At 52.9% G+C, this 142,030-nt stretch overlaps 2 protein-coding genes across 2 annotated transcripts; one reads left to right on the top strand and one right to left on the bottom strand.

The window, feature by feature from the left end:
* The first annotated feature begins 9,210 nt into the window (after positions 1–9,210).
* Positions 9,211–13,623, top strand: RMI2 (RecQ mediated genome instability 2). The gene is made up of 2 exons (XM_069487235.1): positions 9,211–9,508; positions 13,475–13,623. Exons 1-2 carry the CDS (start codon positions 9,211–9,213, stop codon positions 13,621–13,623), a joined length of 447 nt encoding a protein of 148 aa, XP_069343336.1.
* A 22,773-nt stretch (positions 13,624–36,396) lies between these two features.
* LOC138394078 (uncharacterized) lies at positions 36,397–133,567 on the bottom strand. The gene is given in 71 exon segments (XM_069485695.1): positions 36,397–36,928; positions 43,186–43,327; positions 43,478–43,522; positions 43,524–43,610; positions 43,858–43,967; positions 44,472–44,658; positions 44,776–44,929; positions 44,931–44,958; positions 46,216–46,379; positions 47,493–47,590; positions 47,676–47,839; positions 48,931–49,036; positions 49,038–49,135; positions 49,271–49,367; positions 49,578–49,717; positions 49,720–49,761; positions 50,114–50,282; positions 50,993–51,193; positions 52,240–52,401; positions 53,063–53,191; positions 53,293–53,810; positions 54,562–54,724; positions 56,293–56,430; positions 59,159–59,240; positions 60,377–60,489; positions 61,798–61,964; positions 63,598–63,643; positions 63,813–63,890; positions 64,853–64,984; positions 66,974–67,252; positions 69,557–69,913; positions 70,205–70,333; positions 70,414–70,643; positions 71,073–71,381; positions 75,648–75,755; positions 75,758–75,840; positions 77,712–77,929; positions 81,191–81,283; positions 82,412–82,531; positions 82,629–82,766; positions 86,117–86,203; positions 86,324–86,486; positions 87,241–87,380; positions 87,828–88,016; positions 89,570–89,778; positions 91,674–91,676; positions 92,929–92,973; positions 92,976–93,051; positions 93,053–93,121; positions 93,918–94,076; positions 94,842–94,975; positions 95,320–95,475; positions 96,275–96,382; positions 96,385–96,460; positions 105,666–105,854; positions 107,796–107,884; positions 107,887–107,919; positions 108,692–108,950; positions 111,004–111,096; positions 111,098–111,157; positions 111,303–111,489; positions 113,146–113,310; positions 115,277–115,380; positions 119,095–119,234; positions 122,001–122,181; positions 122,868–123,002; positions 123,079–123,244; positions 125,483–125,553; positions 128,754–128,914; positions 130,156–130,209; positions 133,516–133,567. Coding segments are annotated over 71 exon segments (9,792 nt in total). The 3' UTR covers positions 36,397–36,713.
* Between the last annotated feature and the right edge of the window lie 8,463 nt (positions 133,568–142,030).

Below are 142,030 nucleotides of genomic sequence, written 5' to 3'. Positions count from 1 at the left end.
CCGCCCATCAGAGCAGGTATAATTACCGGGAGCTTTGGCAGATGGGGCAGGTGAGAGCTGGCTCTTCGGCAGGGGCAGGCGGTGGTTGGGGGGAAGGAGCAGGGTGTTCCAGGCTGGAGGCGCGCTTGAATGGAGTCCAGGAACTCTGATGCCAGCTGAGGCTGAGGCAGCGAGGGGCCAGGGAAGTCCCACTGGGCTGGACTCAGATTGGGCTGAGCAAGCTGTTCTCTTGTGTTTCTGAGGCTGCCCGTCCATGAACTCCGAGGGGGCGTGTGTGCACCAGTGAGAGGCTGGCAGGCTCGTAAGGGGTCCCATGTACAAGCAGCTCTGTTGTGTTTGCAGGTGTGTGTTTCCACTGGTTGTGAGTGGGTGCATCTCTTAGCAAGAGCTGGGAGTATGAGTGGGCCTAGGGGAGCCAATCTGAGGCTGCAAGTGGACGAGCCATGTGTCACAGGGGCCTGGCAGCCTTTGTGTCCATGTGTGTGCCGTGCGTTGGTGTGTATGCGTGAGCGTGTGCCTGCATGCATGCCTATGTACACAGTGCGTGCATGTGTATGCACGTTGGTAAGTGTGTTTGCATGTGCGTGCACACATGTACCTCTGTGTGCTTGTGCATGCATGTGTGTGAGTTTTGCTTTCACATTCAGTGCTGCTCAGAGGCTCTGATTCCTGTAAACCTCATGGTCTCATTTCTAGCAAAGGCAGCGGTGACGGTGGGCACCGTGGTCCCGGCTTGGTCTGACCTGTGGCTTCCCCTTCTTGAGCCTCCGGCTGCAGGGTGTGGAGGGGATGTGAGCGAGGGCAGGACATCTGGCCCCCAGCTAGCTGCAAGCCCCCCCCCAGCCTCAGCATCTGAGGCATGAAGACACCCACGGGAGTTCAAGGGGAGTCACTCATTACCGGGGCTGGCGAGGGCAAGGTTGCCCCAGGAAATGTGGGTCACCCTCATTCTACTAAAAATGAAAATCAAATCATGCCACTCTCTTTCTGTCTCTCTCTTAAAATCCTCCATAGAATCCCTGTTGCATTTCCAACAAAATGTGAGTCCCTGCCTGGTATCTCGGGCGTCACCAGGGCCCAGCTGGCCAGAGAGACTCATGAGGGTGCCCCCCATGGCACATCCAGCTGTGTGGCCCTGAGCCTCAGGTCCCTCCCATAAAAAAGGCTCTGGAGACTCGGCCATGAATGGGACCCGGCGGGTGACAGCCTTTTCACTTTCCATGTAGCCATGGAAACAGCAGAGCGCGACTGCTTCCGCGTGCCATCTCTGGGCCCTTGCAACTACGCTGCGCACCACTGTTGACACTGCCGTTGTCCCAGGAGCTAAATGAGCAAAGGCTCCTTTCTGGATCCTACAACTAACCCCCCGCGGTTGGTACTTATATTTTCGTTCTGTTTTGCAGACGAAGAAATTGTGTCCTGTTAAGGAACTTGCTCAGAATCACGTGCTCAGAGGTGGTCAAACTGGAATTCAAATCCGGCAGGTGCTGGCTCTAGAGCCTCCGCTCAGCCCCAGGAAGCGGGGAGGGCCCACGGGCAGGAGGAACGGTGGCATGAGCAAAGGCCGAGGGGAGACAGTGGGGCGAGCTCTGTGGCCTGGGGGGGGCATCGTGAGGGGGGCCCGGAGGCCCAATGCAGCCAGAGCACTTTGGGCATTCCTGACGGGTGGGGGCAGTCCAGGGAGAAGGACAGATGGCCAGTTCCTGGCTAGGGTTTCTTGCTCAAACCATCTTTGTCCCAGTCAAGGCACCTGCATGCCCCCAGTCACTCAGGCCCTGAACCCAGTGTCATCCTTGGCTACCCTCTTGTCATCTCTCATCTGGCCTCGGGGGAGGGGTGGAGTGGACAGAAATGAACCAGGCTGTTCCTTCCCCTCCCACTGCGCCCTGCACCAAGCCCAGGCCTCAGGGCTTTCTACCGGCCACCCCCACTCACCGCGCCACCCCACACAGGCCTTTCTGTTCCCCAAGCACGCAAGGTCGTTACAACCACAGGGCCTTTGCACACGCCTCTCCCTCTGCCCAAAGCACCCTGGACCACCAGCTCCCTCTTATCATCCACGTCTCAGCTGAAGGAGCCTGAGAAAGACCCTCTCCCGGCCCCTCCTGGTTTATTTCCTCCATGTGCACGTGCTTATCACCCGAAACCAACTCCAGCTGTCTCCTATGACCTGCATCAAGTCAGGGTCCATGCTGGTTTTGTTCACCAGCACAGGTAACGGCATGCAACAGGCATTCAGTCAATACTTGTTGAGTAAAGAAACCAGACTCAGTCTTCCTCGCTGTGAAATGAGACCGTGTCAAACCTCCTGGCAGGGGTGGTGTGGTTCAGAGGTAAGACTTGCACACAGGCGGCTCCTTCCCCACTGGTCCAAGGGCTCACCTGGCCACCCCTCCCGGAGCCCAGCCCCCGCCAGCTCCCTCAAGCCTCCCGCCCTGGCAGTGGGTGCCTGAGCAGAAGGGCTGTCCTGAGAGCTTCCGGGGCCACGAGTCCCTGAGGACAGCTGGGGGGTGGCTGTCCAGAGCCCAGCCCCAGGCTCATGCAAATTCTGTCTCCCAGTCCAGCAGCTGTGGCCCCTTAATACAGCCTTTTAAAAGAAATTCTTGGGGCTGACTCACACTTCCTTTCTTCCCAGCTGGGTTCACTCAAGTGTCACTGTTTTGCAAGGTTGGAGTCCTTCAGAAGTAAGCCCCTGGGCAGGGGCGCTGTACGCCTCAGTGAACTATAATGAGGGCCGTGGTCCCCCAGAGACCCTCAGTCCCAGGGCCGTTGGGAACCCCCCCTTCCTGGCTGTTGGGGCATCTGGTTTGGAGAAACTGCTTTGGGGCTTTGACAGGTGGTCACTGTGTCCATCCCCCTGGCTCTCCACCCAACCCTGTCCAAACCCACTCGGAAAAATGCCCCCGCCACCCCGGGAGGGCCATTTCGATGTCTCATGTCCCCTACTTTCCTCCCTTCCCCATGAAATAGGCGTTCTCATTCACTGCCTTTCTCAGAAGTTTTTTTTTTTTCTTTCTGTGGAAACATTTGAAGTGATGCTCAGTCTCGATTTTCTAGAACAGCTCTACTTTCACAGAATTGTGGTCATTTCGAGAAAAGGGGTCCTTTAGAGGTACAAGATATTGGCTTGAGTTTTTTGGTTATGCCCTTGAGCAATATTTAACCCATCTTCTCACTTGTGTCTAGTGGGAAAGGACTCAAGCTTTGGAGGCTGGTTCAGGGTCAACTTCTTCCTGGCTGTGTGGCCTTGGGCAAGTTACTTAACCTCTCTGAGGCCTGGGTTCCTTGGGGAGATTTAGGGCACAGTCATCCCTGAATATTTTTTTTCCCCTTCCAGTTTGAGCCTTTTCAAAAAAAAAATTGAAGTGAAATTCACATAAGATTAACCAATTTGAAGCGAACAATTCAGTAGCATTTAGTAGAATACATTCAGGGTGTTGTGCAACCAACACCTTTGTCCAGGTTCCCAAACATTTCCATCGTCCCCAAAGGCAAGCCTGTGTGCACTGGGCAGTCACTCTCTATCCCCATCCTCCCTGGCAGTTTTGAAGCGTTGACTTGTAGCACTATTGGACTTTCTTGGTTGAACCCCCTAAAGAGGAAATGGTGTTTTCCAGCGGGGCCACAGCCTGTGACAACAGCAGCCCTGCTGCCATTCGCATGGTGTCACCTACCCTGGGGCTGTTCCAGCTCCAGAACTTCTTGAGGGATGACTGGGATCTTTGTGGCAACACCCCCTCACACGCGCTGCATCCGAGAGCACTCTCCGATAAACCTGCTCCCTACGCGGTGAGTTCCCCGGGGAACCTGACCTGTCACTCCTACCAAGCCTCAGCCTTGTCATCCATCCATTCATGAACAGCCATGGCCCAGGCATTGTTGCGGGATCCAGTGGTGACCCCAAACAGACCAGGATGGTTCGTTCAGGGATGCTGACCATCATGTTTTTGGATTTCACCAAGACCAAATCTCATCTGTGGCTTCACGATTGCTGTGCCACCCCCAGGAGGTCTGACTCTGCCCCAGCTCCTGGTGTGGCCCTTAGACAGTGGGGACACATGTCGGGGGTGGACAGGAACAGACCCAGAAGCTCAGGTCTCTGGAGTCAGACAGACCCAAGCTCAAATTCCAGCTGTGTCCTTTTTTTTTTTTACATTTCCCTAGGGACTAATGATGTTGAGCATCTTTTCATGTGCTTGTTGGCTATTTCTATACCTTCTTTGAAGAAATATCTCTTCAAGTCCTTTGCTCATTTTAAAATTGGGTTGTTTGTCCTTTTGTTGTTGAATTACAAGCGCTCTTTATATATTCTGGACACTAGACCCTCATTGGATATATGATTTGCAAATATTTTCTCCCATTCTGTGGGTGATCTTTTCATTTTCTCGATAATGTCCTTTGATGCAAAAATGTTTTTAATTTTTATAAAGTCCAATTTATTTTTTCTGTTGTAGTTTGTGCTTTTTCTATTGTCTCTTGAGAATCCATTGCCAAACCCAAGGTGTGAAGATTTACCCTTATGTTTTCTTCTAAGAGTTTTATCTTTTTTAAAAATTTTTTTCTTTTCTTTGTTAAAAAAATTTTTATTTCAATTTTAAATAATAATCTTTTGGCTAGTTGATTCGGCAGGTGAGTTGTTACACACCTCTTAGCAGATCCAACTTCCATGGCCACCATCCTGCATAGAGTTTTATAATTTTAGCCGACACTTAGGTCTTTGGTCCATTTTTATATGGCACAAGAGAGAGATCCAACTTCCTTCTTTTCCTGTTGTTCTGGCACTATCTGTTGAACAACCATCTTTTCCCCATTGAATAGTCTTGTTGACCTTGATCATAGATGCGTGGGTTTATTTCTGGACTCTCAGTTCTATTCTATTGATCTATCTGTCTGTCCTGATGTCAGTACCACAGAGGTTTGCTGTAGGCTTAGTGACTTTTTGAGCCTCAGTTTCCCCACCTATAAAGTGAGGGTGGAAGTAGGTACGTGGCAGGGGTTTGTGGGTGAAATGAGCTGATACGGATGTAGCAGCTGACACCGTGCCAGGCTGTAGTGGAAGCAGTTGCTGTTATTACCATTATTAGCCTGGAAGGACAGCGCATAGCCAAGACGAGGCTTATACTCAGACGCTCCTCCAGGAGCTGCAAACAAGGCGGCCACCTTGAACGTGTGTCTTGGTCCATTCAGGCTGCTATACCGAAATACCTCAGACTAGGTATTGTACTGAAAAACCTGCGCAGTGAACACCCGCACGCCCACCGTGCAGATTCCACGATGAACAGTTTACCTGCCTTATGGCTGATCTATCCGCCTGTCCTTCCCTCTATCCACCCACCAATTTACCTTATTTTGTGTTGCATTTCAAAGTAAGTTGCAGACATCCATAAGCTGCCCCCATGCACGCTTTGGCAGGCATTGCATTAACTAAAGTTCAAATTTTTTTTCCCATAAAACCTGTATTTTTGAAAAATTCCCCAGGGCATTCTTCCCTGGTGACAATCCAGGATAGTGGCTAAAACTTTAGGTTAGTGCCCACGGGCCCCCTTACCTGGGGAACCTGACTACTGAAAGGCACCTGGGAGGAACCCTCTGTTCCAGGTGGGGAGTGGTCCCTGGCTCTGCCTCTCACGCGCTGTGTGGTCTTGGGCAGGCCACATCACCTGCCCAAACCTCAATTTCCTCATCTCTGGAATGGGCTTAAGGAAAGTACCTACTTCTCAGGATTGTCATGAGGAATAACTGAGTCTCTGCACATGAAGTGCCTGGCGTGGCACTTGGCACATAGCAAGGGCTTAGCTCATGACAGCTATTGCTTTTATGAAGATGTCACCATACAGATACACTTCTGGAACAAACCCCTTTTCTTAGGGCAGTTGGGTTCTTTGTTCCTGGCAACCAGAAGTATTTTTGGCCTTTTCTGCCTGAGAACTGGTGATTGGGCAGGTGAGTGTGAAGCCAGGGCTCATAATTCCTCTTGCCTCAACCTCTGTTCTCACTGGAGCAGGTGGCAGGAAACCCCCTTCCAGGGGTCTTTGATCTCACGTGGAAGGGGGGGCTCAGGAGGGCCCGCACAGGTTGCTTGAGGCCCAGGGGTGAGGGTGGAGGATCGGGTGGGGGGATAATCCCCCAAGGAGGGGAGGCTTACCCAACCTGTGTCAACAGATCCACTTGTCTGACAGCGATTTAAGACACCGATTTTGCAACTCCTGGAGCTGATGAAACACGAGAGCCCCTTGGATGTTTTGCAAATCTGCACATTAGTTCACACACAAGGCATCCTGGTGCCAGGAGAAGAGCTCACATTCTAGAGACAGTTTGTAGACTGGCTGCCCACGGGCCAGAGTCAGCCCACAGATGACTTTCAGGGACATAGGGTCTGTTTTTAATTCGTTTGTTTGTTTTAGAATTGAATTTGTTGCCAACGTACTTTGATATGTGGAAATTGTACATTAAAATGTCTTGAAAAACTAGATCTGGTAACACTGGGCCCACATTCCTGCATGGCCACCACTGACCAAGCATGATCAGCCCCTTTAGCCAGGACATCCAGGGGTCAGCTTGTCACTGCTGCGCTGGGGTTACCTGCCTGGCCACTGTTGGCATCTTAGTTTGAGCCGCCTGGCCTAACTGGTAAGACAGACACAGACCCAAGTATTTATGGCTCAAGACAGGCTGGGTGCGGTGCCTCACGCCTGTGATCCTAGCACTTTGGGAGTCTGAGGTGGGAGGATCGCTTGAGGCCGGGAGTTTGAGACCAGCTTGAGCAAGAGTGAGCCCCCATCTCTACTAAAAAACAGAAAAATTAGCCAAGCGTGGTGGTACATGCCTGGGAGGCTGAGGCAAGACGATCACTTGGGCCCAGGAATTTGAGGTTGCAGTGAGCTACGATCATGCCACTGCACTCTAGCCGGCGCAACAGAGCAAGACTCTGTCTCAAAAAAACAAAAACAAACAAAAAGGAGTGCAGTAGCGGCAAGTATTGTAGCTTAGAACAGGGGTTCTCAATGGGGGTGATTTAGTCCCCAGGGGTGACTGGCAATGTCTGAAAACACTTTTTTTTTTTTTTTTGCGCTCAAGTGATCCTCCCGCCTCCCCCTCCCAGAGTGCTAGGATTACAGGCGTGAGCCACCGCGCCCGGCCTGAAGACACTTTCGGTTGTTACAACCTGAGGGAGTGCTACTGGCATGCACTGGGTGGGGGGCAGGGATAGTGCTCAATGTCCTGAAATGCACATAGGACAGCCCCCTACAACAAAAAATTATCCAGCCCAAAATGTCAACAGGGCTGAAGTCGAGGAACCCTGGATTAGCGGCATCAGCAAACTGATCTGGAAGGGAGGGATTAATTCCAGTTGTGCACTCAAGAATGGCTCCCTGAAGAGAGGTCTGGGTGCTGGGCAGGCGCTTGAGCCAGGTTTCAACTGAGAGAGATTGGGGAGAGCATGTCAGGCAGAGAACAGCATAAGCAAAGGTCTGGAGGCATCCTTGATGGGTGGAGGTGGGCGATAGTGTGAACAGTGAGATGGAGCCTGTGATTCAAGGAGCAGGAAGTTTGCGGTCAGCTGGACTTGGCTTTGCCTTCTGGTTCTATCACTCACTAGCCATATGGCCTCAGGCTTGTCATTGGCCTGAACTTCAGTTTCATCATCTGTAAAATGGGGATAAGAAATGAGATTATGTAGGCCCAGCCTCGAATATCCCCACTCCTCCCTTTCTAGTCTGCATCCCAGCCATTCTGAAATATTGGCAGTTTGCTAAATGCCTCCTGCTCTCCCTCCCTCTCTGGGCCCTCCATGTGCAGTTCCCTCTGCTTGGAATGCTCACACTCCAGGTTTGGGGATTACACGATCAAAAGGTTATAAACCCAGCACCAACATGCTCAGACTTGTGGGGCTTGCAGGGAGGAGGGTGGGGGAAATCTGGGGGCCAAGAGAATGGTGGGGAATTCCCAGGCTCGGCCAAGAGGCCTGGGAGCCTCTGCCTTCAACCCAACTCCCTTCCCCATCCCTTCTCTGGCCTTCAGGTGCCTTGGGGAAGGCCAGTGAGAACCCGCCAGGCATGAGGGGTTGGAGTCCCTCTTGGTTAATGTCCCTGCTCCCTTCTCAGCCCAGGAGCCTGGTTACTGTACTGCTCAGGGTTGAGGTGTAGAGGCTAAAACCTCATAGAGGCTACTGCCCAAACCACAGTCTTGCTGAATACCTTCAGAATGCCTGGTACTACAGGAGGCCCTGGGAGTACGAAGTCTCTCGTAAGAACTAATCTAGACTTCACGGATTGCCTGATTTAGGATCTGTGGACTTTGTTGATTGGGGATATCCAATTTTTAGAGAACAGTTTCTAGGAATTTTATCTGAAAGATGTGCACAAAGATTCAGCTTTAACTCGGTTCACAGTGGTGATATTTATAAAGTGAAAAATTGGAAATAGCCTTAATGTCTGACTATAGATATCAGTTAAATATGTGATGAGATAAATAGAACATTATGCAGTCATTCAACAGGAAGCAGGTGGATATTGATACAGAAAGATGTCTTTTATTAAGTGAAAACAATATGCAAAACAATATTTATATATCAAATATATATACGTATATATTTTAAAATCTGGAAGCTAATACACCCAAAAGTTGACAGTGGATATCTGAGTGCTCTTTGCGATATTTTTCTTGTTCTAGATTTTCCTTTTCTAAAATTTCTACAATAAATGTGCATTTCTTTTGTGAATAAAATAGTAATATATTTTATCAATTTTTAAATTATTTGATGTTATTAAAATATAAATAAAAATAATAATAAAAGAAAGGGCAGTTTTACCAGCTGTGCTCATGTCCTTTCCCAGCCTCCTCTCCTGACTCCTCCTAATTCATTTCAGTTATTTACTAACCTCGAAGTACTGTAAGGCGAGCTAAAGATAAATAGTCACCTTCTCCAGGTGATCTGCATGCACGCCAAATTTTGAGATGAGTTTATCTCCCAGACTTCACTTCTTTATTCCCATTTAATTACTAATAATTTCATCCATTCATTTCTAACTCGCCGGCGTTTTCTTTTAGGTACGCATGCGCACTCCTGGTGGCTGGAGAGGGCCGCTCGCCCCGGCGGTCCCGCCTCCTGAGCCCGACGATTGGTCGACTCCGCCAGCGCGCTGCTGATTGGTGGTTCCGGGCCGGGCCTCGCTGCCCATCAAAGTTAGGAAAGCGGTGGCGGGCAGTATGGCAGCGGCCGCGGACTCCTCTTCCGGCTCTGACTCGGCGGCCGTGCGGTTGCCGCGGTCGCCGCCTTTCAAGGTGCTGGCGGAGCAGCTGCGGCGCGACGTGGAGGGCGGCCCAGGCGCGTGGCAGCTGTCGCGGGCGGCGGCGGGCCGCGGGCCGCTGGAGCTGGCGGTCGTGTGGATGCAGGGCACGGTGGTGGAGGCGAGCGGCGGCGAGGCGCTGCTGCGGGACCCTAGCGGGGTCTTCACCGTGCGCGGCCTGGAGCGGGTGCCGCGCGGGCGGCCCTGCCTCTCCCCAGGTAATACCGGAGCCTCGCCGGCGCCCCTTTGCTCCTCTCTGCCGCGAAGCTGCCCCACCTCCGGGCCTGTGCACTTGCCCGTCCGCCGCCTCGCTCCGCTTCCTTCCTGTCCCTCACTCGGTCAGGCTTCCTGATGATAAGCATCACCTGCAGCCCGTTTTAAAAATGCAGGTTCCTGGGACCCTCCCAGCCCTCATAGAGGGAATCTCAGGGGAGGGACCCCGGCATCCGTATTTGTCACAAGCCCCCTCCCCATGGGTGATTTTCTTTTCCCCATCAAGTTTTGGGAAACACTATCCTAGGAAACTTCTGCTCCTCCTTAACGTCTGTACTTAAAGGTACCCTTCTGAGGGACACACTGTACTCCCTAGGAACAGGGAGCCCCTCCTGTACCTCTCCTTCCTGTAACTAACTGTCTTTGGCTGTAGTAGTTCACTAATGTTTGCCCCTCCTAGACCACTGCTGCTCAAACTTGCGCGTGCATCAGACTCACCTGGAGGGCTTGTTGAAGCTCAGGTGGCTGGGCTTCACCCTCAGGGATTCTGAGTCCGTGGGCCTGAAAAATCTGCATTTCTGACCAGCTCTCCGGTGATGCTGTTGCTGCTGGTCTGGGGCCCACACTTTGAGAAACACTGGACCAGGCTGAGCTGCTGGAGGACGGGAGCTGTGTGGTCCCGACAGCTGTGTCCTCTGTATCTGGCGCAGTGCCTGGCACGTAGGGCTCTAAGCCAGTTGTTTTGAGTGACAGGCATTGGGCACCCAGGATCTCATGTCACTCATTCACTGGCATGTTAATTGAGCATGTGTTGGACATCAGGCCCCATGTGTGGCACTGGGCTGCAGCTCCGACCCAGATAGATAGGTCCCGGCTCGGGGACAGACTGGTGGCAGATTTCCCAGAGGATCGTTGATGCCCGGGGAACCACAGGGAGGTGGTCCAGGGAGGCTTCTGGGCCAAGGAGATCTGAAGGGTCCATGGGCCTTTCCTCTCCTTGGTTCCCTCTCCCGTGAAATCAGACCAAGTTCACTTCTTTTTAAGGGCCCTTCCTGCGCAGAGTCTTGGACTCTAACCACAGGCAGATAGGTCCGAGGCCTGTCCTGGGCTGCTTCGGACTCACACTTAGGTTGAGTTCCTGGCTCCACCCCTTCCTAGCTGAGCTGCCTGGAACATGTTACTTAACCTTTCTGGATTTTGAATCCTTTCTTAAAAAGGAGATAATAATTCCTCCTGTTGTGTGGATTCAGTAAGTAAACAATCGCCTTAACAGCGCTTAGCTGCTTTAGCTCATGGGAAGAGTTCAGAAAATTTGACTCTTGTTGTCCACTGTAACTTGCTGCTGCTCCCTCCTCCCCTCCGCCCCTTGCCCCTCAGCCTCTGCCCTCGGCTGCAGCCTTAGTCTAGCGCAGGGTCTAGCGCAGGGTCGGCACACTGCAGGCTGCCTCTTTTCACGTGCTTCGCAAACTATACACAGTTTTTACATTTTTAAATGGTTGGAAAAAATCATGACGTCAAAATTATATGAAATTCACACGTCAATGTTCTTACGTAAAGTTTTATTGGAAGGCATTGGTAACTTACATAATGTCCAGGGCTGCTGTCCCACTACATGTACAGAGTCGAGTAGTTGTGACAGAGACCTTATGGCCTGAAAAGCCTAAAATATTTATTATCTGTCCCTTTACAGAAAAAGTTTGCCAACCCTTGGCTTTAGCCTTGGCCTGACTCATAACCCATGCTGCTTGGTGTCTTGGCTCCCAGGCAAAGCCCCTCGAAGGCAGGCTTGGGCAGTCTCCATGTCTGGTCCCAGCCCTGGCATAAGCCTGGCACCCAGTAGGTACCTCGGTATTTAAACAAATGGGCATCAATGAACCTGTCTGACACACCTACTGGCCTGAATGCCCCCTAGCAGGGGCCATGTCATTTCCTCTTTCTGTTTAATGCCAAGTCTTGCTTGACAAAACTGAGTCACTGCCTCCAGACAAGGAGCCAGGGAAGTAGGCAGGCCATTAAAACGCAAGGAATACTGTAGGCATGAGCACAGGGCGCTGTGACACAGACAAGGGACAGCTGGTTCAGGCTTGAGGGGTCAGGGAAGGCATCCTTGAAGGGGCAGCCCTGAAGGATGTGTTGGAGTTATCTGTGGGGACCAACCCTCCTGGGTTGCCTGGGACTGAGAGGGTCCTAGGATGTGGGACTTTCCCTGTTAACACTGGGACAGTTGGGCACCCTGGGTCCGTGTGCAGTGGGGGGAGAGTGCAGCTCCCTGGAACAGCATGTGCAAAGGCTTGGAGGTGAGAGAGCCCAGTGCCTTTGGGGGAGCCTGAGACAGCATGTAGGGCAGCGGTGAAAGGTAGGAGAGTCCCATCCTGACCGGCTTAAGTGGCCACCTGTGGAAGGACCTGCCTGCTTCAAGGTGGGCTTGAACTCTTCTCACCGTGCCTGTGCACCAGGGCTGTTCCCCGCCCCGCTTCTCTGGAGCATCCAACAGGTTGTTTCATAAACCCCAGGTGCAGAGTTGAGTCAGAAACTCTCCCTGCCCTGGAGTTGCTCCCAGTCTGCAGGGGGAGCAGAGGAACGAAGATGACCTCGTCTCACTGTGATCTGCCAGGTTCTGGGGGCAGCTGGATTTGAGAACGGCGGCTGCAGCAGTGGGGCGGGGATGGGTCTGAGGGGGACGAAGCCGGCAGAAGACCAGCCGGAGCCACTGGAGTGGTCAGGGCAACCTAGGGAGGGGTGCGTGTGGCGAGGAGAAGGGCAGGCGGTGGGAGCTGCTGTGCGGGGAAGGGAGAGGGTGTGGGCAGAATGAACGGGTCCTCACCGGTTTGCCTGATCTCATGCCCCCGAGCTCATCCGTCCAGTGTGTGCCCTCCTCGCAGATCCCCTGGTAACCTGCCTGGCTGGCGTCTCCTTGGGCTCTTGCTTTCCCGGGTCTCAGTCATTGTGTTTCTGAGGGCTCCACCTCTACCAGCGCTTTAGGGCCGTCCAGAGGGATGCCAAGTGCATTTTTAGAACTAGCCTCTGTCACTGGGGCCCAGGTAGAATCTGGAGATGAGTTCAGAGACAATGCGTACACCCTGCCAGGGGCTGAACACCCGAGGGTCAGGGGTCAGCTTGCCTGGCTTCCTTCGGTCAAAGCCCTGGGCCCCCCAGGCAGGGCGATAAAAGCGGCCTCGCAGGGACCGGTGGGGGCTGGCAGCGTGCCTGCCCTTCCTGCAGCGTTTGGAGTTTTCTTTTACACAATCGAGTTTGTGTGATTAAGACTGGCCAAGTTTTGCTTTCAAGGAGAGAGTCACTCTTCCAAAGAAGTGGGAAGAGAATCACGGTTAATATGTCATTAGATCATCCCGGTGGCAGCCTGCCCTTTTGTGGATTTGCTTGCGTGTGCCCAGCAGTGTCAGGATAAAGCTGGAGGTGGCAGGGATGAGTCCTGGGCAGCTGGCACAGTGGGGCCTTGGGAATGCTGCCGGCCCAGCTTTTTTGGCAACGTCGAGGGAGAATTGCATTTGTTTTGGGGCTGTCAGGGGTTGTGTCTGCGCAGAAAGAGGACCCGTCCTGTGCACAGAGACCAGTCACATACCCTGTAGCATTGAGCAAGGAACAAGATTAGAGGAAAGCTTGGGTTTTCTGCCCCTGCCTTAGAGCAATCTAATTATAACTCATACTCTGATGCGAGAGTCTCTTCCATTTCTTGGGCATGGTTACTTGGTGCATGATGATTTCATTTAACATATTAAAACCAGAAACCAAAGATGATACAGATGTCATCCTCCTGGTTAAATGTTGTAATTAATGTACGTGGACATCCCGATCACTGACTACCTTGCATTTTGATATCTACTATCTGAATGTTTTTCTTTCTCTAACTTCCTTCTCTCTGATCAAGTTAGACTCTCTGAAGGACTGGATCTGTTTGCTCTCCTCCCCCTTATTATGAACATAACTATGGGCTTTTCTTCTTTTTCCAGGAAAGTATGTGATGGTAATGGGAGTGGTTCTGGCCTGCAGCCCTGAGCCATGCCTTCAGGCTGTGAAGATGACAGATCTTTCTGATAATCCCACCCATGAAAGCATGTGGGAACTAGAAGTGGAAGATTTACAGAGGAATATTCCTTAATGTTGGAACCGTCCTTAAAAACACCTAGAATTTCTGAAACGATTTAGGTTCTTATAACCTTGTGCATTTCACAGACATTGTTCAATGTGTATTTCTCAAAGGTTTCTCCGTTTTGCTTTGGTTGACCAAGGAGTCCAATTCCTACATCTGTCGGAATTTGAAAATGCTGGGCTCCTTCAGTTAGCACGCCTCTGCTGCCCCTTGCTTTGACTGTGTTTGCTGATGAAAAGCAGATGCTTTGGGTTTGGTTTTTTTTCCTCGTTTTGGTTTGTGTGTGTTAATTCTCTCTCTCTCTAAAGTACACAGAAATCTCATGTTGCATTTTCCAAATTTTACCAGTGATGATACTTTTTCCGTGACTGCTTCATGGCCGTTTTACTACGCAAAATTTGAATCTCAGTCGTTGCCCGTGGTGATTAAATGCGGTTCCGGGCAGGAAGGCAGACTGCGTAGAAAAGGAATGACATCATGGCTCCTTGTCGTCTTTGTCAACAACTGCCATGTCCAGCTTGCAAGTCAAATGGCGTTTCCTAACGGCAGGCACGGCGGCCCTCAAGGACACGGATCCCTTTCTGCTTCGGACACGGCTCAAACACTTAAGGTCCCTTTCCCTCCAGGAAGGTGATACCTTCTTCCTTCTCTCGGAGATGTGGAGCCGTTTTCAGATTTTCTTGTTGAAATTAAAAACTCAAGGTTGAGAACAGCTTTCAGGCCTTAGCTAAACTTCCGTTTCGTAACTTTTGGCAAGACACCGCAGGGAGGCGGCCTCCTGGTTCGAGTTCCTGCATCTTTTTGTCATGTTTGTATTGAACGCTGGGTTTCTGCGAGCTGCTTATTACCCGTGCCTGATTTTTCTTTAGATTGTAAATATCAAGGGAGTCGGATCATGTTCTGACATTGCTGTACAGTTTTGCCTGGATTTCTGATATTCTACCACTAATAAATTTTTTTTATATGCTGTCTGTTTTTTTAAAAATAGACTTTACTTTTTACAGCAGTTTTAGGTTTGCAGAAAAATGAAACAAAGTACAGAGAATTCCCATATGTTCCACTCATACCCCCCCCATTATTAATATTAACGTCTAATATTAGGGTGGTGCCTTTGTTACAGTTGAGAGAATACTGATACATTCCTATCAATCCAAGTGCATAGTTTACATTAGGGCTCACTCTTGGTGTTACACAGTCTGTGGGATTTACCGAAAGCATAAGGACATGTATCCACTGTTACAGTGTCTGCAGGACAGTTGGCCCTGGCCGGGCGCGGTGGCTCACGCCTGTAATCCTAGCACGCTGGGAGGCCGAGGCGGGCGGATCGCTCAAGGTCAGGAGTTCGAGACCAGCCTGAGCACGAGTGAGACCCCCCGTCTTGACTAAAAATAGAAAGAAATTATCTGGCCAACTAAAATATATATAGAAAAAATTAGCCGGGCATGGCGGCGCATGCCTGTAGTCCCAGCTACTCGGGAGGCTGAGGCAGTAGGATCGCTTGACCCCAGGAGTTTGAGGTTGCTGTGAGCTAGACTGACGCCACGGCACTCACTCTAGCCCGGGCAACAGAGCGAGACTCTGTCTCAAAAAAAAAAAAAAAAAAAAAAAGAACAGTTTGCCCTGAAATCCTCTGGGCTCCCCCGTCCGCCCCTCCACTACCCCCAACCTGGCAACCACTGACCTTTTTACCATCTCTATGGTTTTGCCTTTTCCACACTATCATATATATTAACAGTTGGATCATTCAGTATGTAAATTTTTTTCAGACTGGCTTCTTTCACTTAATATGCATTTACGTTTCCTCTATGTCTTTCAGCAGGTTGATAGCTCATTTCTTTTTATCATTGAATAATGTTCCACTGTGTGGGTGCACCACAGTTTATTAATACTTCACCTATCAAGGGACATCTTGTTTGAGTCTAATCTTTTACAATTAGGAATAGAACAGCTGTAAACATTCATGCATGGGTTTTGTGTGGGATTAGTTTTCAACGCAGTGGAATAAATGCCTAGAAGTAATTTCTGGGTCATATGGTTAGCCTTGTCAGAAACTGCCAGAATTCTTCCGAAGTGGCTGTATCGTTTTACATCTTCACAAGCAATGACAGAGTTCCTATTGCTCCACGTTCTTGCCAGCGTTTGGTGTTGTCAGTGTTTCTTTTAAAAGTGGGGCAGATTGGAAAGTGCATTGTTTTTATTGCCCACGTGAAGCCTGTTTTGAACTGGTTTATGTTCACAGTTTGGGATATTCCAGGCAATATTGCTGAGCTTTAACGGGAGTTTTGCAGCCCTGTAGGCCTGAATTTGAGCCCATTATCTGTCACTAAACTTGCTGTGTGACTATAAGCAAGTTACCTAACCTCTCTGTTCTTCAGTTTCTTTACCTATAAAATGCAGATTATACCCAGTTTTATAGCACTGGTGGAAGGAATAAATGAAGATATGTGTAAATTACTTTTACATAGTACCTGGCACATGGCAGTAAGTTCTTGCTTATATCCATCAGTTGCCTTAAAAAAAATACACAGAAAAATTGCAAAGATAACACAAAGAGTTCCCCTATACCTGCTCCCAGCTTCCCCTATTGTTAACATCTTCCATTAGTAAGGTGCATTTGTTACAACCAATGAACCAACGTGGAGATGTTGTTATTGACCCAAGTCTCTGCTTTGTTCACACTCCTTAGTTTTTCCCTAATGTCCTCTCCAGTCCAGGGTCCCGAAGCAGGACCCCACGTTCCGTTCAGTCATCCTGTCTCTCCCTGGCCGAGACACTTGATCAGTTGTCTTGATTGCACTGAACTTTAATTTTGGTGCAGACCATGGGATCTCTGCTACAGAGCTCTCGTGTTTAAAACTTTGGCACAAAATTATTATGGGGTAGCCAATAGTAGCCCCCGAGCTGGGTGTCTGGTTGACTCCTGAGGTCCCTTAACCTGAAATCTGCCACCCTCCCGTGGCTCTCCCTTATCTGAAATCTGCTTTTCTGCGAGAAAACAGAACCATGCTGCGGAGAACCATATCCTGCCCGGTTTGTCCTCACCTAACTTCTGGTAAATAATACCCGATTGGAAAACGCTGGTTGAGCTGACAGTGTCGCCTGGGCAGTAAACCTCCCCGGGATGGGGGAGGGGGGCCGCTCGGGAGGAGGCCGCGTGTTCCAGGGGGTCCCGTGCTGGATCCGAGTCACTTCTGTTTGCGAGCTGTGTGGTTCCTCTGAATATTAATAACTTTCGCTGTCTCGGCTAGTGTTTCCTCCTTGACATCACCAAATGAAAACGTATCTGGGAGGTTTTAGTTTCCCGGTGCCAAAGCCGAGTTGGTTTATCAGCGAGCGCCCCTGGCCAGACAATGCGCGCCTGTGTGCTTGAGCGGAGCGGCTTCCCTTTCGAAATCGGCTCTTTTCTAAGAACTGAAAATAAGCAACCTAGGCTGTGACTTCGCTTTTCTTGGAACTGCTTTACATTACAAAAAATACATATACAAAACCCTCATTTGGCTGGTTTTGGATCGCCAAGTTCCCTAGTCCTTTCTGTTGCATATTCTTGTAAAGCTGAAGTTTTACTGAAATATTCTTCTGCATCAGGTGAAGCAGGAGGGAAGAGGAATGACCACATGAAGATAACGGAGTGTTTTGTCTCCTGGCCTGTTTGTGTGCGGTTTCATGGTTGAAGGGAAAAAGAACCTGGGAGAGACACTGTGTGTAGAGTTGCCTTCAGATTCCAAGGGTCACAACCCCGAGATCTGTGGGGCCACCAAAGGGGCTGGCGTTGCTAAACCTCAGGCCACGACCCAAACTTACTGTTGCAAGGATAAGGGGAAAAATGCATTTTCAGCCATAGTGACCTACATTTAGTACACATTTTGGATCCTGTGTAAGAGGACATTTTCAAGGGGCCCCTGCCTGCTTGGGGTAAGGGAGACAGCAACGTGGTCACACCTGCTGTCCAGTCCCTGTCTGACCTTGGGCTTGGAGGTCAGTCTGTGAGGCAGAGAGAATTCTGCCTTCCTAGGACGGTACCTGGTGGGTTCCTAGGAGCCGGGTGAGTTGCCACTCCTGAGTGCAGACCTCTGCAGACGGGCACATAAGTGGTTCTCAGATGTCTGTTGGGATCTCTGTCCCCACTGGAGTTGCTTCTAGTGATTGTGTCCTATTTATCTGTGTCTCTCTGCCCAGCAAGGGGCCTCGCAGGTCAGTAAAGTTAGGACTGGCTGGTTTTTGGGCTGGAAGACAGAGGAAATACTCATACACGAGCAAAGGCACCACGTTCCTGCGTCTGCACTTGGCTCACAGCAGTTCTCACAAGAAAGGAACCCCCTTCTAGGCCTGGCCTAAGAGGGCCTTTTGAACCCAACACCCCCGCGTAGTTTATAGGAGCATAACGGCTGGAGGGTCCGGCAGGAGTGTTTGGGAGTCTTTGAAGTACAGAGGGAAGCTGGGGTAAAGACATAAAAGGGCAGAGGAAAGAAAGAGAGACAGCCAAGTCCAAAAAAGGATCCCTGTGGTTTGGGCAGAATCTGAAACTATAGTCCTACGAGACTCATCAAACGTCTCTTCATAAAGAACGCAAATTCAGCTAAGTTATGTGCTAAAAGCCTTCCCCCTTCGCCCCTGCCCCGTGCTTCATTTTACTGTGTCAGTACCCCTGGGGAGGGCGTTCACCCCTGCACCCCCAACACCCCTTTTCCAGCTGTGGAAGCTGCAGCCGCAGAGATGAAGTCCTTTGTCCAAGAGCATCTGGCCGGCAGGCCCCAGGGATGGGTCTGAACCAGCAGGTGCCCCTCGTTAGGGACGCTGTGTTCTTGCTGGTGGCCAGGATGGACCTTCATTCTGCTCTGAGATGGCTCTTCTTAGAGCAGCTCTGGGAGCTGGTGGTCTTTACACGGGCACTAGCACCCCCTGCCGGCCTGTCCCGGCAGTTTGGCTGCCCTGAGCCATCGGAAACGGGATGACAGCCAGTCACCAGAATGAAAGGCGGCAGAGTGAAGCAAAGGCACAACACGGGCAGCTGTCCACCCCGGGAGTTCTGCCCATTATGCCCGGGGGGCAGGGGTGGCGTTGCATTTGGCACCCAGATGGGCTGCGATGGGCCTGCTTTTGCACCCCAGCCCCCCTGTTTATTAACAGGATGACCTCAGGCGAGTTTCTGCACCTCTCTGAGCCTTATTTCTGATATCCAGAGGGAAGGGGTGATTTGACGTCAGACAGGTTGAATAACTGGTCCACCTGGCTGTTAACTGGCTTCCAGGCCGTCTGAGCAGGTGCTTTACAAAAGTTCACTTTATTGGCCTTTCTGTCGCCAAACATCAACAGAGCACCTGCTGCTCCAGGCTCCGGGGATACACAGCGAACAAGACACGCGGTGGGTCGCTGTGCCCCATGTACCCTCTGTGACCGCCCTTGCTGCCTTCTCTCTCCTGTTTCAGCCCGAGAAAGTTCTCTGCTTTTAGGAATTTGTGAATGATGTCACTGGGCTCACCTGGCGTCCAGGCTGATGTCCCCATCTCAAGGCCCTTAATTTAATCACCTCTGCGATGTCCCTTGTGCTATATAAAGTAACACAGGTTCACAGGGGCCGGGGATCAGGGCATGGACAGCTTGCGTGGGGGCGGGGGGGTTCTGCCTACCCTAGTCTGCCCTGTAGCCCCCAAAGATGGAAGTCTGTCCCAAACGCAGAATGCATTCACCCTGCCCTAGGAGCCCCATCCCATCCCAGCATCAACTCAACGTCCAAAGTCTCATCGAAATCTCATCTTATAAATCATCTGAATCTGGTGTGCGGGAGGCTCAGGGTAGAATCCAAACTGAGCACAATCCCCCCCCATAGGTGAGTCTGTGGAACTCACGAAGCGAGTCACCTGCCCCCAAGATACAACAGGCAGTGAGCCCAAGGGGTGCGGTCTAGCTCTGTCCCTGACCCTAGGGACCTGAGACGTGACATGAGACAGATAAAGGAGAAACAATGAGGCTCTATATCCGGAAATACTAAACTACTAGGCTTCCCCTTCCTCCTGGTCGAATTGGAAAAGGAAAGGGGTTTCTCGGGAGGGTCTATCTGCCCGCACCTGTGTCCTATGGACTTAGGAAAAGGCCAAACCAGTTTTCACCCAGTAGGTGGTGCCCGTTTTGGACAGTGAGTCGGAGTTCAGGCCCTGCCCTGGGGTCTCCCTGGTACAACTGCGCCCCTCGCAGGTGAAGGCTTTCCCGGAGCACAGCTGAGCCCACTCGCCCTGCACGGAGGACTCGCACGTGGGAAGTCGCTGATTGGCAGTGCCACGTGGGCTGTTTTTAATCAGTGCCTACCCAGATCGTTAGCATCCACGTGAGCGGAGGTGGTAAACGCTAAGTGCTCAGAAAGCTCCCTGGTGATTCTGAGAACCAGCCGGGGTTGGCAGCCGCAGCTCCCTGGCCCGGAGACACCTGGGCAGCAGGAGGGCGTGGGGCTGCCCGTGGCACTGGTTGAGTACTGAGGACGGGCCTCCCTGGGTGGGGACCCTGGAGCCACTCATCCCCCAGGCTCCTGAAAAGGAGAAGGGACGAAGGATGGGAGGAGCCAACGTGGAGGAACTGCGCTAATCCGCCTCTTGGACGTCCTGCGGCATGTTTGGTGCTGGGCTTCTGCTAAGGGCGTTGCAAGGTCGCGACACAAAAGTGAGTCTGTTTGCTTGCACTTGATGTTCTAGAGCACGGCTGCACCGGCCAACGTGGCAGCCAGTAGCCTCGAGTAGCTATTGCGTATTTGAAACGTGGCTGCTGTGACCGGCAGAGTCGCCAAACTTAGTAAAGACGGATGCAGGCTGCCTTCCCCTCCGTCAGCGTCAGCGTGGCTGGTGCACATGGCCTTCCAGAATAGAAGGGCATAAAGAGTCACCCTACAGCCACGAAACCTGTCCATCCGCCTCAGCCAGGTGATCCCAGTTAATGTCAACAGTGGTAAATCACGTTGACAGGAGGCTGGGATTTGGTCGGAATCTTCCATTGAGGATTCCAAGGCCAGTCCTCTCCTCACAGCCCTTGAATGGCTCCTGTCGCATAGGGACAGCGCCCTGACAGGCCCTCAGGAGCCTCTTGGAGGCCTGGAGAGGCAGTTAAGGACACGGCGTCTTCCACAGACTGTGACAGCTGGGGTTGGCGCTTGAGTCCACTGGTTGGGGACTGTAATGCCACAGACTGAACTGGCAGCTTAAGAGCAACCCAAACTTCTTATCTCCCAGTTCCCATGGGTCAGGGTCCCACAGGGCGGATGGGTGCACTGCTCAAGGCTTTGCCAGGCTGAGCTATTTCCAGGAGGCTCTGGGAAGAGTCTAGGAGCGTCCAGGCTCACTCAGGTTGGCAGAATTCAGTTCCTTGCGGTTGTAGGACTGAGGTCCCCTTTCCTTGTGGCCACAAACTGGGGTTCCTCCGTCTTCTAGCTAGGAGGGTGTCGCATTCTTCTCACCCTTTCTAACCTCTGTCCTGGGCCCAGATTGAAAGGGCTCCTGTGATTAGGTCAGGGCCTCCTCTCAAGGTCAAGTGATTTAGGACTTTAATTCCACCTGCATAAATCTCTTCCCAGCAACACCGAGATTCGTGTTTGATTGAATGCCTGTAGGGAGGTGCATCCACCAGGGGCGGGAATCGTGCGTGTTGAGGGGGGTGGCGAGTGGGGTCTTAGAATTCTGTCCACAAGGACCTACCCGATGGCACAGCCCCAGGGCATTTTAGAGCCAGACAACACGGTGGCGGAGTCCAGCTCTGCTCCCACTCAACATATGACCTGGGACACACAGCCTTTTGGGCCTCTGTGTCCTCATCTGCACAATGGGAATAAGAACGGCCTTGTTCAGTGTGTTGCGTGTGTGGGTGCCCTGGCTGTCACACTTACTCCTGCTGTCACTAGTCACCTGCTCCCAGAGCTGCCCCGCCCATTTCGAGCCCTGCTTTGTCTCCATAGGCACGAGAGTCGTGTCTTCCCTGCCCTCACCATGTCCCCCACTTCTCTGGCTGGTGGTCTGGCCCTTTAAGGAGAGTGAGCTTGGTGGCTTCCGGATCGGATCTCGGTCTCCCCAGTTTGGCAGGCTTGGCCCAGCCTTGGCATGAGAAAGAAATGTCAGTGGAAAAACTCATTTCATAAATGTACGTATGTAGTAAAATGTATACGCAGTTCAAACATAAACATAATTGCACGTGTTGATGTCTTAACGAGCCCAGGTAGGGAATGTTGGTAGGTGGAAGTTAATTTCCATCTCTTCCCCCTTCGCACGGGCCCTGGAAGACGAGATTTTTGGCTTTAGCGTTCTGGTGGAGGCATTTTGCCACGAGCATCCTGTTTATTCCACGGTTAGGGGCCCTTAGTACCAAATTTGCTTGAAAACCTTGTGAAATTATTTATGGAGAAAAAAAGAATGAGGAGTCTTGGGTAATGGGAAAGCAACTGGCCGGTTTTGCAAAAATTCCAACATGGGTGGTTTATAACTAATTGGAAAAACATGCCTCTTCTCCGTTGACTTAATCCTCCTCGCAGTGCCTGGGGTCCTAAGTGTTCCCAGAGTGTTGCAAGGGCATAATCGGCTCCCAGGGTGGCCAGCATAGGGACAAAAGGGACAAAGAGCTCGTGCCTGCGTCTGAGGGTGCTTTGGGTGCTGCCAGCTTGGCCTGGGGGGCGAGGACCCTGGCTGTCACCAGCCTCCCTGGGGAGGGCAGAGGGGTAGGGGCCGGGCCTGGCAGGGTGTGGGCATTCGTTCCGGCTTGAAATGGAGCCTCTGAAGCAGGGATCTGGAGGCAGAGTTGGAGACCCAAACAGGAGGGGAAACAGCCCACGTTTAAGTGCTGAGAGCTGAGGAATCCCTGACCCTTTAATTATAAGCACAGTGCTGGTCCTCACGCACTTTTACCGAGTTATTTTCAGAGACACGAACGTCCCTGGTCTCTGCTTTCCCTTCCTCTTTGGGGTTCTCTGTAAGAGGACGTTCCCAGGGACAGACGATCCAGCGGGGCCCCAACCCCGCCAGCGTCCCTAAGAGGGAAAGCCTTGGTCAGCAGAGGGAAGCTCAGCCCTCTGGTCTGGGATCTGCAGGAACCACCAGCCTGAGCTGAGGCCCCTGGGTCCCAGCTTTGCAGGCGGTCTCAGTCCTGGGCTTCACCTTCCCCGGCCACTGTGGTGGTATTTATAAGACGCGGAGAATGACACCCCCCAGCCCCCGGCGGTTTCAGGATGAAATGCAGCGTGTGGAACACCACCCCCCACCACCGCCACCGTGGACCGAGAGGTGACACTATTAGCGTTATATGGGTTTGTGGTTTCCTCTCACCGTCTCCACTTCCTTCCTGAAACCCTGAAAGAGGCTTCGCGGGAGAGGAAGGGCCTCTCAGATCCCTGAGTGCGGCTGGGAATGGCCGTCCCTAGTTAGCCAGGCTGGTTGGAGCCCAGGCCGACCCGGCCGGGCTGTGGGCGTGAACCACCGGGGCCACCGAGGCACGGCTGCCTACGCCGAGCCCGGCCAGCCACCCTGCAGATGCCACCTGTGTTCACCCCTGGGCAATGCTTTGGTGTTGACGGAAAGCACTGTGAGGTCTTGTTCTGCTCAAGACGGGCCACATTATTGTGACCAGTAGTCACACTGTTAGGACAGATCTGGGTCCTGTGCCTCGCAGGGACCTTTAGCATAGACTGGGCGTGTGTCACAGGGCCCCTGACCTTTGGCACTGGCCACTCTGCTTACTATTAATTATTCAGTCATGTGAAATGCATCCGCTCTTGAAGAGGTGGGCTGCCCGTATTAAAATAGTGGAGGGGCAGGTCACTAGGCTGTCCAAGGCTCCATGGGTCTCCCTGCCTGGGGGGCTCCGTGGCGGGCCAGCCCCTTGTTTTATGGAAGCCCTGACCTTTCTAGCTACCTAAGAACCGTCCTTATGAGGCTCTGAAGCAGGAATGGCTACTTAATTTGCAGGACTCAACCCTAAATGAAAATTCAGGGTCCCTCATTCCAAAATTATTAAGATTCAAGATGGCGAGAGCAGAGCGTTGAAGCAAGCGCGGGGCCCTGCTGGGCACGGCCCTGACTGCACGGTGTGCGTGCCCCCGCCGCCGGCCGGTCTGGGGGGAGAGTGCACAGGGTGAATTTAGTCACCCTGCCCTTTGGGGTCGATTCTTAGCTCTTCTGGGCTGTTGCCCTGGGTGAGGCTAATGACAGGAGTCGGGCTTGCGCTAGTTGAGTATGACATGCAGCGACAAATTGAAACAAGGTTGTAGGAGGTGGTCTGCAGGCAGCGTCTTCTCTCTAGGCAGGAGGTGCCTGAGCTTGGGCACGTGACTTGATCATCTGTCTCAAGGTTCAACGTAAAACCCAGGTCAGGCAGTGATGCGTTGAAAGTGTCACTACCCAAGTGAACAGTTTCAACACCATTTTAAAAAAAAAACTTTATCTGTGATTTTGTATTATGCATCTTTCATTAGAGAAAACTGACCAAACTGATGAACTTCAAAAACAGATTTGTCACTGCTAAGTGACCATACTAACCGCGGCTTCCTAGAAGGATAAACCAAAACCGGGTGAAAGAATTTGCTGCTTGTTTTCTTTGCCTTTGACCTTCAGCCCCATGCATTCCTGCAAACCCATTGCTCATGGAAAACTTTTGGGAAGACCTTAACTCTTCTAAGTGAGATTTCCAAACGAACCTAGATTTTCTGGAAAGGGACAATCCTGTTACTGGAGAGCAATTTGTATCTAAAGAGAATGGTTGCTAAGGAAACCGTTGTTTGCACACTTTGGCTTCTATAAATTATTGGTGAAAAATAAAGCCACTTTATTCTCCCAGATGGCAAACTGGAAGGGAAGCCTGTTGCTGGGTGAAGTGAGTCATGGGGCGCGGGAGGCTCAGCTGGAACGGGGGGCTCTGCGACTCCTCTCTTTTCCCTTGGGCCCCCTTCTACTGGACCCACCTGGCCTGGAAATGAAAAGACAAAGGCCTCTAATCTGTTTGGGTGGGAGCAGACAAAAGATTCTCTGGGTGGGTGGGTGGGTAGGGGAAGGAGGAAGTCTGCAGAAACTGAAAGAGAGGACATTTTGCAGGAGTTTGCGACTAGCCTGAGCAAGAGCAAGACCCAGACCCCGTCTCCACTAAAAATAGAAAAATTAGCCAGGCATGGTGATGTGCGCCTGTAGTCCCAAGCGACTCAGGGGACTGAAACAGGAGGATCGCTTGAGCCCAGGAGTTTGAGGTTGCTGTGTGCTGTGATGACAATGCCACTGCCCTCTACCCAGGGTGACAGAGTGAGACCCTGTCTCAAAAAAAAAGGGGGGGGGGCGGGGAATTTTGGGTGGTGGGGGCTGATCTCTTGTTTAATCTCGAAACCAAGATATCATTTGTAATGCTTTCTTTCTCCTGCTGGTCTTTTTAAACATTGAGATAAAATTCATATACCGTAAAACTTACCACTTTAAGGTGTACCATTCGCTGGTTTTTTGTGTACTCACAGGATTGTGCAACCATCACTACCAGGTAATTCCAGAACATCTCATCCCCTTAAAGGAAAGGCCAGATCCATTAGCAGTCACCCCGCCCCCATCCTCCCATCGCCCTTGGCACCTGCAATCACGAATCTACTTTCTGTCTCTACGGATTATCGGATTATCTATTATGGACATTTCGTTCAAATGGAATCACACAATATGTGGCCTTTTGTGTCTGGTTTCCTTCGCTCAGCGTAATGTTTTCGAGTCCAACCACATCGTAGCAGGTGCCAGAACGTCACTCCTTGTTATGGCCGAACGGCATCCCATTGCAGGGGGAGACAACTCTTTGTTCACCCATCAGTCGCGGGGCTTTTGGTGGTTTCTGATTTTGAGCAAAAGGAACTCGTTGACACCTAGTGAAACTGCAGGCGTCCCAAAGCTGGGCCTGGGTTTTAGGAAAGACTTGGGCAGAAGTTCGGGAAAAGATACTGCAATATTTTATGTTCCTATGAAAAAAGCCATTCTCTGTTTTTAACTGTTCCACCAAAAAGTACCAAGCCCACATTTTACATATCTACTTTATCTGATATTGATGGAGCTTTCTTGTAATTGGTGTTTACATGGATATCTTTTTCATCCCGTGGCTTTCATCTTATCTGTGTTTTTCTTACTCAAATGTATGTCCTCTGCACGGCATAGAGGTGGGTCATGGTTTTGTTTGTTTTTAAAAATTCAGTCTCACTCTCCATGGGAGTGTTTAGATAGTTACATCCAGTGGAATTTCTAACATGTGTGCTATTTGCTCCTCCTTCCTTCTCTCCTGCCTCCTTTTGGATGAATGGAGTGACGTTTAACATTTTCTTTCATCTCCTCTGTTGGCTTTTTGGCTGTGTCTTTTAGCTGTATGTTTTTGGCGATACATATTTTCTTTTTGCTCCAGGGATTACAACACACCCTGACTTACTATGCATACAGCATGCTTCCAGTCCACACGGTCCTACTGGGCGCTAAGGCAATGGAAAGGACCGAAGGGCTGACTCGTGCTGTGACAGACGAAGCTTGACAGCATCGTGCAAAGCCAAAGAAGCGGTCACAAAGGGCCACACATCTTGTGTGATTCTGTTGATAGGAAATGCCCAGAACAGGCAGATCCACTGAGGCAGGAAGCAGATTAGTGGTCACCTAGGGCTGGGGAGGAAGGAAGAATTGGGAGGGGTGATGACTACGGGTAACGGGGTTCCTTTTAGGGGTGACGAAAATGTTCTCAAGTCGGTTGTGGTGACGGATGCACAGTACTGTGAGTAGACTGAGCCACTGCTTGTTACGCTTGAAATGAGTGAATTCTATGGCATAGAAATTATACATCAATCGTAGGGGAGTCAGATCGCCTCCAGCCCCCTGAAGCTCTTATGTGGGCTCTTTGGCTGGATCCAGGAACCAAACCGACACCAGGCAGCGTAACAGGAGAAAAGCACACCCTTTCCATTAGCTTTACCTGCACGTGGGGATTTCACAAGAGAGTGGCGTCCGCAGAAGTGGCCAAAGCAAGATGCTTCTATTCTTTTTAGACAAAGAATGATAAATTTGAGAAGAAATGACGGGACAAAGACAATCTGGCTGGGTGCAGTAGCTTTCTCACTGGGAGGTCTATGGGGGGTGTGAAACCAGTGCAAGGTGGGGGTTACTTTGTTAAATAGGTTTATTCAGGTCCCTTGCGGCCCCCAATTCTCAGTCTCTGGTGATGAGGGACAGTTTCTCACCCTGCGTACCCCTCCCAGAGGAACCTTCATGGTTCGCTACATGCAGGGAGAGACAGGCTGACTTGTCCTTTCTGGAACTACAATCTCTCCAGTGTTTTCAACTGGAAATAATCAATGTATCAATTTGGCATATTTGGGGATGGCACATCCTTCACTCCTTTACAACAAATCTGTTTTAAAATATTGTACTGGCCGGGCGCGGTGGCTCACGCCTGTAATCCTAGCACTCTGGGAGGCCGAGGTGGGCGGATCGTTTGAGCTCAGGAGTTCGAGACCAGCCTGAGCAAGAGCGAGACCCCATCTCTACTAAAAATAGAAAGAAATTATATGGACAGCTAAAAATATATATATAGAAAAAATTAGCCGGGCATGGTGGTGCATGCCTGTAGTCCCAGCTACTCGGGAGGCTGAGACAGGAGGATCGCTTGAGCTCAGGAGTTTGAGGTTGCTGTGAGCTAGGCTAACGCCACGGCACTCACTCTAGCCTGGGCAACAGAGTGAGACTCTGTCTCAAAAAAAAAAAAAAATAAATAAATAAATAAATAAATAAAATAAAATATTGTACTATTTTCATATAAGGTAAGAACCTTACAACAGTGTAATTTCATTTACCTCCTTCCATGCACTGTGCTCTTATTGCCGTATATTTTATTTCTATACATTCTAAACCCTACCGTGAATTATTTTTGCTTTAAATTGTCAATAATCTTAAAAATTAAAAAGTTTTTCTTTTCTTTTTGAGTCAGAGTCTAGCTCTATTGCCAGGGGCTGGAATGCGGTGGTGTCGTCATAGCTCACAGTAACCTCAAACTCCTGGGCTCAAGCGATCCTCCTGCCTCAGCCTCCTGAGTAGCTGGGACTACAGGTGTGCACCACTATGCCCAGCTAACTTTTTCTATTTTTAGTAGAGACGGGGGTCCTGCTCTTGCTCAGGCTGGTCTCGAACTCCTGACCTCAGGCAATCCTCTCACCTCGGCCTCCCAGAGTGCTAGGATTACAGGAGTGAGCCACTGTATCTGGCCAAAAGTGTTTCATTTTTACCTACGTATTGATTGCTTCAGGAGTTCCCCATCCCTTCCTGCAGATTTGGGCTTCCACTTAGGATCATTTGCCTTCAACATGAAAAATTAGTTTTAGTATCTCTTGCACCAAGGGTCTGGTGGTAACAAATTCTCATCTTTGCTTGAAATTTTCTCTATTTTGCCTTCATTTCTGGTGTTTTTTTAAATTGGCTATAGATACTAGGTTGACAGCAGCTGCCCCACCCCCACACCCCATCATTCCGTTATCTTCGGGATTCCACTGTTTCTGCTGAGAATTCAGCTGTCATTATTATTGTTGTTCCTGTGACTCTAATGTCTCTTTTATCCTCTGACTGCTCTTATATTTTCTCTTTTTCTTTGATTTTCATTAGTTTTATTATGGCGTGCCTTGGCATTATCTTCTTTTCATTAATCCTGTTTACAGACTTTATTGGATCTGTGGGTTGATGTCTTTCACCAATTTTGATATATTATGATTATCTTTTAGGATACTGTGCCCTATTCTTTCTCTTTTCCTTCTGAGAAGGAGCGTGTATGTTAGACAATTTGATACTGTGCTGCAGGTCTCAGCCACTACAGTCCATGCCCTTAAGGCTCAGCCTTTCTAGAGTGTCAACTGAATGCCTAGGATATTCATTCCTCTTAGGCAGGGTTGGAACTGTCTGACCTCCAACATTTCGATTCTCAGCCACTCCCCTCGCCCCCCGGATGCTGTTTCCAGTAGACTTCATAGAGTCTCCCCTGTACATGCACAGTTTAGGATTTAGTTAAAGATCCAAGCTGGACCGCTATGCAGATTTCTGGAGTTCTTTTTTCTGTGGCCCCTTCCTCTCCTGTGCCCTGCCTTGCAACTCCCGGGTGCCCTAACATCAATTGAGGTCCAATTTCTGTTTCCTCTACCCAACGAGACTGCTATTCTCTGCTTGGGCTATACTTTCCTGCTCAGCATCTTGGAAAGTATGTCCTAAGCAGAAAGCTATGGTGAGCGTGGGCTTCACCTCGTGTCCTTCCCTTCCCCCAAGGACTGTGCTGTGCTCTCCAATTCCTGCAAATAATTATTTTGTATATTTTGTCTAGTTTTAGAGTTGTTTATGACAGGAAGGGAGGGTTAATCCATTGTGGATAACCATGCAGAATTTTTTCTTTTCTTTCTTTCTTTTTTTTTGGACATACGAGAGAAATTTATTCTGGCACAGTTCTGAAGGCCAGAAGTTGGAAATCAATGTGTCAGTAGGGTCATGCTCCCTCGGAAGGCTCCACGGGAAGATTTCTTCCTTGGCTCTTCCTAGCTTCCGGTGGTGACCACCTGTCCTTGGCATTCCTTGGCTTCCATCTGCATCTCTGCCTGTCATCACTTGGCGTTCCCCTGTGTGTCTCCCTTTCCTTATAGGGACGTGAGTCATACTGGATTCAGGGCTCATTCTACTCAAGTATGACCTCATCTTAACTCACCACATCTGCAGTGATGCTATTTCCAAATAAAGTCACTATCTGAGGTACTGGGGAGTGGGACTTCATCATATCTTTACAATTCAACTCTAATGCACGGGAAGCCAAAGACTTTTGGTTTAGAGGTTAAATGATGTGACTTAGATTTTTAAAAGATCTTTTTGGCTGCTCTGTTTAAAGAGAGGTAAAGTTGGAAGTAGGAGAACAATTGATGATAGATGACAACAGCCTTGGACCAAGGTGGGGATAGTGGAGGTGGTGAGAGGTGGGGGAATTTAGATATATTTCAGAGGTAGAGCTGCTAAAATTTACCAGTCATTTCAGTGGGAGTTTAAAAGAGATCAGTGTAGACAATTTCAACATTTTGACCCGAACAAGTAGAAACACGGGATTTTTAACTAAGAAAAAGATTTTAAAATTAAATCTAGGGATAAGACGGAGGGTTCAGTTGAACATAGTGAATTTGACATACACTTTAAATGGTTTGCCTGAAAAGCCCTGGTTTAGACCTATTGTCTGTGTCCTATACAGTTCAGCCTGTCTCTAAGTATTTTATATTTTAACATAGTAGCAGTAGTGTGTGAGTTTCCTCTGGCTGCCGTAACAAATTGCCTAAAACTATCTGACTTAATTCAACAGAAATTCATTGTCTCACAGTTCTGGAGGCCAGAATTCTGAAATCCAGGTGTTGGTAGGGCTGGTTCCTGCTGGAAGTTCCGAGGGAAAATTCCTTCCTACCCTCCGCTCTAGCTTCTGGTGGCTGCCGGAAACCCTTGGCGTTGCTTGGCTTGTGGATGCATCGCTCTGATTACACCGCTCTCTTCTCTGGGTAACCTTTCCCTTTCTCTTCTAAGGACACTTACTAAATTTAGGGCCACCCCACTCCAAGATGATCTCATCCCGAGAGCCTTAATTGTATTTGCAAAGACATTTTTTCCAAGTAAGCTTATATTCTCAGGTTCTGTGGAGGGCACCGCAGGAAGGCAGCCATCCACAAGGCAGAAAGGGACCTCCCACTGGAGACCTGACCATGCTGGCGCTCTGATCTTGGATGCTGCAGCTTCCAGAACTTAGAGAAGCATTTTCTCTTTGTTTATTATGGTGGCTGCATCCATAACTCTGTAGGGACCAAGGCTTATGGCCCCCTAAGGTTTGCTGCAAAATGAAATTATGGAAGCTGAGGAGTCCAAAGGCCAGGGTTGCAGCTGGTGACAGCTGTCTTGCTGGCAGGGGTTCTCTGAAGAGTCCTGCGGAGACTCGGGGTATCGCATGGTGAGAGGGCTGAGTGTGCGCCCATGCAGAGTTTGGAAAGTTTTGAACAGGTAATATATATTTTATTTATATATAAATATTTTAATTTAAAATATATATATTTAATGGATTTCTGGGTTTTGAGTCATGCTTGAGACGACTTTCGTACCAAGAGTTGGTTTAAAAGTTTCTTTGGGTTTTCTTCTAGTGCTTTTATGGTTACATTTTTTTTTTTATGTTTAAATCTTTGACTCATCTAGAATTCATTTTGATGGAAGAGTTAAGGAAAAGGGATCTAACAGTTTTTCCCCAGATGGTACCCAGTTGTTCTAATACCAATAACTGACGGGTGCTTTTCCCCCACTAATTTGAAGTGAAGTGTTTATTTAGTTAAGTACTAAATTCTTGAATGTATAATATGTATTTCTGGATGTGATCTTCTGTGCCATTGATTTGTTTTACATACATATACACACATATACATTTGTTGGTACAAAATTATTTTAATTCCCGGGGCATCATAACCTGATTTAGTATCTAGTTAGGTTAGTTCTTCATTATTCTTTTTTTCAGAAATTTACTGGTTATTATCTTTTTAATTTAATGAACTTTATTTTATTTACTTAGTTTTCTTGAGACAGGGTGTCACTTTTTTGCCCAGGCTGGAGTGCAATGGATGATCATAGCTCACTGCAGCCTTGAACTCCTGGGCTCAAGTGATCCTCCTATCTTAGCCTGCCAAGTAGCTAGGACTACAAGTGTGTGAAACCATGCCCAGCTAATTAAAAAAAAAATTTTTTTTGTAGAGACAGGGTCTTGCTATGTTGCCCAGGCTGGTCTTGAACTTCTGGCCTCAAGCAATCCTCCTGCCTCAGCCTCCCAAACTGCTGGGATTACAGGTGTGAGCCACCAAGTCCAGTCTAATTTAATGACTTTTGGAATCAACTTGTCTAGTTAAAAAAAAAAAAAAATTATATACTCACAAGTACACACTCAGGCAGATATATTCTATGGGGTATTTTTATCGAGATCATGTTACTTATAGATTACATTTAGGAAGTTACTTTTAAAAGTGGCTTTATTGGCATATAATAAAAATCACCCATCTTACGTGTACATTTCATTGCTTTTTTTGTGAACTTAAAGTTGTGCAGCCATCACTTCCAGAGGATTCCTTGTGCCCATGTGCAGCCACTCCCCGTTTCTGCCCCAGCCCCACACAACCACCAACCTGCTCTCTGTCTTGATCAGCTTTCCTTTTCTGGGCACGTCATACAAATGGAATCCGATGTTATATGGTCGTTAGCATCTGGCTATTTTCATTTAGCATGATGTTTTTGAGATTCAATTATGTTGCAGCATGTATCAATATCTGCTTTCCTTCTGTTGCTGAGGAGCTTTCCATGGTATAAACAAACCACAGTTTATTCGTGCACCAGTTATTCATCCATCAGTTAATAGGCATTCGAGTACAAGATTCTATGTGAGGCCATATGTTTTCATTTCTTTTGGGTACATACCTAGGAGTGGAATTAGTAGGCCTTACGGTAAATTTGTATTTACCTTTTAGGAAACTGCCAAGCTGCCTTTCAGAGTGGCCACGCCATCTTATGTTCCCACCAGCACGTGTGAGAGGACCACTTCCGCACACCCCAATACTTAATATTGATAGTTACGTCCTTTTAATGTTGAACTTTTCCAGATAAGAACGTATGTGGTGTGGCTTTCTTTGCATTTGAAGTGTCTTATATCCCTCAGCAGCTTTTAAAAGATTTCTTGATACAGATTGTGCATATTTTTGTGCATTTATTTCTAGATGTTTTATTTGGGGGGGATGAGCTGTTGTAAATGGGATATTTCCTTCTATTTTCTAACTGCTTGCTGTTTGTACATAGGAAGGCTGGTGGTTTAGTATGTTATTTTTGTATCTCGCCCCTTAGCAAAATCTCACTGCCTTATTTTTGAGTTGCTTCTCTTGGATTTTCCAGAGTCAACATAATTATTTCACCTTCTCCTTTCTCCTTAAATTTCTCACTTTTTTTTCTTGCCTAGTTTCATCAGCTAGACAAGGTGATGAAATAATAGTGGTGATAGAGGGCATCCTTTTGTTTTTGAGACAAAGTTTTGCTCTGTCACCAGGCTGGAGTGCAGTACTGTGATCACCCCTCACTGTAACCTCCAACTCCCAGGCCCAAGTGATCCTCCTGCCTCAGCCTCCCAGGTAGCTAGACTACAGGCACACACTGCTACACCTGGCTAATTTTTTAATTTTTTGTAGAGACAGAGTCATGCTATGTTGCCCAGGCAGGTCTCAAACTCCTGGCCTCAAGCCATCCTCCTGCCTTGGCCTCCCAAAGTGCTAGGATTACAGGCATGAGCCACTGCACCTGGCCATGATTTTTCTTTAATACATTAACATAAATGAAATTAAAAGAGATCCCAGTAATGAACTATCTTTGTCACACCGTACAAATCTCATTTGGTGTTCTGATAACTTCTCTGAATATCCTGGTGGGTTTTTCCTGCTAATATTTCATTTTGGATTTTTTTTGCATTGATTTATATGTAAATGAAGTTGGTCTGTGGTTATCCTTTATTGTACTGTATGGTTGACTTTTGATATCAAGTTCTATAGGTTCCCAATAAAGAATTTAGAAGCCTTTCTCCCTTCTCTAGGCCCTGGAGCAGTTCACAAAGCATCGGGCTTGGCATCGCTAATGGCTTGGTTGGCTTCACCTCAGAAACATCGATGCCTGAGGTTCTCTCTTCCCCTCTCCCCTCCCACCTGGTCTGGGAGATGGCAATATCTTGCTAACAACTCTCCCTAGAAAACATCCATTCCCTCTAGATTTTCAGTTCACTTTCGTAGACAGTCTTGATAGCCCCCTTTTTGTCTTGATTAACTTAAAAACTCCGCCCCCAATGAAATTTTTGGATTAATTTAAGGCCACCATTGTTCTCTTAGTTTGTTGATTTGTGCAAACTTCGGCATCCAGGAAACGCAGGCATGCTTCCAAGCTGACCTTAGAGAGATGCGGCTTAGCCTATTTCTCAACTCCAAAGCCCCCCAGGAAGAGTGAGAGCACTGAATTCCAGGTTGCAGGCCGGAACGCTGCGGTGTGACGTCACCTCCACCTACTCCTCTATCTGTAAAGGGTGTTTGAAACTCATGGTCAGTGATAAACGCTGACTCGTGTTTTCTAAGATGAGTGTTGGCTGGGTCAGTTTCCTTCTTCACTTAGACAAAGGTCGAATGTGAGTTTTTGCCCCTCTTTCTTGTAAAACCCCGTGGCCACACTTTAATTTGGTCATGACCTCGGCAGATGGCAAGGATGGGACTGGAGAAATGACTTGAAAGGTTTTCCCCTTGAGGATAGACCTCCGGCCTCCTCCACACCCCCTGCCTCCGTCTCCGCCTTCCCACTTGCTCTCTGTAGATTCTGTCCCTAAAACCATCCCCTGCTCTCCCCTCCGCCTCCCATTTCAGAAAACTTCTTTTAAGCTGCTTATTTTCTTTCTTCCTTTGTTTTTTTTTCCTTCCAATTTTTTTTTATTGTAAAATTCACAAAACGTAAAATTTACCATCTTTCTTAAGTGTCCAGTTCAGTGGCATTAAGCACGTTCACGTGCTTGTGCCACCATCGTCCCTCTCCAGAACTGTTTCCTCCTCCCCAGCTGAAACTCTGTCCCTTTAAATAACAAGTCCTCACTGCCTTCTCCCCCAGCCCCTGGCAACCGCAACTCTTTCTGCCTCATGGCTTCCACTGTTCTAGGCACCTCGTGTAAGTGGAATCATCATATTTGTCATTTTGTATCTGGCTTAGTCCACTTCACATAACGTCCTCACGGTTCATCCGTGTTGTAGCATGTGTTAGAATTTCCCATTTCAGGCTACATAATACTCCAGTGCATGGATAAGACCACATTTTATTTATGCATTTATCTGTCGATGGACACTTGAGTTGCTTCCTCCTTCCCTCCTTTTAGTTTTTGAAAATTTCTGGAAGAAACAGCATCATAACAACTATGAAGAATTTTTTTTTAAAAAATCACCTACAGCACCATCACCTTTCGTCTACGACCCGTTTGCCTTTTTCTGTGTTCCCTCTCAGTTTTAGTCCATATATAGTCATTCTTGGTGCAGATTTTTATGCAGTTCTCGTTTTCTGTTTTACTTGGAGTTTAATCTTTTTCCTGTTAAAACACTGCCCTATATTGGACTTTTTGACAAATGAGTTTAAGATAGTGCATCCAATTAATATGCCACACGTAAAAAAAATTATTGCCTAATGGGCTATTTATAATTTTCTTATCATTTTGAATAACGAAATTATTTTGAAATTTTGGGGAGTCATTTGTATGTCTTATCCTTCCCTCCCTTGTTTGGATCAAGTCCCCAGAGTGAGCTTATTAGGTCAAAGGAGTGAATGGTTTTAAGACTCTAAAACTGCTGAACTGGGACTCGCTGAATTGCACGCTTACAGGATTTGAGGGTGCTGGTTTGACCACAGCCTCACCAGTTCTGGGCACTATTATTTAAATACTAATTTTGCTGCAGAATAGGTAAAGTTATAATCATTATTCTCATTCACATTTGGTTACCAGTGAAGTTAAATGTTCACCCTGATGTTTATTCCTCAGTTGTATTTCTTGTCTTTTGAACTGCCTGCTCCTGTCCTTTGCCTAATTACTCAGAGAGGCTCAATGTTTTGTATTTGTACTTGCTCTTTACATGTGGTAGACATGAATAGTATCGGTCTTTTTGATGGAATCCTTCCCCCTCCCATCTGTTTTTCTTTAAATTCCGTGCCTGCACACACACCCACACATCCCCACATCCCCAATCGCAAGTGCTGACGTGGCCAAATCTGCCTCCAGAAGGAAGAACTATTAATACTTTTCCCTCTTCGTATCTCTGCCGGGGTCCAGCCCACTGCTGTGGGCAAATACTGGATCAGGGAGCGTGGGAGGCAGGTTGGGGAAAGCTTCTGCATTTCCTCTCTGGACCAGAAATCACGGATCCATTAAGCACGTTTAAGCACCAACAGGTAGGATGGTTGCAAACTACGGGTGCAGCAGACTCTGAACCGGTCAGGGCCCCCTGCGTTCCAACGATTTGCTTTCCACTGTGAATTGTCGGTCTCACTCACACTCCTAGGCTGAGTTCTCTGAAACAAGGCCTAGCACAGCGCTCTTGAGAGTCGTGGGTGCGTTTCTGATCATGCAGGACGTGATGTGTGCAGTATTTTGAGCAACTGCTATGTATCACGGCTTGGGACATGGCTAAAGTTTACTTGACTCTCTTTCTTAAAGTCATCAGTAGACTACGTGGCACGAGCCTATTACTGCAAAAGCAGAAGGTGGATGATGGAGCTTGGGCAGCCTAGGGAGGCAGACGGGCTCAGGCCAGCACCATCCTGGCCGTTTGCAAAGCCGATGACCTTGGGTAAGGACCCTTAACTCTCCCAGCCTTTGTTCCTCGTTGGGCTACTATAAGTTCTAAGAAAAAAATCAAACACCCAGAGCAGTGCCTGGGTGCTGGGGTCTTTTGGTTGTAACTTACGACCACATGGCAGAAAGTCCGAGCAGCCCACCCTTCTTCTAAACTCTATCGAGCGCCTGCTGTGTGCCAGGGATTCACGTTTGGGGAGACCAGGGCAGCTGCATGTGGTATCTGGCCTTCTGGTTGCCCGCCTCTCATGCTGACACTTTGCTCTGGGACCTGGACCCTGCTGGGCAAAGGCTGCGTGGAGAGGGGGATCGAGGGGCCCCCTGTTGGCGAAACGCTTCCCCATCCCTTGAGTGGCTGAGGACGCCAGCAATCCAGGGGACATGCTCTCGCATTCTGCCAGCTTTAGTCTTCCGTTGAAAGCTCAAGGGAAAAGCCTGCACCCCAAAAGAAAGTGAAAAACGTTGAATGCTGTCCCCTGGGGGCCTGAGGCCCCAGGTGCCCACCCAGTGGGACCTCGGCAAGCAGCTAAGAGAACCCCCACCGCAGCCAGCCCAGGGCTCCAGGGCTCGTGCACTGCAGGCTTCAGAAACGGCTGTTGAGCAAGTGAATAAATATCTTGGGCAAGAGCAGTGGCCGGAGCGGAGCTCCCCTTCTGTCCCTTAGTGTGCCGTGGAGAGGTGTGCAGGAAGGTAGAGAATCACCCAGAGTCTCATGTCCCCGGAAACATTTTGAAAGCAATGGCAAACAGCCCCTCCTTGCTGTGTGTGGAGCAAGGGCAGTTGCCCCTGAGTTTCCTGGCATTTCCTGCTGCCTGTTCTGTCCCAGCCAAGAATCTTGACCTTGCCAAGGAGCCGGAATTGTGGTCGGAGGTGAAGGAGTTTGAGGCCTTTGGCAGCCTGGAGCTGGCTCGGGCAAAATCTCGAACTGTAAAGAGAGGAGAGGTGTGAGGATGTGCTAAGGGCGCAGAGGAGAGGGGCCCCCCTGTTTCTCTCCACTTTCAGAAAGAGCCAGCCTCACCCCCTGGATGCTGAGGCATGGACCCCTCCAGCTTAGGGGTGGCAGACCCTGGTGGGTCCCCCGCCCCCTCTGTAGACAGTCACCGTTAGCAGGCGAGTTTGAAAACCTGCTTCCTTTCCGGTCTCTGTGGATGGGATTGTCACTACAGCAATGGAAGTGGTGACACAGGGCTTCCGTGTCTCAGTCCTCACTTTAAAGGGGCCACTTCTAACGTTTCACCGTCAAGCGTGAAGTTCAGGGTATGCACCAAACACCCGAAGCTACCAGGTTAAGGAAGTTCCTTTCCATCCCTTTCCCTAAGAGAATTGTTTAAAATATGGATATTGGAGATTTTTATTAAATGCCTTTTCTGGCATCTATTTTGATTATAGTTTGGTTCTTTTTCAGATATGTAATTTTCAGTAATGAACTAATTAGCAATTTTAGCAATTAGTAAATTAACTGATTTACTCAATTTAGGAACTATTCATTACAGTAATTTCTAGTTCCCTGCTGCAATCTGCGTCCCTGTGGGTTTGTCTACCACTGTCTGTGTGCTGGTCCCTGCACTTAGAATTTTGTCTCCTTCAGAGCAACTTTTCTTTTTTACAACTACAGTGTTCATAGCACAGTGTTTACGGTCGTATCACCATGCCTAGCATGGTGTAGGTGCTCAGGAAATATACATTTTTTAATTTAAAAAATTTTAAATTATAAAATGCATATAAACATAAAATTTACCCTCTTAAGCATTTTTAAGCACGCGGCTCAGGCGGTAGTGTCGGGTGCGTGCGTGCTGCTGTGCAACCAGTCTCCGGCCCTCTGGCCCAGTCTACGTGCTGCCAAACCCAAACTCCACACCCACCGAACAGCCCACTACCGCTGCTCCCGGCTCCCGGCAACCGCTCTTCTACCCTCTGTCTCTCCGAATTTGGCTACTCTAGGTACCTCCGGTAAGGGGACTCATACAGTATTTGTCTTTTGTGACAGGCTTATTTCACTTAGCATAATGTCCTCAGGGTTCATCCGTGTGGTGGCAGGAGTCACAACTGCCTTCCTTTTTAGGGCTGAATAATCCTTGAGAGTATGAATAGACCACATTTTGTTGATCTATTCAAATGTCAGTGCACACCTGGGTCCCCTTCCGCCTTTCGGCTGCTGTGAATAATGCTGCTATGAATATCAGTGTATAAATATGTGTATGAGACCCTGCTTTTAATTTTGGGGGGCAGATACCCAGAAATGGAATTGCTAGATCATATGATGATTCTGTTTTGTGGACGAGCCGCCGTGCTGTTTTTCATAACCTCTGCGCCATCTTATATCCCGTCCACGGCGCACAGGGTTCCGATTTCTCCACGTCCTCACTAACGCTGGTTGTTTTCTGTTTCAACTGTAGCCATCCTAATGGGTCTGAGATGATGTGTCTCAATGTGGTTTTGATTTGCATTTCCCTAGTGATTAGCGGACGTTGGGCATCTTTTTATGTGCTTATTGGCCATTTGCATATCTTTTTTGGAGAAATGTCTATTCAGGTCCTTTGCACAGTTTTAAATCAGGTTGTTGCTGCATTGTGGGATTCTTTATATAGTCTGGATAGTATTAATAACCCCTTTTCAGACACATGATTTGCAAATATTTTCTCCCATTCCAGAGGTTGCATTTGCCCTGTTAATAGTGTCCTTCGGTGCAGTCCCATTTGTCTATTTTTCCTTTTGTTGCTTGTGCCTTTGGTGTCACATCCAAGACATCATTGTCAAGTCCAGTGTCATGAAGCTTCCTCTCTGTTTTCTTCCAAGAGTTTTATAGTTTTAGCTCTTACATTTAGGTCTTTGATCCATTTCGAGTTAACTTTTGTATATGGTATAAGGTGTAAGGGTCCAACTTCATTCTTTTGCATGTGGATACCTAGTTCTCCCAGCACCATTTATTGAAAAGACTGTCCCCACTGCATAGTCTTGGCACCCCTCTTGAAATCATGTGACCATCTATGCAAGCGTTTATTTCTGGACTCCCTATTCTATTGGTCTATGTCTTTATTCCAGCACCACACTGTTTTGATTACTGTAGCTTTGTAATAAGTTTTGAAATTGGTTAAGTGTGAGACTTCCAACTTTGTTCTTCTTTTTCAAGATTGTTTTGGCCATGTGGGGTCCCCCTTGAGATTCCATATACATTTTAGGATGGATTTTTCTATGATTGCCAAAAAAAAAAAAAAAAAGCCATTGGGATTTTGATGGGCTGGCATTAAACCCATAGATCACTTTGAGTAGTATTGACATCTCTATGGATTAGAAGACTTATGTCATTGACATGAGATGCCTTTACATTTATTTGTGTCTTTAAATATTTTCAGCAACAATTTGTAGTTTTCAGTGTACAAGTTGCAACCTCCTGGCTAAGTTTATTGCTATGTATTCTTTTTGATGCTATTGCAAATGGAATTGTCTTATTTTCCTTTTTGGATTGTTCATTGTTAATGTATAGAAATGCCACTGATTTTTACGTGTTGATTTTGCGTCCTGCAACTTTGGCAAAGTCATTTATTAGTTCTAACAGTTTTTTTGTGCAATCTTTAGGATTTTCTACGTATAAGACTATGTCATCTGTGAACAGAGATAATTCAACTTTTCTAATTTGTATTCATTGTTTTTTGTTTGTTTTTTGCTTAATTGTTCTGGCTAGGACTTCCAGTATCATGTTAAATAGAAGTGGTAAAAGCAGGCAACCTTGTGTTATTGCTGAGCTCAGAGGAAAAACTTTGTCTTTCATCACTGAGTATAATTTAGCTATGAGTTTTTCATATGTGGTCTTTGTTTTGTTGAGGTAGTTTCTTTCTATTCCTAGTTTCTTTTTAATCCTGAAAGGGTGTGGAGCAGTAAATGCTCTTCCTGCATCAATTGAAATGGTCACTTTTTTTTTTTTTCCTGCATTCTGTTGATGTGTCATATATATTGATTTTTGTATGTTGAACCACTTTTGCATTCAAGGAAAAAATCCCACTGGATCATGGTACATAATTCTTTTATTCTTTTATTGTCCACTAGTATTTTGCTGAGAACTTTTCTACATCTGTATTTATCAGGGATATTGGTCTGTAGATTTCTTATAGCGTTGTCATCTGGCTTTGGTATCAGGGTAATGCTGGCCTCAGAGAGTAAGTTTAGAGGTATTCTTTCTGCTTCAATTTTTTGGAAGAGTTTGAGGAGGATGGGTATGGATTCTTTAAATGTTTGGTAAAAGTCACTGGTGGTCCTGGGCTTTTCTTTGATCACAGATTCAATCTCCTTGGTGGTTATAGTTCTGTCCAGATTTTCTATTTCTTCATAATTCACTTATCTATTTCATCTAGGTTATCAAATTTGTTGGTATATAATTCTCTTTGGTAAGTATTCTCTTACCATTCTCTTTATTTCTTGTAAAATCAGTTGTATTGTTTCTTCTTTCACTTCTGATTTTAGTTTTTTGAGACATCTTTCTTTTATTAGTCATTCTAGCCAAAAAAATGTTTGTCAATCTTGTTGATCTCTTCAAAGAACCAAATCTTGGTTCTGCTGATTTTTCTCTTTTGCTTTTGTATTTCCTGTTTCTTCTGCTAGCTCTGGATTTAGTTTTTTTTCTAATAGCTTAAGGTATAAACTTAGGTTGTTGGTTTGAGATCTTTCTTCTTTTTAAATATAAGCATTTGCATCTATAAATTTCCCTCATAGCACTGCTTTTGCTGCAGTTTTGGTATGTTGTGTTTTGTTTTCACTGGTATCAAGACATTCTCTAATGTTACCTGTGATTTCTTTTTTGACCCACTGGTTGTTTTGGAATGTGTTGTTTCCACACATGTTCCAGTTTTCCTTCTGCTACTATGATTTCAATCAATTAAAATGTATTAACTCTTGCTTTGAGGCCTAACGTATGTTCTTTCCTAGAGAACATTCGATGTGCATTTTTGAAGAATGCTGTTGGGTGGAGTGTTCTGCGTATGTCTGTTCGGTCCAATTGGTCTATAGCATTGTTCAAGTCTTTCATTTCCTTCTGGATCTTTTGTCTGGGCATTTTATTGTTTATTGAAAGTGAGGTATTGAAGTCTCCTACCATTATTGTAGAGCCATCTGTTTTTCCTTTCCGTCTTATCAGTGTTTCATACATTCAGGAGCTCTGATGTTTGGTGTATATGTTTTCTTTTAAATTTTATTTTTTTTTAGAGATGGGGTCTCTCTCTGTCTCCCAGGCTAGAGTGCAGTGGCACCATCAGAACTCATTGCAGCCTCCAACAGTCCTCCCACTTCAGCCTGCTGACTATCTGGGACTACAGGCGGGTCCCGCCCCACCTGGCTAGTAGTGCATATATAACTGTTGTAACTTCTTTTTACCTTAAGTCTATTCTGTTTGATATTAGTATAGCTATCCCTGCTCTTTTTTTGGTCACTTTCTGCATGGAATATCTATTTCTATCTTTTACTTTCAACCCGAGTGTGTCCTTAGGTCTGAAGTAAGTCTCCCGTAGAGAGCATAGAGCTGGATCCTGTTCTTCATGTCTTTTGGGGAGTTTAAATCCACTTACATTTAGTTTCTCTGTATGTCTTACAGCTTGGGATATCCGAGAGCAGTGGGGTACCCCTGCGAGACAGTTTCACCGTATTCTTGGTGAAGCTTTCAGCCTTTATTTTAGGTGTTTTAATAGATTTAATAGATGTAGTGTTCCCTAAGGCTCGGCACATGCTTATTTGCCACCCGTATGTCCTGTGGGATGAAATGTCTCCATGTATATTGCCCATTTTCTATATATTCCAGATGTGAGTCCTCAGTCAGGTATGTGGTTTGCAAATTATTTCCTCCCAATTTGTAGCTTGCCTTTCCATCCCCTTAACAGGGTCATTCACAGAACAAAAAATTTAAATTTTTATGAAGTCCCATTTATTTTTTCTTTTGTGCATAACTCTTCAGCAAGTACAAGTATGCTTTTAACTACAGATTCAGTTTATTTAATAGCTAGGGGATTCTTTAGTGTTAACATTCTCAAGAGTGTCTTTCTGACGTCTCAGTTGGATCTGGTGCTTTGAGTCGGTTTAGCTTTCGATTGAAGGTGTCTGCCTCGGGGGCTTCCAGACATTATAGGTGATGTACGTTCAACTCCCCTAATGGCGGATCTGTGGTTACAAATTTTCAGGAGGTGACTTTATAGGGGACTCTAGACACTTAGCATGGCCAGGGGTGCATGGTGGTCTTTGAGCCTCTTTTGTGTGTCTTCTCCCCTTTTTTCTCTTGATCCTATTTCATTTCTTTCCTATTTAATTTCTCTTACCATAATTTCTTCCTTGTGCTTTCCTTGGTTTACACCAGGGGTCAGCCCACCTTTTCCACAGATGACCCAGATGGGACCAGGATGTAAGTATCGGTGGCTTCCCAGGCCACACGGTCTCTGGCAGCAGGAAGGCAGCCCCCACCGTACATAGATGAACACACGTTCCTAAGTGTCCATTGGTGGTAAAGACATTTCCAATCAGATGAGTACTGAGAATGTATTTCATCTGTAATAATCATTGAACTCGGTGTAAAATCGAACTTGACTCTTACTTTCTCTTAAGGCTTTAAGATCCAGTCCCCTGTGTCGCTGCTGGTGGGAGATCAGTTGCCTCCCTGTTCTTCCTTGAAAGATCATCACTTTTTCATCTTTGGTAGCTTTTAGGACATTCTGTTGTTTTCTGCAAAATTCCCTTCTGATGGGTCTCAGGATGGACTTACTCATTGCCTTTGGGACACCCCGCGCTTCCTGACTCTATTTTTTCGTTCTTAATGTCTTCTTTTATGTCTCATCTCAGGCAGCCGCTAACTCTAGCATCTGAAGTCCATGCCTTCCCGGCAGGACTTCCCTGGGCCAGACCTTCGGACCTGGGGGGGTGCACACTGAAACTCCCTAATGGCAGGCCTGTGGTTACAAGTTTTCAGGAGGTGACGTTACAGGGGACTCCAGACACTTGGCAGGGAATGAGGGGTGGATGGAGGTCTTTGGGCCTCTCCTTCCAAGTACTCCTTTGCATGTGACTTTGTTTTGACGCTTAGCTCCCTGTATGACAATTGAGTGTGTGTCCTCCCTGCAAGAGCTAAGAGCAAAGGACTGGTTTTCCCTCCGAGATGGAAGGCAGAGGCCAAGTAAACAGGCCAAGAGCCTGCTGGCCAGGGCAGCTCACCGCACTGCGGAAGTGGGTCCAGGGGCACGGAGGCCCGGGCGCACAGGTGGGTGTAGGCAGCCGCCAGGTTGCAGGCAGGCTGGAGCGCCTGGGGGCCACAGCTGTCCTGGACGCACAGGCTGAGGAAGGGCTTCGGGTCCACCTGAAATCAGGACCACCCCAGTCACTGCCCCTGCACTCGTGGGAATGGCTCAGGGAAGCGCGTAGGCTAGAACAGAGCAAAGGCCTTCTGTCCCGTGGTCCCTCTGCTGAGTGGCCTCCTGCAGGGATCCAGGCCCGGCCTCACACTCACCACCCGGAAGCAGTTTCCCAGGCTGGAGCGGCTGGGGGTGGGGGGGCGGGTCCTGGAAGAAGGCCCAGCAGGCGGGGCTCTGTTCTGGGCATGTGTGCTGAGTCTTCCCCGGGGCCTGGCAGTCACCACCCAGCTGGTGGGGCAGACACGGGACTCAGGCTCCCCCAGGTGCCTCAGCCTCAGCGGGACCCAAGCCCATCCTGGCCCTAAGGAGAGTTCTCTGCAAGGCCAGCGGGCCACCCACTTCTCCCAGGACAAGAGGAGCCCACCCTGGGTGCTGCTCAGGTCCACACGGCCCGGTTTCCAGAGCTCCACCCCCAACCACAGAGCCCAGTGAGATGCAGGGGCGGGAGGGACAAAGGGCGGGGACCCTGGCTCACCTGCCAGGCCCGGCTGAGCTCCTCCAGGCCGCCGGCCACAGAGCTGTCCAGCACCATCAGCTCAATGGCTGCTTCGTTGTCACTGGTGCCCAGAAGGCCGGCGGATACACCTGTGGGGCAGGGGGGTGTTCCTCCCCCACTGCCCCGGCCAAGGGGACCTGGGCCCCGTGTGAGCACAAGGCACACAGAGGGACTGCAGAATCCCACCCCCTCCTCCTGTCCTTGGCTAAGGAGACGCGATCTTCCCCCAAGCCACCCAGGGAGGAGGGAGTAGAAGGCTCTGTGGCTGGGAGCCACGGGAACAGGGAATTCACTGGGCCTGTCAGGTCACTTGGAAAGCAGGACAGTAGCCATGAGGACTAGCTGAGACCGGCAGAATATGCATATCATAGTGCTAGAAACCAGGCCGGTGGCCACTCTGCTTTCACAGGTGCCGCCACCGCTGGAGCAGGGACTGACCCTGAGTAGGGAGAGAGGGCCTTTGGGGTTCTGAGGTATCCAGGCTGTTCTCCTCTTGCCTGTATCAGTTGTGAGGTCCCCAAGGAGTCCCGGGGCCTCCTGCCCTCAGCCCTGGAAGCTGCGCTCAGTCTGTCCCAAAGACGCCCTCCTGGGGCCAGACCCCCCGTGGTGCCAGAGGCCGAGGGTCAGGCTGCAGAGGCCGGCCCGCACGTCACAGGAGACGGAGACCCCATCCTCGCTGGCCAGCTCGATCCTGGGGCTGCCCTTCCTCGTCTTGGCAGGAGGCAGACTGAGGTCCGGGCAGCTGTCCCCAGGCAGGGAGGAGCTGTACAGCCTGTAGGTCTGGGGGCCAGACAGGGGCTGAGCAGGTCTGACCCACTAGCTGGGCGGCAGGCCTGAAAGTGCCAGCTCCTTGGGCGACTGGTCTGGTGGACACAGGTCTCAAGGGGACAAGCTCACCTTCAGGCTGGGGTAGAGGATGAGGGTTGTGCCGTTCAGCTCCACAGCCAGGGCCACGAGCCCCGAGCCCGCCCGGCTCAGCGTCAGCGAGAACGTGTTGTGAGCGAAGTCCTTGACCAGCAGGAGGCTGCCGCACTGGGCACCGAGGCCCCATGTGCTGGGCTCCAGCCACCACGGCGTGGTCTGGGAAGAAGGGGCCCAAAGGCCGGGTCAGTGGGGGCCCGATGCCTGCGGGGCAGCCCAAGCAGGGACATGGGGCCTGTCCTGGCAGCTGGGGCCCCAGGGAGCCCATCCCGGCTTCCAGACGACTCGAACTCCAGGAGCTCCCCAAGCGGAGGGGCCACAGGCAACTGAGCAGTCAAAGGGATGAAGCACAGAAGCTGCTCCCTCGTGGGCGCATCTTGAAAACTGCAAGTGAAACAGCCACCAAAGGCCACCTAGGATTCTGTTCATATGAAGTGTCCAATGCAGGTGAACCCACAGACAAACGTCCTAATATTGGTGGCTTGTAGTATATTCACAGAGGTGAGCCACCATCACCACCATCCAATTGTATACTTCAAATGTGTGAATTGTATCTCTACGAAGCTGTTGAGGAGGGGAAAGAACCTTGGAGTCTTTTTACAAAGTATATGGCCAAAGACTCCTGGCATCGAATGCCAGGTAGGTGCCCCATGGCCCTAGCCCTGCCCTCTTCAGGGTGGGTGAGAGATGGCCCGAGCAGGCCCGTGCTGTGTCTTGGGGGTGTGTGTGGCCGGGGCAGGGCAGCACGCCTGGGCACCAGGGTCAGAGACAGGCCCAGGCCCCAGGCCACACACATCTTGAGGGGCAGGCTGTTTTCTACAATGTCAATGTGCTGCCTGGACACAAAGGGACTCCAGGGAGGCGCCTTCCTGCCCCAAGCCTCGGCGTGGGGCCCACTCGGATCACCCACTCCTCCTGCATAGACTCAAGATCTCCCCTGCATCAAGGATTTGAGCTCAGACAGCACATGCTTGTCACCCAGAGGAACAAGCCCTATTGCTACTTGCATCTCACAATGGAGGAAACTGAGGCCCAGGGAGGTTAGCAGGCTCGCCTGGTCACACAGCAAGCACGGGTGGGACACAAATGCCCCAGAGCCCCATCTGGTCCCAGCACTGCCCGGGGCTGCAGGCTCTGGCTGGTGAGTCTGGACTTAATTAGTGGCCTGCCAGCTGCAACCGGAGGTCTGCTCCCACAGGGCCCAGGGGAGGGGGCTGGCCTGGAGCCCCAAACCACTCGCCCTGCCCCTCGGCTGAGGGCTAGGCTCAGAAATTACAGTGTTCTGGACAAAAAGCAGGACCTGGAGGCCCAGCCCTACTCCCAAGGGCCTCAGGAAGTCCAGTAATCTCAGGGCCCAGCACTGCCAGCTTCCTGTACCACCAGGGACCCATCTGTGCCCCGCAGGGCAGGACTCACACTCCAACGGGCTGTCCAGCAGGCGGCAGCTGAGCCCGTAGTACGCGGCCGGCACGTGGGCCCTGGACAGCTCCCAGAGTGGCCACAGCAGCTTCTCCTCCACCAGGTAGCTGGTCACCTGAGCCAGGCCCAGGGGCGGCAGCGTCACCACCACGGAGCAGTTCCTGGAGGGACACAGAGGGCAGGTTGCTGTGCCTGTGTGAGCCTCGGTCCCTTAGCAGCAGAGGGGCGATGCTCGGGTCTGAAGCAAAACCACTTTGAGCATCGCAGTGATGCAGGGAGCACCGGAGCCCCTCCGTGGGGATGGGGGGGGGTGCTGTGTTTGGGGAAATACCGTAGTGAGGGGTGAGGACAGAGGCTGGGCGTAGAAACACGGCCCAGTGTCTAGAGAGCTTGTGTGCCCCACCCCCAGGGGCTCGAGTCAGCGTGGGGTGGGGACTGTGCAAGGTACCAAGGGCAGGCGAGGCCAGCATCCGCCACGGAGCTGAGCCTGCGGCAATAGGAGCTCAAGCTGACCCGTGGGGCCCGAATGAGCAGGGAGACCCCAGCTCTCATGAGAGGTGGAGGGGGAAGAGGAAGGCTTCCCTCTCTGGTGCTGGGGGAGGCACAGCAGGCTCATCTACCTTCCAGGAAGCCCAGAACGTGCAGACTGGGGTAGGAGGCAGCCTGGGAGCCCTCACTGCTGCTGGAATATCGTTTACAGCACCTCCACCCCGTGGGGACTGGATCCCACTCACTCGCCAGGCAGCCCCCTTCTGTTTGCGAGCTACCCCTGCCGGGGAAATCATTCTCCACCCCAGCCAAACCCCACCTGGGGGGCGGCTCTTCCCTTGCTCGGCTTGCATGCTGACCGCAAGAGCCACGCCTGCCACTGCACAGGATTTTTATATGGTGGCTTTTACTTGTGACCTATTTTACAGATGGGGAAACTGAGGCACAGGGAGCATCCAGGGTAGCCCTAGTTGGAGCCAGAGCTCTATGCCCTGCCAAACCTAAAACATGTATGATCAGACCCCTTGCTGGAAGGTTTGCTGACCCGGGGTCACTGACTCATTGTGTCCCATCCCCCACCCACCCCAGTAAAACATGAGCTTCATCGGGTCAGAGATTGGTCTCGCTCACTGCTCGCTCTGCAGCTCCTGAAATGGGGCTTGCATAGACAGTGAGCCTCAGTTTCCTCATCTGTAAAACGCAGGTGGGAAGGGCCTGCGTGGCAGCGGGGGTGGAAGAAGGTACAGCACCGCACCCGACCCGGGAAAACATCAGTCCCGAGTTACCTGGCTGAGAGGCTGTACAGGTCCAGCAGGGGGTTGCAGAGCCTCCGCAGTGCCCGTGACAACGTGGCTTTGGCCCAACACAGTACGTAGTGGGCAGCCTGAAGAGGGAGGGGCAGCGAGAGCTGGAAGGTCTCCGTCCTCACCGGCTGGCTGTGTCCCACCCCTCCCCGCACCTCACCTCACCAGCTTTAGGACGTCCTTCATGGCCCCCAGGGCCGCCCCGATGGGCCTCCCAGGCACCCAGGCCTGCAGCCACTGCAGGGCCTCCTCGGCCTGTTCCTGCCACACTTCATCCAGGGGCCGCAGTGTCACCTCCAAGTAGGCGTCCTTCAGCGTGGCCAGGGGCCCTGCAACAGCCAACCCAGGCCTCTGGGAACTGGGCCTGCTGCCAGGACTAGGGCGGCGGGACAGGGGATAGAATTAGGGCGGCGGACACCAGAGACCACGGCCGAGAGTGAGCAGCGGGTCGGTTCCCGTGCTGTGAGGGGCCCCTGGCACCTAACAGTTCACACACGCCCTGGCTGTGCAGAGCACCCGCTTTCGGTGTGGGACTCTGCAATCCTGCTACATGCCAGGCAGCAGCCGCCTCTGTGACCAGCCCCAGTCAAAACCTTGGGGGTTGGGTCTCTCGTGGGCTCCCCAGTGGACATTTGGCACGTGTTGTCACGACTCAGTGCTGGGGGGAATCAAGTGTCCCATGTGCAACTTCACTGGCAGAGGACGCTGACACCCGGGGCTCCTGGGCCTCCACCCTGCATCTCTTCCCTTTGCTGAGCCCACTCCGTGTCCTTTCGCTGCACTAAAGCCCAGCCCAGAGCCGACTGTGCACAGAGTCCTGGGAGGCCGCCTAGCAAATCACTGCCCTGGGGTGGCCGTGGGGACTCTGGCACAGCAGGGACATGAGCAGGGGGATGAAGGGAGACAACACGTAACAACCAGTCCAGCACAAGGGGTGCCCTCCTTGGCCCTGGGCCAGGTGTCAGCCCCGGGGCCCCCAGACGGGAGAGGCTGGAGCTTCCCAGCCCCACTAAGAGCAGCTGTTTACTGCGCAGGACACAGCCTGTGACAACCCCACGCCACACCGTGCTCAGCACAGAACCAGCACCAGGCCTGGAGGCCCAGGGCGGTGAGTCTCGCAGAAACAAGGCCGTGGACCCAAGAGAAACCAGGCGGGGGGCTGAAGACACTGAGGCACCAGACCTGAGGGCCATGAGCTGTGAGACCTATGAGAATGGAGACGGCAGATCGAAAGAAACAAAGGCTGTGGGTCCGTAAGAAACAGGGCGGAGTCTAGACCAAGGTGGGCTGCAGGCCCCCAGGAACCAAGGCAGCCCTTCTGCCTGAGACAGTGCCCCGGGCCCAGGGGAGGGCAGGGACGGGAGGGGGGGGGAGGAGGGGAGGGAGAGAAACAGGGTCCTGCCTTCTCTCCCACACTCACAGTCCAGCTCGGTCTGCAGCTGCTCCAGCGCCCCCTGCAGCCTCGCCAGGTAGAGGGGCAGGTGGGGGGTCAGCACCTGCCAGGCCTGGCTCCGCCCCCACAGGGGGGGTCACCACCTGGCTGCTCGCCTGCACGGCCCTCAGGCCCGCCTGGGACAGCTGCAGGAGGAGGTCCGCCAGGGCGTCTAGGCTGCTGCCAGCTGCACCTGGGCAGGGAAACCGAGGCAGGATCAGTGCAGAAGTCTGGGGCACAGAGCATTTCAGACCCTCAGGCCTGGGGGTGGGGGTGGGGCCTCCATGCAGAGCCCTCCACCCCCCTCGCGTTCCCCAACGTGGTCTACCCACCAGGTGCCGGAACCGTCTCACATAGGCGTCCACACCTAGAATCTTCTCCTCCAGCTGGGCTTGTACTTGGGACCCAACTGCTGCAATCCTGGACTGTGGGGACAGAGGAACCGGCTGGGGGCTCCCTCAGGAATGAAGTGGTTAGAAGGTTCTGGGTGCCAGTGGCAGTGACCTGAGGGCGTGTGGGCCACACCCTGGGGCTGTCAGTTCTGGGTACTGCTGGACCCAAAGGGCGCGGGGTTCCGGCGTTGGAGCCTCTGCCAGGGCGGGAACATGCCCCTCCCCTGTCCCCAGCCCTCTCACCTCCACACGGCCCAGCAGGGTCGCCGGGCAGCCGTGTGCCGCCAGGAGGCGGCTCTGGTTGGCAGCCTGCAGGGTCAGGCGTCCCAGGGGCTGGACAAGCTGCTCGCTGTCCTGGAACAGGACCTCCACCTCGGCTGTCTGCCTGGGGCACGTGCCTTCAGCATCACACTCTATTCTCTGATCCCTGGGGCCAGGAAGGAACCTGCTGTCACACCCACGACTTCTCAATCTGCCTCCCAGTTGCCCACTCCTCTACTCCACAACCTTCTGTAGCTCCCCATTGCCCCAGGCAAAGCCTCAAGGCCCTAGCATTTGGGGGCCTTGAACTGTGCCACCTACATCAACCTCCTGAGCCACCTGAAGCCCCCATCCCCACCCTCCTCTGGCCAGGCCAGCCAGACCTGACCCAGCCTCACCTGACAAGGCACAGGCAGCTGGGGACGGCATGAGGCCCCAGCGGAGTTTACTTTAACTTCCATCCTTTCTTGGGCCAAGCTGGGCCCTGCCCCAGCTAACCGAGCTGGGACCCGGCTCACCTTCCTCGTGGGCCACAGAGGCCTGGAGACAGCTCAGGACCCGGGAGAGGGACAGCCGCGCTTTGTTATCCGTGTTGTCCATGTTTCCCTCCAGCCGGACCAGGCTTTGAGCAGCTGAGGTGGACACGCGGCCCCGCAGGCCAACGCGCTGAGCCTGGGGGCCGCAGAGCTAGGGGGCAGGGACAGAGGCCTGAGTGGGCCCCCACACCCCACCAGAGGGCTCGGAGTCCCCACCCAGGCAGAAAGTACTTGTGAAAATACCCAGCTGGGAGCCCAGGCCACCCTGACAAACACCCGATCCCCTCGTGTAGAGGAGGACGCTGAGGCTCCCTCTGGAGCCCACGTGGCGAGGCAGGGGCAGAGGGGGCGTTTGGACCAACTCTTCCCCCCCTGCTTCCCTGGGCACCCCAGAGGGGGATAGAGCAGACGGGGCCAGCAATAGTAACAGCAAGTGTTTATGCAGCGGCTGTTTTATGTCAGGCACCGCGCTGAGCGACCTGCACACACTAACACACACGTTCCTTGCATTACTGTCCCCCGGGAGGCAGGGCCAGCGCGACGTCCACTTTACAGCTGACGCAACGTGTCAGCTAGGAAGAGGCCGGGCTGGGGTCATACTACACAGTCCAGCTGCCGCCTGTTACTTATGGGAAGGGCTGGATGGTGGTAGGCGATGGGGCCAGGCCCAGGGGGTCCGCGTGCTGCCCCCACCCCCAGAGCGGCTCTGGCCCCCGCCAGGGTGCCGGCCTGTAGTGCTGAGGGTGGCCGGTAGATGGCAGGGCTGCCGAGGCTATGGGGACCTGCTTGCCAGGGCGGACCCGGAGGGAACTGGGGACGGTGTCTTCCTCTGGGGCGGCCAGCCCCGTCCTAGGCACCTACCTCGAGCTCCCCGGAGAAGTCAGGCAAATGGGGCCTGCTGTGGTTTTGGAGGGTCAGGCTGAGGTGCAGGGGCGGCCCCGTCCTCACCACCCCTCACACCAGACTGACACGGCAGCTGCAGGCCCCCCCCAGCCCCTCCCCCGCATGGCCGCAGACTGGCTTCCAGGACACGCAGCACAGATGGTGGCCCCTGCCTTCCCACTGCACGTAGAAGACAAAAACAGTGTCCTTGGCACGGCCTGGGGACAGCACTGCCCCCTTAGCCTCACCTTGCCTGCTCTGTAAGGACCACCCCCTGTTCCTCAAACTCCCTGAGCACGGTCCCGCCGCAGGGCCTTTGCACCGGCTGTTCCTGCTGCTGAGCTCGCACCCAGCAGCGAGGCCCCTGCACTGCCCCGCACCCTCTCCCTGCTTCATTCACACACACACACAGCATCCACCCTGCGCTGAGCACGACCAGACCACGGACCCCTGGGGCCCTTGTTTGTTAACCTGCGACCCAGGAGGCACCACCTGGCCTGTCTCCTTCACTGTCCAGGTCCCCGCACCTGGGGCGGGCCTGGCACCAGTGTTTTCTGAATGAATGGATGGCTGGATAAGGGTTGGGACACTGTGGTTTGTGGGCCAAATCTGGCTCACTGCCGGCTCCTGTGCATACAGTGCGACTGGAATTCGGCCACATGGATCCGTTTCCATGTCGGCTGTAGCCGCTTTCCCAACGCAGTGGCACAGTTGTGTGGCTGCAGCACACACTGTAGGGTTCACAAAGCCTAAAATATTTACAGCTGTCCCTATACGGAACCGTGTGTGACCCTCTGGGAGGAAGGAGGGATGGATAGATGGACAGATGGACGCAGGGAAGAACCAACCAACGAACCAACTCACACACCCAGGACGAGGGCTGGGGAAAAGGGGTCCCCATGCTTTACCTGCACCGACGACAATCACAGTGACTCTCGTCTACGTGCCGGGCCCTGGGCCAAGCACCCCTGCGTCCCATCTCTCTTACCTCTCGCACGCGCCCTGCACCCTGCGATCTGCTGCACCTTCCATTCCTCAGACGACACACCCGGGGCTCAGCGAGGAGTCGAGCCTCGCCCAGTCACCCGGTGGGCAAGCGGCAGAGCCCCAGGCTGGCACCCGGCTGCCTCGCGCGCACCCCTGCACTCTGCGGGTGCCATCGTCCCCTTGCTCCCTCACCAGGGGTCCCCGGTCCTCCAGCTGTCCCTTTCCCGGGGCAGACTCACCCTGGGCAGGCCACAGAGCCCCAGGTGGAGGGCGTGGCGCAGCCAGCGTGCGTAGTCCGTCTGCACCTCCCCCCGAAAGCTCTGCCTGGTGCAGGAGGCCGCGGGGACGTGCTCCAGTGTGGCCTCCACGAGGATCTTGTCCGGCCGGGGGGGCCGATGCCTCTGGAATGAGAGCGCACGTGGGCCACGGGCTGAGCACACGAGAGAGTGCCCACGGCCAGCTGCAGGCTGAGACCCTCCCCCAGAAAGAGCAGGTGCCACAAATCCCACCACTGTCGCCGTCAGCGGCCAGAACAGCCCCTGAGGCTCTGGGGCAGGATCCTTACTGTGAGCACTTAGGGGGCTAGGCCTGAGGGTCCCAGGTCCCAGGTGGGAGGCCCAGAAGGAGGAAGAGGTTTCAGAGCCAGCTGTCCCCATGTCTCTATGGCCTGGGTCCTGCCCCATCACAGGCCTGGGCAGGCCATGATGCTGGGGGAGACCTGGCCCCTGACGCCTCTGGGAACCTGGGCTCCCGGCCTCCCCCATCCCCTCCTGAGAGCTCACTAGTGTCACCAGCTCCTTCCTGTGGTCCCTCACATCTCCTGCTAGGCTCCTTGCCTCCCTTATGTCCTAGAGCCCTTGCTATGTCCCAGTCGGGAAAGGACTCCTGCACCCATTTCACAGATGTGAAAACCAAGGCACACCATGGAGAAATGAGTCGCCTGGGATCCCATAGTATAGATAGTTCGAACCCAGGACCACAGGGCCTCCAGCCGGGCACTTTCTGCAGTGGGTGGGGCCTCCTGGGGGCTTCCTGCCCAGAACATGGCCCCCCAGGCCTCACCTCATAGGTCAGGTTCTGCTGCACGCAGTGTCGGTCCCAGGACATGTCGAGCCTCTGGCTAAACACAGCCGGGGTCTGCGTTACGGCCCCACAGGCCTGGAGGGCACCCAGGCCCCAGCTTTCCCGGAGCTGACAGGGAAGAGAGTGGGGTATGTGACCTGGGGGGGCCAGAGAGCGGCCTGGAGCAAGGGACAGCCCCGCGCTGGCTCAGTGGGCCAGCCAACGTGTACCTGCCCTGGGGAGGCGGCCAGGCAGCTGTCCCAGGCAATGCTGTGTGCCGAGGACCTGTCGGCCCAGGTGACCTGCAGGGTCACGGGTTGTCCTCTGTTCCGGGCAAGCTGCACCTGCGTGGAGATGGGGGCAGGGGTGGGGTGGGGCGGGGCAGGGAGGTCGGGAGAGGAAAGGCTAACACCCTGCACCCCAACCTCTGTGGGAAGGCAAAAGGCAGGGAGGATGGAGACGCTGGTGCCCCCACCCATACCCATAAAGGAGGTGAGGCAGGAGCGGGCGAGACCACCCAGCCCTCCCATCTCTGGAAGAGCCTGGAGCCCGCCCAGCCTGGAGACCAGAAGCATCTGGGTGACAAACACTGCTTCCTCGACACCCAGACGTCCACAGACAGAACGGGACCTCACCAGGGCCACTGGGCCAGCCCCTGCCCCTGCCTCTGTCCAACCTATATCATCTAACCTCATCTCCCATCCCCTGTCCCTACCACAGGGCCTTTGCACATGCTGTCCCTCCAGCTCTCACAAGCCGGCTCCTTCTCATCCCTGGGTTCAGCTGACAAGCCTCCTCCCTCCCAGGGCCCTCGCTGACCACCCACCGCCTGTCCGATTTTTCTCTCTGGTTGCTTCCTAGTGCTCGTCACAACCTCGGGTTTTTTAATTCATTCATTCGTTTGCAACCTGGAGAGGGTCTTTCACCTGGCACGCAGTGGCACATCGCCCTCCCTCTCACAGGTGAAACAGCTGAGGTGCAGAGACGCACTGAGAGCTGCCCGATGCCTGAGACCCTGCATGACCTGGGCTCCCCAACCTCCCCATCTCACCTCCTCCCATCATTCCAGCCATATTGGCCTCGCTGCTGTTGCTCCAACTCCCCAAGCTTATTCCCACCCCAGGGCCTTTGCACCTGCTCTTCCTTCTGCCCATCGTGCCTCTCCTAGATCATCCCCTTAGCCAGCTCTTTCTCATTGTTCAGGTCTCAGCTTGTATGTCACCTCCTCAGAGGGGCCTTCCCAGACCACCTGCCTACAGGAGCCCTGCGCCCCCAAGGCCACGCCTGCTCCCTTCAGAGCCCTTCTCCCTCTCGGAAATCGCCACGCTCGATGTCATTTTGTTCACGTGTGTTTCTCTGCTCACTGCCTGTCTCCCGAGGGGTGGGACCGGGGCCATCCTGTTTCCCGATGGACCCCCGGTGCCCGGAGCAGCCCCAGGATGAGAGCAGGCGAGAGCGAATGGGCCATCCCTGCCCCCAGCCCCTTGGAGGCCACTCACCCTGCAGACCGAGGTTCCCGGCAGCCTGGGGGAAGGGCCCAGAGAGGCTCCCACTGAGGGCCACCTCCCGGCCGTCCCACAGCACCGCCTGGCGCAGGACGCGGGTCTCACGAGTGCACTCGTACGTGGTCTGGAGGGCCAGCTCCGCAGGGAGGGCGCAGAGCTGGAAGAGACCGGGGGCGCTGAGGTCACGGGGAACCCGACCCACACTCCTGCTTGGGGTGGAGAAGACTGACGCTTTCAGGAGAACAAGGGAACGTTCCTGGATCACTTACAGTTTCCTCGGTCGTGACCTACATCAGAGGATCAGAAAGCCCAGATGTTTCCCAAGGAGGAGCAGGTGATAGAAAGGAGGGGGTGAGGCGGGGGCGTATGACCGACAGGACACAGCATACAAAAGGACAGCCACCTCTCGGCTCCATGCCCCAGCTGTGTGGCCCTGGGCAAGTGTCCTAACCTCTCTGAGCCTCAGTTTCCCCATCTATAAAATGATGCTACGAGTGATGTGCTCAGCCCAGGGCTGGCCCGTGGAAAGGAACTCGTGGGAGCCGCTGCAGTTGGCGTGAGGATTTCTCAAACGTTTTTAGTGAGCAGGTGTGACGCCCCCATGCCAGGGCTGAGTGCTGGGGCACAAAGATCACCAAGACCTCGTTCTGGCCCTCAAGGGGCTCCCAGGCTGGTGGGGAGACAGTCACAGAGACAGGAAATGATGGGACAAGGTGACAAGGGTGGCCACGAGAGATATTCAAGACCAAAGGAATGCAGAGAAGGAAGCTGGGGGACAAGGCAGGGAAGGGTGTTCCAGGCAGATGGAACAGCCCATGCAAAGGCTGAGAGGGCACTGTCCCTGCCAGTGGGTGCCACGGTTGAAGGGTGGCTCAAGGGCACTGCAGGGGGCTGCTAGGGTGGGGTGGGAAGCTTATTCTTCAGTGTCTCTCAAGCCCATCACTATTGCCCTTGTGTTGGTCCAAGACACCATCATTTCCTCCCCTGCCCAGCAGGGCGCTTCCTGGCTGGCTCTCTTCTGCCACCTACAGGCCCCTCCCCACACAGCCGCCAGAGGGATCTGAAATCACTTATTTGAGCACGTCCTCAAAGGCTTCCGGTAGCAGACAGAATGAGATGCAGACTGCTCCCTGTGGCCTGACACGCCCCCTCACCCACTGAGCTCCAGCCAAGTGGCGTCTTGGCCACCATTCCTGCCCCAGGCCCTTTGCACATGCTGCCCCCTTGGGCTGGAATGCTCTTCCCCCAGATTTTCAAATGCCTGACCCTTGCTGGTCATCCAGGGCTAGCTCAAGTGTCACTTCCTCAGCAGCACCTAATCTAAATAAGCTCCTGGTCACTATCACTTTGCCACATGTTGTTTTCTCCATATCATATCATCATTATCTAGTATATCTTCTTATTTATGTGATTTTATTTTTCCAGTTAATCTCCACTAGACTGTACACTTGATGAGTGCCAGGACTCATCAATCCCGTCCTGGTAACATCCCAGCTTCTGGAATAGTGCCTGGCACTTGGCAGATGCTCAATAAAGAAGGCAGGCGGGAAGGGTGGGCAGAGAGAGCTGCTAAGGGTCCATTCCAGCAAGTCGTGCCACCTTCCCACCCCACCTGCGCCAGGTCCCCAACCAACCAGGACTCCAGGGCACCTCCTCTTCTCCCGAACAGCCGCCCCAGGAGCCCTCCCCCTCCGGCCCAGCCTGGCCCTGGCTGTCCCCACGCACCTGCAGGAAGCTCTGCTCCAGCCTGATGACGTTCGCGAGACTGGCCTTCGCAGCCGCCAGCCTGGTGCCGACGCGGAAACGACGCTCCTCCACCCCCAGGACAAACGCGCTCTCGACCTCACCCTTGGAGTGCCGGAGCTGGGCCGCAAACACACACGGGAGAGCTCGTCACGCCTCTGCTGGAATATTCAGGCAGGTGCTAGTCCAGGCTGTGCGCTCTGCCTCCCCAGGCCCGGGAGACCCACTGCTTCCAGGGCTGGATGGACTCTGACAAAATGAGAGTCCCAAGCCTCAGTTTAGTGCCACCAGGTGCGGCCACGGCAACCATCTCCCCTTGCCCTTCCTGATACAACACTGACTCTAAGATAGCCACTGGCCTGGGCAGGCAGGCAAGAATTCCAGTTGCAGTACCAGTGTAGGCGACAGGGGGCAGTGTAGCACAGGGGACCGTGCTCAGGCGTTGGCGACAAACAACACAGCTCACCACGCATGGGGCGAGTGATCTCCAGCTAGTTCCTGAACCGCCTCAGGCTTCCAATCCAAAAAATGGGCATAATGACACCTATTAATGGGCTGTTGTAAAAATTGTATGAAATAACCTGCTAACTTCTAGAAATTCTAGCTAAAGGCCGGGCGCGGTGGCTCACGCCTGTAATCCTAGCACTCTGGGAGGCCGAGGCGGGTGGATCGCTTGAGGTCAGGAGTTCGAGACCAGCCTGAGCAAGAGCAAGACCCCGTCTCTACTAAAAATAGAAAGAAATTATATGGACAACTAAAAAATATATATATATACAAAAAATTAGCCGGGCATGGTGGCGCATGCCTGTAGTCCCAGCTACTCAGGAGGCTGAGGCAGTAGGATCGCTTGAGCTCAGGAGTTTGAGGTTGCTGTGAGCTAGGCTGACGCCATGGCACTCACTCTAGCCTGGGCAACAGAGTGAGACTCTGTCTCAAAAAAAAAAAAAAAGAAATTCTAGCTAAAGAGCAGAGTCACTTGGGACACTCACTAAAAACAGATTCTGAGCTCCCACATAAAACCTGTAAAAACAGAATCTCCGGGAAAAGGTTCAAGAATTGGTATTTTTAACGAGCTCAGCAGATATGTTATTACTTTAGCGATACTCCTGTCAAAAACATTCATCTTGAGCAAATTCTGACAAGCCTGCATCAGGAGGATGTTTTGTAAAATAATTGCCGTGACACTTTAAAACTGTCCATGCAGGAATTTTTTTTTGCAGTGGTCAATGATAATGACATCTTTAGGGGGAAGTATATCGATAACTGTAACTTACTTTGAAATGTATCCAAAAGTAAGACGGATGGGTGGGTGGAGAGCTGTGTGACAGTAAGACATGAATATGAATGGGAAAATCCAAGTACTGAGTCCACGGTTGTTCACTATACAATTATTTCAGTTTTTTGATGTCTGAAAGTTTTATCATAAAATGTTGGCAGAGGGGGATGGGGAGGGAGGGGAGAGAATGTTCTAAGATCGGGAGTTAGCCTTTGAGTCAGATGCCACCCACAGCCTGCTTTTGTAAATAAAGTTTTATTGCAACACAGCCATGCTCATCTGCTTCCATGCTGTCTCCAGCTGCTGCTGTGTTACCCTGACAGCACTAGGAGGTTGCAGCAGAGATCGCATGGCCTGCAAAGCCAAACACAGGTGCTATCGGGCCGTGTACAGCACAAGTTAGCAGACTTCTGGTCTAGATTAAGGAAATCACAGAGACGTGCAGCTGTACACCCTGCGCGATCTTGGATTGCATCCTGGATTTGAAATAAACAAAACCGTGGGAAAGAACGTTATCGGGACAACTGGGAAATTTTATTACGGACTGCACATTCGATGATGGTGTTATGTTCAATTTCCTGAATTTTGTAATTATACTGCGTTAAATAAGAAAATATCCTTGCTCTAGGAAACAATTGCTGGAGTATTTAGGAGTACAGAGGTCTGAGGTCTCCAGAAATATCTCTCTGTTAACACTCGATGATACAGAAAAAGAATATGTAACTACACATAGTATGTCACAGGTAAGCAGAGAAAGGTGGCAAGATGTGAACAACCGGTGCCTGTTCACCGTCCTACAGTCACTTTCACAGAGGTTGGGGGAAAACTAACAAGTCCCTGCGTGATCGTGCAGTTGCAGAGAAGCTGGGGAGCGAGCGCCAAAACTGTGCATGAACGTGGCAGACGGCCTGGCATACAGCAGGTGCTCTGCAAACCAAGGGGGCCTGAGCCAGGGCTAGGAGGACATTTAGCAAAACTCAGTGGCTGGTGGGAAAATGAAGCGCCCAGTCAGCAGGTGTAACTGCTCATTCACCCAATACCTTTTACTGAGCACCTACTATGTGCCTAGGTACTAGACACATCCCCCAGAAGCTCCTGATTTGAGGAGGGGGGCAGACAGGGACAGAGACAATGACAACACAGAGGGAGAGAGGAACCCCAGCCCGAGTCTAAGGGGGCCCTCCTGTCCACCCCTAGGACCCCCAGGTACCGCACACGGGGCAGAGGTTGAGGCGGTGCTGGGTCAGCCCAAAAGGCTGTGTCATCTGGTCCAGCTGCTGGGAGAGCCCCCGGCGGGGAAGGCAGTGCCAGACGCCAGGCGCAGGGGGAGGAGGCCTCCCCGGCTCTCGAGGGTCTCATGAGGCTGGCTGGGGGCGCTGCAGGGGCCGGTCCAGGAATGCAAACCTGGGTATGTTTGGGAAAGCTGGAGCCGGGGGTCTCCGAGGGTGGCCCGCAGACAGATGTGGAAGTGTTAACACAGCCTGGCGGGGCCCGGGCCTGCACGGCCCCCTCCCGCCTCGGGCAGGGCATCTGGAACCAGTTAGGAGCGCGGGGTGGCCGGGGCACAGTTACCTTGGCCGAGGCTGAGGCCGAGCTGGGGCAGCGGCCCGGCAGGAAGGGGAGGCGATGCCGGCCGGAGAGCAGCAGCTGTTTGCTGGAAGGCAGGAAGGACCCGGCTTGAGCTGACACCAAGGCACCTTGTCCAGGGACCCCAGGGCCAGGCCAACCTCCCAAAGAGAGGCCCAGAGAGCCACGGGCACGTCAGCAGACCAGTGAAGGGCTGTTCACACTCCCTAGGGCCCGAGGGCCACACGTGCAGTGTGCTGGACTCTGGAGCCAGGCGACCTGCGTTTGAACCCCAGCTTGGGGGTTCAAGCCTAGCTCTGCCTCCATGGGCAAGTTTCCCAGTCGGCCTTCTCTGAGCCTCAGTTTCCCCATTGGTAGAAAGGGTTAAGCATGGTTCTGGGCTGCGTGTCTTCCACGAACCCCTCAACTGACTCCCTTGGTTTTGTCCCATGGGAGCCCCAGAAGGTCTGGACAGTGAGATTTTAGCCCCCAGCCCCCTCCCAGGGGTCCTCTCTACACGGTGCCCCCTCCCCTCCCTCACCAGCCCGGGGTGGTAACGGCGCCCCACTGTTGGCAACCCCTGGGTGCTGCACCCTCCTGCCAAGTTCCTGTCCACTGCAGTTTCTCAACCTGGGCACACGGGCGTCCCGGCCACATACTTCCTGGTTGCGGGGGCTGTGCCATGGGCTGTTTAGCAGCATCCCTGGCCTCCCCCCACCAGATGCCAGGAGCACCCCTCCCCAGCTGTAAGGACCGGGAGTCTCCCCAGATGTTGCTGAGTGTCCGTGGGGGGAAACCTGCCCCCAGGCGAGAACCACTGGGCTGCGCGCTGGAGCCTGACTGGTGGCCCACCTGACTTAGTACACGTGTCACAGCACCAGGCATGTACACACGTGCCAGGCCCCAGCCTTAAGAGCTGTAATAGTTATTGGTAAGTGTTGGAGGTCTGGGATGCACTTAGTTTGTGACACCAAGAACTCATCCAGGCCCTCCTCTCAGAGGTTAAGGGTGTTTTGTTTTGTTTTGTTTTTTAATAGCTGTGTGACCTTGGAAAAGTTGCTTGAGCTCTCTGATCCTCCCTTTCCACATCTGTGCAGCGGAGCTGAGTGGAGGATTCAGGGAGGCACCGTGTGCCTTGCGTTGGTGCACAGTAGGTGCCCAGCCAGTGGTTGCTTTCTCATCTCCTCTCCTCCTGGGGTCCCCAGAGCCCAGAGAGCCCCTCACCTGGCTGCCCGGTTCTGGCCACAGACGTCGAGGACCAAGCTGGCCTGAGAGTCACAGATCAGCTGCAGCGAGGAGCTCATCTCTTCCGCGGCCCAGAGTCCTCCGAACACGAGCTGAGGAGGGAGGAGGCTGTGAGGCATGGGGTGTAGACGGCCCAAGGGCCCTCAAGGGCGTCCCTGCCCCCAGCCCAGCACTGTGCAGTAACCACAGACACCCAGCAGGCCCGGCTTGTCTGACGCCCCCTTGGACAGCAAGGACCCATGGCAGGTTGGCAGGGCGCCCCACATGCCAGGGCCCCCCACATGCCAGGGCCCCCCACGTGCCAGGGCCCCCCAAGTGCCAGGGCCGCCAGCGTGCACCTGTGCCCCAGAGATCTCCCCGCCACCCGGCCCTGAGGCCAGGAGAGGGGGTTAGATGAAGTCAAGGCAGAGGGCATCCAGTCTGCTGAGTCGTGGGGTATGAGGCTGAGATCCTCTACACGAGGGGTGACACTCTGGCCCCCCGAGCCCCGGGCACTGCCCCCTCCTCCCACAGCACAGCAGAGTAGGGGGTGGTGGGGGGGGTGCTGGATAACTTGAAACGGAAGCTTGTGGAAAAGGCGGTGATGCCTGGCTCCGGAGTGTTCTGTGGTTCCTGGAGGAGAAGGTGGGACCAGCCAGGTAAGGCCAGTCTGTGCCAAGGGACAGTGGCCGGGGCGTGGCCCGTGCAGGGGCCACAGCGGGTCCACCTTCCCCAGGGCAGGAGGGCACCTTGAGGAAGGGCCCGGGGGGCCAAGCCTGAGTCCCTCTTTTGCTGCCTACTCGCTGTGACCTTGGGCAAGTCACCTCAACTTTCATGTGCGATCCAGAGATGACGGTGCTAATGACAATGGTCCTCATCATCCCACCACCATCATCATCATCATCATCATCGCAGCAAATGCTTCTCGAGCATCGACTCTGCCCAGGCATTGCTGGTACTGACTCCCTCAGCCCGCACAACCTCCGCGTTGCAGGTGAAATTATCACCCTCGCTTTGCAGAGGAGGAGATGAAGGCACAGAGAGGCCGAGGGATTTGCCCAAGGCCACACAGCAGGCAAGTGGCAGAGCTGGGACCTGACGGTGGAGAGGACTTTTGTAAGGGCCGTCCGTCCTGCCTCTCTCTGGGGCGGGAGGAGGATGAAACTGATGAGCGCACGTGAACCCCCAGCAGGGCCCCAGGCGCGGTGGGCGCTGTGCGGTGGGAGGCTGGGCTTGGATTCTATCCGGGACTGGACAGCAGTCTTAACAAGGCCGTTGCAAACTGTAGAGTGCGGGGGGAACACAGGCCTCGCCATCGCTGTCAGTCGTGCACACAGTGCATCCTCTGCACGTCAGGACTTGGGCGGGAGGTGATAGGACTTGGACGGAGACCCTTTTCCTAGCCCCCTCCCACCCCTTACCTGGCTGGCGACGGGCAGGCCCGGCCTCCGGAGAGCAGGCACCGTGTGGCTGGCGTTCACCACCAGCTGCAGTGGGCCGTCCAGTGGCTAAGCAACCAGAGCCTCCAGGTCCACACCGACCCCGCCGTCCCTGCCACAGACGACCACACTGGCCCGGGTCTGGGTCTCTAGAGACAGAGAATGGCATGGGCTGCCGGGGACACAGATTCACCTCCCTTCTCAGCTCAGTGACACACCAGGGATCGCGGAGGGGCCATGCCCTGTGGCCCACAAACACCAGTGGAAACGGCTGCCTCATGGGGCCAAGTGGGGTCCTTGGAGGGACCCTGCACAAACCTTTCACCTCTCTAAGCTGCCACAATACCATCTGTCATAACACTTCTCCCCAGATCTTGGCCTAGTCGACTTCTTCTCTCATTGGGGTTGCTGCCAAAAACGACACCTCCTCCAAGAAGCCTCCCCTGACTGCTCAGCTCAACCCTTCACTGCCAGGCATTCTCCGTCCCATCAGCCTAGAGTGTCCTTCTCAGCACATGACAGCCACCACCTGGAACGCTCTCTTTCATCCTCGCCCTCACCCCGATCCCACCAGGACGACAGCCCCGTGAGGAGTTAGTTGGTCTGCTTTCATCCTGGCTGCTTCCCTGCAGGGTTGTGTGGTCATTCGAGCAACCTGCAGGGGATCGGCATGTGATCAGCTCTTGATCAATGATGGCCACTGTCACTGCTGGTGTCACCCTGCAGCCCACCCGGCCCAGGCTGTGGGGCCGCCCCTCCCACCCTCCCGCCCTGCCTCCAGCAGGACCCACCTCGCCCGCAGCAGGCAGGGGAAAGCCCTGTGGGAACGGAGATTCCAGGATCTGGAACCTCACAGCCAGGAGTTTCTCATTCCTATTCTGGGACTGAAACTCCCCCAGCACAGCTGGACACGGGGCGGGGCGGGAGCCCCAGGGGGAGCAGAAGAAGCCGCCTCTACCCCGCAGGCGCCACCTGCCGTCTGGGCCCCGCGGACGGCCAAGCCCAGCAGCCGAGCCTCGATTTCCTCACCTACAGAATGGGCACAGCCCACCCGCCTCGAGGGGCAGCATCCAGAGCAAACGAGATCACACACCTGAGGGGACCCACCTGGGGGACCCGCACTGGGTCTCAGGAAACGTCTGTTTCTTCCCTCATTGCTCAGCGTCCGACCACAGGCACCTACTATGTGCAAGGCACATGTGGGGAGCGGACGTGCGGCTAGAAGGGACACAGTCCTCACGCCCAGGAGCACCTCGCGCTCAGTGACACCAAGAATGTTAACAAAGGCAGAAAGTGTCCCCAGAAGGGCTGGATGGCAACTGGACAGCAGTGGGAACGCAGAGTCCCTCTTGGCTGGGGGTGGCCACACCAGGCCTCCCAGACTGGGAGCAGCATGGAGGTGGTCACCCCGGATGGCCTTCCCGCCACTTAGTCCCCAACAAACCCGGAGGTCAGCTCACACGGGTGACAGCTCCCCTGTGTGATCCAGGGCCCCGTGCACCCCCCCAGGGGGCTGAGGGCCCAAAACAGAAAAGCGGGAGGCCAGAGGAAGACAACCAAAGAGGCGGGGGCTGGGGGAGCTGCCCAGGGTCCTGATCGGTCTCTGCGATCCCCAGGGTGTGATTATACCCGTTTCCAGACGTGGAAACCGAGGCTCAAATGAAAGTCTGAACCTTGTTCTACCACGCTCTTGCCTCCGTGGTCCTTCCCTGACTGCTGAATGAGTGAACAAGTGAGCGACCGCACGGAGTCCCGACGTCGCTTGTGCTCACGCAGCCATACCTGCAGGCCCGCCTTGTCCCCCGCCCACAGCGCCCGCAGCGCGGGGACGTCATGCTGGACCGTGTCGTCGAGGGAAACGTGCTGTGGCCACTGGACAAAGATCAGCTCCTCGGACACCTGTCGGGGACGGGTGACCACAGAAACCTGGGCCGCCAGGCTGGCCTGTCCTCACAGCCTCCCAGTCCCCCAGCGTCCCAACTGGTAGAGCCCCGCACCTGTCTGCCATCCACGCCGACTTGCAAGGTGCGCCTGTAACCGGCCCCGCGCCTCTCGGTGGCCAGGTCCAGCGAGATCTGGGCTGGGAGGGGGCCAGATCCTCCCACAGAGGGAAAGCAAACCACCCGCAGCCGTGACATCGAGCCTCTCCGCCCCCTCCCTGGTGGCCGCTGCATCGTGGAAAAGCAGCCGGGTGGCTTGTTAACAAACGCAGTGAACGTGACCGGAGCGTTTGATCAAAGTACGTGGCACAGATGACATTCACGTGGGAGGCGCCCAGGGAGGAGGTACAAGGTACCTCAAGCAAGGTACAAGGAGGGGACCACAGAGTGCCCGAGGGGGCCGTGCCTGGCACAGCGGGACGTAGAAAACCATCAGCGACCGTGAGACGCTCAGGATGACGGGCGTCAGCTCGAGATGCGCTACTGCTCATGGTGGCAACGCGACATCTCGCGCGCAGGGTAGGCGCCGTGCGGGTGCTTAAGTTAGGCGACGGTGGGCGACCCCCCAGGCAGCCCCCGGGGAGAGCGGCCCGCGCAGACTGAAACTGAGCGACGCTGAACCGACACGCTCTACGGCCCGGCAAGTCCACCCTTGGCACAAACCCAACAGAAACGCGTGCCTGTTCGCTGAACGTCACACGTGACAGTGGTCACAGCCGCAAAAATGGACACTCGATGGGTAAAAGAACTGACAGCAGGGGCCGGAAGAGGCAGGTGGCCAGAGTGCAGTTCGTGAAAATTCGCTAAGCCATGGGCTCACTGTGCGTGTGTGTGTGTGTGTGTGTGTGTATTATACTTTAAGAAAACCTTTTTTAAAAAGCAAACAAAAGGACAGTGGGGCCCCGAGAGGCCGGGGCAGCTGAGGGATTTCTCTGGCAGCTCACTGCTCTCCCACTGGGGTCCTGAACGTCCGATCTCCTGGGCTCCTCTTTGGAATTCGGAGGGTGTCCCGATGGGTCTCCTCCGGCCTCGTGGGTACCAGGCCCAGCACCCCCAGCCCCCCAGCTGCCCCGGCACCCCCACCACGCACACCTCACCTCGGTGGTCTTGAGGATGAGCAGCCCCTGTAACCTGCTGGCGTCCACGGCGACCCGCGCCTGGGCATCCACGGCCACCGAGCTCACCATGACATACCCAGAGCTGCTGACTCGGCCTGGGACCCCCAGGGCCTGGAGGGGTTCAAAGGGCGGCAAGAGAAGGGCTTCTTAGCCCGGGTGGGGTCCACAGGGGCACCCGGGCTCTGAACTGCCCTGGGACTGGCCCCAGCGGGATGTGCGTGGGTGCCTGGGAGTCTCTCTGGGAGGAGGTTCGCGGCCCACTCGGTCCGGTTCTCGGGGCGCCTGCAGGTTTTTGCTGGAAGCTCCGCACTGTCCAGCGACCTCCTCCCTCCCCACTGCACACAGGGCTTGTACTTCCGCACCCAGGAGAACCGAGCTCTCCTGGAGCCAGCCCGGCAGGGGGCTTGCAGCCACTGTAGCAGCAGGGCTCATGCGTCCCTGCCTGCTCTCCCATGTCCCCAGATGCACAGAACGCAAACACCTGCCCCCAACACACGGAGGGGAGTGTCCAGGAAGCCGGTGCAAGTGAGGACCTCAGCTCCTTTCACCAAACGTCACCAAATGCACCCAGGAGAAAAAGACCATCGCTGCTCCAGCACCTCCCGTGCGTTAGGCAGGGCTGAGCGCTGGAAGCCCACGGCTCTACCTCCCTCAAAGGGGGAAACTGAGGCCCAGAGAGGGGCAATGACTGGCTCAAGGCCACCCCGACAGCCAGGGGCAGGCGGGATCCACAGTCTGCTCTTTCCCGGCCTCAAGGGCAGCCTTCCCAGCCCCCCCGGAGCCCACCGCCACCGCCACCGTGCTGCTTGCGTGCCCAACTCCCGTGGCTGGACCCCGTTACCACTTCCGCCTTTGACACATTTTCGTCCCTGGACGCTGGGACCCTCTGCTCTTGAGGTCCCCCCTCCTCGCTGGCTTGTTCCCCTCAGTACCTTTTGCCAGCTCCTTCTTATCCCTCCAGCTTTGTGACACTGGGGGCCCCCAGCTCAGTCTATGCACCCCACAGCCACTCGGGCAGCGTCAGGGCTTCAGTGTGACTGCTGGAGGCTGCGACTTCAGCACCGACCACGGCCGGCCTCCAGCAGCTGCCTGGCAACACGACCACTCGGCATCTAACTGTCCCGTCCAACGTAACACGTCCCAGTTGGGACTCCCGACTCAAGGAGCTCCCCAGTGCTCCTTCCCCAGCGTCCTCTGCCTCATGGCGGAGGGGACATCCCATTCTCCCGTCTTTCGGGACAAAGGCGGAGGCGCCATCCTGCCTGGCCCGTCTCTTTCCCTCACACCCGTATCCAGACTTCCTCTCTCCATCACGCGTCCTGAATCCAACCGCTTCTCCCACCTTGTGCACTTTTTGTATAACAAGGACCGGGAGACATCAAGGTCCTCAGGTCACATCTGGCCCACTGCCTGTTTTTGTAAATAAAGTTTTATTGGAACGCTATCATGCCCATTTGTTTACAGGTCATCCATGGAGCTTCCGTGCTACGCAGCAGAGTCGAGCGGTTGCAGCAGAGGCTGCGTGGTCACAGCATGGAAGATGTTCACCATCTGAACTTTTATGGGAACTGTCTGCTCGCCGAGCCCTGGAGGATGCCCTTCCCGCGCTGGCCCTGCCTCAGGGCCTTTGCACCGGCGTTGCCCTCTGCCTAGAACACGCGCCAGACGTCCACTCGGCTCCTCCCTCATCTCCTTCAGGTCTCGGCTCACATGTCAGCCTGTCTTCGATGCCGACCTCGGGCAACTCGGCTGATCGCAATGCCACCATGCCCTCGGCTTCCCACTCGCACTCCATCTCCGTCACTCCACACACTCCCTGGTCACTGAGGTGCCCTGGGCACTGCCTGTCTCCCCCGACTGCTGCATCCAGGCGTTTATCTCAATTGCTGATGTACCCTGGGCACTGTCTGGATTATCTCTGCTTTTTTTGCTGCTGTACCTCCAGGCACACAGTAGGTGCTCAATAAACACTTCACACATCTGTTCCTCTGGGGTCCACCCGGTCTCCCTTGCTATTCCAGTGGCTGAAAGACAGGCCTCGTCCTGCCCCCGGAGACCCCGGAGTCCCCCTGCTCTCCCCAGAGCACCACCTCTGCCTACGGGGCCTCGCAGGAGCTCTCGGCCAGCATGTGCCACCACTAGGCCCCGCCCAGCCTCCCGCCAGAGCCGGGTGGTCAGCGAGGTCCCTGGGGGCTCAGCCCACAGTGCAGGCAGCGTGGCCTCAGCTTCACCCGGGACGTGGCCTCGGGCTGGCGCACAGCTGCGGCCAAAGTCAGGGAGGCCTCTGGCCGGCTGCACGAAGGCCCCCGAGGCCTCAGCCTCCCCGCCGGCAGCCTGCAGGGAGCTGTGCGGCCGTGTGCCCACCGGGAGGGCCAGGCTCTGCCGGACCACGGAGAGAGGGGTCAGAGGGTGGCCCCACGCCAGGAATGACTGCAACTCGCTGTCCTCCACCTCCTGTCCCCCCAGCCCCAGCCCAGCGCCAACGTGTGCCTACAGCAACACAGCCCACACCCGGCCACCGACCTTCACAGAGCACTCAGGGTGCGCCGGGCCTCACGCCAGGTGCCTCGCACGAGTGAGCCCTCCTCATCCTGCACGCCAGCTCGAGGTCGGAAGTTACTACCCCCGTGTTACAGATGGGGAAACTGAGGCTCGAAGAGGCAAAGCAAGTTGCCCAGGTCACACAGCTAGGAAGGAGCCGAGCTAAGGTTTGAACCTGTCCTGTCTGACCGGTCCACGCTTGGAGTCTGTGCCGTCCGACAGGACTGTCACCAGCCACACACCGCTGTGTCTATTTCCATTAAAATTAAGAAAAAGTGAGAATTCAGTTCCTCGTTTGCACCAGTGAGCACATTTCAAGGGCTCCGTGGCCACTCGTGGTTAGTGGCAACTGGACAGGGCAGGCTTGAACGGTTCCACTGTAATGGAAAGTTCTGGTGTCTCTCTGTGTCTCTCTCTCTCTCCCTCTCGTGGCTCCGTCACGGGTTGACTTGGTGCAATGTTGACAGAGCACCCCGTGCTCGGGGACGCCCCCAGGAGGCTCAGTCTGACAGCGGAGGGAGAGGGAGCAGTATCCTTGTTCCCCTCGGATGGACACACCGTGGCCTTGTCTGCTAACTCGTGACCCCAGCGCCCCTCCCCCAAACACCACAGGACAATGCTCAGACCACCCCAGGGGGCCTACATAAACCCCGGCCTGTGCTTACTAACAGGTCATGGAATCGGGATGTGACCGGTCCCCACTGTCAGCTGAGTAGCACCCCCCTCTTTTCCTTCCTGCACTTGGAATTTTCCTGAAAAAGACAAACTTATAAACACCCAGCCTGTGGGCTTTTACTTCACAGCACCGTGTGACTCCCATCTCTCTCGGCCTCGATTTCCTCATCTGCTCAATGGGGACACAGGATGTTGTGAGGATCAGGCGAGAGGAGCCACAGGGCTTGTGGGACACAGTAGCTGGGGGCCTCGGGCAGCCCCTGGAGGGAAGAGCCCCTGCACACAGCCGGGCCGCTGGAAGCCCCCTCGGCCTTGCTGGGCCACCACACGCCTCCAGCAGTGGGCAGCCACTTGGTGCCCGGCTGGGGGAAGGCCCGGGGGCGCCAGCAGGGCCAGGGAGCAGGTCAGGCATCCACGGACTGAGGTCTGAGGCCAGCAGGTGTGCGACAGCCACAGGTGGGCGTCTCCACGGTCACTGCGGAGGCCTGAGGCTAGTTGGAACTTGCAGGGACCCCAGCTCAGGCTGCCCTCGGATCACAGGGCCCATGGGACACCTGTCACCTGGAATGATGGGAAAAGTGGGGGGACACAGGAGCAGCCTCAAACACCGAGGGAGGGAGCCGGAGAGGGGCCTGGGGGGGGCAGGGCATGTCAGGCCCCCTGTCCTGCACCTCAGTTCTCGTGGGCGCCCCCTCCCTCGCTGCGAAGCGACTGACACTGCGGGTGGGTGACAGACACGCAGATGGAGTTCTGGCTCCACCGCTGACTTTGCCTTTCCAAACAACTGGCCTCTGTTTACCCATCTCTAAAATGGGTGATCACAGCTTCCCGAGTCACTGGGAGACGTAAATGAGCTCACGCTCGGGACTTGCCAGCCCAAGCACCCGCGAGCGCTGGACACCGGAACGGCATCGACGGTTCTCGGCGGGAGCCGGGCAGACGGCCTAGGAAATGTGCTCCATCAGAGCCCACAACATGCCCCTGCTGGGTCCCCAACCCCTCGGGACCTCCATCATCACCTGTGACCGAGGATACAAAGAGCCCCTTCCTCGCAGGTGGGAAGGGACGTAAGGAGCACATCTGTGAAGATCAGCACGGCACTCGGCACACAGTAGGTGCTCAATAAACGCGGCCTGATGCTTTTTACTATTCTCACGCTCACTCCCGGATCCTTAATCCCAGCGAGGGAAATTCGAGATCACAAGAAAAGGATCGACCTAGGTCCCAGAGAGGAAGGGAACCAGCGACTCGGTAGGGCCCCTCGTGAAAGGGGAGAAAACTCAGTTTAAGTCCCATGTTTGGCTCAAAGCTTTGCCTGCAAGTCCCCAGATTCAAGTGACCATGGCAAAGGGACAGAGCTCTCCATGTGGAGTGTGAGGCTGGGCAGACCGCAGGCAGTTGTTAATTTGCGGAGCGAGCAGGGAGCCCTGCCAGGACCCCAAGCCGACTGGTGGGCAGGGGGCTTACCTCCAGCGGAGGGCAGCGGTTCGCCAGAGAGAGGGTCCAGTTGGCATGTGTGTCGTTGGCACCTGCCAGGACGTCCCCATGGGCGGTCAGGGTGCACTGGCCCAGGGCCACCTCCAGCTGGGCCCTGGGGGATGCACTTCCCCCCACGGACACATGGATGTGGTTGTCGGGGGGGACCCCCAGAGCCTGAAGTGGTGGCCACGCGTGCTGGAGGCCACCTTCCAGTTGGGCATGGTGGCCACAGGTGGTGTGGACGTGGGCTCGGGCGAAGGTGTCCCCGGAAGATACCTGTGCCACCAGGCTGGCCTCACAGGCGTGAACCAGGACAGAGCCATTCAGGGACAGCGCAGCCGGGCTCTGCCCCGAGAGAGAGAGAAGGTGAGGCCGGGCGGGTGTCCCTTCCCCTCCCCCAGTCCCACGCAGGAGGCCGCGCTGTACAGTCTCAGCGCTGAGCCAATGACTTCAACGCCCACCGACGCCCACTCTCCCCATGACACCCCTGCAAGTGGCAGTCCACCCTCTGCTTGGTGACAGCAGTCGAGGGAGCCCCCAGCCCCTGAGCCCTCAACCTCTCTCCCATGGCCTGAGTGTGTCCTTTGTTAATGGCCCAGATGGAAAACGAGGGTGTCATTCTTGGGATCTGGAGGCCCATCCGGGTGGTCCGCACTCCAGGGCCAGCCCCCGGTGGCCGCCCCCTGCCCTCCCCTCCAGGGCTGCGCAAAGCTGCTCGCCATCCATGCTCACCATCAGCCCGGCCACCAGACTGTGTCCTGGGCTCTGGGCATAAGCAAAGCTGTGTGTCCCTGGGACCCATTGTCCCCTGGGTGGAGCCCTGACCCAGCCCCCTCCTCACCCACCTGGAAGCACCTGTGACCACCCACAGAGAAGGGCAGGCCCTGGCGCCCGAGGCCTGGCACAGTGCGGCCAAGGCTGGCGCACAGATGGCAGTCTGGGGACTCAGGGGTTGGGCCCTCCAGGCCAAGGGCGGTGTCCATCTGATCCCCTGTACTCCGCAGCGCCTGGTGCTCTGAGCAGTTGGAAGCCACGTGGGCAAGAGACAGGAGCATCCCCGCCCCGGAGGGGAGTCCTGGGGGTGAGAGGCCAGTGGGCAGGACTGGCCGAGCCCCCGAGACCATCCCGCCCTCTCCACCCCACAGCATTGGGGCAGGAGCCAGGCGGGGGCCTGGCCATCCCACCTGCTCTCCGAAGGGTCCCCCTGAGCCCCCTGGCAGGCTCCCAGGTCCCCCCCTGCCCCACAGGCTGGATGAAGGGGGGCTGGGGGGGAGTCGGGGGCTGTTTCCCATCTGGTTTGAAGTGTGTCACTACTGTCACAGCGGGTGCCCTGGACCTGTGTTCTGGCTGAATAACGGACCAAGGAAGAAAACGGAGGTGCCGGGAGAAGTTGGCAGGGCAAGAACTAGAGCTGGAATGTGGATTGGGGGCTTTGTCCCCCTCCCCTGGTTCCAGGACCTGGGAATTACTCGGGGAAGAGGCCGCTCAGGACCACTCTTCCTACCTGCGTCACTCCACGTGCTGATATTACGGCTCAGGCTGCCCACAAGCTGGCCATGCCCAGGGCCCCGGGCACAGGCTCCCCCCAGAGCCAGGTGAGCTGTGTCAGCCCAGATGCTGGCCCCGGCCCTGAGGCTCCTTGTCTGGGCCTGCAGCCATCCCCGCAGCCAGAGCTCTCCTGGCAAGGCCTGGCTGCCGTGCTGGGTGAGGACACAGGTCACTCTGCGCACGCTGGTGCTGTTCCCTGTCTTTTCATGCTTGTCCCGCAGGAGGACGCCCAGCACAGCTGAGTTGGCAGTGACCCTGATGGTACCTGCAGAGGGTGAGAGGGAAGCTCAGAGGAGGGGCAAGCTCAGGGAATTCAGCTGCTTTGGGGAGCACGGAAAAGAACTTTGGGTAGGAAGTTGCTAAATTCATAATGTGATTTTAACTCACATCAGAAACGGCACATTTTGAAATGAGCCAAATTATCCCAGCTCCTTCCCGGGACACTCTGAGAGCCAAGTGAGCTAATTCACTAAACAATGCAGAAAATCTGAATAGCTCTACAGTTGTTAACTTAAAAAAGAAAAAAAACTTTCCACAAAGCCAACTCCAGATGACTTCATGAGTAGAGTCCATCAGTCACGTAAAGGAGCACTAACACCAACCTCATATAAACTCTTCCAGAAAACAGAATAGAAGGAAATACTTCTCAGCTTGGTTTATGAAGTCAGCATCAACCTCATACCAAACCCCACAAGAACTTTGTAAGGGCCGGGCGCGGTGGCTCACGCCTGTAATCCCAGCACTCTGGGAGACCAAGGTGGGAGGATCGCTTGAGCTCAGGAGTTCGAGACCAGCCTGAGCCAGAGCAAGACCCCGTCTCTACTAAAAATAGAAAAAACTAGCCAGGCATGGTGATATGTGCCTCTAGTCCCAGTTACTCGGGAGGCTGAGGCAGGAGGATCACTTGAGCCCAGGAGTTTGAGGTTGCTGTGAGCTAGGCTGAAGCCACGGCACTCACTCTAGCCCGGGCAACAGAGTGAGATTCTATCTCAGAAAAAAAAAAAAAAAAAAAACTTTGCAAAAAAGGAAAATTGCAGACTACTATCACTATGAACAGAGACACAAACCTTCGTAACAAAGTATCAGGAAACCAAATTCAACAGCATATAGAAAGAGGGAGTAATATATGAACAAGAAATGGAATGAACCCCAGCAAAGCAGTCGATTTAACATTTGCAAACCACTTTAATTCCCCATATTAACTAAATAAAAGCAAAAACTATATGACTATTCACTGGATTCAGAAAAAGCATTTGACTGCATTCAACACTGATTCTTAGCAATAAAAATAAAAACTTTAGCAAATCAGGACTAAAAGAGAATACCCCATCTGGTAAAGAGCATCTATGCTAAACCAACAGCAAACATTGAAATTCACAGTGAAATTTTGGACACTTTCCTTGTAAGATTGAGGACAAGATAAGAGTTTTTGCTCTTAGCATTTCTATTCAATATTGCACTACAGGTCTTGGCCACTACAATAAGAAAGAAAAATAACCCAATGGCATAAAAATCAACAAGGAAGGAAAAAAACTTGCTAGTCACAGATGACATGATTATTTACATAGAAAATCATAAGAAATCTGTAACCACTAGAATAAGTGAATCTATCAAAGTCACAGGATATACACAATATACAAAAATTAACTGAATTGATAGCAATGAATAATTAGAAAATGTCATTTTAAAAAGCAACCCTCTAATAACATACAAAGCAAAACATTAGGAATAAATGCAATGAAAGATTTGCAAGACCGGTACACTGAAAACCACAAAACATTGCAAAGGCAAATATTAAATAAAAGACAGAAATAAAATAAACAGGAGATATAGCACATCCATGAATTGGAAGACTTGATACTACTGAGAGGCTAACTCTCCCCAAATTGATCTATAGATTCAATACAATCCCAATCATAATTCCAGCACAATTTTTTTATAGAATTTGACAAGCTGAGTCTAAAATGTATACGAAATTACAAGGACCTAGAAGACCCAAAGCAATCTTGAAAAAAGAAAACAAAGTTGAAACCCACATACTACTTAATTTCAAGATTTCTTATAAAGTTACAATAATCACGACAATGTGATACCATCATAAGGACTAATAGATCAATGAAACAGAACAGAAAACCCAGAAACAGACCCGTGCATGTATGCTCAACTGATTTCTTTACAAAGTTGTCGAAGCAATTCAGTGGGGAAAGGGAAGTTTATCAGCAAGTGGTATTGTAACAATTAATGTAAAAAAAAAAAAAATGAACCATGACCCCTACTTTGTATCATAGACAAAAATTAGTTCAAGATGGATCCCAGACCTAAATATAAAAGCTAAATATAAAACTTAAAACTAGAATATTTTTGTAACCTGGGGGAAGGCAGTTTCTTAGAAAGGACACAAATCAATTGCCAAAAAAAGGAAAAAATGGATAAATTAGACTTCAATAGAATTAAAAATTAATGCTTGTCAAAAGACAACTACTGAAAAAAAAAATAAGCAAGCCACAGTATCTGGGGGCAAAATATTTACAAAGCATACATCTGTCAGAAGACTTGTATCCAGAATATATAAAGAGTATCTACAATTCAATAAAATACAAACAACCCAATTTAATACATGGGAAAAAAATTTGATCTGACACTTCACAGAGGAAGCCACATGAACAGGTAACAGGCACCTGAAGATGTGCTCAACATCATTACTCATCAGGGAAATACAAATTAAAGCCACAATGAGATATCATTAGGAACTGACTAAAATGATTATTTTTTAAAAAACCTGACACCATCAAATGTTAATGTAGAGCAACCAGAACTCCACAAAGAAAAGACAATGCAAAATATTTCCACTTTGGAATATGGTCTGATGTTTTCTTAGAAAAGTAAACAATTACCCTATGCCCAAGCAATTTCATTTCACACTGTTCTGATGTCTGCAACTCACTCTGAAAAGCGTCAAAAATAATTTGGATGGGTGGATAGGGGATTGATGGGTGATAAAGTAAATATCACAAAATGCCAATGATGAGGTGGCAGGTACATGGGTGTTCACTATACAACCTGGAATTTTCTGAGTGCTTGAAATCTTTTATGATACAATGTGGGGGGCGGGTATAGGAGCCCTCTTCAAGGGACTCCCCCCTGGGCAAATCTGGGAAAATAAGTAACGACGGTAACAGGTTACCGAATAAAATAAGATGGTAACCCACAAGTTCGTATTGAGGTTAAAGAAAGGAAGGAAAGAGGGAAGGGAGGAAAGAAGGCAGGAATAAGCAGAGAAAGCTCTTTCCACTGGCAGCAATACATTTTCAAAAATAAGAGAAAATCATTTGGCAGCCATCTTCAGAACAAATAATAGATTCCATCAAGAACCATCAGTGGATACTAAAACTGGGCGTTCAAAATTTGACGAGAACACAGAATACATACGCGATCTCAAAGTCTCTCACCACAAATTACTTATCAATTACAAAGGAGAAAAATGAACACTTTGCAGTGGTGAGACCTGGCAGGTATCACCTTAATCAAGTGATCAAAGCTAACGTCACCATGACTGGACAAACAGACACCACGTGCCTCCCAAGAGGAGGTCACCTCACTTCCGTGGTATCCTGCCCGCAAGGGATCTTGAAAGCAGGCGTGAGGACACATCCGGCAAACCCAGATGGAAGGATATTCCACAACACGACTGCCCTGTGCTCTTCAAGATGTAAACGTCACAAAGGAGAAGGAAACACCGGGCAACTGTCCCAGGATAAAAGACACTAAAGCAACACGTGATTCTTGATTTTCTTTTACCATTAATGACATTATTGGGACAATTAGTAGAATCTGAATAAAAGTCTGCAGATTAGACAATAGCACTGCATACATGTGAGTTTTCTGACGTTGATGACTGCGCTGTGGAGCATAAGACAATGCCTATATTTAGGAAACAAACACTGAACTATTTAGGGGTAAAGAATCATCATATCTGCAACTTAGGAAAACAGAGTTCAGGAATAAAATATTATACATTGCATATATATATAATAAATATATGTGTACATAGAGAGAAAATAAACATGAAAATGATACAGCCAATGTAAAATGTTAGTAACTGGTGAATCTGGCAGAGGGTTTATGGCATTCTTTGTACTATTCTTGCAACTTTTCTATAAGTCTGAAATTATGTCAAAACAAAGTATTAGAAAAAATATGCTTGGGATACCCTGCACCCAATTCTCCCTCTTGGAAATATACAATGTCCATTAGCACGTTAAAGGCTCTGACAAGTCCTGCATAAGGAAACCTGCTCAGTTTTTAGTTAGCAGGGGAAGATTTTCTTTGTCAGAATGCATATTAATTTCTCACAAAATAGTATCATCTGTACACCTTTATCTAAACCCACCTGTACTCCAGTGTGAAACACTGGAACAGAAAGAACATCAGTGGACCTGCACGGAATTTAACCTCCCCTGTGGTTCCACAGAAAGTGCTTGCCGGAGACCGGCCACTGCCCCTGCCCCCGCAGCGCTCCCCAGGCCCTCACCCTCTCGGAGCGGCCCCTTCTGCTTCAGCTTGCCCGTGAGGCTCAGGAGGTGGGGCGCCGCGGCCCAGCCAGCCACCGTGTGCTGGGCTCGGCTCTGCAGGGTCAGCACCGGCCTCCCCTCCCCTGCTCAGAAGCCTCGAGGCGAAGCTGTGCTGAGTTCCGGTCCAGCAGCACCTTGGAAAACAGCCAGATCCTAGGAGGGAAAGCGATTGGGATATAAAGGGTGGCGCCCGCCCTCCAGGCACGTGGTGTTTCGCCCCTTCCAGTACGCAGGCCAGGCCGTAAGAGGCGGGATCCTGAACCCCACTGTCAGCCCATCACAGGAGTGTTTTTACTGGGCCCCCAGGACACAGGCAGGGAGGGAGGTAAGGGGGTTAAGATCACGGACTGTGTATCAGGCCATCCTGGGTTCAAATCCCAGTGCTGCTCCTCACTCGCTCTGTGATCTTGGACAAGGACATAACCTCTCTGAGTGTCAGTTTCTTCTGTAAGGTGAGGAGCAAACAGAAATGCTGACATTGAGCTGATAATTGATTATTAAGCCACATGTGCTGGATTGGGTCTCCACAGGTGGCTGTCCCCTTCACATAGGTGATTGAGAGAGAGAGAGTTTCCTATGGCCACTGCAAATAATACCATTCATTGGTTTCTCTTTTTGCACTGGCTACTAGGAAGCTCAGAGCCAAATCTTAAGCTCAGCTCTAGAAAATGTAGAGGATCTCATGGCACACATTTTGTTTATTGATGCCACTTTGAACACCTTTCCATTTTTCCTACTTTCCCTTTCCCCTACATTCCTCAAGTATTTTTTAAAAATGTAGAACAAGGGTTGGCAAACTACAGCTTGTAGGCCAAAACCAGCCCACCACCTGTTTTTATAAATAAAGTTTTACTGGAACACCATCCTATTCATTTACAAATTGTCAGTGATGCTTTTGTGCCACGGTGGCAGAGATGAGTGCTTGTGACAGAGACCATATGGCCCACAAAGCCGAAAATATTTACCATCTGGCCCTTTACTGAAAGTCTGCCAACTCCTGACCTAGGAGAAAATACATTTTCATAATCCTCAAATCCTTTTTAGATTGGGGATAAGGAGGGGCAATTGGACAGATGGATGGACAGACGGCCAGCCGGCCAGCTGTGGATGGTAATTCTGGGGACAAGGTTATCGAGGGTCACATCCACAGCCGTGGGTCACCTTCAAGTCATGCCAAAGCTGGGAAAAGAGCTGGAATTATGAAAGAAATATTTCACGGAGACCCAATTTGTGCCAGAACATTCAGTGGTAGCAGAACATTCAGAGTAGCCGTGTGATGTTATGATAAAAAATGATAATAATTGTTATCTGCCATTTCCCACCATAAAAAAAATCATAATAATTGCCCCCAACTTCTGACACAGAGCTCCTGGGTGACAGGAGTGTCTTTTGTTCTAAAAGTCGCCCCCACCCGATCACAGAGGTGCTGGGCACCGAGCGTGGCGAGGCCAGCAGAGAAAGGCGTGTGCTTCCTGCTACCCGAGCAGCAGCGACGGCGCCAGCTACCGAACACGCTCGCGGGCCCCGGCTTGGGACTCACACGCCGCGCTCAGCTAATCCTCAGCACCACCCGAAGAAGCAGGTGGAGAAACTGAGGCACAGAAGGGCAGCGTGGTCCCACCGGCGGCGGCAGCGCAGTGGGCACAGCAGCATGTGAACACACAGCCAGGGATGACACGAGGGATGATGCAGATTCCCCACGATCTCTGCTGATTTTTGTTGCGTTCTTTATACATTATTACAATCCTTCAAGTCGTCTACACTGAACGCTCTCATAACCAAAAAAAAAAAAAAAAGAAAAGAAAAGAAAAGAAATAAAAGATACAAGTGAGAACCGAACGCCACTCCCCTTCCATGCCCTCAACGCTGTCAAAGCAAGACTGATGCCAACGGGGCTAACGTAGGCATCGTCTCAGAGTGACAGAAGAGGGGACCTCAGGGTGATGATGTCCCATCTCCCAGGCCACCAGCCCTTTGTCCTCAGTGACCCTCTGTCCCCTCGCAGGCCACCTGGGGACCGTTACCTTGCTGGGGTGATCTTGCCAGACAGCTGCAGCTGCACAGCCATGGGGGCCCTGAGGACTGCCTGGTGGAGGAGGACACTCGTGGCCCAGCCCCGGGTGTTCCTCCGGGCGTCCTGGCTGGTGTTGACCTCCAACAGAAGCAGCTCCCGGCCAGACGGGTGCACAGACAGGGACCCGTTGAGGCTGCGCGCTTTGTGGCGCCCGGCAGCCGTCTGCACCTGCAGGGAGGCAGGGGAGGGTTCCGAGGCAGAGCAGGGACGGGGAGGGTCAGTGGGAGCCCAAGTGGGCGGACAGCCCCCTCTCCAGGAAGCCCTCCGAGCCTGCTCTGAGCACTCACCCAGCACAGCGGGCAGCAAGCGCTGTGGAAGAGAAATCGGGCAGAGAGGGAAAGGTGGGACAGCCCACCCTGGGAACAGTCTCATCTTGTCCCTTCCACCATGTGTGAAGTGAGAGCTCCCATCACAAATGGGGAAACTGAGGCTCGGAGAGGATCACACATGCCACCTGGGCCTGCCTGGCACTACAACTCGTGCTGGGGCCTGAAGGGGGCTGGCGGGGAAGCAGAGGACCCCTTTGCAATTCAGTCACGGAACAGGATGCCCGAGATAGTGGCCCTGGGAGCCGGAGGACCCGGAGCTTCTGGAGTTCACAGGGGATGGTGCCTGGCACACAAGGAGCGGCCACAGCAGGCCACACCTGGCCAGGCCCACCCCGGCTACTGAGGGGAGCAGGGGGGACCGAGGCTCCACCAGTTCCCTGGGACCCGAGACCCTCCCTGGCCTGAGCCTCAGTTTCCCCACCTACAAAGCTGGTTGGGCCCCACGGTTCTCAGCCCAGCCTTTGCATTACAACCACACGGAAAGCTTTTAAACGTACACCTCGTTCCTCCATAGAGGACCGATAAACTGCAGCACACCCAGACAGCGCAACATTGCTCAGCACTGAAAAGAACTGTGCTATTCAGCCGGGAAAGGACACGGAGGAGCCCTAAATGCATGTCACTACATGAAAAATGCCACTCTGAAAAGGCTACATACTGTACGGCTCCAACTCTGACACAGTCTGGAAAAGGCAAAACTACAGACACAGTCAAAAGACCCACAGAGCCAGGGGTTGGGGGTGGGGAGGGGCGACCAGCAATATTGCAGGGGATTTTTAGGGCAGTGAAACTGCTCTGTGTGACGCTGCCATGGCGGAGAGGTGACATCATACGTTTGTCCAAACCCACAGAACGCACAACACCAACAGTGAGCCCTACTGCAAAGCCCGCACTTTAGTTGCCGATAATATGTTAACGTCGGTTCGTGAGTCGTAGCAAACGCCCCACCCCAGTGCAAGACTGAGTGTGGCAAAGGGAGCCACGTGGGAACTCTCAGTGTTTCTGCAAACCTAAAACTGCTCTTGAAAGATAAAGTCTATTAATTATTTTAAAAACTATGTCTGGGGACAGCCCCTTCCCCACTGCCCCTTGACCAGTCAACGTGGCGTCTCCGGGCCGGGACGCAGGCGGGCCCTAGAACCTCTCCAGGGATTCCCACATCCAGTTTGGGGGAAAACGTCCAGGCTACACGGGCGCATCACCCAGGTGGCCTCCGTGTGCCCCAGGGTTCCCATGGAGCAAGTATCCTCAACACGGGTGACAACAGCAAAAATCGGTTCTTGGAAGGTGGGCGAAAAACTCCCACCCTTTTAATACAAAGCACAGATACGCACACATCGCGTAAACAGAAACATGGTACATATACCCGGGGAGTTAGAATTTCCTGGGAGAAGGGGATTAGGAAAAAAATGTCTACAAATGCTTCACAGAAGGTGACAATGAAAATAAGGATGAAAGGCACAGGTGTAGAGAGGTCCCTTGGGGGAGGCAGTTCAAGAGTGCACAGAAGCTGGGAAGGGAACCCCACCGCCACCCCCGGTCCCCACTCAACCGCAGAGGCAACGTGAACAAAGGGCTGTTTTAAAAAAAATCACAACGCTTGAACCCATTAGGTGAGCCGGCATCCACACTTCTGGGGACCTACACCCTGCTCCGCGACGAGTTCAGGGGGCAGCGTGGGCTCTGAGTCAGAAGCCCTGGGTTCCCGGCCAAGCCCCTCCACTCGTGAGCTCAGCGGCCTTGGGCAAACCGCGGCTCTCCTCCGTGTCTCAGATCCTCGCCCACAAAAGGGTCCAGCGGCGGCCCCCTCGCCGCGGCGTGACAGAGCGTCCACGGGAGGAGCCAGGGGAAGGGTTCGGGGCAGAGCCCGGCACACGTTCAACACCCCCAGACGCGACTCCTGTCACATCGGGGTGACGTGGCAGCCCCGCCCCCCCCAACCCAAGAGGCCAGCGGCTCTCGGCAGTGTCATGATTTTACCAACTGCCAGAAACGTGAAAAGGCTGCCAAGGGAACGAGGATGTGTGGCAACGCGAGGGAGCACTCTGACCTCAGAGATGTCAACACGCGAGGACACCTGCCTCTGGGAACCGCCAGCTCAATCCATTCAGAGCCACTCTCAGGCTCCATTCGAGATTCTTTTTTTTTTTTTTTTTTGAGACAGGGTCTCACTCTGTCATCTGGGCTAGAGTGCTGTGGCATCAGCCTAGCTCACGGCAACCTCCAACTCCTGGGCTCAAGCGATCCTCCTGCCTCAGCCTCCCTGGGCTGGGGACTACAGGCATGTGCCACCATGACCGGCTAATTTTTCTATCTTTTACGGAGATAGGGTCTCACTTTTGCTCTAACTCCTGGCCTCAAGCGATCCTCCCGCCTCGGCCTCCCAGAGTGCTGGGACTACAGGCGTGAGCCACCGCGCCTGGCCCTCCATTTGAGTTTCTGAAACCCACCAGCACAGGGCTTGGCACACAGCAGGCATCTAAAACTTGCTGTCAAATTAAAGGTCTGCCCACCTTTCTTCGGGGCCTTGTCCCTGTTGGGTCACCTGTTTGCTTTCCATGTCCCCTATTCCCCAGCCCAGTTCCTGTGCACGCATCGCCTACTCGATGAAGAAACAAACTCAGGGGTCTCTAGGCCCCCGGCCCTGGGGAACCTCCCACCTGGACGTCTTTCTCCATCTCTTTACTTCCTTGCAGAGTAAAACCCTTCCGTGTTTTTACCCCAAACTGGGCAAAACATCCTTGGTCTAAAGAGCCTTCTCGAAGGATGACACACATGGCATCTCCCAAACCCAAACACAGGACAGGGTTTGCAGGAAAATTCTGTTTCCCTCCATTTTTAAGAGTGAAACGTGGTCCTTCACCACCCCCCCCTAGGAAGCTAAAAACCCTTCTCGCCTGGACAATCTCTTCCAAGTGACAGATTTGGAAACCTCCCCGCCATCTGCTCCTGATTCTGCCGGGGCCGCCGGGCTGTGCCAGGCACCGAGGCGCGGCCCCTCCTGCCCTCCTCCCGCCCCACCGCCCGGCAGGCTGGCTGTGCAGAGGCCGCGCTCGGCAGGCGACTTGGGGTCAGCCCCAAGGGAGCAGCGCACGTTTACCTGTAAGTTTGGAGGAAACGCTGGTCCGTGGGGATGTCTGAGCTGGAAGGAAAACACGAAGTAGGAGCCGGATCCGCTCAGCTGGGCTAAAACCTGTTGGGATTGGGAAGTCGGGGAGCAGCAGTCAGCGGGGCTGAGTGGGGAGATACAGAGGCCAGGAGGTGGCTGGTGGGCACCAGGGAGGGACCAGTCACCCCAGAGTGTGCTCGAAACTCAGGCCCGACAGCAGATGCCAGAAACCTCTACCTTCCCTCAGCCCCAAATCTCACTCAGGCTGCGCTAATGGGAAGGAAGCTTGGGCAGGGAGGACCAGGACAGGGGGCTGGAAGAGCACTCTGGGCCCCCCACTTCCCTGCTGTGGTGCCTGCTCACACCTCCCACACCCTCACTGCCTGTCTGACCCTGACCGTGAACCAGGCGCTGTGCTACCAGCGTTACAACCGTCATCCCGTTTGACCCTCGATAGTGCTCTGTCACCTGGGTTGGGATTATTTGACACTACCCCCATTTCCCAGCTGGCAAAACTGAGGCTCAAGGGGGCTAAGTAATTCACCCGAGGCCACACAGCTAGTTAACAGTGGAGCTGGGAATTACATCATAAAGCTTATATAAGCTAAAAGCCCACCAGACTGAAAGCTCCTTAGAGACGGGGACAGAAACGGAGTCACCTGTGCATCCCCAGTACCCAGCACAGAGCCTGGCACACAGCAGAGACACGATCCATATGGCGAATGTGTGAAGGAGCAAATACACCTACAGCAGCTGCTGTGTATTCCCCAAACCACACGTCCTCTCCCTCCCGGACGCACAGCTGAAACCCCATGTGCCAGACTCCCTTGCAGCTAGGCGGGGTCATGAGATGAGACTGCGGACAGGAGTGACTTGTGCTACTCAGGGGCCCACAGAAAGCTCTGGCATATTTCACCACCCTCTCTCTCTGCCCACATCCACCAGCTGGGGCAAGGTGGGGAAGGCTGGATCCCGAGTGACTGCGTGGAGCAGAGCCACACTGAACAGGGACGTGAACTTCCACTGACCTTTCATGGTAAAGCAAACATTTGTCTATGACAACAGCGTGTCCTGACTAATCACACACATTCTGCAATACAAGAGCTATGTGGGGCCACCTCAGCCCCTCCTCAGCCATCCCACATAAGACACCTTCTCTCTCGTACTAAAACCCTTCCTCCCTCAGCAAGGAACAGAATTCAGCTTCCTGACCTGGGCTGAGACGCTGTGGTTGACGGCAGCTTGTGCGTCCACGCTGAAGTTGAATGCTCCTTGGGGACTCCATTTAAAGATGACGCCCCCCTCCAAGCTCAGGGCCTGGGGGAACCCCAGCTGGGAAGAAACAGACGGCAGCACCGTTTGCTCCTGCCAACAGCCAAGCTCTGCCTGGAGGACACAGACCGGTGTTTGCGCAGCCCGGTGACAGTACCTGGTAGGAATGGGCCACGCCCAGGGCCAGGCTGTGCCAGATGTCTCCGCGCTGAGATCTGTCACGGTGCAAGCCCTTTAAGTGCAGCACGACTTTCCGGTTCACTTTCAGAGTGGCCTCGACTTCCCTGTTCCTAGCCTGGGTGTGTGAGAACCAGAGACACTGAGAGAAGTCACTTTCCATCTCTGTGTGGCTGCAGAAGCCACCCTTGAGACCCAGCAGTCATGAGAAAAGGGTCCCAAGATTGACAGGTTAAAGCACAGTCTATAGTCTTCTACTTACAGGGCAAAGGGTGGGGACAGGTGCACGTGGGACCTTCCAAACAGGGATGGTAAGGCCCAGTGCACACAGGTAGGGTTAGCAGGGCGGGCCCGGGGCGGGGGGACAAGTATGAGTGCCTGGGTCTTGTCCAAAGGGGGTGTCCTGGCAGTAGTCTATTTTGTTCCCAACCCTCAGCTTCAGTCCTGCCACACAGTAGGTGCTCAATAAATATTGGGAAGAATGCAAAGCCGCAAGTCATAGCCTGAAGTCCCAAGGTCAAAGCTACGCTAGAGTGAAAGAATGTTTAATTCATAGTGTAGCAGGTGGACTAACACTCCTCCCATAATCACGTCCATGTCCTAATCTCTGAAACCTGTGAATGTGACCTTACGTGGCAAAACAGACTTTGCAGATATGATTGGGTTGAGGATCTTTTTCTTTTTTTTTTTTTTTGAGACAAGAATCTTACTTTGTCACCCAGGCTATAGTGCCATGGCACAATCATAGCTCACTGTAGCCTCAGACTCTTGGGCTCAAGGGATCCTCCTGCCTTAGCCTCCTGAGTAGCTGGGACTATAGGCATGCGCCAACACACCCGGATAATTTTTCTGTGTTTTATAGAGACAGGGTCTCGCTTTATTGCTCAGGCTGGTCTTGAACTCCTGGCCTCAAGCAATCCTCCAGCCTCGGCCTCCCAAAGTGCTGGGATTACAGGTGTGAGACACCACACCCAGCCACGGGTTGAGGATCTTGACGTGGGGACATGGTCCTAGATTATTCAGGCAACGGTGATGTCGTCACGCAGGTGCTTATGAGAGAAGGCAGGAGGGTCAGGGTGTGAGAGAGACAGAAAGATGCTCCTCTGCTGGCTTTGAAGACAGAGGAGGGGCCGTGAGCCAAGGAATGCGGGTGGCAGCTAGAAGCTGGAAAAGACAGGAAAAGGAGTCTCCCCTGGAGCTTCTAGAAGGACTATAACCCTGTTAACACCTTGCTTTTAGCCAACTGAGACCCATTTTGGACTTCTGATCTCTGGAACTATAAAACGAATTTGTTTTAAGTCACTAAGTTTGTAGCAACTTGTTACAGCAGCAATAGGAAACTAATACGCATACTCGATTATGTATTCACTCAACACGCCAAGCACACAGCAGCACATTGCCACCTCTGCCTCTCTGTGTCGACAGAGAAGTTAAAAATGCCGTGCCAGAGAACTTGATCACTGTCGTGCATCTTTAGAGAAATGCACGACTTTGTTTTAGAACAAAGATGGAGGAAGAAAAATAAGAGTCTGAGAAGGGAGAAAGTGTGTGGCATTAAGCAGATGTGGTTTTAGGAAGAGCCAAATTAAGTTGAAGGATCGCCATGTACTCATTTCTAGCCTGCTGTCGTCAGCTGGGATTTGAGGCCCAATGTGATCAGATCTGATTTCCACTGTGGGCAATTAATTGTTTTAAAAATGTAAACGCTAAGCAGACCAAACAAACACACCTGCAGGCTGGATTTGGCCCCTGGCGCAATCGGCAATCTCCGGTTCTTGGAACGGCAAACACCACTGGGAGACGTCGGCCGGTGTTGGAGGCTGTCCTCCAGCCCTTCCCCCTCAGAAGCCCCAAGAACTTCACTACCTAATCTCTGGGGAGCCACGTGTGCTTTTTTTTTTTTTTTTTTTTAGAACTTTTTTGTTTTTTATTTCTTACTACTTGTTTTGGAGACAGGGTCTCACTCCATAGCCCATGTTAGAATGCAGTGGCGTCAGCATAGCTCACCGTAGCTCAAACTCCTGGGCTCAAGTGATCCTCCTGCCTCAGCCTCCTGAGTAGCTGGGACTACAGGCACATGCTGCCATGCCTGGCTAATTTTTCTTTTGTAGAGTCAGGGTCTTGCCATATTGCCCAGGCTGGTCTCAAACTCCTGGGCTCAAGCAATCCTTCTACTTTGGCCTCCCAAAGTGCTGGGATTATAGTGGTGAGCCACCGTGCCAGCCACAGGCTCATTTAACCCAGCGAGGCAAGGCCCAAGAAGAATGGGTCTGGGTGCTCAACAGCTGGGCCGGCCCCATGCTCTTTCCCACTGGCTGTTGTCTACCTTGCAAGAGAGAAATCACTACTGTCTTCCTTGGGGGCCTAGCACACAGCAGATGCTCAGTAAATGCTTGCTGAAGAATGCAGTCATCTCCCAGAGCATCTACTCCTCCCAGAGGTGTGAGGAAGGAGGCCTGGATGTGGGTCTAGCAGGCATGTCTCAAGCATTTAAGAGAGATTATGTTATTACATTTCACTCCTCACAGCCACTGCCTAACAGATGAGTGTTGCTGTCCCCATTTTATAGACAAGCAAACTGTGGTTTAGAGACGTGAAATACCTTGCCAAGGACACTCAGGCAAAACCAAATCTCACCCCGAGAAAGTGAAATGCTGGGATCTACGAAGTTAGGGGGTCTGCAAACTCCAGCCCCCGGGCCCCACCCGGCCCGTGTTTATCAATAAGGTCGTGTGGGAACACAGTCGAGCCGGATCTCTCACGTCCTCTCTCTGCTGCCTTCGCTCAATAGCAGAGTTGAGTCACGGTGACACGGACCGTAAGACCACAGAGCCCACAATAGGTTCTACCTGGTTCTTTACCGAAGAAGTTTGCCGACCTCTGCTCTGGGCCATGGTACACAAGGGCTTCAAATACGAACAGGACCGAGGCGGCCACTCTGCATCAAGTGCTGACTGTGCCCCGGGCCCTGTGGCCACCGCGGTACGTAAAGCAGACACGACACCGATCCCGCGTTTCCCAGACTAGCAGAGGAGACAGTGACCGACCGAACAATCGCACAGAAATAGAATCAGCTTTGTGACGGGTGCCGCTAGGGCGTAGGGTGCTGGTGGGGAGTACCGGGGAGTGCGGGAGGTGATCGGGGGTGAGAGAGGTGACACTGGTGCTCGACCCTAACAGACAAACAGAAGGGAAGGAAGCAGTGCTGATGGCGGGGTGACAGCCTGATGTGCCCCGGATTGGGGTCTTTGTTCCAAGAGAAGCTCCGAGGACTTTTAAGCAAGGGGGCAAGAGGACTGTGCGGGCATTCCGAAAAGCCCCTCCGGCTGTTAAGCAGATCGTAGCAGGGGGACCGCGCGAAACAGGGGACCCAGGCAGGAGAAGGTCTTGTTCGTCCTGTTGAGAGATGACAGCAATGTGACCCAGGTATGGCTGGGATGGAAAGGTCTCCGGGGTCGTCTCACTTACCGTGTGCGGATTCCAAGTGACCAGGCACCCCTCCAAGTTCCCGGGGATGGCCTTGCCTTCGTAGGGGTGCGTCAGGCCTGCACAGACCCGGGAAGGACAACCACACGCGTGCACACACACGTGCAGAGAGGTGAGGAGGCAGCTGGAGGCCTCCCCCCGCCCCCGTCTCTGGGGCGCCGTCCCAGCCGTGCCCTGGAGCCCACTCACATAGGGGTGTCCAGCCTGGCGGCCCAGGACCACGGTCTGCAGGGTCTCCTCGCGGCCGTTCAGGACCACCCTAGTCTCCAGGGAGTAAAGCTGGCGCCGCCAGTCGGCCGTGAAGGTCTCCTGCAGGAGCAGGCTCTGCGGGACGGGCAGGTGCAGGGGGTGCCTGGCGGGGAGGTGGGGAGACAGGCCGGAGCCACTGAAGCAGGTGGCAGGGGCAGAGACCCAAGGGACAGACAGCACACAAGGTCTGCAGTCACACAGACTGGGACGGGAATCCAGGCACGATCTGTCACTGGCTGTGTGACCTTGGGCAAAACACTCGATTGACTTCTCTGTGCCTCGGTTTCCCAATCATGGAACGGGGACTAAAGTAACACTACTCATCCCACACAGCGGGTGGATCACTAGGGATTAACGTATGTGCAGTCACACAAGCTCCCCGAGGGCGAGGGTGTCTGTCCTTTTTCACGTGCCCAAAAAAGTGCTTGGCACATAGCAGGTGCTCAACAAATATAAATGAGAGAAACAAAGGAATGAGATCTCTGTAAGGGACAGCGGCTGCTACTTTTTTGCTATTGTTGTTGTTTTGGCCATGGGTGACTCGTCCAAGGTCACACGGCTGGTCAATGCGCTGCCTGGATCCAGGACAGGTCTGCTGACCCCAACCTCATGCTGTTCCCTGCATACAGGGAACAACCTTTTTAACCAGGCGTGTCTCCAGGAAGTGAAAGACTCCCCAGGGCAGCTTTTAGGCTGGGGCTGGAGACATGGGGGCTGCTAAGGCAGGTGGTTTTTCTCCAGGCTCTGGACTAGCAGCTCTGCACCCCTGGGGACCCTGTGACCCTCCATGCTAGGGAAAGGAAATTAGGGGGGGCCATCGAACCTCAGGGGTGTCAGCTGGGAAAGGGTGCACGCACCTAAGGAGCAGCGTCCCCCGCTTCCGGTACAACGTCCTGCCTCGCTTCAGCTCCTCCAACCTGCCCTCCAGCTGCCAGCCCCGAGACTGGCCCCGTGCACCCGTCCTCAGAGCCACCAGCAGCACGTGGGTCTTCGGGGGCTGCAAGGAGGACCAGGCTGAAGGGACGGACAGGCCAGTGGGACCGAGCAGCTGACCATCCTGCCCTGCATGGGGACAAGGGGCAGCCTTGCACTGCCCGCCCACTGCCCCCAGGAACGGTCACCTGAGAACAGCTGAATGGGGCTGCAGCCTCCACCCTGATGGCGCTGCAAGACCCCACGGGCACGTCCCCACGCCCAGACCTCCCTGGGTACCCGGCAGGGAACAGAGAACTTGGACTTCTCAGCTCAAAGAGGCCAAGCTTTGCTCCGGACTGTGTGCTAATGTGCCTGGGGTCCATTTCACAGATCAAGAAACTGAGGCTCAGGGAAGCCCTAAGTCATAGGCCAAGCTGGTGGCATGAAGCCCCTTCCCACCCAAGCAGGGAGGGGAGGGAGGGGGCCAGGTGAGGATTCAGGCGGCTGCACAGGCCGCCTGGGCTCTTACCCGCTCCGCGTGCCTGTAGGCCGCTGTCAGGTTCAGCTCCTGCTGGGGGCCCTTCAACCAGCAGTGAAGGATCTTACGGTCCCGGCTGTTCTCAGCGTGGATCTCGTCCTGCGCTGCTGCACTCCAGGGGGACTCAAGTTCATACCAGCTGTGGGAGAGGCCCTGTGCCAAGGTTGTCACTGTGGAAACCTGAACAAGGCCGGGGAGGGAAGCCGAGGCCTTTGTACACCCTATTTCCTCCCCTGAGATACCCGTTCATCTCTTCCCTGCTTGGTGAACTCCTACTCATCCTTCAAAACCCCTCCAGTGCCATCTCTACCAGGCCTATCCTGACTGGTACAGGCAGGCTGGTTCCCCACAGGGCCTTGAGACGAGAGGAAAAACTCCACTCTGTCGTCCCAACCCTACACATACATGACTTCCTTCCCCCTTCTCCTCTGCAGTTTGGGGAGGGAATAGGATCTCACTGGGCCACGACAACTAGTGACTAGGGGTGTCTGTACCCTGAGGGGCACAGGCTGGCAGGTGGCCTTCTCGCCATTGTCGTGGTCCTCAGAGCCCTGGGAAGGGCTGGGTGTCGCTGTGCTCGCACCGGGCTGGGGGGTGGGGAGGCAGAGCACTCGCACCCTCGCTCCGCACGAGCTCCACGTGGCACCCTGGGCCCCGCTGGCCTCTGTCCCTGTTCCCAGAGCTCTCTCAGGGCCTCACAGGGAGAGGTGACGGGGCCAAGATGGGGTTTGGGCATTGCTGAGCCTCTGGCCAAACACCAGAACTCTGCTACCCCTTGCCGCATGTCACCGATGCTTGAGTCTTCCTGGAAGACCCCACCGCCAGCTTCCCCATTTCAGCAAATGGCTCTTCCTTCCACCCAGAAGCTCGGGCCAAAGCCTTGGAGTCATCTGTCCCTTCTCCCTCGCTCCCTCCCCATTGCCAATCCGCCAGCAAATCCATCAGCCCCAGAACCTGGACACCGGCCACCACCTCCAGTGCCCCCGCCCAGGCCAGGCCAATATCCCCTCTAGTTGGCTCAGTGGCAGCAGCTGGCTGGCCGACCATACCCTGTCCTCCCATCCTGGCTCTGCCTGCAACACAGCAGCCCCCCCGTGGTCCCTAAGATCACCAGGAACACCCCCCGCTATCCCTGACTCCCTACCCTGATGCCACCCGGCCCCTGCCTCAGAGGGGGCTGAGTTAGGCCCAGGACTCCCTTCTGTGTCCGCGTGGCATCCCCACACCAAGACAGGGTCTGTGCGCCAGGCTCCCTCAGCCCCGCCCCTGGGGACAGCGCTTGGCTTTCTTCCAACCCTCCCACCCCCGCCAGCCTCTGCACCCGACACGGGCCGAGACGCACCTCATCACGGTCAGCACATGGCCCAGAACTACCCTCCGTCCTAGAGGTTTTCATTCTGGTTTTCAGCAAAAGCCTAATGTCTACTTGTTTCCAAAGTCCCGTTCAACCTGCTTTCCTATTTTATTTCACTCCGCATCGCTGCTGAGCGGGAATATGGGAAATCTAGGTTCTGGTTTTTAGGTCCATGCTCCCAGATTCACTTAGCAGCTAACTCTGATGGTTGTCAACACCGGGTGGACCAAACTTCACGCATCTGTGAGCAGGTGTCTGCCCACAAGCCTCAGGTTGTCCCCCGTGCCCTGGAAGAAGATCTCAATGGCAGGGAATTAGGCTGCTATGCTGGGTGGCCGACTGGCGGAGGACGCAGGGCGCGTGGCCGAGCGCTGCTCACCCGCAGGTAGGTGGTAGTCGGGGTGTAGACCTGGATCTTGCCCTCCCTGTCGCGGCCCTGACTCCTGCAGGCCACGCTGACCACCAGGTCCTTGAGGGTCCAGGCCTTGCCCAGCATCAGCTGCAGGAGGGCTTGGAACGTGGCTCGGTGTGGCCAGTACAGCCTATGAGCTGCGGAGACCACCAGCCACGGACTGTCCAGGTTCAAGGCTCCCGCGAGGGGCGGAGAAGGAGAATCTGGTATTTGGGGCAGGAAAGAAACTTCCAGTGGGGAGCAAGAGGCCCCCAGGCTCATCACGGCCACAGTGGGCATATCTCAAAACTGGGAATGCCTGGGCATGAGGGAACGCCTGGGCATGAGGGAACTTTCTAGAATGATGGTAACATTGTGAATCTTGCAGGGCCTTGGATGACACAGGTGTATACACACATCAAAACTCACCCAATGGTACCATGGAGATTTGTGCATTTCACTCCAGTTAATGAAATACATGCTGAAATGTTTAGGGGTAAAACATACTGACGTCTACTACTTGGATCACATCAAAAAATAAGGTTGGACAGGTGGACAGGTATGTGGTAAGCCAAGTGGAGTAAAATGTTAATAACAGAATCTAGGATGAGAGGATGTTGGTATTCATTGCACAATTATTTCAACTTTTCTGTATGTTTGAAATTTTTTCATAATAAAATATGGGAAAAAATGCTGGAAAGAGCTAGAAAGGGGTCACTGGAGTGTGATGACACAGAGCACAACCTTTACCCTCCCGAGCTATGCAAGCTCTTTGAGCCTGTACTTCCCTCATCTGTAAAATGGGTATAACTTACCGATCACTGGGCATCGGGACCAAAGCAAGCACTCAGTAAGAGCAAATACCATCATCATCATCAAAATGTTGACATTCCACATAGCCTTGAGCTCTCCCATGATTAACTAAACTAGGTCACAGAACCCTTTCATATTTTATAGTGGATAATCCAATTCATTCAAGGACTAACCCAATAAACATCGCTCAAGACGTGGGTGTTTGGCAGTGAACAAGCAAGCTCAGTCACCGCCTTCGTGGGCACAGGTAGAAATGCTGAGGGCCATGAAGGAAAAATAGAGAATTTGACAAAAATCAGGCAGGTCAGCGAAGGCTTCCATGAGGAAGTGACAATTTAGCTGAGACCGGCTGGGCGCAGCAGCTCATGCCTGTAGTCCCAGCACTCTGAGAGGCCGAGGCGGGAGGATCTCCTGAGCCCAGGAGTTGGAGGTTGCAGTGAGCTATGATGACGCCACGGCACTCTAGCCTGGGCAACAGAGCGAGACCCTGTCTCAAAAAGGAAAACAATTTAGCTGAGACCTAAATTAAAGACAAGGGGAGTCGATCAAAGGGGAGGGCAACCCACCCCTGAAGGAGATGGGAGATTTACTATCTGGGGACACTGAGGGAGAGAGGCTCGGATGCAGGGACACCAGGAGCAGGGAGGGTAGGATGGGCTGCCTGGGTGAGAACAGGAAGATGCTGAACGGCGGGCAGCCGGTCCCTGCCTGGTTGCTGCCCCTCCCACAGGAAACGGAGGAAGAACAGAATGAAGGGGGGGACAGGTCGGCAGATGTGGATCGCGAGGTCCCCACGCAATCACAGGGAAGCCCATCAGCCAGCCAGTGGCCACACATGTGTAGAGTCTCTTTCCAAACGAGTTTTCAGCACCCGATCATTTTTTTTTTCTATTTCATTCATACTTACTGCACGGTAATAATGATCTTATCTCCCCCTTCACAGATCCCAGCTGGGGCCTTGCAAACTCAGGGCCTACAAAAGCATCTGGTCGGCTACTCTAAGTTTTGTAAAAGAGTTTTGGGGAGAAAAGCTTTTCTTAAATTTCTGCTCCAGAACATTAGACCCCAGACTCTGCTCAACTGCTGATTTCAATTAAGTTCTCAAGCAGATGCCGAGTATACATGAAACATAGTTACCTTGTTTTAAAAATAGGGTCTCCAAATTTTTGAGTAGCCAACTCAAACACATACCCAAGGCTCGCCTGGCATTTGGGGAAAGCCCGTAGCAGGAAATACAGAAACAAAAAGAAAAAAAAAATGCAGAAGGAACAGATTAAACCCCCTCAAGTTCTATAATTTATATCTCCGGAAGTAAGAGAGGATAAGGTATCCATGGAGCAGGACGCTCTAAGAAAGGAACAAAATTGAACTCCGGAAAAGGTAAGGTAATCCAAGACAACATGTCACTCGAAGGGCTGGCGGATGGAGTTGGGGAAATCAGTCCTCCAATAGAACCACAGACAATGAAATGGAACAAAAGAGAAAAAAAGAAAGAAAATTAGAGGCTCCGTTTCTGAGGACCAACATCTGACCAACAGGAATTCCAGGACACAGAAGGAAGGAAATTGTCAAAGAAACGGTACAAGAAAATTACCCAGACTCCGGTGACATGTTTCCAGATTGAAAGGGCCCAGGACAATGGATGAAAAGATTCACAACAAGGCACATCACAATGAGATTTAATTACACCAGAAATAAAGAGAAGCTTTCAAGCACACACATAGGCAGAGAGCATAAAATGGTAAGGCCCCATGTGACACTCACCCAGCCTCAACAATTACCAATTTATACTCTAATTCACTTTTTTTTTTTTAAGTCAGGGTCTCACTGTGTCACCCAGTCTACAGTTCAGTGGCTACTCATAGCTGCAATCACAGCTCACTGCAGCCTCAAACTCCTGGGCTCAAGTGATCCTCCCACCTCAGCCTCCCAAGTACCTGGAACTTCAGATTCCCATGAACACACCCAGCTAATTTTTTAAGATTTCTTTTAGAGGTGGGGTCTCGCTATGTTGCCCAGGCTGGTCTCAAAGTCCTTGCCTCAAGCAACCCTCCAGCCTCAGCCTCCTCAATAGTTGGGATTACGGGTGTGAGCCAACTCGCTCAGTTCATTTTTTAAACAAGTATCAGCTCGATAAAAATTTAAAGAATCAATTGAAAAACACTAATTCAAGGATAAACTATGGTAAATCCATTTTTTGAAAGTAAGAGAAACTGTTTTCCAGAAAGCAGGTACAGCAAGTGCAAAGGCCCTGTGGTATGTCTAGAGAACAGAAAAGGGCCTGTGAAGCTACAAGAGAATGACGAGAATAGGGTGAGACAGCAGCGGGGGCCCGGTGATGCAGAGCTTGATCGGCAAGGTTAGAAGTTAGGATGTAATTACAAGTGTCACAGGACACATTAAAGCTCTGAGCCCTGACTTAGCCCAGAAAACAGAAGGAAAAGGTGTCCTAGGTAGTCAGCACAGCTTCAGCCAAGGCCCGGAGACCGGACATCTGAGCCGCTAGCCCAGGAGGCTCCACAGCCAGCTCTCACCTTCCCACTTCCAGAGGGCGGCCCGGGACGTGTCCTTCCACTGCAGCCCGCCACCGACAGCAGCCGCCTGCTGTGCTGCACCTTGAGGTGCGTGCTGCTCTCCACGCGGGGTTAGGGTTAGGGTTAGGCGGAGGCTCGAGAGGCGCAGCCGCAGTCGGCCATCCAGCTGCCTCTCGGGCACCTGCAGCACAAACTGGAGAACGCCCGCCCCTAAGACGCCCATCGGATCATGCCGCTCCCAGCCTAGAATGTTCCGCCGGCTCTCCACTCCAGCCGGGGTCAGCCTGAGCTGGCGGGGTCCGCCCCAGCCCCCACCCCAGCGCAGGACTGGCGTTTCCACCCCTCGCTCTGTACGCTCTGCCTATACTGGTGAGAAAGTAAAAAACAAACAGCTGGGACTGAGAAAGTAAAAACCTGTCCAGGCATCCACCGGACCAGAACAGCAGACCCGGATAAAGTCAGTTGCGAAGTCAGTGCCGCAGCTGTGAACTGTGTTGACAGTCCCTCCTCTGAGCGAGTCCTGGCCTTTGTACATACTGAGAAAATGAGTTCTAGAAAATCATCGATTACCGGAAACTATGTTGTCTGCAATTACATCAGAGAATGAAACATCCCACTCTCGCCTACAGCATCTGAGTCGCTTGGACACAGAAATTGCCTCGGTTTCCTGCCCGGCGCAGAGCACCCGGGACGGGCTTTCTGAACGCGACAGTCATCAATCTCAACTGCGCAGTCTCTGAGGCGACAGCAAACCTGAATGCGAACCCCTCTTTCCAAACGCATTGTTACAGCTGGAGGTCCGGGTTTCCCAGACCCTCTCGGCTGCCCTTGGCACTCTGGCAGGTGTTTCACGGGTAATGTCACCAAGCCCGAGTTCTAGCTGCACGCCTCCTTGCAACCAGGGCCGAGGGGCCACGTGGGGGGCTCCCCAACGCCCAGCGACTGTGCTGGACTCGAGGGACATGCTCTGTGGCAGTGTCCGGGCCCACCTCCATGAAGTGGTTGCTCAGGGCTGGCCCCGAGTCGTTCTTGAAGGTCTGGCTGGCACGGAGGCGCTTCCTGTTGCTGCTCCGGTCCCAGTGCTCCCCGTAGCTCACCTCCAGCTGCGACTGCAGGTGGCCGGAGCCCTCCTCGTGCTGGAGCTGGACCTGGGGACACACGCCAGCACGGAACCACCCGTGGGGGCCCTGCCCACCCCGTCCCTGGGCCTCCTCACGGCCACCCACCCTGCGATGGCAGCCTGCCTTTTTCTGGGGAGATGGCTCTGGAGGAAGCACTGGGATTTTCTGGCATTGATTGTGATTTTGTGAAATATTGCATTTGACTATGACTCATTTCGATGACTGAGTTTTTGGCACCCCCTTAAATTCTGGGCCCAATGTGAGTACCTCACCCTAGTCAACGCCCTGATAAGGAGTTGAAAGCCAGTCTCCCTGCTGCCCCAGGGCCTTTGCACTTGCCGTTCCCTCTGCTTGGAACATGCTTCCATGGAAACAGAACTGTCTCCTATTTTAATTTCCATCTTCAGTGTCACTTTCCCAAAGCAGCTTCCCCCACCACCCCGCCCAGCCTTACCCCGAATTCCGCTCTCTGGGCCTCTCTTTCCCACCCATGGTAATTAAGTCTCCCACATTTGATTTTTTTGCTCTCTGCCCTCACCCAGCAGGAGGATGGCAGGGACCAGGTGCTGCCGTGTCAACAGCTCTCTCCCCAGGGCTGGGCACGTAGAAGGTGTTTAATAAAGATTAGCTGAATGTACAGACAGAAGACTGAGGCTGAAGTCCCAACCCCAGATCCGTCCCCATATGGCTGCGTGACTCTGAGTGAGTCGTCTCCTGGAGGATGAGTTCAGGGTACACGAATCACCACTTTCCCGCACCTCCCTGACCCCGCGCCCCCGTCTGGGCACCCACCTGGTGGCTGAAGGCTGGGGCCTGCGTGCAGTGGAACGCGTGGCCCAGCTCCAGCCTGTAGGCGCCCTCCGAGCCGCTCTCTGCCTGCAGCCGCTGGCTGGTGCCGCACTTGTGCGCCGGCCGCCTCGCCTGACCTGCGCGGTCAACACCGGGCCCCTGCCCTTCCTCTGCCGGGCAGCCCTCCGCCGGGGCTCCAAGGACAGGAGGTCCAGCCGGGCCTCAGCCACCACCCCCACCCTCCGCTCCACCTAATGTCACTCCACTGGAACCCGTCATGGGAAGGTTTAAAGAGACAGGTGAATTTCCCCAATGGGCACATTTTTAACGGGCAGGTGCTAAGTCTCACTCAGAGCCACCCAGTGACTAACCAGGGGCCCCATGGTGACAGTGCACCTTAGCTCACAGAGCCACAGCCCTAGGAGAGGACACAGGTCCCGCCACCCACCAACTGGCCCCAGCAGGGCCCGCGGCGCCATACCCAGGAGGCCGTACTGGACCCTCAGGGAGCTGGTCCGGAGTTGGCCCCGCTGCTGCAGCCGGCCCAGGGCGTGCAGCCCCGCCAGGCCCGGCACGAAGAGCTCGGCATCCAGGGACGCCACCCGCAGCCCGTCCTCCTCTGTCTTCTCCAGCTGCACTGCGGGGACCGCAGGCAGCCAAGAGGGGCAGGCGTGTGTGGCCAGGCCCCCGGGACTGACACCCCCAGCCCCAGGCGAGGAGAACGGGTTGGAAAACGCCCAGGGGTGGGGGCTCCTCAAACCTGCAGCTCGAGCCCAGGGAACACTGACAGCAGGCCACAGACGATGTCACCTGCACTGTCCGGGGCAAGCCCAAATGTCACTTTTGAGGGTCCCAGCCAAAAATTTTTAAATAAAGTAGAAGACAAAACCAAATGGTATAGAAGACGGACAGCACATCGTGGATCACCAGGGAAATTTCACTTTCTGAAACTTCTGCTTCTCCGACACTGACATTCGGCCAGAACACACAGGCAGGGCCAGGCCACGTGTTGAGATGCCAAAATGCCCACGCTAGGTGGTCAACAGCCACTGTCCCCAGTGCCCTCTGGCCCAGCTCCTGACCTTGGAATCTTCCAGAACACCCCATGCGAGGCAGAGCCAGGGGCCACCACCCCAGCTCTGGCACCTGCTCGGAGCTGTCGAGGCCTGGGCCAGGCTGTGTGTTCAGTTTTTTAAAAATGCCCCCCACACGTTTTAGGTCAAAATGCTAAATTGTTTCTTACTGTGGGTCAGAAACAAAACGGTCCAAAAGCTGCTGTTTTAAGGTTCAAACGGGGGCAGCTGGCAGGATCTGGGGTTCAAACGAAACCTGGGCTTGTCCTTGGATGGGATGTTGATATTAGGGGTTGGGGGGGTGGGGATTACCGGCCCGCCCCTGGCCACTGAGGAGGGGGCAGGAGAAGGGGTCCCTCCTACCTGTCACGTGGGCCTGGTCACTCGGCAGACGGCTCAGAGACGCAGAGAAAGCCAACCTGCTGCCCCCTTGCCGCGTGAGGTTGCCGGCGAGGACCACGGGGCTGCCCGTGTCGCCAGCCTCACCTCCAGCTGGGCCTCGAACCACTGCACCTCGCCACCCGCCACTGCCTGCAGATCACTCCGGCCCTGAAAAGGCCGCGGAGTCACCCAGGGGACAGGCGTGGCCAGCAGGCCTCACCCTGACCACACGACCTGGGACCCGACAGAGGGCAGGAGGCAGAGCTTAGCTGACAGCCCTTCTGTGCTGACCCCCCCGATTTTTTGAACTCTACTTTTCCAAACAGGTAAACCACATTGTAAGTTCAGATGTGAATACGAGGGACGACTCCTCTCTCCCTCTCCTCCGCCTTGTCCAGCCCATCAGGGACTTGAGCCGGCTCTCCCGGCAGAAGGCGCCCAGAATCCACCACCTCCGCATCATCAAGCCTGTGTCACTGCAATGACCTACTCACGTCTCCCACCCTGGCCCCTGGGGACATTCTCCACGAGGCAACCAGAACACTTTTGAGACACGTAGGCTCGTGACACGCTCTTCTCAGAGTCAAATCCAAAGTTCTTGCAAAGGCCAGCAAGGCCGGCACCTTCTCCATGGTCAGTGGTGCAGACCGGGCCGGACTCGGGCAGAACTGTCCACGGTGGACACCGGCGGGTGGGACACAGGGACAGCCCTCCATACGCTCCACAGCCCCACACCGGAGCTCTTCTGGGGAACCCAGAGCAACTGCAACTGCCACCTTCGATGGCCCTGCCAACCTGCAGACCCACCCAGCAACCTCTCTGCTGGCCACCAGTTTACCTAAAAGATGCCAAAACAACACCATTCCTACGGAGTCACTGTCAAATGCTCTCCCCCACCTCCCTCTCTCCCATGAATCCTTTCTGTCTTTGCTCTTTGACAATTACAAATTGTTGTCTGGGCCGGGCGCGGTGGCTCACGCCTGTAATCCTAGCTCTCTGGGAGGCCGAGGTGGGCGGATCGTTTGAGCTCAGGAGTTCGAGACCAGCCTGAGCAAGAGCGAGACCCCATCTCTACTAAAAAATAGAAAGAAATTATATGGACAGCTAAAAATATATAGAGAAAAAATTAGCCGGGCATGGTGGTGCATGCCTGTAGTCCCAGCTACTCGGGAGGCTGAGGCAGGAGGATCGCTTGAGCCCAGGAGTTTGAGGTTGCTGTGAGCTAGGCTGACGCCACGGCACTCACTCTAGCCTGGGCAACAGAGCGAGACTCTGTCTCAAAAAAAAAAAAAAAAAAAAAAAACAAATTGTTGTCTGATTGTCATAGCAAGATGTCACATGGTCTGTTCTCCTCTCCCATCCTGCTATGCTTCTGACACTCCAGGTACATTCCCACCCCAGGGCCTTTGCACACGCCATGCCTGCTGCCCAGAATGCCTCCCCAGATCACCACACTGCTGTCTCCTGCATGTCCCTCATGTCATTGCTGAAAGTTACCTTCTCAAGCTGGCTTACCCTGCCCACCTAACTCTGGAGCCATCCTCAGACGCCTCCCCTCCCGGGACTCAGCACCCTGTCCCCAGCTCAATGATCCCTTTTCCTGTAGCCCTTACTCGCCCGATATACTGTACGATTTGCTTATTTATTTATTGTCCCTTTTGCGTGCACGGGAATGTAAGCTCCAGGGGGAGAGGATGGTTCTCTGTGTGTCTGTTTCATTGAGGCCCATCCCCAGCACCTGGCACGCTGTGGGTGCTTGGTAAGTACCACTGAGTAAACAGAGACATTGAGAAATACAGATTTTGTTCCCATTCCCTGGCCTCCAAGTCTCCTTCCCCAGAGGCAGCCACTGTGCCAGTTTCTTGTGTTTCTTCAAGAGCCAACATGGGGCCGGGCGTGGTGGCTCACGCCTGTAATCCTAGCACCCTGGGAGGCCGAGGCAGGAGGATCACTTGAGCTCAGGAGTTCAAGACCAGCCTGAGCAAGAGCGAGAGACCCTGTCTCTACTAAAAATAAAAAAATTAGCTGGGCATGGTGGTGCACGCCTGTGGCCCCAGCTACTCGGGAGGCCGAGGCAAAAGGATCGCTTGAGCCCAGGAGTTTGAGGCTGCAGTGAGCTATGAAGATGCCACTGCACTTTATCCAGGCGACAGTGCAAGACTGTTTCAAAAAAAAAAAAAAAAAGAGCCAACATGGGCTTGCGCAAGCCTGCGTGTACGTGTGGGCTTGTGCACACACGCGGGTGCAGACCCACACTCCCCTTCCTCTTTACAGAAACAGGTGCAGGCTGCCCCTCTCCCTGCTCCTCCCGCTGAGTGGTGTGTTCGGCAATGGCTTTGTCTGGTCTACATCAGAGCCTGCAAGGTGGGGCCGGCTTTCTCAAGGTACAGGCTGTGACCAGGGTGATCCTAGAATTTCTCATCCAAACCAGGACGTGCAGCAGTTAAAGCATGGGTCACAAAGTGTCAGGTCGGCAGGTGTAACCTGGGGCCCAGGATGTCCCATTGCTGCACACCTGGGGAGGGGGCGCAGAAAGGAACACCCCCCCACACACACTCCATTCTTAAGTCCCACGCGCTTTGAGCCGAGTTGAGCCCGGCAGTGCGGCTGTGTGTCCATGAGCTCATCTGCAGAGAGGACTGAAGGGGGGAATCTTGGCTGTCCCGGAACAGGCTCTGGAAAGTTCCAGGGCGCTAGCCGTTACTGTAATGGTGATGAGTCTGGGGTGGGCGGAACTACAATTTCTCTGAAGGCAAATAAACGCTTCCAGGCTGCAGAGGGCTCTCTGGGGAGCGGCAGGAAGGTCCACGGGGAGATGAGGCGATTAGCGCCTGTGCATTTAGCAAACAACTGCGAGTTCAAGGGCTCCCGGGAGTTCTGGGAACGACCGACCATACGTCTCAGCCAGCAGGCAGCTGGCGCTTTGGAAGGAAGACGGCTCTCCCCTGACACTGGTCTTCCCCACTGGGGCTGACGGCAGGGCCAGAAGCGGATGGTGTGTTTATACGGCAAAAAATCCAGCTCTGGCTCCGGATGATCAACTCCAGACCTCCCCGGGAAGACGGTGGAACCGAGGCAGAACCACAAGACTCACTGCGGAAGGGGCTCAGAGGTCATGCTTGGCAGAAGCAAGTCTAAAGCTGCTGTTCTTACCTTTCTAGAAGTCACAGACCTGCCTGAGAACTGGACGGAAGTTTTAAACCCTCTCCCCGGGACCACGGGCAGACACACAATATCCACACGACCTCAGGGGCTTCACGTGACTCACTAAGTTCAATGCAGGTACTCCAGGTTAAGAACCCTTGAAAAGCACCTACTAAGATAAAGATGCACTCTCCCTGGCCCGGGAATTTCACTGCTGATTCACTCTGCAGACAGAAAGGTGTCCACAGCAGGATATTTATAAGAACAGAAACCCGGGGCAAACTCACGAGCCCCCCCCATGATGGAACCAGCTGAATAAATTCCATCCCATGGACTGTTACACAGCCCTCCACGCCGCACAGGAGACAGTTTTACTTTTAAAAAGAAGGAGGCAGAATATATTAATATCAGTCCCATTTGCTGGTTACGCACAGAGGTTACCTCCGAAAGGAGTCGCAAAACAGTAACCATGGTTGGCTTAGGGGAGAGACAGGTTTTAACTCTATCCGAGACCAATAGATGTCGGGCGGGATTTCCATTTCTGCAGCGATGGATGGAAATGCTCCAGAGCCACGTGAGGCCGTAGAGCCTTGAAATGTGCCCAGTGCAACTGAGAAGCTGAAGTTTTAATTTTCTGTAACTAATTTAAATGTATACAACCGCGGGAGCCAGTGGCTACCGTGTTAGAGACCGGTTCTGTCCCTTTCGTATCTTTTGAACTTTGAATCATTTAAATACATTACCTTTTTTTTTTTTTTTAAACAAAATTGAAATTGTACCAGCATCTGCTAGTATAATAAGACCGCCAAGATACATATCTGAGTAAAAAGAGCACGGTGCAGACAAAAAATAGGGTGTGATTCTCTCATGTTAAAAAATAAAAACCTAAGTGTGATGACCAGGTTTTCACACTTTTGCAGGAGACGTGCCCGCCTCCTGCAAACCTTTTCCCAACAGTTGGTCAGCACAGCACCTGTATGAGATGAAAAAGGAAAAAAAAAGCCCCGAACTAAACAGTTTTGCAAATCTATAGTGTTGTGGGTGGAACTGTGTCCCCGGCAAAAGCTGTTGAAGTCCTAACCCCCGGTACCTGTGAGTGGCACCTTATTTGGAAATGAGCTCTTTGCTTATTGGCGAGCTGAGGTGAGGTGGTTGGGGTGAGCCCTGATCCAGCGTGACAGCTGTCCTCGTAGAAAGGGGAATTTGGACACAGACGCCTACGAAGGGAAGGCAAAGTGCAGACAGAGAGAGAGACTGCCACTTGCACGGCAGGCGACACTCATGCTACGGGAACCCCCCAGCTGACACCCTGATCTCAGACTTCCGGCCTCCAGAACAGTGACAATACATTTCTGTCATTGAAGCCACCCAGCTGGGGATACATTGTTAGAGCAGCCCTGGGATACAAATAGATTTCCCGGCGCGCGTCAACACTTCTGCAGGAAACCTGGGGAGTGCTGTGCCTTAACTCACTACTCTATCCCTTTCTCTACTCTGAACTGTTAAAAGCATGTTTCCGTGTTATTAATATTATCAGTTTTCACGTGCATGGTGGTGAGATTTGAGCCCCTTTTTTTTCTTCTTTATACTTTCCGGGGTAACAAGAACGACAAATGCTATCTGGTAAATAGAAAGGAGAGAAGTGACCCAGGCGGGTGCTCCCGAGAGCCTCCATCTTTCCTGGGGAGAAAGTCGGGTTTAGAGACCGGGGTTCGACACCTGGGCAGGATGTGTGTGTGTGTGTGCGTCTGTTCCAACGAACGTTTTATTTGTGAATAATTCCAGATCTACAGAACAGTTACAGAGATTGTACAGACAGTTCGCATATACCCTTCAACCAGTTCTCCTGCTGTTAACATCTGACATCCCCAGGAGTTTTGGTGCAAACTAAGAAACCAACACTGGCGTGTTACTGTAACTAAGCTCCCGGTTTCATCTGGATCTCACCAGTTTTCCATTCATGCACGCTTTTCACTGTGTTCCGAGAGCCAATGGGCGAACCACATTGCATCGGTCGCCGTGTCTCCCTGTCTTTCCCGGTTTATGATGGTTTGTTAGTCTTTCGTTGCTTTTCATGGTGTGCACTATTTTTTACAAATTGAATTTGTTTCCAACATTTATGAATGTATAAATCCTAAATCCCCAGCTTCCCTAAAAAGAGCAACACTGGCCTGCCCACCCCCCTCAACAGAGAGCAATGAGCGGCCAGAGCTGAGCGGCGGCTGCCACTTTGAGCCGAGCCACGTGCTTCCATGGCTGCCGCAGTCCCCACCGCTCCCTGTGGCTCCTCCAACACGTCTGCTGCCATTCAGAACTGTGCTTGTGCTAAAGACTTCTCGAGACTCGAGCCTCTGAGAAAAGTGAGAAAGTAACAGCCAAGCAGACTGTGCACTCTAACAAAAAGTGTTTCCACCCAGCCCACCTCCCCTCGTTCCAGTCACTTGCTGGCCTCAGCTCTAGTCCACGGTGCTGTTAACAGCAGGGACCGTGTCCTGCTCATCATCATGTTCCCAGGCCATGGGTTCACACTCAGTGATTAGTAAATGTGTGAACATGTGAACACACACCCCACCAGCCATTCAACCTTGATCACTATCAGATATCCATGGCAATGACATTTTATTTTATTTTATTTTTATTTTATTTTTTTTGAGACAGTCTCACTCTGTTGCCCGGGCTAGAGTGAGTGCCGTGGCGTCAGCCTAGCTCACAGCAACCTCAAACTCCTGGGCTTAAGCGATCCTACCGCCTCAGCCTCCCGAGTAGCTGGGACTACAGGCATGTGCCACCATGCCCGGCTCATTTTTTCTATGTATATTTTTAGTTGTTCATATAATTTCTTTCTATTTTTAGTAGAGACGGGGTCTCACTCTTGCTCAGGCTGGTCTCGAACTCCTGACCTTAAGCGATCCACCCGCCTCGGCCTCCCAGAGTGCTAGGATTACAGGCGTGAGCCACCGCGCCCGGCTGGCAATGACATTTTATAAGGGCAAAATGTTGCCAAAGACCTAAGCGTCCATCAGTGAAAGAATAGTTATGTCAACTGTGGTCCCCCATGCATAGAAGGGACATTAAAATGTCTGCTTACAGTGAATTTCTAGTGAGAAAATACTCAAGTAATAATATGAACTGAAAAATCAGGTGAAAGACACACATACCCTACAGCCCAGAAACTCCACTGCTAGATACAAACCCATCAGATATGTAGACACACATTCACCAAAAAGGCTTGTCCAACAGTATTCACAACACGGTTTAGATAATAATAGTCTGAAAGTGGAAACGACCTGAAATTCCACCAAAAGTAAAATGGGTAAACTGTTGGTGTGATCACACAATGGAATGCCATATGCCACAGTGAAAATAACAAGTTGTAAGCACACATTTACGACTGGGTGAATCTCACAAACAAATCTTAAGAGAGGTCTGACACAAAAAGAGTAAAGGAGCAGGCCGGGCGCGGTGGCTCACGCCTGTAATCCTAGCACTCTGGGAGGCCGAGGTGGGCGGATCGTTTGAGCTCAGGAGTTCGAGACCAGCCTGAGCAAGAGCGAGACCCCATCTCTACTAAAAATAGAAAGACATTATATGGACAACTAAAAATCTATATAGAAAAAATTAGCCGGGCATAGTGGCGCATGCCTGTAGTCCCAGCTACTCGGGAGGCTGAGACAGGAGGATCGCTTGAGCTCAGAAGTTTGAGGTTGCTGTGAGCTAGGCTGACGCCACGGCACTCACTCTAGCCTGGGCAACAGAGTGAGACTCTGTCTCAAAAAAAAAAAAAAAAAAAAAAAAGAGTAAAGGAGCATTATGCACAGTGGGAAAAAGGTAGAAACGACCTGAATGTCCACCACCAGACGAATGGATAAACCAATGTGGTGCATCTATGCAATGGAATATTACTTAGCCTTAGAAAGGAATGGAGCGCCAACATGTGCCACCATGTGGGTGAACTTCAAACACACGTGCCAAGTGAAAGACGCCAGGCACAAAAGATCACATACTGTGCGGCTCTACTTTCATGCAACAACCAGAATAGGCAAACCCATGAAGACAGAGAGCAGACTGGTGCTGCCAGGGGCCAGGAGAAGGGGACAGTGAGGACTGACTGTTTAATGGGTACAGGGGTTCCTTTGGTGGTGATGACAATGCTCTGGAACTATCCAGAGGTGATGGTGGCACGGCACCGTGGATGTACTAAACACCACTGAATTGTTCACTTTAAAATAGTTCATCTTATATGTGTAGATTTCATCTTTTAAAAAAAAGAATACATGGCATCTGATTCCATTTATATAAAGTTCACAAAAGCAACCGAATTTGATTTCTATGGCCAACTGAATAGGAGTAACGAGAAGGAGATTGACCCGCCCACGTGGAACAGCTGGGAACCCACGTGACAGATTAAACAGAGGTCCCCAAACTCCAGACATCAGTCCACGCAAGACGATGAACTCCAAGCGATGGGAACAAGTGAGGTGAGTGCAGCTTGCTGCCTGGACAGCGCGCCCAGCCTGGAATTCAGGAAGAGGGAACAGAGGCAGAGCAAGGGGAAGCCCCTGAGTGAGGAGCTGGGAGTCTGGGGAGACCAAGGCAGCTGGACATCACAGGGCAGGGTACTGGGAAGGACAGAGCGACAGAGAGAACACACTCTGGCAATTTGCAAAAGGTCCTAGGAAAGTCTGTGTAATGTCGCATCAGGCAAAGTTTGCTGAGCTACAACATACAAAGCACCATCCATAAATGAAATTAATAAACCTGACTTCATCACAATTAAGAACTTCTGCTCTTTGAAAGATGCCATGAAGAGAACAAAAAGACACACCACAGCCTGGGAGAAGATATGTCTGAGTGACATATCCGATTAAGGACTTGTTTCTGGAATATATAGACTTCTCAAAACTCAATAATAAGAAAACAATCCAATAAAAGAAAATGAGCGAAACATTTGAACATACACTTCAGCAAAGGTGACATATGGCTCACAAGCACACGAAAAGATGTTCAACACCATTAATCATTAAGAGAATGCGAATTAAAGCTACGAGATACTACTACACACTATTGGAATGGCGAAAATTAAAAAGTCTAACACTACCAAGTGTTGGTGAGGATGTGGAGAAACTGGAACCCTCACACTGCAGGTGGGAATGCAAAATGGTATCCCCACTTTGGAAAACAGTTTAGTAGTTTCTAAAAAACTTAAATATATACCTACCATATGATCCGGCCACTCCTACATATTTATCCAGGAGAAAGGAAAAAGCAGATGCCCACACAAAGACTTGCACACAAATGTTCGCAGCAGCTCTCTTCAATAGCCAAACACTGGAAACAACTCAAACGTCACCAACAGGTTTATGGATAAGCAAACTACGGCACATCCATACAATGGAATAGTACCCATAGGTAAAAAGAAATAAACTATTAATACACCCTACATGGACGAATCTCAAAATAATTGTGCTGAATGAAAGAAGCCAAACAAAAGAGTGCATGCTTTAAAAAAACAATTCATATTGCATGACCCAATTTGTGGAACATTCTAGAAAATGCAAACTCATCTACACTGACAGAAAGCCCCTCAGCAGTTTCTAGGGACAGAGGCAGGGCAGGAGGGATTATTAAGGATCACAAGAGAAAACCTTTAGAGGTGATGGGTATATTGATTAGCTTTATCATGATGATGGTTCCTTGGGTGTATACATGGGTCAAAGCTCATCAAATTGTACACCTTGGCCAGGTGCAGTAGCTCATGTCTGTAACCCCAGCACTTTGGGAGGCCGAGGTGGGAGGATTGCTTGAGCCCAGGGGGTTGAGGCTGCAGTGAGCTGTGATTGCGCCACTGCACTCGAGCCTGGGTGACAGAGCAAGACCTCATCACTAAAATTAAATACATATGTGTGTGTGTGTATATATATATACACACACACACCCCTTACTCACGCGCCATTAATCATGTGTCAACTAGAACTCAACAAAACTGATTTTTGAAAGCAGAACTAACTGGTGCTGTCAGCTACATGCAGGTTATACTTCAATAACCGGTCTCTTGAAATAAGGCAGGCTAACAGCCGACTGCTCAGATCCAGCCGGCAACGCGTCAACTCGCCCCTGTGAGGAGTGGGCAGGGCAGAACTCACTGTTGCCCGAGTCCCCAGTGCAAAAGCCCAAGCGTGACGCAGGTGGGCACGCACAGGCAGCAGGTGGCTGTGGCTACATCCCTTACCTTCTGCTGTAGGTCCCTCATCTTCCTGGCTGTCTCTCCTGGACACGCAGGGCTGGCTGACTGTGGTGCCGGTCCAGGCCCCAGGGTGTTCTCAGACAGGTCCTCTCTCTCCTCTTCCTGTCCCCAGAATGACTTCCCGCCAAACAGCCTATGGGCGATTTCCTCGGCATTTTCCAGACGGAGCCCCAGCTGGGGAGGGAAACCCGGGGCTCAGGAAAGAGCCACGTGCTCACTCAAGAGCTGCGGGGCGGGCACGCTGGGCTCCCCAGGCTCACCTGGGCTCAGGGAAAGGGGCACAACCTTGGGAGGCCCAGCAAGCTCCGCATCGGCATGGCAGGTGCCACTCAGCCAGAATGTCTGCTGGTTCTTTAAGGCCTGGTTCAATGTTGCCACCGCTGGGCAGCCTTCCCAGAACTCCCAGGTCATCCCACCTCCTCCGCCCCCCATGTGACATAGACACTCATTTGTGTATCTCCCTTACGAGGCCCTAGATGAGGGCAGGGACTCGTGTCTCGCTCTCTAGGCACCCTGAAGGCCTGGCCTGCTTGGTTCTCAAAATCTGATAGATGGATGAATGAATCCTTCCTTCTGTCCCCTCTTCCTTCCATCTGCCCATCCGTACACCCCTCTGCTCGCCCATCCCGTCATCCTCCCCGTCCGTCCACCCAGCTACCTCCCCGTCCCCACCCGTCCTCGGTTCCCTCCGCCCGCCCACCATCCATCCGTCTCATGCATCCGTCTACTTCTCCTTTCCTACGGACACCTTCCCTTCCTTGCGTCTGTTCTTCCCTCCCACCTCCCACAGACATCCGACAGCACTGGGAGATACATCTCCCGAGATCGGCCCTTGGCAGGTCTGAGCCCATCCCCCGCTGGCAAAGTTTGGGTGACGGGCCCTGCTCTCCAAAAATCAGAAGCGGTCGAGAAAGGGCACAGAACACTCTCCTTCAGCCAAGCTCCGGAGGCCTGGGAAGGAGAGGCAGCAGCCCCACGGCCATCTATAGGCTGCACAGACGACTGCAGACGTGTCCCATCGTTGCCCCACAATCCATTTTCCGCACAACAGCCAGATGCACAAATCGCATCATGTCACTCCCCACTCTGAACCCGGCCATGACCCAGCCCTGGTGCCCCTGCCCTCCTATCTCACCGTCTCCCCCACACCCCTACCTGCTCTGCTCCTTCAACACGCCCAGCCCTTCCTCTCCCTGGGATCCTGGCACTTACTGGTCCCCTCCCGGGAAGGCTCTCAGCTCAGCCCTGCACGCGCTGCGCTGATGCTCATCCCTCGGGTCTCAGCCCAAACTTCCCCTCCCCGACGCGCTACTGAAAGCCGTCACTGCTTTATCACTATGCTTGCTCACTTCTTATCTTTATCTCCCTCTCTGGGCTGTGAGCAGCCCCAGGAGGGCAGAGACTGTCTGTCGTGCTCATCACTCCACCCCCAGAGTCCAGCACAGAGCCTAGCACGTGCCAGGTGGAGGGTGCGTTTTGTGCAATGGCCGGTCGGCGGGCGGGTGGATAGAGGATGATGGATGGATGTGGATGGATGTGGATGGAGGGAAGAGTGGAGGAACAGATGAGTAGATGGATGGGTGAGAGGGTAGGAGGGCAGATGCAGAGGTGGGTAGGAGGGTATATGGATGGATGGATGGATGGACGGACGGGAAGGTGGGAGTGTGGATGAATGAGTGGTTGAGAGGGATGGGTGGACAGATGGGAGGAATGTGGATGGATGGATACATATATGAATATATCTATGGGTGGGTGGGTGAATATATGGGTGGATGGGGGAAATGGATGAGTGGGTGGATGTAGGGACTGGGGGTAGAACAATGGAGGGAAGGGGTGGATGGATGGACAGATGGGAAGGTGGGAGCGTGGATGAATGAGTGGTTGAATGGATGAGAGGGGTGGGTGGACAGATGGGAGGGATGTGGGTGGATGGATAGATACATGAATATATCTATGGGTGGGTGGGGGAAAATGGACGAGTGGATGGATGTAGGGACTGGGGGTAGAACAATGGAGGGAAGGGGTGGATGGACAGTCAGGTAAGCGGATGGGATAATTTCCATTCCCAAGTCCAGGACAGGTCCTGGGGTGACCGCAGCAAGGCCCTCTTCTTACCTGCAGGACGCTGAAGGCAGGGCCTACGGCATGAACGGTCAGGCTGACTGTGGCAGAACGGGGAAGGAAGGAGGCAGGGGAGAAGAGACGGTCCCCTCCAGGTTGGCTCCCAGGCTGCCAGACACTGGGACAAAGGAAAGAGGACCAGAATGTTCTATGCCCCTCTCGTAGCAGGGCCTGGCTATGAGGGGCCACAGCCCAAGACAGGGCCAGACACGTGGTGCGTCCTCTCGGCCAGGACGAGAAACAGCCTGGAGCCCTGTCAAGGCCAGAGGGTCACACACACGCCGGCATCCCCTGACGGGCGGCGAGAAGTGCCCAGGGCACCCCACTCCCCCGCAACTGGGGCCCAAGGACAGCTGAGGTGGTCTGGGGCCTTGGCTAGAAGGAGATTCCCTGTTGGATTCTCTGTTTAACCACACCAAAGAGGCAGTGTCAGCGCAGCACGAATCTCTCTTTTTAGTACAGGGAAAACCAGTTTTCAAAAGGCACAGCCCAGCTCACAACACGACCCAGGAGAATTTAATGACTGTGTTTCATTACCTGCCGCCTGTACCGTTTCTCGTTTTAGGATTGAACTCTTTACAAAGAGTTCAATTGCTTTGCTATTAATCATAGTGATGGGAAATTTCCTTTTTAAAATAACCTAAAAAGAGCCAATTTAGAGAAAAGATGGAAGTATTCAGCTGAATGCTATAAAATGGCTATTTTTGATCTTTCCCAACAAAAGTGGCAGGTGCTATGGGGACACAGCAGAATACCAAGCAGGTGGCATGTGAATAGCTCACCCTCGGAAAATGACATCCTCGATCAATACGCCTTCAGGAGCTGGGACTCCAGGTCTCCATGCCTTTGTGGCCCCAGAGCAGGACAGGGGCTGCCCAGGACAGCCGTACCTGAGCGGAAGGTGACATCAGAATAGGACGAGTGTTTCCACGTCTCTGGATGGAACTCCCGGCTGAGGATGTTGTCGGGGAGGGCGTCCCGCAGGGTCCGTTTCAGGGGGTCATCTGTCTCCAGCAGCTGCACGAGGTGACTCCACACGAAGGAGCCCACTGGAGCAAGTCGCAGCCAGCGGGCAGGGGTGGTGAGGGACAGACCTGGAGTCCGCACCGCCCCGAGAAAAGACTCCCCCGATCCCCATCCCGGGCCCTGCTATTCCCACACACCGGGGGTTTCTCAGGAGCCTGGCTACTGAGACCCACGTCCTCTCGGAGAAACAGTGGCAAACAGCAGTAGCTTAATAGAACTCGGACGTCGAGCCTGTGCATGGAATCCTGATGCACTGTCCAGGAGGGAAAGGGAGGTGTCGTGGACTCGAAAGTCAGACCTGAGTCTGAATCCCAGTCCCAACACTTACAGGCTGTGTGACCTCGGGGCAGTCACATGACCTCTCTGAGCCTCAGTCTTCCTCATCTACAAGGTGGACAAACAGTCCATCTCACAGAGCTGTCTGTGAGCTAAAAGACTAAGTATCTTCCAGGGTTGGAAAGGCTGACACGCAACCCACGAGGGTCCCTGGAGGAATAAAGATCGAATAAGAGTCCTTCCTGGCTTTTTTCCAGTAAAAAGACTATATAAAATCGAATGAGATCCTAATGGGAATGAGTCCAATGGGGGATATTAGACTCTAACAAGGACCCCTCAGCCCTCAGGCTCTCAGAAGGCCAAGCAGGGAGCTTCTGGAACAACCTATCACAGAACAGAGCCAAGTCTGGGTTTTTTGTTTATTTGTTTGAGACAGTCTTACTCAAACTCAAACTCCTGGGCTCAAGCGATTCTCCTGCCTCAGCCTCCTGAGTAGCTGAGACTACAGGCATGCGTCACCACACCCGGCTAATTTTTCTATTTTTTGTACAGACGGGATCTCGCTCTTGCTCAGGCTGGTCTCGAACTCCTAAGCTCAAGCGATCCTCCCGCCTCGGCCTCCCACAATGCCAGGATTACAGGTGTGAGCTGCCATACCCAGCTCAAGTCCTGGTTTGATGGATAAGGCGCCCACTTATTCCCACTGCGTGATACAGAAGGTGATGCCCTAGGGCCACTGTCAAGGTTGGGCCCTGTGGCTGATCCCCCAAGAGGGGGTTTAGTGTCCTGCCTGATGCAATTCATGACAAAAGCAGCCCCACACCCACCCACCACACATCCCATGCCTGAAACTGCCAAGCAAAGGGCTGCATCTTCTAGCAGAAGGTAATTTCATTTCTTCAGAAGGTAGTTCAGCAACATCATGTCAGACTTTTAAGTGTGCACACCCTTAGCTCAGCAACTTCCCTACTGGGAGATTATCCTAAAGTTATATCAACACAAGGACCAAAAGTGGATGTGCAGGGAGGTTTGCTTTGGTCATTGTTTCTGATGGCAAAAGACCAGAAACAACCTAAACGCCCATCACTGCAGACTGGTAAGTGGATAACGACCCAAGCTTCCAGCAGGACACCACACGGCCCAGATGAGAGTCCACACGCCCTGAAGCGTAAGAGCTCCTGGACGCGTTACAGGCAAAAAGCAAGGAGCACAATAGCATGTATAACATGACCCTGAGTTGCTGCTGTTGTTAAGGAGATGCACGTGTATGCTCATCTATGCGTTACAAGTTCTGATGCAACACAGAAGAGACCTGTTCACAGTGACTGCATTCTGGAAACAGGACTTGGGGCTGGGGGAAGAGGAAGAAAGACTTTAACTTTCCATCATCCTAATTTTTTTTCTACATATATTTTTAGCTGTCCAAATCATTTTTTTCTATTTTTAGTAGAGATGGGGTCTCGCTCTTGCTCAGGCTGGTCTCGAACTCCTGACCTCGAGCGATCCACCCGCCTCGGCCTCCCAGAGTGCTAGGATTACAGGCGTGAGCCACCGCGCCCGGCCTCCAATAAAACTTTATTTACAAAAAACAAACAAAGGTCCAGGGGGCCCGTGGCCCATAGTCTGCGAACCCCTGCACTAGAGGGTTTGGGGCACAGGTGGCGTTGGTAATCATATACTTGTGTGTTTATTTGATGAATAATCTGACCCCCACCCCAGACACAGGCTTAGACCTGGACACCTGTTCACGCCAGTGCTAGCCTGGTGCCCAGCCCATAGTAGGTGCTCAGTAAACAGGAGACGAATGAAGAAACATGTGAGGAAGTGAATTAATGAACAGTGGTTCAAGACCCACCACCACCCACCCCCACCCCCAGTGAAACAGCACGCAGGGGCTCACGTCCACAGAACAGGGGACCCTCCGGAAGGCCTGGATGGCCCCCAGCCGGATTTCAGGGGAACCACTCGGCAGAGTCGCGCAGGCGCTCAGCCCCCGGGGTGAGCGCCGCGGCTGCCAGGCCAGCGTTGCCGATCGCCTTCAGCGCAAGCTGGATCTGCAAGAAGAGGCGACAGGGCCATGAGGCCTGGGGGTTGGAGGGCGCCCAGTCCTACCCGCCCCCCACCCCCCGGGGCTGCCAGCTTGGCTTGCACACCCCTGAGGGCCCTGGGGCCGGTGCCCGGGACACTGGGTGTCCTCACCTGGCCGGAGTCCGAGGACTCCTGGAAGGTACAGTTGGCACCCAAGGCCTCTCCCAGGATCCTCACGAGGGAGCTGACGCCGGGCAGCTGCCCGCAGACCCCGTCCAGGGCAGCACAGAGGTTGTGCGCCAGGGCGGAGATGCCAAGGGAGGCGCTGGGGTGGCCCCCAGGGGTCTGGAGCAGTGGCTGGGGACAGAAAACACACAATCCCACTGGAGAAGGCGGTGAGTGGCCCTGCACAGGCTCACCACGTGCAGATCCCTCTGGGGCACTCCGAGACGTACAGAGTGAGGCCCCAGGGCCCCACCTGCAAGTCTGAATGGATTGGTCTGTACGTGGGATGCTTCCAGAAGCACTCTAGCTGGCCCTTCACGTGCCTCCAGGATGGAGAACCTGCACCGCTGGGCTAAAGCAGGGACAGGGACATATTTGGGAATGTCTGGTGACACTTTGGTTGTCACAGCTGGAGGTAGAAAAGGTACCGTTGACATCTAGCAGGCAGAGACCAGGGACACTGCTAAACGTCCTCTAACATACAGGACACCCTGGCCGGGCGTGGTGGTTCACGCCTGTAATCCTAGCACTCTGGGTGGCCAAGGTGGGAAGATTGCTTTAGCTTAGGAGTTCAAGACCAGCCTGAGCAAGAGTGAGGCCCCATCTCTACAAAAAATACAAAAATCAGCCAGGCGTGGTGTCACATGCCTGTAGTCCCAGCTACTCAGGAGGCTGAAGCAGGAGGATCGAGTGAGCCCAGGAGTTCGAGTTTGCAGTGAGCTATGATGATGCCACTGCACTCCAGCTGGGGTAACAGTGAGATCTTGTCTCAGAAAATATATATATATATATATATACATATACGCCCCCACACTCCCACGCAGGAACTCCCCCTCACCCTGCCCAGAGAATAACCCAGCCCCAAGTGTCAACAGTGCCACAGCAGAGAAACCCTGGGCTAAGTCACCAGTCTGGGAGAACAGGATGAGGGTCTCTGAGCAGGACAAAGCATCGGGTCCCTTCCCAGGTGGCGGAACAGCTTCTCCTGCCCCAGGATATATGAAATGTGCAAGAAACAAAACGGAAGTCCTTTCTTTGCAGCCAACTGGCAAAACGAGCAAGTCGCCTTTGCACCAGTTCCGCTTGCCTCCTTTCCTCAAGGCTGCACAAGAGAAAAGCCATCTCTCCCGGGACCGTGAGATGCCCAGGGAGAGGCCACCGTCCCTCCGCAGACAGCAGGGGAGACTGAACCCGGGAGGGGGGCCCACACCTCCAGGCCCCACCACCCCACCCAGCCAGCTTCCCCCAAACAGCCCGCAGGTTTGCTGGCAGGGGCTGGAGAGGGATCCCAGGCCACAGACCCCTGCCTGCCGCTGGGGCCACTATCCACGTCAATAACCAAGAGCACAGGCGAAGAGTATGACGCAGCGAGATAATCAGGAAGTGGTGAATTAGCTTTCACCTTTGTTTTTCATGTTAACATAATTTCTTTAATTGCAAGCTGAGAGCATTTAATTTTTGAAATGGCTGCGTTTAACCCCCAGCTCGCAAACTGCCCACAGATCTGGTGATCAGCTCTTGCACACAACCGCCCATCAAGACCCTCCCCCGAGCACCCCCGTCCAGCTCCTCGTCCCCCCGCCCTGCCACACCACGCATGCTGGGGCCCCTTGAACGGACATCTGACACCAAGACCTGCCTTGAACCTGAGGCAGCAGCCCAGGAAGATGGGTGGTCCCATATAGGGCTGGCACAAAACCGGGACAAGAATACGTTGCCCCACCCTGCGTCTAACCTGCAGCCGAGCTGGGGAGGGTGACACGGGCTGGGTGGGGTGCGGGGGCTCCCCAGCAGCGCGTGAACCATGGCATCGGTGGGCCGTGGGATGAAGGCCAGCGACCGGAGCCAGTCCTCCGCCTCCTCCTCCTCCACCTCCCCCGACACGATGAGCTCCTTCATGAGACCCCCGCAGGGCTCCGTCCCACAGGAGGGCAGGGCGTCCACCAGCGGCTGCCTGAGATCGTCACCAAGGTGACCCACACATTCCGAGCAGCTTCAAGCCTCGTCTTGCTGCGGTCTCTGGCCACCCCAGGGCTTGGAGAGGTACAGCAGGGACCCGCCCACACTCACACCTCACCTTGGAAGGGGCCCACCTGGGCCTGGGCCCCCCGCACCCCAAGCAGCCCAGCTGGGGCCTGCATTCTTAGGGCCCGTGGGGACAGTGGCCCGGTGCAAACCTGGCGGCTTTGTGCACCAAGGAACGAGTCTAGACCCACTACTGTGCTGAAACCCATCCAGGCCAGTGTCACCAGGTAGGGGGAGAATCCCCGAACTGAACAGGAACCAACCACCAGCACAGTGGCCTCTAACTTAAACCTCTGACACTCTCAGCCCAATAAAGGACACTTGTTTTCTGCTTTTTATTCTGAGATTACAAAAATGTCAAAAAGCTTAAGAAAGGCCATGCTGTCCAGCCTTTGCAGAATGGAGGGTCTGAACGGGATCGTGATGACTGACCCAAAGGTGGGTCCCAGGTCACAGCAGAAAGGGGAGGCTCCCAGAGCTCGGGGTCACACGAGGCAGCAGGATGTTGGGGGGAGGGGAATGGACTGGGCCCCCCAAACCATCAACCCTGATGGGGGCCAGACAGCCCCCACCACTATGCGCACTGTCTGCCCCGTACACAGTCTCTGAGCCTCAGTTTGCATGTCTGTAAAATAGGGATGGTGGTGACTGGACTCCCCTGTCCCTATTAAGATGACCGTGAGTCCTCGGGGACACACAAGCCACTTTGAGGAACATCTGTCTGCCTGTTCTTCCCATACCACGCTCATATTTCCTCTCTTCCTGGCAGGTCTGGGTCCTGGGGAACCAGGCTCTAGGCAGAGATGGAGCAGGAGGTGAGGACAACAGAACGCTTGCAAAAGTATCAGCCCTGTCAGAAACTTCTAGATTTGGGGAGGGCCTTCCCCCTCCCTGACATCTAGGTAGGCAGGCGAGACACGGGGCCCTGGGGAAAACCCACACGGATGCGGGGACGGGGAGGGTGTCGCCAGGGGTACAGGCAGCTCCGTACGATGACTCGGACGTCCCTCCCACATCAGACATTATCACAACACGCCCCTCAAATATCATTTATATTTAAGCCCATGAGAATTGGACAGAGACGTACAGCCCACCTGGATTCAAATCCCAACTCTGCTGTGTGATGTTGGGCAAGTTTCCTAACTGCTCTGTGCCTTGGTTTCTAACACTGGAAAGGATGAGTACTACCCCGTGGGCTGTTGTCGAGACTAAATGAATGAATCTAGATAAAGGGCTTGAAAAGGGACCTACCCGTTAGCTACTACATTTTGGGGACATTCACTGAAACTTTTGGTAAAGTCGATGTTGCAGGGGGTGGGCTTTCTTTTGCGCTTTGGAATAATTTTGAGCGTCTCTGAAAAAAGCTCGCGGGCCTGAAGTCTGTATCTCAGGGGCCTCGTGGATGGCTGGACCCTGGGAGGGGACAGCCCTGAGCTGATGGGGTTGGTTCCTCAGAGGTTCCCCTCGGGGACTGGGAGTCTCTGCTGGCCCCAGATGGGCAGAGAGTCTGGGTGGGAGATCCCAGCCCTGCCCGGCACCGACTCTCCACCCCCGCAGGCAGGCGGTACCCAGCGCACATTGGGACGCTAATTCCGGCAAGAGGGTCCCTGTCTGGGGGGAACAATGGTGGCTTTATCTAACAGGCCCTTCAGCTTCTGGTCTCAGGCAGGACTGAGCTAGGGCCCCGTGGGAACCTCCAGGCTCCCCACTTAATCTCCTACTTGGCACATGTCCCTGAACTAAAGGACAAGTCAGTGTCATGGGGCTAGGATGACGCATCATCATCCATCCATCCCTCATTGGGGACCCAGGAGAGCGCCAAGACCAACCCCTGCCACCCAGGGACCCCCTAGCCAGCTCCGGGTCCAGACCCCCACCCGGAGAGAGGCCCTCACCCGTTGTCTCGGCATTTAAAGGAAGAATGTCGCCAAAGTTCCATCAGCTCATCCGCAGAAAGGCTCCGGAGCTCGAACACCAGTGTCAGGAACAGGTCCACGGCCTGGGGTTCAGAGGGGTGGGCATGAGACACCCCGCAGCAGGGAGGAACCCCAAAGGTCACACCACCCACCCTCTGCCTCCAGGGGAGCTCAGCTGCGGAGAAAGTGGGGACGACACTACGAGACCCAGTGAGATGAGGCTGTAGATCTGACTTCCCCCCACTGCACCCCCAGCCCCGGGCACACAGGCTGGTCCATTTTTATTCTTTAACAGATTTTTATTGAGCGCCTACTATGTGCCTTGTACTGGAACAGCAATATGGCAGCAAAAAAGTAGATATGGTGTCTGTGTCTATGGGCTTGGCCGTCTAACAGAAGCTCAAGAAATGTTCACTAGGATTATAACCTAATTATTGTAGTGAGTTTTAGTATATGTCATATATTTAGTGAGGAAGCAATCTTTTCCAATTCGTTTTGTTTCACAGAATTATTAATAGTCATGGGCTAACAGAGGGTGTTTTGGGGGGTTGTAAGTGCCCAAAACTCACAAAGAAACAAAGGACTCTACTCAATGCATACCCCTAGGGTTTTGGGACATGTTTGGTTTAGGAAACCCACCCACCTTCCCTCTCAGTGCCCCTGAAGTCCCAGGCTCAGGGCATCGATGGCCGCCGTGCTTCCCCTGGGCTCAGCTGAGGCCAGGACTGAAGGCCCTGCCTACCGAGGGCCTACTGATGCCGGGACCCGCTGCCCTTGCCCCGGGCCTGCGCTGCTCTGTGTGGCCGTGGCCAAGTCCCCGTGTGCACAGCCTGACCTCGGCAGGACGCAGGCTGCAGAACAGACCCCTCACTGGCCAGCGCGGCCACCCACCAGAGTCCAGTCAGCCTTCCCATAGTGCGTGCTCTGTCGGCAGAGCCCAACGCCACCCTTAGCTGTCTTTACTTCCCCCTGCAGGACACACAAGCCAGCCCTACACAGGCTGACTGCCACCGTCACACCTGGCCCTAACTAGCGGTGGCCTTAAAGACTCTCTCTCACCCCAGTTTGGGTCAGCCCTTAAAAATGCCTGAGACCTGGGTTCCCTATTCTTAGAACACCCAAGAGTCTGGGGCAGCTCCTCTGAGGGCCTTCGGTTCCAAGCCTGTCTCCCTCCTTCCTAACGGGCTCAGCTGCCGCCCCCTCCCCCGGCTGATGGCCGCCTTGCCCCTAATCACCACTGGTTCCCTGGGCTGGGACACGTGCGCAGATGGGGACAGCTGGGGTCCACCCTGGAGCTCTCCTCCTGCTCAGGGGTGGCTTTTGCTGACAAGTGTTGGCCTCAGAATTAGCCTTCCAGAGCCAGCTGTGGCAGAAGGGGCCATGGGAGTCTCATCCTGGTTTCCCTCCAGCAGGGAAAGAAAAAATTCCAAAGTGAAAAAAGGGCAGAGCTAGGAAGATACAGGATGGAGGCAAAGGGTATGAGCTGCCTCCGGGCAAGGAGGCTGCCGTCGCCACCAACAACACAGGGTAATGGCAACAGTAGCAAGACCGCTAGTTACTTAGCAAGGAGCCTTTAGTATGAATCAGGCAGTGTTCTAATCATCTGAACCATGTCATCTAATCCTCCAGCACCCTATGAGCTGGGGCTGTCATTATCCCCACTTGACAAAGGAGGAAAGTGACACTCAGAGAGCACTTGAATCAGGTGCCAGCAGCCACACAGCTACTTGGTGGCAGAGCTGAGACTTGAACCTGGGCAGCTCTGCAGCTCCCAAACCCACACTTAAAGAAGTGTTTGCCAGTTTCCATGGTGTAAATGTTCCCACCTTGGCCCATTTCAAGCTCCCAATGCGCCATCACTGAAGACAGACTTGGGAAGAAATGCGCAGTAGCACATTATATTTCCATAATACGGTTAAAGTAGACATAACGAACCTCAAGATCATAGTAAAATGTAGCGAAATAACTAGGTGGTAATGGTTTTGAGTACTTATTACCTTTGTTTCTAATATAATTCACTTTATTTTTGTAAACTTATTCATTGGTTGCTATATATTAGATGTAGATATTTTCGAGGCACCTGTGATAATTTGCTAGTTTCATATAATCCAATCAGGGTAGTTGGGATATCCGCTACCTTAAATATGTAGCTTTTCTTTATGCTAGGAGCAAATTATTATTCTCTTCTAGCTATCTCAAAATGTTCAGTTGATTCATGTTAACTATAATCACCCTATGATCTATCGAACACCAGGTCTAATTTCTGCTAAGTGTGTATTTGTACCCATTAATCGACCAAGTTGATAGGACTTGACGTGTGATAATGGCAACGTTTTAGCCACCAGTCTGCAGGGTTCCTGAAAATTTACCCATCAGTTCTCGCGAGCCAGCATGAGCCAGCTCTGGCTCAGCACTATGCGCTCTAAACCACCCCTCTGGCTGCATTAATAAATGCCTGAGACCTGGGCTCCCTGTCCTTACAACACCAAGAGCGGTGACTAGCTGTGCCCTCTCCCAGGCGTCCTTGAGGAGTCGGCTGCCGGCTCACCCTGCGTCTCTCCCCCGCTCCCCACCCGATGTACACTCGTCCCCTCCCTCGCTCCCTGGGACGTTCCCACCCGCTGCCCCCCACGTCGAAACTCTGGGGCCCTGTGCAGAAGGCCATATCGGGGATTTGCTCTCTTTTGAGCATCGAGTCCTGGTTTTGTTTCCGGACTGAAAAACAAACCTTGTCTCCTGCCCACCGTCGATGGGGAGGGGCAAAGGCATTTCAAGCTGAAGCCCACGGGGTCCATCCCCCTGGCAACCGGGCAGCCCCCAGGGGGCCCAGGAGCTGGTGTGCACCGATGTGTCCCTGGAAAGCCATTTTCAGGAACAGAGTCCTTAGCAATTCACCCCTCGAGCCCGGAGGACCTCCCTGGTGGGTATAATTTGCTTTTAAGTGCCATAAATAAAGGGCAGCCACACAGTGCCCTCTGGGGCCGGCACGGCCAGTATCCGGGAGGAGAGACACAGCACGTCTTGCCTGAGCCACCTCTGCCAGGGGAAATGTCTGGCCAGTGGGTCAGGGAGCACTCTGGGGCCCCGACAAGAGAAAGCAGGCCTGTCTTCCCATCAGTTCACGAGGCCTGGCAGTGCAGTGGTTAGAGCACAGGCCACAGAGCAGCGGTTCTCAACCAGGGACAACTGTGTTCCCCAGGGACATCTGACTGGCACAACTGTGGATGGGGGTGATGCTAGCATCTAGTGGGTAGAGGCCAGGGATGCTGCTAAACATCCCACAAGGCACAGGGCAGCCCCCCTCCCTGCAATGAAGAACGATCTGGCCTGAGGTGTCAGCAGTACCCAGGGAGAGAAACCCTGCTGTGCGCTGGGCTGCCAGGTTAACACTCCAGCTGTCACTTACTAGCTGGGTGGCCTTGAGCACATTTCCTAAACTCTGCAAGTCTCAGTTTCCTCTTCTGTAAAATGGGCCCAATGATAAGAATTTTACTAATAGGATTAAATTAGAGAACAAAAGCGAGGCCCTTAGCTTATTGGGATGAGAAAAAGTCTTCCTCTCTGCTTATATCCAATCTGGATTGGGGCACTGGCTTGGCACACATCATCTAGACTTCATCCTTATTTTTGCAGCCAGGCACAATTGTGCTATGCACAACCTGCCCAACTGCACGTAGCAGCCCTGATACTAAACAGCTGGGAGGCTGGGCCATAAAGAACATGAGCAGAGAGAGGAGAGTGTCCCAGGGACTCAGTCCCAGGGAAGACTCTGGCCTGGGGCTGGAGAAGCCACTTACCTCAGAGCTTGTGGTCTGAGCCAGACACAGCCTACTCACTAATGTCACCGCTGTGGCCACCGTGGCCTGGGATGGCATCTCCTCCCACTCACACAGCAGGCTGCTTGGGGTTACATCTCCGTTGTCGCCACCATACGGATCTGAGATGGGAAGGTTGGCACGGGATGACCACATGGGGAGATGCCACACGGAGCCAGAAGGCCCCCTGGAGCCACCCCCACCCCCTGCCAACACTTCCTTCCACATGTTTCGGGCAACAGGTGAGAGTGGCACATACAAGGGAAACCATGGTGGCATCACTGCCAGCAGCCAAAGGTGGGAAACAGCCATGTACCCATCAATGGGGGATGGCCAAATCCACATGGCCCACGCACATGACACCGAGCCCCTTCAACAGACACGGGGCAGCTGGCCACGCCCCGCCGCGGAAAACTCCCCAAGCTGTTGAGCGGCCAAAGCAAGATGCACAACGTGGCATAAAAACAGAAAGAGACCACACAGACACGTGGGCTCACATGTCTGAGAGCACAGACGCACCCGGAAGGATGCGCTACACGCCAGGAATGGGGCGGCCTCAGGGGAAGCGGTCCGGGAGACGAGGGAGGGGGCTCACTTTTAACTGTGTCCTTCCGCACCATGTCACGTGTCATCTTGTCCAAAAAATGATCTCAATCTCTCTGTGCATTCAGCCCTGCAGCCACTTCCTGATAAATGTGGCAATTGCAGAGACCGCCCTCTGCGCTGCTCTGCTCGCAGCCACCATGTCGACCTTTCCTGAACCCTGCTCTGCTGCCCACGCTGGCCAAGGACCTTGCTCGAATCCCCAACCCACACCTCCCTTAGCTTCAGTGCACTGTTTCTTCTAGATCTAGAAGCCGTCCACCACGGTCTGGCGGTCTGGGTACTGTGTGTGTATGTGAGTCTGTGTGTGCGTGTGTGTGTGTGTGTGTGTCTCCGCATGGGTGTACACATTCACCCACCTGCTCCTTAGACCTCTCCTTCGCCCCGGCGGGTGCCTGGAACACACAGGGCTCTTTCCTGCCCCAGGGCCTTTGCACTCCCTGTTCCTCCCTGGATACCCTTTGCCCACATCCTCCCACCGCCAAACCCCTTCTCTTCCTTCAGCAAGAATGCTGCTTCCTCAGAGGGGGCCCCGACCCTCCCGTCTCTGTCACTGGCCAGCACACAGCTGTTCATTTCATCCCTGCCACATGTCAGCGTCTCAGACCACCTTGTCTGTGTTTGGCCCTGTCGGTGGTTTCTCACTCCCAGGAAAACATCAGCCTCGGGGATGAGGCTGGCCCCTCCCCGGAGCCCAGGCAGCGTCCGGCACAAAGCAGATGCTCAGACAGACGTCTGTGGTCAGCCTGGACAGACACACACTCCTGAAGCCACACGGAGGATCTTCAGACCTTCGGAGAATCCGCCCCCAAAAGGCAGGAACCAGCCTGTTCCAGCCCCACAGATGGCCACCAGGCAGGGGGCAGGACCAAGCCAGACCCGCCTAAGCCGGGCGCTGGACCTACAGGAGGGACCAGGGCTTGCTCCTGAGTGTGTCTCTGAGACACTCAGACGCTATAAACAAGGAGGCCAGGGGACGTGAACAGGTGTTGACAGAGGCCGCTCACCAGGTCCTCAGCCAAAGGCATTAACCACCTCCCCTAACCCTCTGTAGGGTTCGTGTACCCAAATATTTACAACTAAGGAAACTGAGGCACAGAGACAAGCCAGGGGCCCAAGTCACACAACACAGAGTCAGAATTTGAATCCATCCTAGCACTCTGGGAGGCCGAGGCAGGTGGATTGTTTGAGCTCAGGAGTTCAAGACCAGCCTGAGTAAGAGTGAGACCCTGTCTCTACTAAAAATAGAAAGAAATTAGCTGGACAACTAAAAATATATAGAAAAAATTAGCCAGACATGGTGGCACATGCCTGTAGTCCCAGCTACTCGGGAGGCTGAGACAGGAGGATCCCTTGAGCCCAGGAGTTTGAGGTTGCTGTGAGCTAGACTGACGCCACGGCACTCACTCTAGCCCAGACAACAGAGTGAGACTCTGTCTCAAAAAAAAAAAAAAAGAATTTGAATCCAATTCTGACTCTAACAGCCTCTGGGGAACGACAGAGAAAACATCAAAACCCTCATCAATACGATGGAATGTTATCTGGCAATAACAATGAAATTCTGGTTCGTGCTACACCGTGGCTGAACCTTGACAACACCGTGCTGAGGGAAGGGAGCCAGACACTAAGGTCACCCTCTGTGACCTCGTTTGTATGAAACGTCCAGAACAGGCAAATCCACAGAGGCAGAAAGCAGAAATCCACAGACGAGAGTTGCCAGGGGCTGGGGGGCTGGGAGGATGGGGGGTGACAGCTAATGGCTCCAGGGTTTCTTTTCAGGGTGATGGAGATGTTCTAAAGCCAATCGTGGTGACGGCCTTGCCTGTGGCTTTCCACGCAAACCGCAGGGGAGCCGAGCTCCGCGGAACGCCATGTGGTAGCGGGATCTTTCTCAGGTCTCAGGAAATCGAGTCACTTTGCCCCCAAAAGAGGCAGACTGAGGGGTCACTGGATTTAAGGTGAATTCTTCCACAAAAGCCGGAAACCAGAAGAGTCCATCTCCACTGAGGACATCCCAGGGAGAAAGGACAAGACCAAGCTAGAGCCCTCTGAGCCTGCAGAAAGAGCCTGGAGAAGCTTCTAGAAGAGGCTCACCCTCCTGACAATGGCTATTTCCAGAAATGGTTGGGGTGACCAGGCAGGGACAGCGCGATGGAGTCTAAGTCTAGGCGCGCTTGGGCCCCTCCGGCCAGAGGAGGGTGGGAGGTTCCTCTGAGGGTCCTCACACCCCCCTTCAGGCTACGGCCACGGTGGCGGCCACCCGGGGGAGGTGAGGTTCGAGTCACCTGTGCGGGCTGGATCCCAGGGCGTCTCGTGCAGCAGGGCGAGCGAGGAAAAGGCCCACATCCGCGCAGCACTCGCCTTGTCGGACAGCGGCCCCGCGGCGTCCAGCTGGGCGCAGGCGGCCTCCCTCAGCGCCCCGGCCTGGAAGGGCTGCAGGCAGGTCAGCCGGGAGGCCAGGCTGGGCTGCGGGACCAAGTCGGGGAGACCCTCAGGCCAGGACCTGGCTGTGACAGGACCCAGCTGAGGCCCCCCTGAAACCCGAGGTGGCTAGAACCGAGGGCCCCATGAGAGCATCAGGCCCCCACCCCACTCTCAGTGAGGGCTCAGTCCAGCTTCACCCAACCCCACTGTCACCTGCACTGTGGCAATGGCAGCCCAGGCCCAGGTGGGTGGGAGGTGAGGAAGGTTAGGAGCAGCAAAGGGTAACCCCAAGGAGGGGAACAGTGAACCTCAGCTGGAAAAGACAAGAGTCAGCACCGCCTGCCTCAGCCACCCAGAGGCCAAGCCTTTGATGCCAATGTCAAGACTAACCACCATCTCTTACCCTTCTACAGACATTACACTTGCATTTTCAGGGAGCTGGTGTGGTGGGGAGGCGGGAAGGAGAGGGGAGAAGGGAGCAGGGGAAGACAATGAGCTTTGGAGGGAGGAGGAGGAGCTTGCAGGGAGGAGGGGGAGCTTGGAGGGAGGAGGGGGAGCTTGGAGGGAGGAGGAAAGGAGGAAGAGCTTTAGAGAGGAGGAGGAAGGAGAGGAGGAGGGCGGAGAGAGGGGGGAGAGGAAAAGAGGATGTGGAGCTTTAGAGGGAAGAGAGAAATCTTTAGAGAGAAAGAGAAGTTTGGGAGGGAGGAGGGGGAGGGCCCAGCACTCACCACCACCCCGGGTAGGGCCTGGGAGTACAGCGAGGAGCATGCCTGGCGCAGGGAGCACCGTGCCAGGTCCGTGGTCTTGTGCAGCCACTCCCCGCGGCGCTGGTACGTGGTGGGACACCGGCCCAGGACATCCACCTAGGCAGGCAGGTGGGGGACAGGTCAGGCCCCTGCCCATCCCCATCCTCACCGCCCTCTCAGCTCCAGGCCTCACCTCGTCGAGGGTCTCAGGGTCGTGGGTGCCGGGGTGTCCCTGCAGGAGGCTCAGCACAGCACGCTTCACGTTCAGCACCCAGCGTGGCTCAGCATGGTGGGGACACAGGCGGGCCACGTGCCCAGCGCTCAGGACAAAGCCGAGTGGGCTGCGGCCCAGGGCGGCGCTGCAGAGCGGCAGGCACGGGTCAGGCCACCTGTTCACTGCCAGAGGCCACAGCATCCCTGCCTCCTGCTGGTCAGCCCCCGGTACCCCACATCCCCGCAAACAGCCTTGCCCCTCTCCCAGCTGGGGTCTGGGGCAGCCAGCTCTGCTCAAAGCTGCCCTCAGCCTCATCACCATGGGGACAGAAGGTACACGCGTGTGCACCACGTGCAAAAGACGAAAAGGCTGCGCTTCCAACAGCCGCCTGATCCCAGAGCTTCCCGCTCGATCCCAGTGGGAGCTGAAGGTTTTCTGGACACGCCACCCCAAAACGTGCTGCATGTCGACTGCTCCGAACTGAAGCCGCCTGAGAAGCAGCAAACGCAGGGACAGGCTTTCTGTGACCTCCCTCGCTGCCTACAGACAGCTCCTCCGAAAGGCACTCAGCTGTCATCAACCCCGTACTGCGAGTTCCAGCAACCTGGGAAGAGTAACCAGTCCCAGGGGAGGACACTGGAAGTTGCCACCACACCCAGACTTTGTCCCAGACTAGCCTATATCCCATCTGCTCCTCTAAGGGCCCACTCATCTTCCTAAAACATTTCTCGCTCTCCAGCTTGCCCACATCCCTCCCCGCCTTGCCCCATGAAGACAGCGTATAAGCTGCCAAATCTCCCTGCATTGGGGGTCTTCGCCCTTCCGTTCCGGCGCTGCCCTCGCGCGGGTCACAAGTCTGCACCTTCCCTCCCGGGGGCAGTTTATTTCTAGTCCCAGCCACCGAACCAGAAAGGTGGACAAAGTCTTTCTGTGCCCTACAGATCCCCCCAGGAGGTACTTACCACCCCCCACCCACACTCCCAATGAGGAAACTGAGGCTCAGGGCAGTTCAGTGACTTGCCAAGGGCCACAGCTGGCCTTGGAACCCAGGCAGGCTGGCTCCAGCGACACAGGCCTCAGAACCCTGAGCTCGGAGTGACCTGAGACTCTGTTGTTGTTGAGACAAGGAACCGAGGTCCCGAGATGGGGAGCTCCGGGTGAGGATGGCAGGAAGCCGGGGCAGAGGCTGGGATGGGAAGTCAGCCCGGCACTCCCCTCCGCCACCCCGCACCTGGCTGAGGGGTGCAGCGCCCAGGGTCTGCCGGGTGGGCGGTGAGGGGTGGAGAGATCGTCCCACACAGCGACGGAGGCAAAAGACAGATGCTCCAAGACGAAGGGGAAGCTGCCAAGTCCCCAAACATCACCCACTATCGAGATGGAACAATGGGGAACATTGTCCCCACATCTACCCCTCCCCTGGGAGTCACTGTCCTCTCCTTCTCCAACTCTAACAGAAGTTGGGGGGTCTTCCGAAGGACGTCCCCTAGGTCTCAGGCCTTGGGGGGGGATGCTAACACCCGGCCTGTCCCAGCATAGCAAGTGTCAGTCTGGCCTCCAGGAACTGGCAGCCCCTGCCCTGGTGACTTAGCATTTCTGATGGAGCTGGGGGACAATAGTCCCCTGGAGGAGACCCTCCCTGTGCCTTTCAGCGGGTCTATCCGCCCCGCAGCAGCATCCCCCATCCTGTTATCCCTGGACAAAGGCTTTATTTTTTAACAAATAAATTTGCAATAAAAAAGGAAGAGGAATCTTCGGAGAAGGAGGTGTCTTTAGGCCGCCGTGGCCCTGAGCTCTGAGGCCCCCAGGCCGCTGTCAGGGAGGCGTGGGAAAGAAGCCAGAGGGAGAATTCCAGGCCTGGCTGGGTCACAAAAGGGGACTTAGCTTGGGGTGGGAGAGGACAGGACCTCCTCCCTCTCGGCAGTGTGGGGGAGGGGAGAAGGCCGGACTCAGTGGGCCCCGCAGCCCGATCAGCCAGAGTCTCCTAGAATGCGCTCAAGGATGATGTCCAAGGGGTGATTGGCAGACAGGACATCTGGACATGCTGGGAGTGACAGGCAGGGGAACGTGGGGCGAGCTCCTCCCCACCAGGTGAGGGGAGGGCACCTCAGGCTGTCTGGAGTCACCCAAGACTCCTACATCGTGACAGCTCCAAATGGTCCCTGTCAGCGGTACCGGCCGGGTGCCTGAAGGCAGCACATAAAGATGGAGCCTTCCTTGAACTTCAGTCCAAGAAGGCATCTCCGTGCTGCAGAGGGGCCACCCTAACCGGGGTCTCCCAACCTCACCTGGCGCACCCAGAGCCTGGTGGCCATCGGAGGAGGGTATAGGGCTTACACTTTCCTCTGCCCAGAGGGAGGCCCAGCCCCAAGGACACGCGTCTTACCTCAAACTCTCAGACTCCTTCAAGATCTCCACCTGGGACTCCAGGATGGATGTCACCTGGAAGTCTTGGAGCTGAAACAGAAATCGCTGAGTGGGTGATGTCTCCTGAGACACCCCAGGACCTCACCAGCACCCCACGCACCAAGCAGTTCTGGGCCCGTGTTGGGCGCAAGGCGGTGGATGCCAAAGGTCACCAGAGTAATTGAGACACCCAGGTACCTACCCTCTCCCCGCTAAAGGTCTGGAAAGTTCTCATTCTGCCCAAAAAGGTTCTAGAAGTTTGGTTGAGGGATCCATATGACTACACAGTACCAACAGAAATATGTTTAATTGGAAAGCAAAGAAAAAAAGGCTTTGCCCATGATGAATAAAAGACCTGGATGTCCCACTATCACCGCAGTTGTGTGTGTGTCCAGTGCAAAAGATGGACTTTCTAAAAACGGAAAATAGTGGCTGGGCGCAGTGGCTCACGCCTGTAATCCTAGCACTCTGGGAGGCCGAGGCGGGAGGATCATTTGAGCTCAGGAGTTTGAGACCAGCCTGAGCAAGAGCAAGACCCCATCTCTACTAAAAAAAAAAAAAGAAAGAAATTAGGTGGACAACTAAAAATATACAGAAAAAATTAGCTGGGCATGGTGGCGCATGCCTGTAGTCCCAGCGACTCAGGAGGCTGAGGCAGGAGGATCGCTTGAGCCCAGGAGTTTGAGGCTGCTGTGAGCTATTATTACGCCACAGGACTCTAGCCCGGGCAACAGAGTGAGACTCTGCCTCAAAAAAAAAAAAAAAAAGTAGAAAATAGTATTCCTAAAACGTGCCTCCCTGACATAGCTGATTTTCCTTTTTTAAATTTAATAGTCTTCATTTTTATTGCAGTTTTAGATTCACAGCAAAATTGAGCAGAAGCTGCAAAGATTCCCATATTCCGCCCGCCCCCACATACCCACACACACACACGCACACGCACACGCACACACCCTCCCCCGCTAGCATCATCTGCACGGAGTGGTGCGTCTGTTACGATCCATAGACCGAGCCTGACACGCCCTGATCACCCCACGTCCGTAGTTTACATTAGGGTTCACCGTTGGTGCTGCACGTTCTCTGGGTGCAAATGGGCAGTGTTCTCTGGGTAGTGACATGTCTCTGCCACTACAGCACTATAGAGTGGTGGCACTGCCCTGTAATTTCACTTTTTCAAGTGACTCATCCTCATTCGTCTTACCTAAAACCCAATCCCTCTACCTCCTCCAAACCAGCTCCCTCCTCCCATCACTGAGGCGTAAGATCTTGGGGTGAAGCACAGCTCCACTTGGCATTAAGATGTTTCCCTCAGCAGCGTCCCTGGTACCACCTGTTGTCTGACCACCTCCTTAAAAGCCATCGTTATAACTGTATCCCGTATGTTCAAGATGCTAGAGACAGACATGGAAGATTTTTTTTTTTAAATCTCCCACTAAACTGTACGCTTTAAAGTGGTTAAGGGGGTAAATTCTGTATTATGTGTTTCTTACCACAATTAAAAACAAAAAATAGATTGTAAACAAAGGAATGAAGCTCTGTGACACGCCAGCACATGGCTGAACTTTGAAAACATCATACTAAGTGAAAGAAGTCAGACATAGAAGGTCACATACTGCATGATGCCACTTATATGAGATACTCAAACAGGCAAATTCGTAGGGACAGAAAGCAGAATAGAGGCCACCAGGGGCTGCCAGGGAGGTGGGAGTGGGAAATTACTGTTTAATGGGGACAGGGCTTCTGTTTAGGATGATGAGAAAGTTCTGGAGACGACGGTGGTGGTGGTGGTTGCACAGCAATGTGAATGGTCTCAATGCCACTGAACTGTACACTTAAAACGGCTGCAGTGGTAAATGTTGTTATGTACATTTTGCCACAGTGAAAAATAAATAAAAAGCCAGACACAAACAAGAACATCCTGTGTAATTCCGTTGAAGAGAAGTTCAAAGACAGGTAAAACCACTCCATGGCGACAGACATTGCGAAGGTGGTTACCCTCCGGGGAAGCGGCCAGGAGGAAGTATGAGGGAGGTTCTGGGGGTGAAATTTTGTTTGTTGCTCTGGTGATTGCCATACAGGGCTCTTCTGCGTGTGAAAATTCATTCTTTTGTGTATTTTTGATTTCTACACTTTTTATACTAAAAATGTATGTAACTGATCAGCCTCCCAAGATGCCATAAAATTTCCATTTTCACCCCAAATCTATGAAATGAGCCAGTTCTTTATATCCTTACCAACTTTTGATGTTACCAATTTTTCTTAAATGCTAAAAACAAAGCACATGAATGAATACAACTGTAGCAGTACACAATTTGCTCTGTGAAAACTGCATAAAATAACCACCACCGGGTGTTTGGATGGATGTCAAATGATGGCAAAGACTCTAATAAAGTGGCAGCTTTGCCATTTTGGGCAGTTTAAGAATTCAGAGGCAGCTGAGTGCCACCTCATGAAAGACCCCATACTGTGATCTATGTGAAAACACAAGAAAACAGTTTTGAGAAACTCTCATAAGCAAGCGCTCCAGCCTGTTCAAAAATGCTTTACATGTACTAGGTAAGACTTCAGTGGAAACTAAAAGCCATTTTATGTGGGATGGGAGGGTTTGTCCAGGAAACACACGAGAGTTATCAGAGACAGGACAGAGGAGGATGAGGGGGCATTTCCACTTGCAAGAACATTGGGGAGCTTTAGGCAAATTTTGATGAAAAGAAACCTGCAACCATCAAGTAAGCCTAGCTCACAATTGTGCCTTAGCCCAGGACGAACACCACTGAACCTTACCACTGCCTTGAACCCAAGCCTGTGGACCCAGGCACTACAAGGCCAGTGTCCAGTAGGAAGGTGGCCAGGGCAGGCCTGGTGGCTCCATCCAGGCATTTTGTTTCTACCCAGTCTGTTCCTTTGTCTAAAGGCCTTGACTTTGACTCTGCTCACCCCACAGACCTACAGACTTGACCCCCATTCCTCCCTAGGACATAGTGTGTCCCCATCCTGTGGCTCTTCTCTCTCCAAGGAACCCCGCCATCTGTCACCCCGCTACCCCTCCACCGGGCCCACTGCGGCACCTCCTACAACCAAAATGGCACCACTCTCCCTCATCCCTCTTTGGAGGCCCCACTTGCTAAACATGAGATTCCTCAGAAAGCTCCTTCCTGTTCATTAGACAGAATGGAAATTTGCAGGGGCTGTGGTTTCCCCCGGCCCTCCCCAGTGTCAATGTGATCTCCCAGTTGCCCAAAGACACTCACCCGTAAGACCGTCTGGCATGGGCCAACCACATCAAGGACAGCCAAGCCTTGGAGGCCGAGGCCACTGCCCTCCACCGGGGCCCCCTGCAGGCTGGTGCTGGTGTTGGTGGCAAAGCGGTAGGTGTATCTGGTGCCCACAGGGAGCTGGGGCCCAGCTGACCCTGGAGGGCAGACGGAAGGAACAATGTCACCTTGACAGTCTGTCACTGCCTGGGACCCCACGGTCCTGGACTGTTGAGGCCTCTTTGTTCCCACCCCACCCCCCTTCATCTGGAGCTGCCTGCCCCCATGAGGGTAAGGAAGAAAAGAAAGGTAATAACAATAAGTGCTCAATAAACGCTAGCTGGTGTTGTGGCAGGCCAGGCCCTCTTCCGAGAGCTTTGTACATATCAGGGCTTTTCAGCCTGGGCACTATTAATACTTGGGGCCAGATAATTCTGTTGTGGGTTTTTTTTCCTGGGTGTTGTCACGAGGTTTAGCAGCATCCCTGGCCTCTACCCACTAGATGCCAGTGACACAGCCCAGCTGTGACAACCAAAAATGTCTCCAGACATAGCAAAATGTCCCCTAGGGGTAGGGGACAATCACCCAGACAGAGAACCATTGCTCTACGTTTCCGTGAACTCATTTAAACCTCTTAACTGACTTTGGGGTGAGAAACTCCTTATTTTCTCCATTTTACAGAGGAGGAAACTGAGGCTCAGAGAGGTTAACTAACTTACCCAAGGTCACACAGCTGGGATTCAAACCTTGGCAGTGTGATCACGGCCAACTGCTTTGATGGACATCCCATGGGGGCAGGGGGCTAGCACTCTGACCTTTATAGCAGATATAGCTGCGCAGCTCACCAGCTTTGGGGAGGGTAGCTCCTCTGGGGAAGAGCTGATTTAGGGAACAGAGACGTCTGTAGCTCTCTAACCGCCTCTTCATGCCAGGGGATCAGTAGTGAAACCCAATAATGATGCCTCCCCCTCCCCAGGCTTGTGATTGAATTAACATGTTTATGGCAATTTCCTTCAGACAGGACAGACTCTTCATATTCCCAAGATGCTCTCAATTTCCAAAGAATTTGCCTCCAACATCCTCTCATCTACTCCACCCCAAGATGCAAATGGCATCACCTGGCCAAAGTCACTTATTCCACCCAAAGCCCCAGGCCTTGGGGGCGGAGATGGCCTGAGGCATTTCACAATGGCCTGGGCTTGCCATTGCTTCTCTACCTTTGCAGAACTGGCCTTGCTCCTCCCAACGGGTCTCCGTGGGAACCAGGCCAAGGCCCTCTGGGGCTGTCCCTATCACATCTCTCACAGGTCACCCCCTCAAACCACCCCCACTTGGCCATCCTGGCTCAGGCTCCTGGTCACCAGAGGCGTGACAAGGTGTCCTGAGAGACAACACTCACCTGCGCACGCAGTCATGCAGGAGGCCGCCGGCCCCACCGGCACATCTGCAGTTCCTGAAATCACAAACCAGGTGGCAGCACGGCAAGGCCAGAAGAGGCACGGGACAGCCCCGCTACGGGCCACTGAGCTGCTCATGGAAGAGGACATTTAAGGCTCCCAGGGGGCTGAGGGGACAAGAAGAGATAATGCCCCCTTCTCCATTCTGTGGTAGGGCTGGAAGTGACCTCCCTCCGCTTTGCCCAACCTGCTCCTCCCCGTCTCGGGCACTGGCACCACCATCCCCCACCGATCAAGCTGGTAACAGGGCAGTCACCTGTGCTCCACACTCCCTCGTCACCTCCCCAGGCCAGCACGTCACCAGCTTCTGCCAACTCCGTGGACAAACGCAGGTCTCCACCCCTCCTCCCTCCCTGCCTGCATCCCACAGCTGTCCCTCTAGACATCCCACATCTTCTCGTGTCTGGATGGCTGCGGTAGCCTCCTATTCTCCGTGTGCACCCAGCAGCCAGAGTCAGCTTTTAAAAGCACAAATCAGATCACGTCGCTCCCCTGCTTAACTGCGCCTGCGTTCCCTGCCCCCCACCCCCCCAATCCCAACCACACGCTCACAATAAAATCCTAACCAGGTGAGCTGCCCTCTGCCTGCCCCTCTGGCCACATCCGCCCGCTCTCTCGCCCTGCAGCCGTGCCGGCGGCTCCTCTCCAGCTCAAGGCCTTTGCACACACTCCTGCCCCTGCCTGAGCACTGTGCCCCTCCTGCCCTCCGCGTCCCAGGACCCTTCAGGTCTCGGCACAAACATCCTCCACAGGAAGGCCCGCCCTGACCACCCTGTCCAGAGTCGGTCCCCCATCCGTCCATCTCTACCTTAACACCTTATTCTCTTTGGAACCCTTGCAAAATCTGTAAATGACCTAATTACTTTGGTTCTCTTATTTAACATCGTATTCCCGGATCCTGGGAAAGTAGCCGGTGCGCTGCGGAGACTGGAAAGATTGAATGAACGGAGACAATTAATTGTGGGCCAGGCACTCTCCCAAGCAACTTATGTATTCAATTCATTCCATCCCCAACAATCCCACGAAATAAGTACTATTATTATTCCCATTTTACAGATAAAGACTGAGTCCTGCAGAGACTTGCCCAGGGGCACACAGCTAGTTAGTAGTCAGCCAGGATTCGAACCCAGGCACCCTGGCGCCAGAGTCCACAGCTGGACCCACCACACCATCACAAACGAACAAGAGACCGAGCGAGGGAATGAACGAACGAAGGGAGACCCAAGGAAGGCAGGACCAAGAGGCTGCAGCGGTGAACGGTGGCAGCCGGCACTGCTCCCCGGTAGGTCTCGTGACACCTTCCTTTCTCCCAACATCTAAGCTGTAGAGGACAGCCAGGGCTAGGAGGCCCCCACCGCAGGCCACCGAGGACACTCTGCCAGGGCCTTCCCAGAGCCACCTCCTCTCCTGGGAAGGGTCCATATCCCCCCCTCCTTCCAGCCACCCGAGCCCTCACCTGATGCCTCCCCCGCTCTTAGCCAGCCTCGCTTGTCCTTCCTGCCAGCCACTTGTCTGGATCTTTCTGGCACCATCCATGCCCTCCTGTACCTTAACCAGGCATTTTCACACGATGGCTTTTCGATGATACCATTTCCACCCTCAAAACCCCCCTCAACTGGCAGTCCTCACACACGCCGACCGGTTTGATCCTTGAAAAGCAAATCATTTACCCCAAAGCGGGAGGGGAGAGCGCATTTTATACCGTTTTGTTTAGACCCTTTGAAACAATAGAACAATAGAACATGGTAGAGTATTTGGCAGAGTTTTCTTGCCCCTGAATATTTTGGCTTAGCTAACAAAACCCTCTCTGCGCTAAAATAGAGTATCAATGGATAAAACCACATTTCAGAGACATTCGACCCAACTGATTTCCCTCCCACTCTTTGAAAACGTGGACCCCGGGCACCCAACTAAACATATTTACTCACAATCATCAAACTCTCAACTGTGCACAAACTCAGCACCCTGCTGGTTTGCTCGACCCGCAATCTCTGCACATTTCTTCACCACCCGTGCAGACAGCCACGCTCGCAAGATTGATCCCCGGTGACCTCAGAAGTGAGGTGTGTTCCAAGAGCATCCTGCTTGAACCAAGTCTGGGCCCCCTTCCACTTCTCAAGCACTCAAAAAACACCTCCAAATTTTTTTAAAACATTTGGAGAAACAAAGTTCATTCAATGATAGATTCATCATAGATTAGCCAAGGACGGGGAACACGACACGTTGGGAGGCAGTGAATCTTTCAACCAGACCCGACACACTTCTACGGAGAGATCGGAGACAGGCTGCAATCAATGTCATCTCCGCAGCCAGCAAATGAAATCGAGTCTCACTTCAGCTCTCTCAGATGTCAGAGCGGATCTCTGTTCATTCATTTCTCCAGCCACCGTGACTTACCGAGCGCCCACGGTGGAGCAGCGCTCTGTGCGGACACACAGCCAATGCGAGAGCCCACGATCTCGCCTTGCCGTCCAGTATTTGGCTATTTTTAGCATCCGAAATGTTGCTGTTACACAGAGACTTTTCATTTTATTTAATTTCAATTCATTTAAAGGAAAAGCTGATAATTCACTTCTGGGAAAACTTTCACGTATATTTGAAACAACTTACTACAGTCTTGGAATCTACTTTCTCAACTCTGAATTTTAAGAAATCTTAAAACAGACCAAGTATTTGCAATGGAATTTTAGCATCCAAATTGAAGTATGCTCCACGTATAAAACGCACATTGGATTTTGAAGAATGGGAAATACATTTCATTAATGCTTTCTTATATATTTTCTAATGATGTTTTAGATATATCGGGGTTAAGTAAAATGTTACTAAAATTAATTTTACCTGCTTTTATTTATACTTTTTAAACATGACTACTAGGAAAATTAAACTTACATTTGGCTCACATGGTAATTTTAGTAGATAGCACTGCCCGAGACCCTCCGGCAATAAACAGACAAGCACAAGTTCGTTTCGGAGCATCGCCCTGCATTGGGGAGCGGTTTCGTGCTTTCCCACACCCGCCTCCTAACGCCGGAGACCAGCTACACCCCCGCAGGGGCTCCTCGCTCAGGATTTGAGATCTGGGCTCTGCAGCTCCCCAAAGCCCACCTTGTCTCAGTCTCCAGAGGATGTTGGTGGACGAGAGTGAGAGATAAGGATCCACCTGTCCCCAGGGAAAGCAAAGTGAAGGGCGGCAGCCGAGAGGCAGGTAAACAGCATCTGCCTGCCACAGGGCCGTCCCGGGTGGCTCTCACTGCCCCCTCATTCACCCCAGACAGAACTGAGAATGCAGCAGCTTTACTTACTCTCCGAAGTCACTGCAGCCAGCGCCCAGAGCAGGACCAGGGGTGCTGGCATCACCGCCCGGCCAGCCCGAGGGCTCCCCATGCCACCAGCCCCACGCGCCAGAGCGGCTCAGCATGGCCCTGAAAGAAACCTTTCCAAAGAGGAGGACTCAGCTTCAACCCACTCTCCCAGCCCAGGGGGGTGGAGGTGGGGGCAGAGGAAGGGGAGGAGGGGGCTTCCAGGGCAGAGATCCAGCCAATCAGAAGCCCCCGGTAAAGTTATCAGCACCCCACCCGGGGAGAGGGAGGGGGATTCTGACCAATGAGGAGGAAAAGCCCTTTTCAGCCTGGGAGGAAAAAAAGCAGCTGCCTCTTCCAGCCCTGTAAACAGAGATCTCAGGGCAGAAAGAAACACGATTCGGCTTGATTTTTTTAATTGCAGTATAATATGTATAACATAAAATCGACCATTTTAACCCTTTTGCAGTACACAGTTCAGTGGCATTCATGACCTTGTACAATGGTCACCACTCTGCAGTTCTCGTTTGATGTTTCTCTGCAGTTTGACGTTTCTCTGCAGTTTGACGTTTCAGGGAGGGTAAATTGGAGGCCGACTCGGCGGGGCCTTTGGAAAGGGCTTAGCACAGCGGTGGAGACCCCCGGAGAGGGCGAGGAAAGTGATTTGAGAGGCCGGGGGTCTGCTCACACCTGCTCGGCGTCTCCTCCCAGGTCCCATCTCCACCTGCACCTCCACCTCCACCTGCACCTTTCGGGTTTTAAGCGCCAGGTAGCCAAGCTCCTGGACCGTGACCTCCGTAAGCCGTTCGCAGGCTTTGGGGACGAGCCCCTCCCTCATCTGCACCCACTTCCCACAATAAACACGCTTTTTATAAACCACTTTAATGAGATACAGTATATAGCAGACGATGCTCCCATTTAAAGCGTACGATAGTTTTCAGTATCTCCAGGGATTTGTGGCATCACCACCACCACCAATTCCAGAACCTTCTCACGGCCACAGAGGGGAACCCCAAACCCAGCAAGCCGTCGCTCCTCACTGTCCCTGCCCCCAGCCCGGGCCACCGCCGATCCGCTCTCTGAATTTATGAATCTGCCTATTCTGGACGCTGCCTGTAGACAGAGTCATTCAGCAAATGCCCTCTTGTGTCTGCCTCTTCCACTCCGAGTGACGTTCTCAAGGGTCACCCGCATGGTGGCATCGATCAGTACCTCATTCCTTCTTATGGCTCAACGACGTTGCTCCCAACGGACGGAGCGCATTCTGCGTATCCATTTATCTGTTGACGGACAGTTAAATGGACTTTGAATAGAACTTTCTCAGAGCCAGATTAAGACACGGCTGACCGGTTGACACATCGTGTTTTATGGAAACAATCATTTATGCTTTCAGGCTTGGCCCGTATTTTGAAACCAATAATTCCACCTCCCCTCCCCCTGGCTCAAACATTTTCCCCGCAGGACTCGGCAGCCCCGATGCACAGGGCAAGAGACCGAAAAGGGCCTTCAGCTCACACTGCCTGGGGGGGATGAGGAGTCCTGAGGTGGCCACTAAATGCTTTGAGGAAAAACCTCATCGCAGAGGGCCGGCCTGCAGGAGCTCCTATCTCAGTGAGGAAGCGAGATGCCCACACAGACGACTCAACACACAGAGGAGAGCCCTCTTTCGGAGAGGGGAACAGTTACTGTGCCAGGGAATCATTGGTGGCAGCTTATGAAGGAGCAATTTCCTTGGGACCTCAAAGAATAGATAACAAGGGTAACAATAATAATAATGGAAACGATAGGAAACTGTATCAGGCTTTGGGCAAAGCCTCCCTTGTATATTATTCAATCAACTCCCTCTGGGGAAAAAAAACCCTGCAAGGTGGAACTAGCTTCATCCCATGGTATGGACAAGAAAGTCAAGACACAGAGAGGTTAAGTCACTTGCCCAGAGTCACACAGCTCATGAGGATTTTAACCCAATCAGGCTCCAGAGTCCTGCTATTTAGGCCATTAAATATGAAATGTCCAATTTCTAGTCAAAAGTATAGTTTATTATCTCTCAAACAAGAAGCAGTACAATTAATCAAAGGATGCGCCTAAACTGTCCACACAGCTTTGCCATCTTAACAGTAGCTTGTTTATGCCAGAAGCAAAGAAGCCTGGAGAGTCAGCGGTGAAGAAATTATGAAAGGTGTTTTCCACAGCTTGTTGAGAACTGAATATTTTTCCTTGCAAGAAGTGATCCAAAGCCTGGAAAAAGTGGTAGTCAGTTGGGGCAAGGTCTGGTGAATATGGTGGATGACAGAGAGTTTCCAAGTCCAGTATCTGTAGTTTGAGCAGCGTTGTTTGTGGGACATGTGGTCAAGTGTTGTCTTGCAAGAGGACTGGCCTGTGTCTATTGACCAATCTCTGCTGCTTAATCACAAGCATCATCACCATTTCGTCCAGTTGGTTGCCACCGACATCCGCTGTAATCGATTGACCAGGTTTCATGAAGCTGTAGTGGATAATACCAGTGCTGGACCACCAAACAGACACCATTAGCTTTTTATGATGAATATTCGTTTTTGGACTGTGTTTCATTCAGCACTTCATCTTTAACCAACCATTGTGCTGAACACCTGTAATTGTCAAAAAGAATCCATTTTTCATCATATGTAACAATAGGGTGTAGAAATGGTTTGCCTTTATGTTGTGACAGCAAAGAAAGGCAAGTTTCGAGATGATTTCTCTTCTGACACTCGTTTAATTCATGCAGAATCCATCTATGCAGCTACTTTACCTTGCTTATTTGTTTCAAATGGTCCAATATTGTTGGAATAGTAACGTCAAATCTTGCTGCTAATTCACACGTAGGTTGAGATGGATTCGTTTCCACTACAGCTTTCAGCTCATTATCCACCCTGGTCTCAGGTCACCCACATGGCTCATTTTCAAGATTAAAATCACCAGAATGGAACTTCTCAAACCATCAACATACTATGCATTAGCCACATCCCTCCCAAACACTTCATTGATATTTCGAGCTGTGCTGCATTGGTTCTATGACGGAATTCATATTTGAAAGTAACACAAATTTTCAACTTATCCATGGTTTCACAAAAATTGCTCTAAAAAGAAAAATTTGAAAGATAATCACAAACCCAACTGTGCATTTGAAAGACTGAGAATGTACCTCCACAATAAAAATAAAACAAGAAGTGTCAACATGAAACGTCAGAGATATCAACTGTCAAACTTAGTACTTAACGAAATCGGACATTTCTTAAAGTAATCTCATTCATATGAATGAAGTATGAACCTCATTCATACATGTATATATATATATTTAAACTCTGGCAGCGTTGCTCAGTGGGTACCACTTTCTTCCTCCATCTTCTCCCCCAGAAGACGCTAGTCTCTGCCCATGGGCCTGGGTTCTAGCACCGTCCAAAGTCAGGAACCTGGCCGGGCACCGTGGCTCACGCCTGTAATCTTAGCATTCTGGGAGGCTGAGGCAGGAGGATCACTGGAGGTCAGGAGTTCGAGACCAGCCTGAGCAAAAGCGAGACCCCGTCTCTACTAAAAACAGAAAAAATTAGATGGGTGTAATGGCATATGCCCGTAGTCCCAGCTACTCAGGAGGCTGAGGCAGAAGAATCGCTCGAGGCCAGGAGTTGGAGGTTGCTGTGAGCTATGACAATGCCACCGCACTCTAGCCCAGGTGACAGAGTGAGACTCTATCTCAAAAAAAACAAAAGTCAGGAACCTGGGCAAAAATTTTGTGATCTTTGATGTGGTGGTTTCCAGTCAACAGAGCAGCATCCCAGGGGTACTGGCCACAAATGCAGATGCCCAGACCCACCCCAGGCCCTCCCTCGAGGCCATGCTGATGACTAGCCGGGTTGCACGGCCTCGGTCTGCCAGAGTCTGCCAAGGGGGTAGGGGTGAGGGGTGGGGGGGCCCACACCTCCAGCCTCACTTCTCTCCACCGTCCCTGGCTCAAAACCTGTGAAGCTGGTCTGATGGGACACTGGGACTCAAGGGCTCCACTGGCAAAAGTCAGACCCTCCCAGACCAGCCACCTGCCCCAGACCAGCTTCCCGCCTGCTCTTCCCGCCACCAGGACTAAGAAAGTCCCGCTTCCCCCTGCAGAGAGCTTGCGGGACCTGGTTTCCCAGTGACTGGGGAAGAAGCTTCCAGTCCACGTGAATTAAGCCAGAGGACGAGGTAAGGCCCATCACACGAAGGTCAGAGTCACCAGAGTTAAGAAGGCTTTTTATTTTTTAAGACCGTTTTTTTAGAGCAACTTTAGGTTCACAAACAAAATAAAAGGAAAGTACAGAGATTCCCCGTATACCTCCTGCCCCCACGCAGGCACAACCACCCCGTCATCAGCATCCCCCACCAGAGCGCTACCCGGGTTACCGTCGCGGAACCGACACTGACGCGTCATGGTCACCCAAGTCTGCAGTCCACATTAGGGTTCACCCTTGGCGTCGCACATTCTATGGGTTTCGACAAATGCACGATGACACATCTTCACCATGGCAACGTCACACAGAGCATTTTCTCTGCCCTAAAATTCCCCTGTGCTCTGCCTGGTCCCCTCTCCCTCCCTTCCACAGCCCCTGGCAACCACGGACCTTTTCACCGTCTCCATAGTTTTGCCTTTTCCAGAATTCCATAGAGTTGGAATCACACAGCATGTAGCCTTTTCAGACTGGAGGAGCTTTCTTTTTAAACCACCAAAAGATAGTGCCATTTTGCAGAGCTAGAGCAAGTGTGAAGGTCAGACATACCCCGGTGGAGAGAAGACCTAACCAGCAGGGGGCGCACTGCGTTTTCCTGCCCGAGTGGAAGATTTCACTTAAGGTTTTGGCCTCGATGAATGACAACAGCAGCATCTCTCATCTTTGAGATAAAGATCACAGGGAGAAACCTGCTCCCTGGCGATAATGAGTAATGTTGGAAAAGCCAGGGGCATGGGGGAGGGGGTGGGGGGGTGATGGCTCATCTCTTTGCTTATCTGTTCAATTACTCTGTGACCTTAGAAAAGTTACTTAACTTCTCTGAGCTTGTTTACTCATGGGCAAAATGAAGGCGTCAGAAATGACTGGTGAGTGTCTCCCAGCTCCACATTGTGTTCAAGTGGAGAATGGAGGAGCAACAAGGAAGCAAGTACACAGGAGTTATCACATTAAAAAATAGCATTGCATGTAGTTGGGGAGAAAGATTATTCAAAAAGTCTGGGCGTAGAGGCTCACGCCCGTGATCCCAGCACTATGGGAGGTCGAGATGGGAGGATCGCTTGAGGCCAGGAGGTTGAGACCAGCCTGGGCAACACAGTGAGACTCCATCTCTACAAAAAAATGTTTAAAAATTAGCCAGGCATGGTGGCACGTGCCTGTAGTCCCAGCTACTCAGGAAGCTAAGGTGAAAGGATAGCTTGAGCCTAGGAATTTGGGGTCACAATGAGCTCTGATCAGGCCATGGTGCTCTAGCCTGGGCCACGGAGCAAGACCTTGTCTCCAAAAAAAAAAAAATTATGGACAAAGTATATGAGAGCACCCTGTTCACAGAAAAGGACACATAAACAGATTTTCATCATACTAAGAAGCTCAACCTCAGCCATAAAAGAAATGCAAATTAAAAGTAGCAACTGTGTTTCTTTAAAGTTAAACACACTCCTACCATGTGACCCAGCTACTCCACCGAGACACGTAGCCGAGAAGAGCAAGCGCAAGACCGACCACACAGACTGGCCCATGAATATTCACTGCAGCTTTGACTGTAGTAGCTCAAAACTGGAAAACACCCAAATGCCCACTGATAGGTGAATGGACAAATTGTGCTACATCCACACAACGGAATACTACTCAGCAACAAAGAAGAACTGCAACATGAACCTCACAATAGTTCTAAGTGAAAAACACCAGGAAAAAAAATACGTTCTGTATGACCCCATTTATATAAAATTCTAGAAAATGCAAGCTAATCTATAGTGACAGACAGCAAAGCGGCCATACCTGGGGAGGTACGAAAAGCAGGATCCCAAGGAGGAAATCTTTGGAGATAATAAATGTTCACTGTCCCGATTGTGGTGGTAGTTTCATGGGTATAAACATACGTCACAATTGATCAGATTCTACACTTCAAATACGTACAGTTCATTTTATGTCAATTATGCTCCAATTATTTTTCACAAACTACCACGTGATATTCCTGTTCATCTACCCATTGATAAAGATAAAACATTGTGACAAAACAGGATTTTGGCTAACTGGAGGGAAATAAGCACATACATCCACTATTATGGGGGCAGAAATTAGCTCAACCTTTAAGGACGAAATCCAGCAACTGCTGAAATATAATGTGCCCTTACTTTTGACCCACTTCTAGAAGACGTACCACTTTTAGAAATTTGCCTGTATTAATTTTTTATTGCTGCCATAACACATTACCAGAATACACAGGTGTTGCTTTAAGCTGCTCAATTTAGCAGTTTATAAAAACATATAGAAAAAATTAGCCGGGCATGGTGGCACATTCCTGTAGTCCCAGCTACTCGGAGGCTGAGGCAGGAGGATCGCTTAAGCCCAGGAGTTTGAAGTTGCTGTGAGCTAGGCTGACGCCACGGCACTCACTCTAGCCTGGGCACCAGAGCGAGACTCTGTCTCAAAAATAAATAAATAAATGATAAAATAAATAAATAAATTTAGCAGTTTAAAGCAACATGTAGTTATTATGTTACAGTTCCATAGGTCAGAAGCCCAGGTACAGCCCAGCTGAGTACCTTGCTTAGAGTCTGGCAAAGCCAAGATTAACCCTTGGCAGGGCTCTGGGAATGAATGCTCGTCCAAGCTCGTCGGGGCTGCTGGCTGAATTCTGTTCCTCGTGGTTGTAGGACTGAGGTGCCGGTTTCCAGGTGAGCTTTGGTCTGTGCTCCTAGAAGCTGCCTGCGTTCCTTCTCGTTATTTCCACGTGCCCATCCAGTAACGAGGTGTTGAGTCCCTCTCACGTTTTGAATATCTTCTTCTATCTCTTCTTTCTGCCTCCAAGCAGACCAGAGAAAGTTCTCTGCTTTTAAGAGGTCTTGAGACAAATTGGGTGTATTCATTTCCTGTGGCTGCTGTAGTAAGTTAGCACAAACTCAGTCACTTATCAACACAAACTTATTCTCGTAGAGTTCTGGAGATCAGAAGTCCAACATAGGTATCACTGGGCTAAAGTCAAGGTGTTTGGCAGGGCTGGTTCCTTCTGCAGGCTCTGAGGACAGAATGTGTTTCCCTCCCTTCCCGGTTTCTAGAGGCTTCCCGCACTCATGGGCTTGTGGCTCCTTCCCCTATCTTAAAGGGACCACTCCATGGTCATCATGTCATCTTCTCCTCTGGACCTTTGTGGTCACAGGGGACCCATCCGTGCAATTCATGATAATCTCCTCTTCTCAAGGTCCTTGAGATAATCCCATCTGCAAAGTCCCTTTTGCCACGTGGTGACACTCACAGCTTCAGGGATCAGAACGTGAATGGATTCGAGGAACTATTAGTCTACCATACGGGGCCCACCCAGATAATCTGGGGTAACCTCACTATTCTGAGATCCGTAACCTTAATCACATCTGCCAAGTCCCTTTTGGCCGTGACCTCTTTGGGGGCCCTTCTGCCTGTCGCATCACCCTATAATTATACTTGTACGTGCACAAAGCGATTCAGCCACAAGATTATCCACAACATCACTGCCTGTAACAGCCACCTCTGCACCCTTCGGTACAAGGACTGGCTGGTTGCACAAAGGACAATGACATCCTCATGATGAGGCAGTGCGTAGCTGAAGAGAAAAAGTGTCAGCTCCATGATCCATTGTTAAATGAAAAAATCAAGATGCAGGGCATGGAATGTTTTATGCCACCGTTTTATGTTAAAAGACAGAAGAGGCCGGGCGCGGTGGCTCACGCCTGTAATCCTAGCACTCTGAGCTCAGGAGTTCAAGACCAGCCTGAGCAAGAGTGAGACCCCATCTCTACTAAAAAGAAATAGAAAGAAATTAGCTGGACAACTAAAAATATATAGAAATAATTAGCCAGGCAGGGTGGCACGTGCCTGTAGTCTCAGCTACTTGGGGGCCGAGGCAGAAGGATTGCTTGAGCCCAGGAGTTTGAGGTTGCTGTGAACTAGGCTGACACCACGGTACTCTAGCCCGGGCAACAGAGTGAGACTCTGTTTCAAAAAAAAAAAAAAAAGAAGAAGAGAAAAATCCATGTTTTTTTCTTGTGAATGTGTAGAACTCTCTGGAATGATCCCCCAGAACTGGTAACAAGGGTTTTTTCTGGGGGAGAAACTGGATGAAGGGCCAGAAGTGTGAGGGAGAGTCCATGGTCATGGTACCGTTTGATTTTATTCTAGGGTATATGATGCTTATTCAAAAATAAATTGTTTTTAAGAAAAAAAAAAAAAAAGCCAAAAAGCCTGGATGAAATATTGGGAAGTAGTGGAGAACGAGGACACGGGGCAATCAGGGAAAAGCAGGAAACGGTGTGTGGGTGTTTTGC

Source organism: Eulemur rufifrons, chromosome 14, assembly GCF_041146395.1.
Source record: "Eulemur rufifrons isolate Redbay chromosome 14, OSU_ERuf_1, whole genome shotgun sequence".
NCBI classification, from domain to species: domain Eukaryota; kingdom Metazoa; phylum Chordata; class Mammalia; order Primates; family Lemuridae; genus Eulemur; species Eulemur rufifrons.
The sequence above is the reverse complement of the archived record's forward strand: the minus strand, read 5'-3'. Positions and strand labels throughout refer to the sequence as shown.

Coding starts and splice junctions, on each gene's coding strand:
- RMI2 (XM_069487235.1), top strand. CDS start 9,211: ATGGCAGCGGCCGCGGACTCCTCTTCCGGCTCTGACTCGGCGGCCGTG. Junction 9,509..13,474: donor GCGGCCCTGCCTCTCCCCAG/GTAATACCGGAG, acceptor TTCTTTTTCCAG/GAAAGTATGTGATGGTAATG.